The sequence below is a fragment of the Echiichthys vipera genome (genome assembly GCF_963691815.1).
Source record: "Echiichthys vipera genome assembly, chromosome: 1".
NCBI classification, from domain to species: Eukaryota; Metazoa; Chordata; class Actinopteri; order Perciformes; family Trachinidae; genus Echiichthys; species Echiichthys vipera.
The window spans coordinates 34,989,650-35,133,828 of record NC_139826.1 but is presented as its reverse complement, the minus strand read 5'-3'; the positions used below and the strand labels follow the sequence as shown (position 1 = coordinate 35,133,828).

The window sequence follows — 144,179 nt, the reverse complement described above, 5'->3', positions numbered from 1 at the left end:
TTTAAGTGGTTATTCACGTCGGCATCAATTACACGGTTCCCATTAAAACGTAATTTCCCTTTCTCACAGAGAAAGGATTAATACAAAAAACTGACACACAAAAATCAAAGACCGATGGGGACCCTTTTTGTGAGGGGACACCTTTACGATGTTGTTTGAAATGTGTCTGTTTAATGTGAAGTTGGGACAACGTATTAAAACCTACTTGTACATATACTGTATTTCGACACTGTAGACAAAATAGGATCATGCGCTCAGCAGTACGGCAGTGGATGACCTGAGTTTTTGAGTCCTTTTAAATAAAACGATGCGATGAATGCTCTCAGCCCTCAGATGGTTTGGCTGCACTTACCGGTTCCTCTTCTGTTGCCTTTGTGATCACTGAGAGTATCAGCTCAAGGTCATTTTCCGGTTGTTGACCTGTGCGCATTAGTCATTTATACTGTATATCTCCAACTTGAACAGAAAGTAATGTACCAAAGACTGATCCTGTGAGCAAAAAGGCTCCAGCAACACTTCTGAAACATACGAGGTCAATATAGAAATAGCGATCCAATTCCCAGAGTGCTATTAATTTTTTCAGAGAGGTGCAATTATTACATGAGATGTGGAAGTGCTGATGCCTGAACCTGTCAAAAAGGGTAAAATGATATACACATATCTAAACATTATGCAGGCATTTCAATTATTGCTTTAAAATATCATTGAAGAGCTGGAGTTGAGACTTTAAGCATGAATTGAATAGTCCCTCAACGGGGGATAGCGGGGAATATATCAAATACTCAATGATGGTGTAATGAAGTTCATCCATTATTTTCACCAGAGACTGTACATTGGTGAGGAAAATGCTGGGGAGTTAAAACCATGATGAGTTAGCTTTAGCCTGGCCCTTAGCCTCGATTCCATCTTTGTCTCAACACGGCCTGTGAGCACTTCTGGTCAGAGAAGCTGTAGCCTCTGTCGTCTTGGCAAAAGTGAGTCAGACCGTCTAAAAATCTGCCCCTCATTACACAACGTGCCGTGGCCTTCACCACCCTGCTCGCCAGACGTAACATTCTCCTCAAATGGAAACCTGTTTCTCCACCGACTCATAATAGTTGGATATGTGAAATTTTGCAATGTCTCCAGTTGGAGAGGTTGAGGTTTTCACAGAGGGGATCTTTGGAGGCATTCCACCAAACCTGGGACCCACTGCTGGCTTTTATTGAGGACACTTCCTAGTGCTGGAAGGAGAGAGATACCCCCCCCCTTTTTTTAAATTTATTTTTTGTTGTCTTTCTCTTTCTTAAATTATGTTAATTCTGTGTGGAGTTTGCATGTTCTCCCCATGTCTGCATGGGTTTTCTCCGGGTTCTCCAGTTTCCTCCCACAATCCAAAAGACATGCACATGTTAGGTTAATTGATGACTCTAAAATTGCCCGTAAGTGTGAATGGTTGTCTGTCTCTGTGCGTCTCTATGTGATCTGTGATAAACTGGCATCCTGTCCAGGGTGTACCCCGCCTCACGCCCGATGTCAGCTTGGATCGGCTCCCTTTGTTGCGTGTAAGTTTAAAATGGTTCCATCAGAAACCACTAATGAATATAAACAAGAATGTTTTAATGCAGACATGTTGTATTGACTGGATTCAGCATGCTGGTGTGATTGTTTGCATTAAAGGGCTAAGTTGAGCATATATGGAGTACTTTAGCGGAAATTTCAAAACATTTATTGTGTATTGTGATACAACATAAAAATATTGCAACATTATTTATAGGCCATATCGCCCAGCCCTAGTCCCTTAATTAAGTGGGGTTATGGAAGGTTAAATAATAATAATATAACTATGCAGGTACTGTTGATGATTTTACAGATGGTGGTTTGAGTGGTTTAAAAATATTGTGAGTAAAACAGAGGTGGTGGTTTGAGGTGGTAGGAAGTGTTTGTTAGCACAAAATAGGAGTCTCATCTGGGAAACATTACAAAGAGAAGAAAACGGCTATTTGACCCCTGTGGAAGGTGAGGGAAAGCTTTTGCAAAGTAGAACATGCAGGCAGGAGATTGTGTGCTGAGAAAAACACAGAGTAACAATTCAATTTACACTGAGGGGGTGTTGGGGTAAAAGTTCAACCAGCATGGATGGAAAACAAGCACTCGTGCTGGAAAAGCTCCATTTACTTAACTGCCACACGATGATATGGTCTAAAATTAGGCGGTGGAATAGAAGAGGGCGAAGCTACTGTAAGAGTTAAATAAATAACTCAGAGTGTTGGATACACCAGGTAAAACATAGAGTCCCCAGTAGATCACAGGAAGGCGTTCATATCTTTCAACTCTTTGGCTTATTTGCTTTTTTGTTAGGGCCCAACTCATAGTTTTGTAGTAGTGTGTGTACAGGAAAATAAATTACTGTTCAGACTAGCTACATTATACATGCTATCACATACTGCATACCTAAAAGTGGGCATAGTTTAGGAGCTTCACTAATGGCCTATGACGTCAGCTCCTCTCATTTAACTTTCAAGCAGCAGGCAGTTAAAAAGTCTGTGAGGGAACTCCAGAATACATTTTCTGGATAGAGCCGTTCTTCTCAAATATTAATATTCAGCACCCGACATAACCTGAGGGCACACAAGGTACTTTTCCGGGAACACCATATTATCCCACAGTGTTTTATTTCCTTCACCTTGCCGATGGTGCCATTGTAATGTGCAGATATTCACAAACAGACATAAATAATGAATGTTCACAAATGTTATTATTGCTGCAAAATGACCCAGAGATGTTCGGCAACGGGGCTTTCGCCTGTGAATGCACCTCTGAGATGGAGCGTTAACACTTGTGGATGACAAAAGTGAGGGAGTGAAGGCAAACGGACAATAGTGGCATTAGTCTTTGTTTCTCATCTCATCTCATCTCATCTTCAGCCTCTTATCCGGGGTCGGGTCACAGGGGCAGCAGCTTTAGCAGAGGACCCCAAACTTCCCTTTCCCGGGCCACATTAACCAGCTCTAACTGGGGGATCCCGAGGCGTTCCCAGGCCAGTGTGGAGATATAATCTCTCCACCTGGTCCTGGGTCTTCCCCGAGGCCTCCTCCCAGCTGGAAGTGCCTGGAACACCTCCCTAGGAAGGCGCCCAGGGGGCATCCTTACTAGATGCCCGAACCACCTCAACTGGCTCCTTTCAACGCTAAGGAGCAGCATCTCTACTCCGAGTTCCTCACGGATGCTGAACTTTTCACCCTCTCTCTAAGGGAGACTCCAGCCACCCTTCTGAGAAAACCCATTTCGTCCGCTTGTACCCCGCGACCTCGTTCTTTCGGTCATGACCCAGAACGAAGATTGACCGGTAGATCGAGAGCTTTGCCTTCCGGCTCAGCTCTCTTTTCCTAACAACAGTGCGGTAGAGCGACTGCAACACCGCCCCCGCTGCTATGATTCTCCGGCCCAACTTTTTTTTTTTTTACTACATTCTTTCAAAAAAAAGGCACTGATAACCATGTTGTTTATAATGACACTGGTATCATTTAATATAATTTCCATGACAATACTTAAAAATACAAATGACATCTGGCTCATAAAAATATGACAAAAACAGAGCTATTAATAAAACTCTCTGTGACTATAAATCCTCTCTTGGGTTTCAAGCGAAAGCGGTCTTTGCTCCAGATGCAGAAGACAGATGTTGTAGAATTAAGATGTTTTAAAACATCACTGTTTTTCTCATCATGCTCAATGAGACTTGGATCCACTCGACCTTCATCATCATTCACTCAGTCTTCCCCTGCATATGTGATCTCTGTCATAGTCTGCCCTCTTCATCTCATTCGCCTTCCAGTACTTTTCCACTGGCCTCTCCCTCCACTCACCTGCCTGCCACGCCCCCCTCATCAGCTCTGATCACCAATTAACCCATTAACCCAGTATATAGACTCTCCTCACTATTCACGCTCTGCCAGATATTGTTCTCAGCTCTCATGCAAGACTCTCCAGCGATTTCCCGGCTGCCCCTGACCATCCTGTCCCATCGTCTTCCTGGTAATCACCTCCGCCTTCTGTCCCCGACCTTCGTCGAGTCCCTCCTGGTTTGCGTCTGCCTCGCTCCTGAGCTGTTTGGGTCCCTTCAACTGCTCCTCGACTCCCCGACTGGCCTCGACTCTCCTTTCGCCTGTCGCCCTTTGTTGAATAAAGTTCATTACCAACTGAACCTGCCCGCTTGTGTGCTGCTATTCGGTCCTTAACTAAACCCGTTACAATCTCGATTTTTCATTGGTTTAACACATTTTTCAGTTCACAGCTCTCACATAAAGCTGTGTTAATTAAATGGGGAAATCTATTCACAGCTGGACTTATTTGCATAATGATGAATCACTTATTCACCTGCGTCAAACTCCTTTGCACAGCTCGGTAACAAATTGACTAAATATTAAGTATTTAAACTTTATTTTTATATTTCTACTTCTAGTTTTCCTTCAAGGTCTTTTGTTTGATTCCTTTCACAATATTCAGCATTTCTGAATTTGAATAAAAACAAGACGAGGTCAAAAAAGAATGACATGGAAAAATCTCATGCAGCACAGAATGATTGGGTGAAATTTTTTTGGTTTTGTGAGGAAAGGATGCGGCAAAGTGAATATCTAAAATCACTTGGTGTTTACTGTACTGCAGGTATGACAACATGTCAGCCTGATCAACAACTGTTCATCGGCACGGAAAGACCGGCACACAGGAATATAATGAATGAAGGAAACTTACTTAAAATGTCTCTTCTTTGCTGTATTTCAACAGGACATTGAACCGTATGACAGGTGCAAAGTGCTGCAGGGGTTTTTATCCCTCAACAATCAGAAGTATACAGTTCTTGCTGTTATACTTGCTTGCCTTTTTGGCCCGCATAACTATATAAAGTATCAACAAATGGCAGAGGCATAGAAAATCAAGGTTGATACAGTTCATGTGTTGTATAGCTTCTTGTCTATTGTGTAACTTATTGAAATAAATTCAGTCGACCACAAGTGTTTGGAAATATTTGCTTTATGCCTGTAGCGTCTGATAAATTGATACATTTCTTGTCAGGTGAAATACAGCAGAAGCTTTATGTAGCCTAGTGATGAGCAAGCCCATCACAGCATGAAGTATATTATTTTCTCAAAACATGATTTCACTAGCAATAACAAACCCTGCTGCACTATGCACCTGCTCTTTTTTAAGATGTTTTTTTAAATATGCCTCGTTGAAATACTGTAAAACAAACTGTAAAGCTCTAAACGCTGTGCCATAGCTGAGCTGATGTGTCGACAAGTGCTAGTTAGTGCTACTTGGTGGTGTGTTTGCAGATGTTTGGCTCTGCATGTGTCAACTCTGCTGCCTCTCTGGCAGTGAGGCATGCATTATCATGGGGAGGCAGCTCTGACAGAAAGTCTGACACTCAAAATCCTCATGGAGGAGAAGGTGAAACAGCTTGGCCATAATTGTTAATATGTGGAAGAGAAGTCAGGAAATTACCATCACAACAAAGATAATTTCTTCTTACACATTACTTATCCAGGTTTGTTTAAAGGTCAGGGACTGATGTGCTCTTTAAAAACTCAGTGAGGGAGTCTCACTTATCTGTTTCAGTGCAGTTGTGTAAACTACATTGGGGGAGCTGCATGGAAAGGATAGATTAGTTGAGATGATGAGGAGAGAAAGAAAGTGGCAGAAAAGTAAAATGAGTCATCTATGAAAAGCAGAGCATATACTATTTCTTGTTGTTTTAAAATCCCACACTTTTCACAGTCTGCTCACTATTCTGAGTCTTTAGTTTGCAGAGATTCTTCAGACATTCATGGATGGACAGAAAGACGGACAACACGATGTTTCCTTTTAGATATGCACACATATTGAGTATAATCAGATTAGATAAAGATGTCATGGACAATCTATAGCAACAACTCATTCATTCATTCATTCATTCATTCATCTTCAACCTCTTGTCCCTGTCGGGGTCGCAGGCTGGCGGCTGGAGCCGATCTCAGTTGACATCGGGCGTGAGGCGGGGTACACCCTGGACAGGACGCCAGTCTATCGCAGGGCACATAGAGACGTACAACAATTTACAACTACAGGCAAGTTTTAGAGTCAGTGACGAGCTCCACTGGCAGATCAACTGGCAGATCAAGCACTGTCAGCAGCATCGCTAACATGGGCGCGTATTTACATCTAGGGGGGGAATGTCGCCACAGACACACAGATTGGAATACTCTGGGAAATAAGGCAAGTACAAGTGCTTTCATTAGTGGGTCAAATGATCAATCAACACTGTTTTAACTCACTCTTTGATAGATAGGAACTTAGAAGATAATTAACTAGATGCCAATCCTACAGATCATGTCTTTATGTTATCACTCTAACGTTCCACTTGGCATGGCATTACAATGCACTGATTATATGTACAAGTATTCACCAGTAAACTAATTAACATTGGTAGTCACATTTGGACAGAACAGTTCAACAGACGTCTGCTTTAAACAGGGCTCGACTTTCATATGTTATGCCAGGTGTTCAGGAATACACGGCACATAGCTTCTTTATGTGATCAAATGGGTCATGTATTAGAGAGACGTGATGTAAGATGGCTGAAGACTGTGTTCAGGTACGTGGAAATGAGCTCCATCCTGTTATCTTCTGCATACCAGAGCTGCTCATTACTCTGTGGCAGCTGAGCGGAAACGAATGCAATCTGTATGGAAATGCATGCTGCCCAGTCACAACACTGCCTGTGGGTAATAGCGCAGTGTTTCTTCTGTGTGCTTACGCCATGTTCCAATCATACCAAAGGACGTCGAAAAAAGGGACGACATCCCATTGCTGCAACTTGGAAGCATCCTGTGTGTTTAACTTCTTGAAAAATTCACATTTCAAATGTGTTGTATCTGTAAGCACCATTGTGTCTCTGAGATCACATCAATCGGATTTACTCCTACAAACATCTGACACTTTTCTCAGAATAGACTGGAGAAAATGACTGTGAACATAACCCATTAAGCATGGTTATCTCCAGGTAAAATAAAAGCCCCATTTAGACTGGATTTTTCTCAGGGAAGTAGTTATTTTAACATTATCTACACTAGCCCTGACCCTAACCCTGTATGTGGGTGTTTTTTCACCACCCACCACAGTAATAGTTACAGCTGCAATTATTTATTTTTTTACCTAAATCATTGAAAACTGAATAAAATCACCCTATAAAGCTCATTAATCTGATTTAATGCCAGCTATAGGTCAGCACTGGTATTCTCTTTTGAGCATGTGTAGCTATTTATTGACATTTTAGCATTAGCGCTATTGAAAGTACAGATGTAGATGGTTTCATTGAACTTGATTGCTGAGGTACTGCTGTAGTGCCATGGTGACAGTGGCAATAATTTATCCAGAGTAGCTGCACTGTGCAACGATGCCACAAGTGAGTCGTTTAGATGCAGTCTAGATGGGTGGGCAGAGAAATAAAGTATAAATATATAGAGATAAAGTACATCATAGTCTTAATTTGAGGGGCAAAAGTGGAAGTGGCTTCTGGGTCTTAAACGGGAAAAGTTGAAGTGTCTCAAACCCGCATTCGTTCTAATGACCAGCAGGGGGCGACTCCACTGGCTCCAGTAAGAAGCTACAATGATGTAAAGATGAGAAAATGACCCGATTTATTACCTCAGGAAACATTTTCCTTTCCTTTCCTTTCCTTTCCATGTCTTCTTGAACCCAGCCTGATGTTAATTTTGTAAATGATGAGTGCTATTTAAAGAAAAATAGAGGGTAAAGCAGGGGATGCTTTAGGGCTGGGCTACACGGCCACCTGTCAATCGGAAGGTCTCCACGGCACTGTGTACATTATAATAGCCATGCTTATGTGTGATAATGTTTTCATAATGACATCATCGGGAACCATGAGTCACACTGAATGACATAAATATAAGCACAGTTCAATTGTGTGAGTGTGTGAGGGGGTGGAGGTTACTGGGAGTTGAGAAGTCTGATGACTTGTGGGACGCTATTGCAGAACCTAGTAGTACTGTGCCACATGCTGCAGTACCTTTTGCCCAAGGGCAGAAGTGCAAACAGTCCATAGAGAAAGAGTGATATTTTTTATTCAAATTCACCTCACACAGTATCTTTGCCTCACCTTCAATTCTCCCGCGGGGAGGCTTTGTCCTGTGGATTGTCGATGTCTGTTACAGACAGAATAGTGTAATTTCCCTATTGTTTCGATGCCATCCATTTCCAGAGGAGTGCAGTGAATATTTTATACCCTAACTCAACTAAGTTGAACTGGATGAAATCTACAGTTACATATTTACACCTGTTTCGACATAATTTCAATGACTACATTTCTTTATATCGACTGCACACTGATATAAAGTCATGCTTTTAAAAAAGTTAGATATTTAAATCATCATCATGTTGGATTGTTGCATTAGTCGACTTTCTTTACTGTCTGATGCCTGTTTTGACTTGTGTCTACAATTTTAACAACTAGGAGAAAACTTTAGGCCCCAAAGAATTCCAACAAATATTACCCTACATGTAATTACCATCTTTTCAGAGTCCGCAGGTTTTACTCTCAGTAAATTCGATTCGAAATGAATATAGTTATGTTATCTAAAAAAGCACGAGTACAGCTGTGGTACAGCCACAGCGGATATTCTATCAAATTATGAACAGTAAAAAAGAACGATATTTCAGACTAAATCAAGTATTAATAACTTGTTCTCTAATTTTGATCACCAGTGTATATATTCTTTATTTTCTTGAGCGTTTTTGGCTCTCAGGATGAGGGTCATGATCACAGAACGTGCGCACGTTAATCAAACGTAAATTTTTTTTTAGTAAAGTTAAGAGGAATTTGCGTTAACATTATATTATCGCGTTACCTTCAACAGCCTTAATACATTCACAAATACTCATTTCCGTGATCATTTAAATTCCAAAATTCAAGATGAGCATTCATTCATACATTTTCAACCGCTTGTCCCTGTCGGGGTTAGGGTGGGCTGGTGCCACATCGGGCGTGAGGTGGGGTACACCCTGGACAGGACGCCAGTCTATCGCAGCGCACATAGAGACGCACAGAGACTGACAACCATTCACACCTACGGGCAATTTAGAGCCATCACTTGACCTAACACAGGCATGTCTTTGGACTGTGGCAGGAAACCGGAGAACCCGGAGAAAACCCACGCAGACACGGGGAGAACATGCAAACTCCACACAGAAGGGACCTTGCTGGGATTTGAACCAGGAACTTTTGCTGTGAGGCGACAGTGCTAACCACCACAGCACTGCTGATGATGAACAGTTTTTGCAAAATATATAAATACATCATATGTTGTATTCAAGTCCAGAGTATGCTAAAAAGCTAAAGAAAGAAAAGAAAATGATATTAGTGACAAGTGACAGGCCGAGTACACAAGTATGTGTACTTTTGAGACTGTCCTCCCCCAAAAACCAACCCCATAGGTCGTTCGTGTAAGCCGTGGGTGTCAAACTGATCCAGTAAAGGGCCGTGTGGCTGAAGGTTTTCATTCCAACCAAGCAAGAACACACCTGACTCGACTTACTCAATCACCTGAACTGTCTTCACACAGTTGATTTGTTGGACCAGGTATGTTTTTGATTGGTTGGAATGAAAACCTGCAGCCACACGGCCCTTTACTGGATCACTTTGACACCCATGGTGTAAGCAGCTTATTGTACGACCTTACTGACTGGATTCTAAAGTTAACCGCCACCTTTTGTTGCCTAAACTTAACGGTTTTAGGTCACCTACTGGCCTTCGTTTCACAGCGTTCCTGTAAATAGAGTGTCATATATCCTAAGAGATCTCATTAACCTAACCCTAACCTGATGAGAATAGGCTGTAAGGTTGTATCAGCGCCTGTTGGTTTGGCATGCTCTTTACAGCTCTTCAATGTGTTTTGGACTTTCCATTTACGCAGAGATTGTTTTTAGCCGTGCTTGGATGGATGGATGGATAGATTTATAAAAAAATAGGTTTGTTTCTGTCAACAAGGTTAACAGCATTAGTTGTTCTACTCGAATGACTTCCTCGCTGTTATAATCTCAAGAAGTCCTACTTTCAAGCGATAATCCTCTCCTGCGAGTGCACGTTGGAGTTTGTAGAAGTGGATTTATTAGCCCAACAAAACAGTGAACCTCAGGAGAAATAAACATGAAATTGATTAAAAAGCATCTTATTATAGGGGAATGCATTTGAGCTTGGAGAGAATGCAGAGTGGTGGAGGCGATTTAAAATCATCTATCAAGTTGCCAGATTGTTGAATTATGCTGCTACTGCAGCTTTAGTCAACAATTCAGAATAGAGGCACTTAATAACTGTGCTTTCTAAAAAAAAGAAAAAAAGAAAAGAACTCACAATTAAATCAATTTAATGCGCTAGGCAAGTCGGAAACAGATGTGCGATTGTGAACGACTAGGGTCTCATTTAGCATCTGCATTACACTGAAGGTACCAGTCTGTGTCTATGGCCCCCACTGGGCCGTCGACTTTACTTCTCTGATCCAGAGATATGAAGGTCAATTACATACTTAATAAGCAAACATGAATGTTATATATCAGAACCACAGGAAGCTCTGTATCTCGTATCCCAGTGTCAATCATCAACTGTAGCTTTGCAAGTGCATCTGGAAGGAAATCATTGCAGAGCAGAAGCAACCGAGCGCGCACCCTACTGGGGAATATGGACGGGAGATCAAACCACTTATGGTAAATCGTTAAAGACACGCAGAGGTTAGTTTGTAGATTTACCGATTCAATGCTTCATTACATACTGCAGGGAAAACCACACACATGTATAGAATATGTTACTATAACAATGTATGTATTTGCACTTTTTGATACTGTAATGTCACTGCTGTAATTTCACGGCGTATGGTCAAACATTTAAAAAAGAAATTCAGAATTGTTCTACTTCGGACCAAAATTGGTGATGTTACACCACTGGAAATTAAAAGGACATTATAAGGACATAAAATGAGAAAATTTGGATAAATATGGAGAGTACGTGGATTTTTCTTATATTCTGCATCTATTTATGGATGTGTGTTCTGACAAAGAGTACATTGCATTTACATTCCTTCTGTTATTCAAATAGACCATAACTATTTTTTTAATAATGTATTTTTAATGTATGCATGTTAATTATTTTATTTATGAATACATGCATAATACATGAACATATTTCATTCACTTGTGATGTAGACTCCTCAGGCACTAATCAAGCCGATCAAACTGATCTTGTACATCCCACTTTCATGCCATGGCCACACTGTTTGTACATACATATGTAATTATTCATTTGATCAAACATTTTCAAGTGCAGTCACACACACACGTATCTAAAGATGTAGCAATAGCCAAGTCAGATGTGCTCATTGTTGTTAGAAGCCAATTTCCCACAATCTTCTTTATGGGATAGCAAAATGCAAATGAGATTAAATCAAGAAAGAACGAGCATTGCTTTAAGATCTGACACAACTACTGTAAGCATTTATGTACAAGTGTGTGTGTGTGTGTGTGTGTGTGTGTGTGTGTGTGTGTGCGTGCGTGCGTGCGTGCGTGCGTGTGTGTGTGTGTGTGTGCACACGCACGCCATGCCAAGGAGCAGAATCTTGAAAAGGAAACAAAAGACAAGGAATCTGTAGGTACAGTGAATTAAACACCATCTGGGTGCTCTTTTACATCTGTGGCACACTTGGCAGCTACACTGAGACAACAGCCAATATCCTGTCAGTGAGAGTGAAGTGTGTTCTGCACGGAGGATTACATTTCTCTAGATTTCCAAAGAGGAAGTAGGGCAGTAAATCAGGGACATGTCGGGATGTAGGCCATGAATTCCTTCATACATAAGTGACTGATTATGGGACGCATATATTCTGGTTTATACGCAGTAAAAGGATGTGTGATTCCTACAGTTAGTACTTATTAAATATTGAAGAAAATCTGGTTATTTTACTTTTTTTTTATAAAATTGACTTTTTTTCTGACAAAAGTGTACCAGTACTGTACCAGTTTGGACAGTAATGCTGTGTGTCATGGGAAGATGTGGTCTTGGGGACACCTACCCACCACCCACCAATTGCAGCAGGAACTACCACAGATTACCACTAAGCCCCCACCACAGCAACTTCCTGGTTGATTCAATACAGAAGTGCCAAAAACTGCAGTTCTCCGAGTGTCCACTCGGGGAGTTTGCACAATAGAGCAATTTCTCATTGTTGTCAAGTTACCACATACGTATGGAGTTTTTGCTAGGTGTCTGTCAGTCTGTCCGTCCGAAGATACAGTTGCAAAATGTTCTAGATGTATAGTTGAGATCGAGATGAAGGCTGAGTTAAAAAATGGGTGCGATCAAAGCAATGGGGGCCTGATTTAGGGGAGGGGCCCCCACGTTATGCCCCTAACTATGTAAGATGCAGTGAAAGATCTTTACAGGTTTGTAGTTGGGGTCAAAATGAAGGCATCTGCAAATATAGCACCTTTCAAAACACAGTTACAACATGATGGTGGCACGGTGGTGTGGTGGTAAGCACTGTCGCCTCACAGCAAGAGGGTTGCTGGTTCGAAATTTAGGGAGGGGGCCTTCTGTGTGGAGTTTGTATGTTCTCCCTGTGGTTTTCTCCGGGTTCTCCGGCTTCCTTCCTTTCTCAGTCCAAAGTCTTGCACGTGTTAGGTTAATTGATGACTCTAAATTGCCCGTAGGTGTGAATGGTAGGTGGGAATCTGTCTCTGTTCGTCTCTATGTGCTCTGCGATAGACTGGCGTCCTGTCCAGGGTGGACCCCGCCTCACACCCAATGTCAGCTGGGATCGATCAAATAAATGTATATGGAGGGACACACTAATTGGGTAACAAGACACGGAAAGTCAACAGGAGGCACGCTGAGGAGTGAAGATACAAAACAGGTGTACAAGAGAAAACCGGAAGTGCTTCAGGAAACACAGACATGAAGTAAAAGCACAAAAGGAGAGATCTTCAAATTAAAACAGGAAACAAACTAAGAGTATGACAATAGTAGAGTTTAAAACGAGGCACAATATTTCCATTGTCATTAATTTAGCATGAAACAAATATTTGCTATGTAAAGAGATAGTGGACTTCCTGAGCACAAACTTATGTCTGTGTATGTGTATGTGTATGTGTATGTGTATGTGTATGTGTGTGTGTGTGTGTGTGTGTGTGTGTGTGTGTGTGTGTGTGTGTGTGTGTGTGTGTGTGTGTGTGTGTTGTAATGCCAGTTTCTTTATTGTTTGTTGTGTGCGCTGAGGCCATGCGTGCGTGTTCGTGCAGGTGGCTGTTATTTCTTGTATTCGGGTAGTATTAATATTAATATTTAAATATTATGTTAAAATAATCCCTCAATGCTTCTATAGAGATTTTACTGTAGTAACTTTACAACTTTTTGGGAATGTTTGCAGACACGCTGTGCAAAAAAAAAGGTAACTGTAAGCTCAACCAGCACCAGGGATAAACAGCCTCGACATCCATCCATGGAGGCTAAAGAGGACGGGTCATGTTGGACAAATTGGGCTGTGTTCCTCGCTCTTCTTGATTTCCACTTAGATGTGAATGTTTCGCAGAATTAAGTTGATGTGAGATACGCAATCGTTTCAGAGGAAAAAGTTTTATTTGACTTCTGAACAGCAGCCCCATTACCATAATGCATATTGGACAGTTTCCATAGAAACCATCTGACTGAACCTTCCTTTGTTGAACTGTTCTTTTTATAACTTTATATCTAAATGATTAAACAGTGATTAACTGAGAAGATGCCTCTTAGATTTTAGTATTTGTTCAGTATGAACACACAGTACTGGTTTTCTAATTATTTTACTTGTCATGTTTCAATATGAAGGTTCGGCTGTGGATGCTTATTTGCTTTAGCGTTTTTTGTCCTTGTGTTGTTTGTGGTGTCTTATTGCACTGAACAGGAGTAGACAATTTCAATGAAGGCAATCTATTCTATTACTACCTGAAGGACTGTTGTAAGTCTGCTGAATTGTAAAAAAATGTTAGTAATTTTAATCATACTTATTTTTCTATTTGTATTTTTATTGTTCCTGGTAGGGCATGGCCATGAAAAACCCTGTCACAACGCGGTGAGGTCTCGCCTGTCTTTGTTTGTTTTTCTCCTGTGAATTTCATGTTTTATTTTGAAGAGTAACTCTCTGCCCTTCCTCTTGTGTCACCGGTCTGTCCTCCCCTGATCCGTGATTGTTTCCAGCTGTGTTCCCATCCCTTCATGTGTATACAGTGTGAATCGGTCAATTTAGGTGTGCTAAGTTCACGTGTTGGGAGAGAGGGCTGTTGTTTCTACTGTTCACGTTGAGTATACCAACTTCATGTGCCACATTTAATTGCATTTTGATTGAATTATGATGACAATATATGAGTTTGACCTCCTAGACCTGGCACTGTGTTTATAGCAAGCTAAATAAATGTGACTGGCAAAGTGAAAAGGATGCAAGGTAAGGAATAAATCCACTTGGTCTTTTCCCTTTGGAAATATGGTTTGCTGCGCATACTGTAGGTATATTGCACTTAGCAATGCAGGTCGGGCTTGTCCTAGTTAATTTAAATTAATCTAATGAAATACATGAAGTTCTTTCATTCATCTTTAACCGCTTGTCCCTGTCAGGGTCGCGGGGCGCTGGAGCCGATCTCAGCCCGCCTCACATCGGGTGTGAGGCGGGGTACACCCTGGAGAGGACGCCATCGTCTGTTGCAGGGCACATAGAGACGAACAGAGACAGACAACCATTCACACCTACAGGCAAGTTTTAGAGTCATCAATGTACCTAACACGTGCACGTCTTTTGGATTGTGGGAGGAAACCGGAGAACCCGGAGAAAACCCACGCAGACACAGGAAGAACATGCAAACTCTACACAGAAAGGCAGAGGTCGGAATGCGAACCTGGAACCTTCTCCCTGTGAGGCGACAGTGCTAACCACTACACCACCGTGTAGCCCTACATGAAGTTCATATTAATTTAATTCATGGCAAAAGTGGCAATACAGGATTTTGCCCAACAGACTCTACTGTTTGTGAGTTTCCTTTGTTGGAGAAGGAATTTGAGAGATTTATATCTATCTGACAAATATCTTAATGTTGGATATTTCCAATTCATACATTGACATTCACCGCCTTAGGTCAGTAACATTAAACTAGATTAAACACCAATTCAATCTGTAAAAGAAAAGACTTGTTGGCTGCTCGCGATGCATCTCCTTGATGCAACTCCAGATAGGCCACAGAATACGAACACAGCTGGTGGACTCCCAGATCAGAAGACTGGAAAGCGGTTTATCTTGTCCGGCAAATGAAAACGAGTTGAATCCTTTCCCATATTAGACTATATCTAATACGCTCGGTTCTCTTGTGCTTTGCTGGAATATCTCATGTATATAAAAAAAGGCTGGAAATGGGGAAAGATGTTTAAGAGAAATTCTGTTTGATATGTGCCTCAGCAAAGATAAGAGCGTTAATGAAGTCAGAGATAAGTAATTTAATTTCTCTGCCACCTCAGTGGGGAGAGATAAGGGCATAACTGAGAGGAGGAAAGTGTGGCTGAAACTGAAGGACAAGGCCACGCTTTCAGCCTCCGTGAAAATATTTCTGCTGGGCAACGATCGAACCTTATTTCTGCGATGAGAAATGCAGTTTCGAGTTACAGTCTGATGCTACTATTCAGTCGTTTGTACAGGTCATTTTGTGTGTGTATGATGTCCTACTTTATCAACATCAGCACTGCTATGTTCTCGCCAAAAGACACAAGGATGGAATTTTTAGTCCAAATGAGGTCACTCTAATTAGACTTGCATTGTGGACTGCAGTAGTAATTAAATCTTATCAACTGTGTAACTAATTCAAAGCGAAATCATCTGTGTTCTCTTCAGCGGAGAGACAGCAGTCAAGCTGCATTTAGGCACAAAAAGAGGGGGGATTTTTGGCTGCTGGACTGTTTTTTTCTGTCTTTTGGCCGCAAACACCTCAATAGACAAATTCCCTGAGTGACAACATGCAGCAAGTCAATGTGACAGTTCAGACGGACTGATTTCCAAACTGCTACTGCTAAACGTACAAGCTCATGTTTCTCTTATTTTCCTCCAGAGCCTCGCTGCTTCTTTCACTCTGCATTCATTCAAACTAGTTTCATTCTCAGCTCGAGCAGACATCGCTTCATTTCAAATTGCAGTGTCTACAGAAAAATCTGCTTCTGTTTGCCTCCGCTGCCATCTCTCTACTGATTTTGTTTGCATTCACGCCATCCTCTACACATCACTCTGTGCAGTTAAATCCAACCGAATGGCAGATGGCGTTACTTTGGCTTCGGGCAGCGGGGACTGTGTTTGGAGAACATTAGTCCAACCAAGTTCATATCCACATATTTTTCTTTATTTTCTTTTCACTGAATTTGTGAGCATTTTATGTTTTATGATTATTTATTCATTTGAAAGAGTCCGTTCTTGTCATTTTCCACTGAAATCTAAAAAAACAAACACTAATAAAGCGAATGGTGAAACCATGTTTTGGCATGTTATGCTAAGAAATTATAAAAATATAATTTTCCTGTCAAATTGTGTCAGATATATTGTGGTTGTATTGAACCACGGTCTCTGCATTACAAGAGCTCGAGATGAGATGACTCATGGTGTCACTGCTCCTCTTGAGAGCATACTCACTGTATTTGAAAGGAACAAGACCTTCAGTGGAAACTTCAAAATCTGTCACAAAAGCTAGTTTATTCAGACATAGAGAGGAGGATGAGTCCCTGTTTGACATTAACAGTAGGTCAGTGTTTCATTAAAACTCAAGTAAAACTGATCAAAACAGACAACATTTTTACCATCCTCAGAAAGTCTGAGTGCTCTAACAGTTGTTTATTGTTTTGTTTTATTGTTTATTTCCCGTTTTCCTGGGGACAATAAAATCAGCATCTGGGACACAGAGAGACAGCATCTGGGACGGTAGAAACGTATCAATACAAATGAAACAAATCCAACTGGATGTTGAATTACAAAGCTGTTATGGTTTTCTAAATGGTGTTAAAAAATAAAATCATCTATGATTTTTTGATTCATTCATTCATCTTAAACCGCTTGTCTCTAACAGGGTCGCGGGGGGGGGGGGTAGCTGGAGCCTATCCCAGCTGGCATCGGGCGTGAGGGGGGGTACACCCTGGACAGGACGCCAGTCTATCGCAGGGCACATAGAGACGAACACAGTCAGACAACCATTCACACCTACGGGCAATTTTAGAGTAATCAATTAACCTAACACGTGCATGTCTTTGGACTGTGGGAGGAAACCGGAGAACCCGGAGAAAACCCACTCATACATGGGGAGAACATGCAAACTCCACACATTTTTTAAAATCCAGATATGTCTAGGGATATAGGGGGATAGGAAGTAGGTAAGGGACCTGGGTCAGGGACATGTGGAGGAAGGGGCCTTTACACCTCTGGCTGGATTTGGCGTTGCAGCTGGTGTAACCCCACCCCAAGTCTTTACATTGTAATACCACTATATTTATAATGTAGAATGAAAAGAAGGTGTCACAGTTCAGTCATCCAGCCCTCAGTAGTTTTCCATTGATCCTGCCTCTGCCCCACTCAGCCTGTCAGCCACACCCACCTCGTCAGTTCACTCTACTCACCTGTGCACACAGCTGCCTCTCATCACATGCAATAAGCCCGGCATATAATCACCAGCTCCACACTCATTCCTTTGCCAGATTGTTCTATGCCATGCGAGACTTTCCAGCGTTCTTCTGCCTGTCTTCCCGGTACTGACCTCGCCTGCTTTGTCTGCATCCTGGTAAACCGACCCAGCCTTCTGTCCCAGACCAAGAGTTAAGCTCCTCTCCTGATTCCTGTTTGCCGTTTTCTGAACTGTTGGCCTGTCTGCCTGAGTCTGAGTAAAACGTTGAACTTTTACCACTGTTTCTGAGTCCTTTGTACTGCAGTTGGGTCCGTACACCACCCGTTACAGAAGGAGAATTTCAGTTCTGAACATTGGTCAAAGTCTGGGAGAGGTGAAAGTAGAATCTGGGACAGTTGTGGGGCGCTGAGGAAAAAAGTTAATTTCGAGCCGTTTAGGGACTGAACATCTCACTAATAGATGTTCACCAAGTGTTTTAAGCCATGAGCAAACACCTACAACACTGAATCTATATGTAGAAGAGGAAAAAAAGAGGCCAGGTAAAACCGCAGTGTGATTTCCCATTGGACCAGAAAGGATAAACTCCCTGGGACTTCTTACCCCATTTTTTTAAGTTGATGTTTGCCCAGCAATCGACCCGGTGCGACACAACCGCCTCCCAAGAATGATTATCTACTAAAAAAAGCGAACCCACTTACATGCCGGCTATTTGCTCCTCCTTTGTTATGCCAACAACACGGGAGAGTGAGAAGAGGAATGATGAATTGTTGCATCATCTCTGAAGGAAAAAAATGCTGAAATATCAACAGCTCAGTGTTTCGTCTCTGAAAATCATTGACACTGACTTTCGCAAGAGTGAGTGTACCAAGCCTTTTCAAGAGGTCTCACATATTGTAAACTTAAAATATATGAATTAATATTATCTATTTCCTTACTGTGGTCCTCTGTTCCTGAAGTCTGTAATATATATATATATATATATATATATATATATATATATATATATATATATATATATATATATATATATATATATATGAAGAGCTCTTTTCCAAAACGAGATAAAAGCCAAATTTAAAAAAAATGAGTTTAATGCCAAATCTCTATATTTCCTTGTTTAAAATGGTCCGCAAGATGCATTTCCTTTCCAAACCGCGACCAGCTCCAAACCTACTTTTAGCCTAAATGCGATACGTCCTCTCGGCCAATCAGAATTCAGTGAGCGTTCTATGCGATCCAACATGGCCGCGCTCTGAAGCGGGAGAGTTTTTTGTTTTGTCCGTCCGTTCAACATGTTCAGACTGAGCCATAAACCACTTTGACAAGATACATTGAATATTAACAAAATGTTTGGGTCTAGGTAAAAAATTTAATTTTCCTGAAAACTATTAAAATGGATTTATAGCGTTTTGGAAAAGAGCTCCTCATATATTTATATATATATTTCATTTCATATTTCATTTATATTTTTATTTTATTCTTTAGACAAGAAATGAAAGGGAGCAGAAAGAAGATAAACTTATGTCTGATGAAACATTTGTACTTAGCCAAAACACTTTTTTTTACTTATCAAGCAACTCAAAATGATAAATACATGAAGGCTGTATTGTAGGCATGTAGGGGGAATTGTTGGCTCTATGTAAATCATAAATAAGTCACAGAGTGTGGTCTTTACCTACTCTCTAAAGTGTCCTGAGATAACTTTTGTTATGATTTGGCACTATAAATAAAATTGAGTCCAAAGACATGCATGTGTTAGGTTAATTGATGAGTCTAAAATTGCCCGTAGGTGTGAATGGTTGTCTGTCTCTGTACGTCTCTATGTGCCCTGTGATAGACTGGCGTCCTGTCCAGGGTGTACCCCGCCTTACGCCCGATGTCAGCTGGGATCGGCTCCAGCACCCCCGCGACCCCGACCCCGGGATAAGCGGTTGAAGATGAATGAATGAATGAATGAATGAACTGAATTGAATTGCATTGACAATAATGAATAATTAAGTGCTCCTCAATTATTGAATGCAACACTTTCTGATAAAAGAGACTTTAACACAGTAACATTTAATAACACTGCATGGAAACATTTTAGAGGCTTGGATTTTATTTGCTGATGATATAAATCACCTCATATATATAAATATATATATATATATGTATGTAGAGTACCACAATACTTGAATTCTTTACAGCCCTCTCTGCTTTCATGCATTATGCTCTTAGCTTGATGGAGCCTCTCTCTGAGCTAAAAATAGCACATGTGCCAGACGTACGTTGTATCACAGAGGTTTTGTAAAGTGAGCCTTCAGGTATACAGGTTCTCGGGCTCACAGCAACCTAACGTGACAGTCTAAATTATATGTTATTATATTTTCAGAAACATATTTCAGAAAGTTTGTCCGGCTGGTGCGTGGTTTTGCTTTCGGCTTATCTCGGTGACAAAATTTCTCGTTTTGAAGCTGTTGATTCTTATTTGATCAGCACGGCCTAGTTTTGACGTGAACGGTACAGGAATAACACAGAAAAAGACGGGATCCCAATGCAGACACGGAGACGGAATAAAAGTACAAACAAAAGTTTAATTATAACAAACAAAACGCAAAACACTACAGGGAAAACAGGCAACGAACGAGGGAAAAACAGGAACGAGGAGACGACGGAGAATCAGGGAGACGGACGAGGAAACAGGAACATGGGAAACAATGAGGGAATACAACGGTCCGGCGCTGCATGCCTGTCAGCTCAGGGTATAAGTAGTAGTCCAGGTGATTAGCGTAACAGGCTGCAGCTTGGGGGAAACGCCTACCGGACCCAGACGACAGAAACAAGAGGGACACACACACATGCAGGGAAACACAGACAGAGGGAGACCAACTCACACAAAAGGAAGAGAGGAGGATACTGACAGAACCGAGTCTTGACAAGGTTCACAGTTTGATGGCAGTTCACAAGCAGTCAGTGACACTGCGTCCGAGACTCCCCAGCTCTCATTGGTTGTCTCTGGTCGGGCACGGTGGAATCTAGCAGATGCCATTAGGAGAAGACGGGGAGAAGCAGCTCGATGCAGAGGATCATGACTTTTTCTTAAAAGATCAGTGCTGTCAGGATATAGTGACAGTGTGTGTGTTGTATTACTACTCTTTAGTTTAGCATAAGATCAGCCCTTCCCTGTCTTTTATAGAAGAGAATGGGTGATGCATACAGTAGTTATGTGAGTGTATGACTTCAATAAAGATAATGTTTTGAGAAGGTCATCGACTTGATATATTTTGCTCAGCTCTTTACGTTCGTCAGAGCTACTTCAGACCAACTTCACTCTTGTGCCCTTTACATTTGAAGGTTTCTAGTAAGGGCAATAAATATGAAAAATTGGACATGAAATTGGAAAGTGAAAGTGAACGGTAGAAAATGACTGCTTCACGCGCATTGCAAGGTCAACAAATTTGAGCGAAGTGAACGTAGCGTTTGTTCTCAAGGATTGATTGGAAATGTCGCACAGTCAGCTTCCTCTTGGATTATTCTACCTAAATTAATTCATTCAGCGGATGAAGGAGTTTAGGGAACAGAGTCGGGGGGTGATATTAACTTATACAACCTGTGGTAAACCTTTCTAATAAATGCAGCAGAGCCAATGGTGCATGACCAATTAATTGTGTTTTTCCCATTCCTACACCGCTGAAAATTTGTTAAGTAATGTAAAACGGGTGATCTAACCGTACAAACGTATAAGGGCACTCAGGAGCGTTGGAAGTAATTTACTGAGCAGATCTTTGCTGCACGCTGGCCGTGGTCACTTTCCACTTAAAGGATTTTGTTGGACAGGTGTGAACCCGATAACAACTGAATCCTCTGAAACTGCTGTTGAGTGATATATACTTTTTCCACAGCAACCGAGCAGAGTGTGACAGATGGAAATGTAGGGAAAAAGGGGTTGGAACAGCTTGCTGCCGCACACTCACATATTCTCTCTTTCTCACTCTCACTAACACACACACACACACACACACACACACACACACACACACACACACACACACACACACACACACACACACACACACACACACACACACACACACACACACACACACACACACACACACACACAGTATGCTTTCCGGTCGGTAGGAAGTCTCGAAACTGTCTGCTGCTAGCCCATGAAATAAGCTGCTCCCACACTGTTCCACCATGTGCTTTAATTTTGGGCTTCAGTGGTCTGAACTTCATTCTGTGACCCGGTTTGTCTCAGTTGAACTGCAGAGGTGCAGTTTTCCCCCAAACTCACTTTTTAAGTGTCTTTTGAAAGAGAGAATCCTATTGTTGTCTACTTCCTAATTGCTGCCTGAATCCGAATCATAAAGGAAAGAATACTTGACGGTTGCCAATCCTGAAGGGGTCTAGACACTGACGCTGATATGAGGGCTTCCTGCATTTGAGGGCCGGTCTGTTTCTAGTGTAAGTAATCCAAAACGAATGTGCTTTGAGGGAATGTGTACATAAAGAATGACTACATATGACTACGACCCCTTCTGTTACTATTTCCCAACCATTTTAGGACAGTGTTATCTGGTTATTGCATTTATTAGACCTTTATGTGATTACAATGTTCACTGCATACTTAAATGAATGATAATGTTAAGGGTCTACATTACAATATTGATACTGTCTAATATATAGGAAAAAATATAAAAATATATATAATATAGTTTAAATTAACCTTGTATTAAGGATAAGCTACAGCTTAGATTGATTCTGGCTCTGCTGGAATTTCTCCAGTAGCCTCACTGGGCCAGGGCCATATTTTGTCATGCTCAGTGCCTCCGCCTGCCAAGTTTGTGTCATAAAAATATGCAAAGTACGTGTGTCGCTTGTTTGCATACTCCATGTCAAATGCAGCTAGGACACACGCTGGGTGATATCAAGCCCCGGTAGCGTACTGACAACCTACTACACTGGCTTCATCTCAGGTCAGATTATAAATCATTAACTGCAGCCATGACGGTTCAGTTTATCAGCAATCCCGCTAATGAAATCACAGAGTAGCTCCGAGCTTTCACTCTGCAAATAGTTAGAGCCACTTAATGTGAAGAACATTAAACAGAAAATGTCTGCAGAAATCTACAAAATAAAAATCTGCTCTTAATTGCTATAGACGATGATAGTCCTCAACCCAATGATTTATATTCCTATAATGAAACGTATTTATTCATATCGACTTTCAACCTAGGGGAAAGAGGGGAGAAAGTGATTAAAGCTACTTTTATATGCTGGGTTCATTTTAACCAGAGGAATATACTGAGGAAAACCCTCATTTTTTCTCCTAATAGGTTATCCTAGATAAGACCTGGGTAGAATTAATAACATCCCTTCATAAAAAACAACTCATTCACTACAAATCAGATACATTTAGCGCTTCAATTTATCAAAAATGTTTTATAGATTTTGTTGTTTCTATTACTCTTTTGACTTGATTGCATGTTCCTATATTTTAGAAGAGATGAGGGGCTTTGGTGCATTAAACTGTCAGTGAAAGGCTCCGACCTCTGAAACGGCTGCTTCAGAAAAAAAAACTTACTGAGTACGTGTTACTGCCCAAAACTGTTTCTAGAAGAGCAGAGATGCTGAAAAAGATGGTGGGCTGGTTGGAGAGGGCCATCTGTGACCTTGCGAGCTTGTGAGATGGTGCGTTGTGTGTATATGTAGCCCAGTGTGAGGGAGTTTGTAGCCAATGATCTTTGACGCTCTGGTGGTAACCGTCCATTTTCTTTATTGTGTGCTTTGGTGGATTTTCAAACCAGACAATGATTGATAGTGACAGCGTGCTCTGGGTTATGGCTGTGCAGAATTGGACCAGTACACTTTGCCTGACTGAGTGTTTTTCGAAGTAAAGTCTCTGTTGAGCTTTTTGCATTTGATGTTTGGCATTGAGTTCTCATTTCAGGTTAGTGCCGATATATGTGTGCCAAGCTGGTCATTGTCACTGGTTTGTTATCAAGCCTTAAGGACACACTAGAGCGCAAGCAGTCAATGTTGTAAAAAGAAAGGACTGGAAGGAGTGCCTCAGCCTCATCTTCAACCGCTTATCCGGGTTCGGGTCGCGGGGGCAGCAGCTTTAGCAGGTGACCCCAAACTTCCCTTTCCCGGGCCACATTAACCAGCTCTAACTGGGGGATCCTGAGGCGTTCCCAGGCCAGTGTGGAGATATAATCTCTCCACCTGGTCCTGGGTCTTCCCCGAGGCCTCCTCCCAGCTGGACGTGCCTGGAACACCTCCCTAGGGAGGCGCCCAGGGCGCATTCTTACTAGATGATCCTGAACCACCTCAACTGGCTCCTTTCAACGCAAAGGAGCAGCGGCTCTACTCTGAGTTCCTCACGGATGGCTGAACTTTTCACCCTATCTTTAAGGGAGACTCCAGCCACCCTCCTGAGAAAACCCATTTAGGCCCTTTGTTCCTTCTTTGGTCATGACCCAGCTTTCATGACCATAGGTGAGGGTAGGAACCAAGATTGACCGGTAAAATGAGAGCTTTGCCTTACGGCTCGGCTCTCTTTTCGTCACAACGGTGCGGTAGAGCGACTGCAACAAAGCCCCCGCTGCTCTGATTCTGGACTCCGGATTGAAAGGAATGCACCATTGAATATTAAATTTATTTCAAATTAGTTTAACAAATAAGAGAGAGAAAAAACAAAACCGTAACAACATATATACAATTTATTCCAACAGGCTTTTAAAATCAGTCTTTGCTTTGACTGCATGACAAAAACCTCTGGGTTTTCACATGTACCTCCTCAAAAGCTCAAACCAAAACACTGGAAGAGTGAACTCAATGCATATATAATATTTAATCTGACTACAGCATTTTAGATAATAAAGCATGGTGTAGCTGTCCTCAGTGTACTTAAGGTCCCTGCTACAGTGCATGAATAAGGCCTCTGTTTTCTTATCTCTACACCAAGACCACCCATACAAATGCTTGTACCTTTATTAAACTAAGCCAAATCAGACTGAACAAGAAGCAGTATAATGTACAGTATTGTCAGTATCTGATACTAGAGCAAGTTCTCCTGACAGAATTCAATGCAATCTATATGACAAAATAGATTGCAGAGTACACAGAGCTGCTGGTTAAAATGAAATTAGTCTTGCAGTCCAGGATCCCCACCCCCTCCGCTCTCAGTCAAGAGCCCATTAGTAAACCAGTGACAGACTCCATTCTGTTCCAGAAATATATGGCCCTTCACTGACCTTGTTTGATTACATCGCTGCTCACCATTTCTCTTTTGTGTGTCCAAGAAAGAACGTCCTTAGTTCAGTTACTTACCCAAGTATCTGCTCATGGATTGATTTCTTCTTTTCTCATCATCAGTATCGAGTGTGCAAAGGCTTTTCTGAGAGAACCCATCAAAATGGATGGGTGCCTTGCATTTTTTTTTTACCTACATTATAACAGGATAATAAAGATGATGTGTTACTCCCCCACGGTAAAGAATGACCACGATGCAGCTGGGAGGAGCTGATACTGTTATTGATCCATAGTGTACCACCATGACACCATTTAAAATACCCCCCCCCGGGTTTGAGTGACACTTAGAGAGTGTGGTTCAGATGTGAGGAACCAAGACGAGAGTGCCTTTTTCACCTCGTAAGAATAACGCAGCACAGCAAATAACAAAGCGTTGTGTTGTGTTGATCCTTGAAAATATATAGTATACAATAGTAAAGTATAGTATGATCACTTGTAAGAGATGATGGGTTTAGAAAACAGTTGGAAATGTATTTGTAAAGCCTTCACACACTTAGATATAAATCCGCTTTTCCGCAGTCTGTTCCTTGGATCTGCACACATTACAGAAAAATAGCCAAGAGTGTGACAAGATGGCGTGATAGGAGATCTGTCCACTAATCTTGTCTCTGTGACACTACCTGACTGGCGAAGTAGTGGAAAATAGGATAAGAGAAGAGACTGTGATATCGCTTTCCCTGCTCAGTCATCAGTGTCACATTTCACCGGGCAATAAAAGAGATCCCTGGCAGTTCACTTGAACCAGCACCTCGCCTCTCTGTGCTCATCGATGATAACAAAGAGCACAGTAAACTGGCCATTTTGTCTGAGACAGGTGGCTTAGTGGCATGTTTGATAGTGCACATCTTTGTGCTTGGGTTTACGCCAAAAGGAACAGACTCTGTTTACATCCACCTTGGATAGAACAGTTACTGCGTGTATAGCAAATACTTAAAGTGTGTTATGATATCAAATATTAAAGCTGGCCCCAGTGTCTTCATTTCGACTGTAATGACTCATATAAGGACGTGGAAAAACAGAGAGTACAGCCTCTAATCTACTTAACAGCCATAGCTTCCTATCTTTTCTCGAGGTAGTTTGAGTATTTTGTCTAAATCTGAATACGCAGCATCTTAACCAGTATGTTTTGTGCTTTATGAGACCTTCTTAAAAACCATCTGGATACTGACAGCCTTAACCTGACTGAAACTCACCGCTCAGCTCAAGTACGAGTGCAAACCTCTGCTCAGCAATACCACATCAAATTATAATCATGCAAATATGTATGCACCTTCCCAATCTAAATGATTTCAATGAATACTGACTGTGCTGTAGGCGTGTGAATATTTAAAGGGGGAAAACGACAGGCTACGTAATCATCCACTGCCCAAATACAATGCAGGAAACAAACATAATCATCTGGTAAATGTTAGCTGCTAAAGCCAATATTCACTCATCCTTCAGACTAAATATTATCCGAGAGCTTAAAACCTTTTCTAATCAACATGAATAACTGAAGCAATTTGGCCTTGAATATCGCATCACTGTGGAAACTTTGTGAAAGTGTCATTCAATTACATTTTTGAACTCCTAAAGTAATGACCTACCACGGCAAACAGGCAGATCCCAATGACAAACAAACACCGCAGTGTTTACTCTGCAAGCTGAGCAGCTTTGATAAATTCTCCTCTCTCAGCTTGTTATCTAAACAGGTGACAGCGTATGCATACATTACCAGTTTACAACCACAAAGTGTACGGTTGATGCCAGTATGATAACAGCAGTGTGGAGTATTTACCCCTGTTGTGAACATGTTCTGCCTTTTGTCTCCCTGGAATAAAGTCAGAGGTTAGCTGCAGGAGGCTAAGGGGCGGGACATCCCAAAATGTCACATTTGGACACATTTGAAGATACTTACAAACAATCCCAGCAACGAAACATTACCTACAACCAATCACAGCAACAAAACATTACCTTCAACCAATCACAGCAACGAAACATTACCTACAACCAATCACAGCAACGAAACATTACCTACAACCAATCACAGCAACGAAACATTACCTACAACCAATCAAAGCAATGAAACATTACCTACAACCAATCACAGCAACAAAACATTACCTACAACCAATCAAAGCAATGAAACATTACCTACAACCAATCACAGCAACAAAACATTACCTACAACCAATCAAAGCAACGAAACATTACCTACAACCAATCACAGCAATGAAACATTACCTACAACCAATCACAGCAACAAAACATTACCTACAACCAATCAAAGCAATGAAACATTACCTACAACCATTCACAGCAACGATGTAAGGCCAGAGGCTCTGCTTGCCAGCAGCTAAGGCAGGCAACTGCTTGGGGCCCCACAAACTTTAAACTACAACAGTGACAATGGTAAAGTTTCCAATGACAGTAGGTGACCTGACCTCCCTAAGGGGGCCCCACCTGACTCCATCCACTCCCGCTGCAAGTTTCTTTCTCAGTTTTTATTTATTGTTCTGCATATTAGTATTTTTTCAATGTTTATATTATATGTTTTGAAAATAACTAAGTTGGAAAATGACAAAAATGTGCACTTTTGAAATAAAAAAAAGGGTTTATGTATAACATAATGGTGATGAAAGCTGTTGCGAAAGGCCACCTGTAAATCTTTGCCCGGACAGACAGTAGGATTGCCTCTGCGTAGTGCTGAGCGACACAAGGTGAAGCAGCGCTTGGTTGAGAAAACACAATGCAGCAACAGAATCTTGATTCATTCATTGATTGGCGTTGCCTTCTTTGACAGTTTGATCTGAGTTTTGTTTGCCTGGTAAACTACACTGGACAGATCTGCAGACTGGACCATAGTGCTCCTCTGTCAGTCATTGTCTTAAACCTGCCCCACATTAGCAAGAAACCAGGGGTCAATCATGTCACGTGGCATTATAAACGGATGTTTTGATGTATAATAAGCTTGGAAACTCATGACTCTACTACTTAAACGGACCTTCCCAGATTATATACCATCATTGCACCAGTGCTTGTGTTAGCCACATATGCTACTGTTGTCTGAGAGGTAGAAAAATACAGCAAACAATGTATCTTCAATATCTCATCAAGAACGATAAAAGGATCATGGGTCCATTGCACTTAGCAGTAGTATGTCTGTCCATTGCCTCATGCATGAATGACAGTTGAGAGCCATAAACTGTCTGGAGATGCAAGCCTATATTTGTTATTCTTTGCATTATTTGTCACTCTTTGTATTAGGAAGGTTTTAATACATGTTTCCAAGACATATAACACTGACATCTTTGTGCAGTGGGATGCAAAGCATGAAAGCAAACCAAGAGGGAAAACTTTTTGGGCATATGTGCTGGTTGAGCAACTTTCACTAGAATAAATGGCCGCCGTCTTCGTCCAATATCCAGTTCTTATAATGCATCCGCACCAGAGATTGATGTCCACCTTCACCTCACCTGGTGTTCTTTTCAAACTCACCACGCTGACCTTTTCCTCCTTTATCATCTGGCAGCGAAAAAGTATTGCTCCTCCGTCAGCAGGTGCAATTTATTTTTTTTAAAACGTTGAAGTAAAACCAAATTAAAGCGCAAACTATGTTGACAGAAAAGCCTGCGATCACTGATAGTGCAAGAGGTACGTTTGGAAGAAGAATAGCTGGGTGTCAGTCAAACTCGGTGGCAGATATGGCCTATTGTGAGTGGGAAATGTAAACATCCAATGGCACCATACGTCACACCAACTGCACAAGCTCCATTCGAAATGCACCAGCGGTGACTGAGATATAACACAATATGAAAAAACATTCTATTTATTTTTTATATTATCAACATTTGCAACCAGATCATTTTTTTTAAACCCACCGATGTCAGTTTGAGCTTTCTCTTCTGATACAGTACGTGGTAGTCATCTGTATGCATCATCAACAATACTCAAATCCAAACTTATACATCGCACCACTGACTGCTCTGCCGTCTTTATTTCCCTCATCCCACTCATCACTGATGGGCCGATGACAGTAGGGCAGATTGTTTTTTGACCGTCTCATCAATCAAACGCCCGATGATACTGTGAGTTTGCACTACACTACACGAGAGTTATACACACACGCTTGGTTAATGTTAATGTGCAAAATAGCTGACAAGTAGCTGGTGTTATCTGATATTATTACTTGACACAGTGATGCATTTCACACATCCGTGCCAGGTGATTCTAAATGCCATGCCATGCTTTCTGTGCAATGAGCCTTATTGGTGCTGCTGTAAAATGCATCACTTCTTTTGTACCATCAGCCAAAACAAGTGTTTCATAAGGCAAAAAGCTTGGATGCATTTTCAGATTGACAGATATTGTTTATTCTTAAACAGTATTTTCAGTCTCCACAGAGTAGCTCCAAGTCAGCCAGACATCGCTGAGCATACTCAGGGACATTTCGTCGCCATTTTTGGTGAATGAGAAGAATTAACTTGACATGTTCATTGAAGCAAAAGAGTGTGTCGTCTAACAGTGTGCCTCTTCTCTGTGTTTCTCCTTTTTTCATATTGCTTTTATTTCAAAATGACATTCCAAGTCAACCAGTTACAAACCTGCATGAATAGGAGCAATATATATATATATATATATATATATATATATATATATATATATATATATATATATATATATATATATATATACATATTCTTATAGCCATACAAGCAATATGGCTCTAGGGATGACAATGTCAGTATGGTCTGTCGGTCAGTCCACCCCTTTGGTCCAGTCTGAAATGTCTCAACAAATATTGGATGGATTGCCATGGAATTTTGTACAGACATTCACAGTCTGCAGAGGGGTAAAGCTAAAGGCTGAAGTGATCCCCTGACCTTTCCTCTGGTGTCACCACGAGATTGAAATTTGACTCGGTTCATAGTGAAATGTCTCGACTTGATGAATTGCAGTAGTGTTGGTGGTCCCTTAACTTTTCATAAAGCCCAATCAGGTCAGATCTTTCATTTGTTCTTAAGGGATTTGGTAGACATATCCAAAGTTCCCAAAAGGTCTATTACATTTGTTGTTTTAAGTTAAATATATGAACAACTATTGGATAGATTTTCATGAAAAGTGGTACAAACATTCATGTTCACCTTAGGATAAACTGTAATAATGGTGGTTCCTTAACTTTTCATAAAGCACAATCAGGTAAGATCTTAAATTTGTTCTTAAGGGATTTGGTAGACATATCCAAAGTTCCCAAAAGGTCTATTACAATTGTTGTTTTAAGTGAAATATATGAAACATTCATGTTCACCTAAGGATAAACTGTAATAATGGTGGTCCCTTAACTTTTCATAGCATAATCATTCAAATTAAAATTTTTGGTTTCAATTTTAATTCCAACTTGACACAAAGGACTCTATTTCAACACTTGTCAATACACTGTTTAGCCCTGCGCGTCCAAATATTACGCTCCACTATAGTCCTCGTTTTTAAAAATGGGGAACACATGTTCACCGCCATGAATTCAAACAAAACTACTCGGTTACGTTCAAGCAATAAACCACTTTGTTTGGGCTAGGGAAAAATCATGGGTGGAGTTCAAATAAATACATTTGTAATGTAACTACTAATGATACGCGGGACACACAGGACATGAATAGGACACAATCCACGGTCTCCTTGGTGAAAAGTCCTGTGTTTGTTTGTTTCGACTTATCCATCACCTAGACCTCCTCCCTAAACAGAGTCTGACATTCTTACATTTGAGCACATGCTCTGAGCATCTGATTACACCATGGATAGGTTTACAGTTGAAAGTCTGGTGGGTTTTAAATGGACATTCAAGGGTGTGCAAATAATGCCTTATGACTATGACCATCCGGTTCAACTGCAAGTTAAACCTGATAAACATTAACATGTTAGCATTGTCATTGGTGTGCAGTGTGTTAACAGTGCAGGCAATGCTGTGTACAGTGTCCCAGAGCTGTTTGGCTTTAGACTATTACTTTTCTCTACTGGATAACCTGTGAGTAAATCACAAATTCAAGCCACTGTGGAATAGAATGCACTACTGCAGTCTACAAGACCGACTGTAATATGAATATGAAATAGACGATACAGGGTGGATTTTTTTTATAATTACCACACATCACCTCACGTAAAATATCCCCACCAATATCCTTATTCCAATTTTCCACAACTCTGCATGTTAGTTTTTGGGTAAAATAACAGAAGACGGTGTTTAAAATGCCATGCCATTACGAGTATCCCACACTACCTGGATCTATTGCAATTTACCTTTTGACTCTAAGAAGCTCAATTTCATTGAAGCTTCGAACAAAAGCAATTCATATTTAAAAGCCTGTGAACCACGGCACATCAGAGGGAGCAGCCATATGGCTCAGATCAAAACCTCGCCTCGACTGAAAAGAAAACTCGGCTAATTAAACGCTTCCCGATTAATTCAGCCGCTCTAATTAGACGGGAATTTATTCCACATCAACATTTCACTGTGTCAGCAGAAATGCCGCCTTGGCCGTGAGATAATGGAGAAGCAGCTTCTTTTTAGCAGCTAGTCCCATCGCACTCTACATACAGACAGACACACACACACACACACTCAATATGAATGTGTGCACACACAGGCACGCCCGACCCACTTATTTAATCATTTGTATTTTCATAATGATGAGTTATTTTCCCTGGTGACGGACTTTGAGGGAAGGGGTGATGAAAGAGATGAAAAGTCAAAAGTTGATCAACTATTTCAAGCGCAAACTGCAACTGAGGAGCCACCAACGTTCGATGTACACGTTCCGAGTAGTTGAAATTAAGAACGTTATGATGATTTGATACGCCGTCACCACATTTAAAAGTTTAAAATCATCCCCCTTCCCTTGGCTTAGAGAACAATAATTGTTTTGAGTCTGAAATCGTTGCTATTTCGTATTAAAACACTGATTAACTGAACCTAACTTTCTTCTCTTCATTTTCTGCTTGAGAAAAAGCAGTGAGCGTACAGGATGATGCCCCCTGCGGATAGACTACTCTGAGAAGTTGCCTAACGCAAAATTGATTAAACGTTTAGTTTTTCCGAGACTTTAAGAAATAACTGAATGTCTTTGACAACGTTCCAACAGCTGTTATTAAACAGATGCAGGACAACTTTAATGAATTTGGGCTTCATCCATTTGGAAAAAAAATACTTTGTAAGGCAAAGCTGATCTGCTCCCTGGGTTAATTTAAGACTTATTTCAAGCGAGAGTTGAAATTAGAAAGCAATTTGTGTGTGGCGAGGAATGTTTTCAAGTCTTTCCGCCCGCGTGGTCAAAAATCCTTCAGCGATGGAAAGGTGGTGTGTTTAATCGCCTCCTCAGATCGGAAGAGGTCATTAAACAGACGCAAGCGGAAGAGCAGAAATATCAAGGAGGCCATCATGATCTCTCCTCATATATAACCACCTGTTATGACATGAATTTCCCTTTTAAGGTCAAGAATTGACGACTGAACCATCTCCATGACAACTGAGCATTGAAGGATGCAGAACAAAACAGCGGGTGGACACTGAGTTAAGTGCTTTGTCAAAAGAGGTTGCCATGAGGTCTGACATCAACATATAGTTATTGGATGCTAACAAAATAAAAAACCTACATATTGTCAGGTGATGGTTTGTGTTGGAAAGGTTTTTTTTTTTTTTTGCAAGACAGAAGACAAAACATAAAGAGCAACATTATCATAACACAACAATATAGTTGAGTTATGAATACAGTCTATTTACAAAAACATTCAATATTCACGTTCAGGTTAGCAGGTTATTCCAAATTTCGAAACGTGAAATTTTTTAAAACGTGCCTGTGCATAACTTCTTGACAGTAGCAATAAAGCAGGGATGTGTTCAGGAGCCTGTTAATCATGGACCTGTGTCAGAACTTTATTGGTTAGTAAAACTTGTTTTATTTGCTCTTATTCCAGGCCGCACAACCAGAAAGTAGGAGGCTCGAGAAAGAAAGGCAATAAAACTGAAGTTTGGTAACGAGGGAAAACTCCATCAGTGACAAAAACCCATGTGTTTGTTTCTATTTGACGCCTGGTACTTTCACTGCAATAAGGAAATGTATTGTTTTTTATCTGCTACATTTCAAAATAGTTTCATGTTTCATGTTTTGATGCCTTGTCAGCTACAAAGTAATTGCAGCCAGTTGTTTGTCAGAACTGTAAAATCCTATTTACATTTGACAAGATGGAGTTGTATTCGGTTCGCGTCCCTGCTGGGGCCTTTCTGTGTGGAGTTTGCATGTTCTCCCCGTGTCTGCGTGTGTTTTCTACGGCTTCTCCGGTTTTCTCCCACAATCCAAAAGACATGCATGTGTTAGGTTTATTGATGATTGAAAAATTGCCCATAGGTGTGAATGGTTGTCTGTCTCTGTTTGTCTCTATGTGCCCCTTTGATAGACTGGGGTCCTGTCCAGGGTGTACCCCGCCTCACGCCCGATGTCAGCTGGGATCGGCTCCAGCCCCCCGCAACCCCGACATGGACAAGCGGTTGAAGATGGGGCGACTGTGGCAGAGTGGGTCATCCTCTAGAGATTGGCGGTTTGATCCCCAGCTCCCCCGGTCCACATGTCGAAGTGTCGTTGGGCAAGACACTGTACCCTGAATTGTTCCTCGTGCTGCACATGGGTGTGTAAATGTGGTGTGAATGGTTAGATTAGATGGTATGTAGATGTCCACTGCCATCAGTGTGAATGTCTGTGTGAATGGGTGAATGTGACAAACACTGTGGAAGCGCCTTGAGTAGTCAGAAGACTAGAAAGGCACTATATAAGTACAAGTCCATTTACCATCCAAGAGGAATAACTGAATGAATGAATGAATGAAGATGGAGTTGTATGCTTTTTGTATTCTAAATAAGATTGTGTATATATATATATATATATATACACACTAAGGTGTGGCATGGACAGTCACTACTGTATCAAATGACCATGTAATGTTTCATGGTATTATACTGCAACCAGGCCTTTTTCATAAATGGCTTGTTCTCTACCCACCACCCACTCTCTCCTCAAGAGTCATGGATGTGGTTATGAAGGCCAACACTAATAATCACACACCTCACTCCAGACCACAAACAGCTGACGAGACCACAGCCGATGCCCTTCAGTTCTTTTAATAACAACATGGACAGAAAGCAACACAACAATATCAATCTACTGATATATACATCTATAAAAGAATAATCCACCTTCTATTTATGTCTATGAAAACGAACAACAGTTACTCGCTGTTACTTGGACATTGAAATTATTCCTCCCTGTTTTAACAAAGAGTCGCAGTTGCACAGGAAAGCAGGAACACGTTGAAGGGGAAAAGAACAGGCGATATCAACAGCAAGGAAAGGGAGGATTAAATAAGTAAAAACCACACACAAGGAGAAGGTGTTTTTTTACTGCTACACAGGAGTCGTAGTATTGATCAGGCACACACTGCTCATTCACCCCGCTAATAGCACATTCTAGGCTGGTGTGAGAACATTTTTAAACAAAGGAGATAATTAACCAAGCCCCTGGGCAGGAGTGCAGGGGAGTGGAAATACAAGCCTGCAGTACACAACCACTTTAGCTTCATTAGCACTGTTGTAACCAGTGAGTCACTCTGTGAGGTAGTCTGCTGGCGAGCTTGTAGTGCATTCATATGCTTATTGTGTGCAGTGTTCAATTTTATGGGATGAACTAGTTTACCTTAATTCACTAGAAATAATAGGCTGAATAGGCCAGCTAAATGAGGAGCATGTTAGACTTAAATGGACTTGTACTTATATAGCACCTTTCTAGTCATCTGACTACTCAAGGCACTTTCACAGTGTCTGTCACATTCACCCATTCACACAGACGGCATCTACATACCACCTAATCTGATCTAACCATTCACACCACATTTACAAACCCATGCGCAGCACAGGGAGCAATTTGGGGGTTCAGTGTCTTGCCCAAGGACACTTCGACATGTGGACCGGGGGAGGTGGGGATCAAACCGCCAATCTCTCAAATGGAGGACAACCCACTCTTACACTAAGCCACAGCCGCCCTGTTGTAAAAAAAAATGCACATGGTGCTTTTGTACATGAATGTTTCAAGAGAAAGGCTGAAGAGCTAGAGCCAGCTACGGCCTATACGATACTGGTACCACCAGAGAGGATTTAAGGAATCCACTGGTACCAACCATGTCATGCTTGCTTATGTGAAGGGGGCTAAATAACACTCCAAAGAAAAACTGGCCTGGCCTTTTTTTTATGAATGGGGTCCTCTGACCTCTGAAGCTATCTTAATGAAAATGGGTCCCATGGGCACATGGGGATACCCGCCAGTTTTTCTCATGCAGTATAATGTGTTATTTTTAACTATTCTAAAATGGTATATTGTAGTATTTCTGTATACTGGGGTCTCTCAACAGTTTTGGAATTGCATGAATTGGGTCGGACTGTAAAGCTGAGACTCTTGTGGCTTCGATAAGCCTAATTCATGTGTGATGATGTCAGTCCCCATAGTAGCCATTTCATCGTAGTGAGACAATTTTTTGAAACTTGAACTCATTGTATAAAACGACCTGTTGTGACCTCTAGGATAATAACGCCTCATGAAACTTTACAACCATAAACTAATGACCTAGGGCATTCAACAAATATCTTTACTCTAGTTTTACAACTGAGCCCACTACAGCCTCTGAAAGACAAATAGTCAGTGGGCCAGATGTTAAGAGGTAATGTTATTTGTACGTGTGGTTGTGTGTGCCTGAGCGTGCACATACTTCATGCCACCCCTGCATAAGTCAGTGCCCCACTTAGGCCACCCAGTCAAAAAAGTCTGGATACGCCTCACAAAATCCAAAGACATGCAGGTTCAATGAGGAGGAAACTGTGTCAAATGTGTCAGATCTGTCGCAGCAAGCCGTACACCTAACTTGTCAAACACAGTGCCTCACAGACACACAAGTGAGTATTAAGAGTGCCAAAGTCATGAGGAGGTCAAGTGATTATGTTGCCTAAACCTAATGATACCCTGCGTATTGAAAAATTACGCCAAACGGGTACCCAGAGTTAGGCGATGACAGGCACCGCCAAGAGGGCGACATCCATATTTTATACAGTCTATGGGTAAGAGTTGGGAGGAAGAATATGTTGGTAATAGACTGGCAATCTTTTCAGATGGAAGGCATTCTGCCTGTTGCCCAAGATGGGCTGAGAGCTGTCTGCAAAAAAGAAGTGGGTAGGAATAATAAATGAAACAATACCAATCAAGAAATTCCACAAATGAAAAATGGTCATATCAACACAACATTGTACACAGTGCTATTTGGATTTGAACATCTTGGCATGGTGGTTCAGTTCCTTCACCTCACAGAAAAAATCACGTTATTTGATTATATTTTATAAAAAGAAACGCAGCTGAAAGTGCTTTACAGGCTAATTAAACATTAACAGGTATGAATGAAAAGGATACGATTGATGAGCACACATGCTAAAAAGGCTGTCAGTTAAAAGCCTACCAAGGCCTTTCTGTGTGGATTTCACGTTTGTTGATGCAGCTTTTCTTCACTTTCCCACCTTGCTCCAAGGACATGCATACCAGGGGGAAGTGGACAGTTAGAGTTAATGTGTTTGTGTTGTTTGAGTCTGTCATGGTGCTTGACTGGTGAACTGTTTCACAGCACAATGGAATAGATTTCTGCCCTCCTAATAAATGAATAGGAGTGCATGAGAGAATGGATGGATGTAACTTCATTGTCATCATGCTGCTCTATAGAATGACTGCTGCTCCTCACTGAAGGGTGAGTCATCATCAAACTCGTCTCGTTGTCTGACAACAGGAGTCTGCCAGCCGGCAGAACAAAGCCAACATGTCAGTCTGACAGTGACAAATAGTACATCTGCATTTATACTGCAGCTGTATTTCACGTTGCAGCGCTAAGAGGACGATGGCCACCTTACACTGAATAGTTAAAAAGGATTCTTAATAGCTCTATGGTGCTATTTAATTCTGAGAGGATAGCTCATTCATGTTTTATGATCTTGGTTCTTTAGGAGGATGTCCTCCTTTCTTGGCTCTAAAAGTCTAACAAGGATGGGATGTTTTATGTGCCATGATGGCCAAAGAAGCGTCCCCTCAATTAAATGCCTTTCACTTAAACTCTCACCACAGGGAGTGGCTTTAGACACACTGAAAAAAAAAATCGAGGTGAAGAAATCCTGGCCAGCTCCAGCACCATAATCACTTAAACAACTCAAACGTGCATTAGGGAATTTAAGTTTAGATAGTTTATGATGTTGATATATTGCGAGGGAGGTAAGAAACCCCCAGCCTTGGTATTTACAGTGTAATAGGAACAGGAATGAAAAGCTTTGCTTAGGCAGTTGTACAAGTTTTCATCCTTTTTCAAGACAATCGAAAGTGGGTGGGTGATTGTTAAATGTAGATAGCTTGTGTCTTTATTTTCTGTGCCCATTAGGTGGCCCTCACTGTTAAACAAAGGGTTGAAAGCACACAGACGTTTTTTCTTCAAACCAGAGCTCCATGTAGTGGCTTCATAAAATAAAGAAACTGCTTTGTGAAGCATCACTTGGAAAAAGTCAGTCAAACTGTCGTAACTAACAGGCAGTTCACCAACCGATGGCTGTGATAGAGGTCATTTGGCACGCAGATGAGAAAAAGCTACATGTTGCTAGTTTGCCGTTAGTTAAGCTACCACATGCCAATGACACCCGTGCCCAAGGTTGCTGACGTGTGGTCTATGATAGAAGAAGAAGAAGAAGAAGAATTACTTTATTTATCCCACACGGGGAAATTTAATTTTTTCACTCTTATTATTCTACATGTTACACACACTGGCCCGAAATACACACATGTACAGACAGGACCTATACATGCAATTAAGGAGAGATGTTAGAGCGAGGGGGCTGTCAGTGACCGGCGCCCCGAGCAGTTGGGGGTTTGGTGCCTTGCTCAACAGCACCTCGGCAGTGCCCAGGAGATGAACTGGCACCTCTCCAGCCACCAGTCCACGCTCCATACATTGTCTACACAGGGACTTGAAACAGCGACCCTACTGTTCCCAGCCAAGTCACCTATGGACTGAGCTACTGCCATATATTGTTAATACATCAGAAGATCCTGAGTTAACCCAGGGAATGAATAAATGTAGGCACAAGTTGTACTGTTAAAGAGGTCTTTTCTATTCTTAATGAAATAGAGCACACACGCACTGCTGTATAGGCTCCCGATGTGCACTTACTGCAGCCATTAAAAACTCGGAGTCAATTAAAAAACATAGCGGGGCGGATTATAACTCAACGTTTCATTTTTGGAAGTTTTGTCTATCTTTTTGCTTCTTTCAGGCCCACTATAACACTCCAGTTGTAAGGAAAGCACTCTTAAAGAGGACCTCCTGCTCTTCATTTTCCCTAGACAGCGTGCAAGCAGAGGTTGTTACAGCCACAGGGAGATCAAAGTGGTAAAAGCAGCATAGCTGGGAAACCAACTTTGGTCCACAAGGGAGGATTATATGTGTTTGAAATTAAGCTGCCCTGTGGACTGTACCACACATTCCCCCTTGCTGGCCTAATATCCATTCACCCCACTTGCTGGAAGATTCATTATGAACAGCAATTACCTATAGGCCAGCACAGCACAGGCATTGGGTTAGCCATGCAGTGTTACTGAAGCTGTAGTCACAACGGCCTCATTTAATGATAGCGGTATCATTAATAATAAAAACCAATGGTTATAGTAGTAAGGAGCTCTGTTGTCTTTGGTCTGGAAAAAGGCTGCTTCCTTGACTTCCTGGGCCCTGTAATAATTAATAATGTATCAAGCAACTTTAATAAATTACAGAATACAAGCTTGTTTCAGTTGTGTGGTTTTATGCTGTTACTACAGAGTGGTGATCTGTTAAACGTGCTTGGATCCCTTTTTCCTGCTTGTTATGTTGTAGCATGTCATCTATTTGAGTGATAGTGGAAACAGATGTGCGTCATTGTGGACTGGGTAATTGAAGGAGGGGTAAAATTATTCCAGAGCAGATAGCCTTGGTGGAATCTTTGTAGTCATGTGTGCTTGTGTATGTATATGTATGTATGTATGTGTATATATATATGTAAAGATATATCTATATCTATATATATCTATATATCTATATATCTATATCTATATCTATATCTATATATATATATATATATATATATATATATATATATATATATATATATATCCAGTATATATACTTGACAGTAGCCAGTTTACAATGACGCACACTTGTTTATATATACCTGTATATATATATATGTATATATATATATAAAATGTAAGTTATTAATACTTGATTTATTTTCTGTAATTGTTGGACACACCCTATTTAACTGGCAGCTCTCCTGGTTACTATACAAAATGGCAAGCTGTTCTAAGGTGACTGAAACCCTGAGACAGCAGGTTGTCCAGATGAAGGCCAAAGGGATGACCCTCTCAGCCATCAGAGAGAGGTTGGGTGTTCAACATCTCAATGGGGAATCTGTTCAACACTGTAGCTGGAGTTGCTCGCTAGGGCAAGGATCCGTCTCGACACACAGTGTCTCGCTGTTTAAGACTTTTTGGACTGCAAGCCCACTCTACAGTGACCAAACCTCTCAACAGCAGAAAGAACAAAAAAGGCTAAACTAGTGGACCATGTTGTGTGGACAAAGGAGAACTGGTCCAGCGTCCACAATATATGTCATTGTTCGGTCTTGGCATATTTGCACCTGTTGAACTTATCCCTATGCTATCCTGAACAGATGGTATGTTCCCATTTTGATGAGGCTGAAAGAACAAATGCCGGCCGCTGGTCTGTAGGAGAAAAAGAAGTGTCAGCTTCTGTGAAGCTTTGTGTTTGGTATGTTTTGTCATGTTTGGTTCAGCTTTAATGTGCTTGTATTTATCTTTCCCATTTTGTTTTTTCCTCTTTTCCATTCTAACTGTTTTTACATAAAGCTACATTTTCTGCATAGTCTTGAGCCTGCAGTTGTTCCAAACAACATCTACAGTTTTGCCGTTTTATGTTTTGCAATGGATGTTTTTTTTCTCCACATTTAAGGGATTTTAGGAATCCGAACCGAGGGCCTAAGGGTAGCGGGCGTCATGTGCTGTGCAGATCGAAAAGCCCCTTCAGGCAAATTTATGATATTGGGCTATTTAAATAAAAGTGACTTGCTTTAGCTTGATGTTAACCATGCATGTGCTCTGATGCTAGAGATAATGCAGCAGAGGGGTATTTAGGGGTATTTGTCATTTGAATTATAAAGTCCCCATCATCCATCACAGATGTTTGTTGAATGAGACATTCACATTTATAGATAGGTTGAGTGAAGAGTCTGTAAATTCTACACCTTGGTTGGCAGAAAAAAAAATGTTGATACTGTTCATTTCTTCGAAGAACAGAAAAGTTGATATGAAAAGTTTTTGGCAATCTTTTGCATCTGTATGAGTCGAGCAGTACAACTGCTTATTTCCTTTGTTTGACTCTCACAGGTCAAGTCAAGCAGGCCGATTGACTTGTGAATAGTAAACTTAAGCTCCACTGAGGCATTTTTTCCATTCCGAAGCCTGAGCAAAGGGAAGCACAATGAGGGGCCAGACACCCCCTGATGGATGTGTTGTATGGGATGAATCAGACTGCACAAATATTGCCTTTGTGTTGCTGGTGGATGATGGAGTTTTATATCCTTGTTGAGAGCACGAGTCCATGGGCATTACTTACCAACTCAGCAGCCAGCGCTGGTACACCAGCAAAGTGGCTTTCTGTGTACTGTAGCAGAAAATATAACAGCAACAGACAACATTCACTTAGAGCAATTTTCCCACAACTAAGCAAGCTTGCAACTGAACGATGACAGCAGGAAGACAGTGTTCAATAAAATGTCCAGACCGGAACGTGAAGTGCAATCAAACCACCTTCACTATTTCTTTTTTCATGAACATTTTTTTTAGCTGTCTCCAGCAGCGATGGTGCTCACTCTGTCAGTTGGATGGTTGGTCGGTTGGTCAGTTAGTCCAAATAATAGGTCCCTACCTTTGACGGCTACAGTTTTCTCCCTTTCACAGATATTGGGTATGAAGGTCAAGTGTGTGTGAGGAATGCGTGGATCTTGGTTCTGTAGTGTGAGGACTAAGGAAATATTATAAATTTGGGTTTCTGTTGTAAGGGCGCACTAACACTGTCCGTCTTTACCGCGCACGTGCTCTACAAAAGCCCACCTCTCTCAAACGGGATGTGGGGGGCAAGCGTGCCGCTCCTAGATGTGGTACGGTTGCACTCACACTGGTCAAAGGAACTAGACTTTAGCCGTGAAACGTCCTGGGGCTCAGCACGGGTGGACAGTGTGAGAGCGCCCTGAGATGCCATCAATCACAACATCCCTGGTTCTTGACATATTGTAAACTGAAACAGCAGATATTAAACTGATCCAATGAATGGTATTATAGGCTAAGGATAAGATCCAATTAAACTAAAAGCATGTTGATCATGCCGCTGGTGATCAAGGGCTGCTTTTCAGGGGCAAAAAGATCAGTGTATGACTTAAAATAAACAACAACAACCTTATGTCATAGAGCTGTGTTGTGGTGGTTTTGAGGGGTTTCATTTCTGGTTGAAAATATTATTTCCCAATACATATTGTTCCATTCACTAAAAAAAAGTGCTGATCATCACAATGCAACTACAATGTATTTGCAAGAGCTGGGCGTTAGTCAGAGTTAGTCAGCCACATAATTAACTTTGATGATCTGCTGCCACCTACTGTCCTGAGGCTTTAGTACAGTACTGTAGTATATTAGTGAACAGTAAATGCCTGCTGGCCTGCTGCTGCCTATGTACAGTACATTTTTAATTTAAAAAAGTATAATTGATATTCATTTTTGTTAATTTTATTATCAATTATCATTACAGAAAAATATTTTAAACCAAATATCTTACTTTTGTAGTAGAATATTGTTATAATAAATAACTCTTAACTAACTTTTAGAAAAATAAAATAAAATGGCTGGAGGTGTCATGGAGCTTAACGGGACACACATGTTGGGTTAATTAAAACATAACAGAAGGAACAGCAGGAAGATATGGTGGCTCAGAAGCACCATCCACCCGCCTCCACATCCAAAAAAGAAACAACTGCACAATCCATTAAGTTAACACTGTTTGCGCCTTAGTGTAAATTTCATCACCTGTTTAACTTTTAGGAGTATAATTTTTTTAGCAGTTTTCAAGCCTTTTTATTAGATAGGACAGAGAGGAAATGGTGTGAGAGAGAGGGGGAGACGTGCAGCAAAGGGCTGCAGGTCGGAGTCGAACCCACTGTCGCTGCCTCTCTTTCTCTCTCCTTTTCTTCCTCCCAAACCGGTGCAGACAGATGGCCGTCCTCCTTAGAGCTGGGTCTGTGTGACGTTCCTGCCTGTTAAAGGGAAGGTTTTTGTTTCCATCGTACTCTACGGGGGAATTGTTGGGTCTATGTAAATCATAAATAAGTCATAGAGTGTGGTCTTTACCTACTCCGTAAAGTGTCATGAGATAACTTTTGTTATGATTTGGCACTATAAATAAAAATTGAATTGAATTGAATTGAGGACCTTCAGCCTCTTTACATGGGGGTGACTGCTCTAACCACTCAGCCTCAACTTTAATTTTGGCTAATGTACATGATCTTCTCATCTTCTTCTCTTCTTGAGTGAAAATACAAAGTCATGTCCAAGATAACTGATCAAAACAGAAGGAAACACGAATAACCCGCAGAACTAGAAAGATAACCACACTCCCCTTCCCTCAAGCATCGACTCCTCTTTCAAAATATCTTCATAAATAAACTCATAAATCATTTTTGCTGTCAATCCTGTTGTTCATTCCTGGCTCTATACTTCAAACATCCAGGATACTATTTAGTGCAGTAGCACATGACATTACTCTTGTTTTATTTGCTTTTCTTTGGCTGCCCGGGAGTTATATCGATGACTTTCTGGAGTTTTCCACTCAAGTTTAGACCAAGGAAGTCATAGAGAATGTTCCTATATCTTTTTTAAGCGCAGTAATCTGAAATGTTATACCAAAAGATGAACGGGCCAAGCCATTTATTGCATTGTATTACTGATTGATTAATATGTTATTATAATATATTATAATATTCACCCATGGTTTGCCCAATGTCTGTCTTCTGACAGGACAAACTGTGTACATCAGGAAATTAAGGTCATGCAACCACCTGTGATTTTGCCTCATTGGAGGGGTAGGACTTAAAATACGACACACTTCAGGATAGACTCTTTTCTCCATGCAGGACTTGTCAGATTTGATATAGAGCAATCTCTCACAATATATAAGGTAAGGACAGCATTTTTAAAAACAATGCATCTGGTGATAAAAACAACAAATGGGTTGGCTTGCCAAAAAGGCTGAATGCAACAGATAAACTACAGCTTGCAGTGAAGCACAATGTAGGCTGAAACATCCAAGATGAGTGCACTTTTGACTGAGAGCCCAGACATTGTTTTTGAACAGTATTTAAGGTAATACCATCAATGTATTCAGGGATGCAAGCTCTTTATGTAAAATATAAAAACCCATGTTAAAACAATTAAGTAATGAATTAATTCAAGGGCGCTATCTCTTTAAATAAATAAATAAATATATATATATATATATATAAGAAATAGTGACACTCGAGGAGACTTCCGGTATGGGCGTCCACCTTCAAGATAAAAGCAAAATGAGGAATTTAAAAACATGATTATTATACTTATCTTTATTATTGTTATTATTATTAGTTAGTACTAGCAGCCTGGTAGTAGTAGTACTAGTAGGCAAGTAATAGTATTTGATGTCAACAACCATCTAGTGAAAGAAACTATTAATCATAATTGTTAAGAATAACAATGCCGTTATATTGAAATACAGTCAGAGCAGCGTACAGATTAGTTAAATGGATGGGTATAAATGGATCTGAATGATCTGCCTTGCTACTGCTCGACTTCCAAAGATATCAAACATGCGGTGTCAGAGTATGGTTGAGTTTGTACTTTAGAGTGACAAAGCTCAGAACAGCAGAGCTTTAATAACCAAACAGTTGCACTTGCATTGCTGCCACCCTCTGCTCTGGAGCGTGAACCATATAATCATCACAACTCAACTATACATATGAAAAACATGCAGTCCATTGTGCTTGTGTTCAGACCTAACTTAGATACAGACACAAAACTAAATAAATAACAATAAAAACACATTTTTACATTTTTAATAATAAATAAAAGTCGATAGAATATAACTAAATATAAATATTGGATATAATATAACAATGCTAATGATAGACAATGGTTCCAACTTCAATGCAAAGTCATTATTTCAATATAGTGCAATATTGCATTTACCCGTGGAACTACTTTTGTAATGTATTTGAGCGAGGACTTTTATTCTGAAAAATTAAATCGGAAGTCGTAATGTGGCGGAACACGGTCGTCATGTTTGTATAGTTAGCGGTGCTCTGTAGCTACATGTTAGCTCGTGTAAATGCTGCACTTTCCACCCGGGGCTGTTCTCCTCTCTCCGTCGCCATGAACAGGACGCAGCTGAAGCGGTCCGGTATCCTGAGGATGGCTCTCGCCGGCTCGGAGACGCTGGACCAGGACGGCCACGGGGAGACTTTCATCCTCCGGGCTGTCAGGATAGGAGCTGTGGTCGCACTCTACTGGTTCATTTCAATAACAATGGTGTTCCTTAACAATTATCTGCTGGACAACCGAGACTTGGACGCGCCGTTGTTTGTGACTTTTTACCAGTGTGTGGTGACCGTCGGGCTGTGCTGGCTCATGCAGCTGCTCTCCAAACTGTGCCCGGGGCTTATCGACTTCCCCTCGGTCAAATTCGACTTGAAGACGTCCCGGGAGGTCCTGCCGCTGTCCGTCGTGTTCATTAGCATGATCACCTTCAACAACCTGTGCCTGAAACACGTCGGGGTGGCTTTCTACACGGTCGGCCGTTCACTCAGCACTGTGTTCAATGTGCTGCTATCCTACGTGGTCCTGAAGCAAACCACATCGTTCAAAGCCATACTGTGCTGTGGGATCATACTGGGTATGTAAACGGGCTGCCCTCGCTGTTTGTGGATCAGAGGCGAACCTAGAGTCTGTTGGGGCCCTCAGGGGGGGGGGGCCCTCAAACCTAACCTGACTCTGCCAGATGGATAGATTGGCATTTGCTCAGCATATCCATCTGGGGGACTCTCAGTTGGAGATCATTTGGGAAGAGGCGCAAATACCGGTTGCCGATTGGATAAAGCATAGGCGGTGATAGACATGCCACATCAACCAATCAGATCCACAAAGCGTATAACGTACAAACAGAGCGTCAAGGCAAAGTAAACAACGTGTCGGTAAAGGATGTTTGCCCTTTGTGTAACGTGAATTTACGTATAAAAGGCACAATTTCAGGTGCCAGGTCCCATTTTTGGATAAAAGGCACTATTTCAGGTGCCTGGTCCATATTCCAACAGAAAGATCAAAAAATGCGTTAGCGAGCGACTGCTCGATAGTTGCTCTCATCTTGGATTGATTGGCATTTGCTCAGCATATCCATCTGGGATCTCTCAGTTGGAGATCATTTAGGAAGAGGCGGAAATACCGGTTGCCGATTAGATAAATCATAGGTGGTGATAGACAGGCCGCATCAACCAATCAAACCAACACAGCGTATAACTACAAACACAGCATCAAGGCAAAGTAAACAACATGCCGCTAAAGGATATTGCCGTTTGTGTAACGTGAATTTACAGATATAAGGCTCTATTTCAGGTGCCAGGTCCATATTCCAACAGAAGGATGTAATAAAGGCGTTAGCGAGAGGCATAGGGATAGTTGCTCTCATCTCATCTACAGAAGCCACCGTTGTTTACACTGAACAGTCACTTCTCGTTGCATCACACTTCGAACCGCCTCAAAACTAACGCTTATTGGTTCGGTCACTTGGGTAAACCTTCTCTGCTGCAAGTTACCAGACTGATCTGCGAGTAAAATAAAATGGAAGATGGTCATGCGAGGCACAGTCACCTCAGGTTTCATAATTGGTTTGAGGGACAGTCGGCCATTTTTGATCAGAGGATCTAAGAGCAGGATTAGGCGTGGAAGAGACACTGCACTGGAGTATCTGAAGTCTACATTTCTGTCAGACTCAAAGAACCAGGGTAAATAATCCTCTAATTCTGACATCGTGTTAGAAAGTGTAGTTCTGTCTCTACGACTCTCTGCAACAGGAAATACACTCCGGTTTCAGGGTAAGGTCAGGTTTCTGTGCAGGCCTGTCATGAAACTCCGAAACCATGTTTTTAAAGGATCTGCCTTTGTTCACTTGGCCTAGTTTCTGAAATGTAGAAGTAGGAAAGGATCTACCTCTCCAAACCTTTGCAACAAAGTTGGAGGCATGCTGAACAATTTTATGTATTGTATGCTGTATAATTATTATTCCTTTCAGCATCAACATTTACCTTAATTGGACCAAGGGCCCCAAACAATGAAAGACAGCTCCAAATCAAAATAAAATTTTGTAAATGGTGAATAGACTTGTACTTATATAGCGCCTTTCTAGTCTTCTGACTACTCAAGGTGCTTTTACACTACTTGTCACATTCACACTGATGGCAGTGGACATCTACATACCATCTAATGTAATTGAGCATTCACACCACATTTACACACCCATGGGCAGCACGGGGAGCAGTTCGGGGTTCAGTGTCTTGCCCAAGGACACTTCGACATGTGGACCGGGGGAGGTGGGGATCGAACCGTCAATCTCTTGAATGGGGGACGACCCACTCCCTCACTCAGCCACAGGCAATTTTGTGATCAAAGCTGTTCACTTATTTTGGCCATATACAGATGAATTCATTCAAAACTATAATAAACTATATACTATACCATAACTGCATACAAGGAAAGAAACCAAAACCCATTTGTATCATTTTCAAATTTCCCTTTGATATATTGTGAAGTTATAATTGTATTTTTATGACTTTTCAACTTTACACTTCATAACAGTTATATGAGATATGACCATATAACAGATAATAATTGCTGTCATAAGATCTGTCAGCCAACAACAATTTTTAGTAATTTATCAACTAAACATCTGCTGGTTTCAGATTCTCTAATGTGAAAATGTTTGTCATTGCAAATAGTCCAGTTGCAACGATATAAATGTAATATGGGTTTGTTTTTTTCAATCACTAATTTGATGATTTGACCTTTGGCTCTGGAAACTTCATCCTAGTTTCAAACAATGTTTCAATTCTTGACTGAAAAGTGTGGAATAAATTGGGGAAATAAAACATTTATTCACCAGAATGACTTTGGAAATACCACTAAGAAACATATTGAAATATTTCAGTGCTTAAAATTGAGTTGACATTGATGAAAAGCTTTATTGCGTTCTCTGATAGTCCAGCATGTGTCCTGTTCTCAGGTGGATTCTGGCTTGGTGTGGACCAGGAGGGCATTGAAGGGTCCCTTTCCTGGACAGGCGTCTTTTTTGGGGTGGTCGCCAGCGCTTGCGTGTCTCTGAACGCCATCTACACCAAAAAGGTGATGCCAGCAGTGGACGGGAACATCTGGAAACTGTCCTACTACAACAACATCAATGCCTGCGTCCTCTTCCTCCCGCTCATCCTCGTGTTCGGAGAGCTGGGCCGTGTGGTCAGCTTCGGCCGCCTCACTGACCTCGGGTTTTGGGGCATGATGACACTCGGAGGGGTGTTCGGTTTCGCCATCGGCTACGTCACAGGCCTCCAGATCAAGTTTACCAGTCCACTCACGCACAATGTCTCCGGGACGGCGAAGGCCTGTGCTCAGACTGTTATTGCGGTGATGTACAACTCGTCCAGCAAAAGCCTGCTGTGGTGGACCAGTAACATGATGGTCCTTGGTGGCTCCTCCGCCTACACTTGGGTCAAAAGTCTGGAAATGAAGAAGACTCCTCACAGAGAACCTCTGGATACAGCCAAGGAAAAACTGCTGCCAGGGGAGAAAGGCAACATGGGAGTGTAACCATTGTAGCCCAGAACATTTTTTATCAACTTTTATCCGTGCGGTGTGGAATCAATGATTTTAAATGGGTTGGGTGAGTCTTGTGGTTTTATACGGTTCGACTTGAGGCCTGAAGGAATTTGTATATATGATTTATTTAAAGCTACTCACATGCATTTGGGGCCTTTTTACAATTGTTTTGAAATGAAATGAGAAATCTAACTGTCTTTTATGATCTTCTAGTCTACAAGTGAATGTTTTTATCCGTTGGGAGGGTATGTTTACTCAGATTAAGGTTGAAGCCCTAGTGAAATACAAGCTTTCCTCCACCTGTTGTTTTAATTATGATTCTAAAATTGGTTTTAGCATTTTGTGTCACTGTTTGTTCATGGTTTAAGCGAAGCCTCTGGCTAAGAATATGTCTGCTTCCTCAAATATGAACAAAGCCAACACCGAAGGATCTGTGATATCATGTAGTTGGGTAACCTAGGTAACTAGATAGTCGGAGGCCTCATGTCAGTGCGGATGACATACAATGGGCCTTGAAAACACTCCTGCAGCATTATAAACGGCACATGATGCTTCTGAGCTGGTCAAATTAAATGAAATTGTAAACATAGGTGATGGCATAAGTTCTATTTCATTTTCAAAATAAAAGTGGGACAGATGGCGAGAAAACCCTGTAAGATAATCTTCTCATAGGGCTCTCTCGCTCCAGTAGCTTTACATGTCACAGCAATCTATAATTGCACCACGACTGAAAAGTCTTTATGTGCACTTATCATCGACTCTTCACTTATGGTGTGTGACATAGCAGCCTGAAAATGCCACTGCCTGTATTCAAAACCAGCTTTTTAAAAATGCCCATGGCGAGGCAGAGCCAGGGATTTTATTTAAAAGAAAACATTAAAGATGATGTGCTGTAAAATGCAACGGTTTTCTAGTTTTTTTTTTTTTTTTTTATTAAAAAAGAGAAAATTGTTATTTGTTTGTTTATTCACAAGTGTGATGTTTCGGCACGGCGAAATATTTAACAACTTTAATCTATTAAATAATAAATCAGATATTGTTTTTCATTAATAAGGGATATATTTAAAGTCTGCTTCACTCCCTTCTGTCCGCGCTCATCCCTGATGTGTGTGTGTGTGTGTGTGTGTGTGAGGTTAATGAAGCTGGGGGTTGGGATTTTTGGCATGTTGAAGTGGGACATCAACACACACTGCAGTCATGTGTGGGCCTTGAAAGCTCAATACTGTTTTAAGTAATCTGCTTTAAGTACAGAATTACTAAACATCTCCACACAGACGCACACTGGTCTGCAGGAGATGTTTAGTCTGCAGGATTCTCAATGAGAGGCTCGGGCACCTTTTAATCAGAGAAAGAAAACCAACATCATACGAACTGCAGAGATATCGACACGATATATTAACAAAATGAAAAGAGGTATGTGTAAATTAGGGCTGGGCCATAACTCGATATTAACATCATTCATCATCTACAACCGTCCCTGTCGGGGTCGCGGGGGGGCTAGAGCCAATCCCAGCTGACATCGGGTGTGAGGTGGGGTACACCCTGGACAGGACGCCATAGAGACAACAATGAACCTAACACGTGCATGTCTTTGGGCTGTGGAAGGGATACCAGAGAACCCGGAGAAAACCCACGCAGACACGGGGAGAACATGCAAACTCCACACAGAAGGGCCCCAGCCGGGATTCGAACCAGCAACCCTGTTATTTTGAGGCGACAGTGCGGACCACCATATCACCGTGTCGCCTTGATATATCAACATATCTATATATGATCATGATCCAAAGTCATTAATAACAAGCACATACTCAATTTTTCCCGGAAATCACATGTTCGATATTTTGAGTTTATTTTTTTTTCACTAAAGTTCTTCAAAAAAATCAGAAAATAATTTTTCATTTAAATTCACACAGTAGCCAATTTGAAAAAGGCTTTACCATGTGGGGTTTTATATAGATTATTTATTTCCTGAATTAGCAGAGAACATGCTATATCGTGATGTATACTGTTATCAAGAGATGAAATAAATGTGATAAAAGATTTTGGCTATATATTACTGTAGACAGTAGATAGATAGATAGATAGATAGATAGATAGATAGATAGACTTTATTTATCCCCGAGGGGAAATGAGGTCATCGTAGCAGCGGTACAATACAATCCGAAATACAAAATATAAACTAAAATAAGAGAACAGTAAGGCTAATTTAAAACACTATATGTCAGTGTATGTAAATTATGCCAATGGCACGTGGAACAAAACTAGTGCATTTGGCTGTGATTTGTGCTATTCATCACCAAACTACTAATGCTGGTGTTTCAATACGGAAAACATTTATACCTTTGATTGTTTTAAGACTACAACCCAAAGAGGAGTATTGCTAGTGGGGCAGAGATGTGTGTTCCTATAAAGACAAACATAAGCATAAATACACTTACTGTTTTAATGCAGCATTATAAAAGGTGACAACACATGTCAAATCAAGTAATGTATTTAATGCAATATTTTGATGTTTATTACAAAACTCGTTCTTTAGTTATTCAGTTATTTACCTTTTAAAACATTTGATTAAAAATGTCTTGTATGCCTGTTATTCAAAAGCATAAATGTACATGTTTGACCTTGGAGCTCGCTCTACTTACTGGGTATGTAAAGAAAAAAAGAAAGTGGACCATGCGCTCAGGATTTTTGTCATAATTTTGATTTATTTTTTGGACAAAGATTTGGTGAGATGAAACAGCAGACACATTCCAACATATTTACATTTGATGATTTTCCATTTAGAGAGAAACACTGATGTAGATTTACAATCATCGTTTTGCTCTCCAGTGTTTTAAAACAGTGCTTTTCTTCTTATTTTTTTTAAATGTTCAGCTACTGCACATAATTCTAGCCGGTCTACTGGCAAACAAACTCAGATACGTGCATTTAAATGCTGCAACGTTAAATATATATCCATCCATCTTCGTAAATCTTGCGACTGACACGATTGCGAATGTGAATGTCAACACTGGATGGAGGTGAGGAAGGGTGGATGTTGGAGCAGGGCTGGATATATGAGTCTCTAGGCTCCGAATGGATTACTTCTCTGAGCAACAGGGGGCTATAAATAGCTAACAGAACCCCATGGGCAATTCCGTGTACCAAAAAAACACTGGTCTCTGATGTCAAGAACTCATTACAGCAGTGGATGTGACCTTCTGACACCGATAAAAATAGTAAAACCGTCAAAATGTGGAATACATAATCCTCCACATAATCCTGTGAATGTTCTCATTTGTTCAGGTCATCGTTATCCTCAAAGCAATTTCAGTCAAAAGCAACTGGACTTGGTTATTTGTCTTAGGAAGATGTTTCACCTCTCATCCAAGAGGCTTCATCAGTTCATGTACGCATCTGACCAGGCTGGGACTGGTCCAACTAACTGGTGTGAGATCCAGGTATTTACCCTCTCACGAGGCCGATGATGTCACTGGAACCCTTTGTGCTCCAAGTGCCAACGGCCGTCGTTAGAGTGGCAGTCGTTGGTGGGAAGTTAGTTTAGACAAACCAACTTCGACTTGGAGCACAAAGGGTTCCAGTGACATCATCGGCCTTGTGAGAGGTTAAATACCTCACACCAGATAGTTGGACCAGTCCCAGCCTGGTCAGATGCGTACATGAACTGATGAAGCCTCTTGGATGAGAGGTGAAACGTCTTCCTAGACAAATAACCAAGTCCGGTTGCTTTTGACTGAACCCTCCACGTAATCCAAGTGTTTCTCTCCCATGTGTGGTTGGGTCAGGTTCAACGTGACAGGACGGCGCAAAATCTTCAATAGTGACAGTAGACATAGACAGTTCAAAAGCTGCAAGTATAGTAGGCAGCAGTGGAGGCTACTTTGTAAATGTGATGTAATGTGTTCATTACTATTGGGACACAGTCAGTTAAAAAATGTGACTTCTTGCTGTGTGTAGAAACACATTATCAAGGCGAATGCAATGAGAGTCGTATACTTGTATATGGATTATACGGCTTATTATTAACTCTTTTTAGCACTGCTTCTTTATCTCCACCGAATCAAAAAATGAGTCTCTCTAGCTTTTACATGTTCCGCTATGTTCACCACTTCCTCTTAGATGAAAGAAGCTGTCGGAGGTCTGTGTTCCTGAAACACTTTCATTTTGCAACAAAACATTATGAGCCAAGGTTTGAATATAAGTTTGATTTGATAATACTTTGTCAGCCACCTGCTACGCATGTTCAGGTGGAAAATAACATTTATGTTCACAGAGGGGAAAGTGTGGATTTTTAGTGTGGTGTGTGTTAACTTGAAAGCATACTTAGACTCATTATTACTTTTGAATGAATTCTAATTGAAGTACAGGTTGTATCTATTGTTACGTCTGGACGTTGTGTGAGCATGTTTGGCACTAATTAGAGCTTTCATTTTCACTGAAACATCTGCAATTTTCCCCTATTCTTTCCTGCATGTTTGCTCCACCTCAGTCAAGCTGCACAAATGAGCTGCCAAACACAAATCAGCGTACGGATAAACATAAAGAAAGCTTATGAGGGAAAAGTCAAGCATCTATCGAGCTAATGACCAGATTTTTGTTTTTGCGTATCTGTCAGATGTGTAAAGACACCAGCTTATCACGGAGATCTTCTGCCCTCAAGTGGTCAAAAATCTACAAAGCGGGGCGGCCGGTGCCTGAGTAGTCAGAGCAATCATCCCACGTAAAGAAGCCGAAGGTCCTCGAGGCAGCGGCCGCGGGTTCAACTCCGACCTGCGACCCTTTGCTGCATGTCTCCCCCTCTCTCTCTCACCCCGTTTCCTTTCTGTCCTGTATAATAAAGGCTTGAAAAACTGCCAAAAAAAAATCTTTAAAAAAATCTACAAAGCGGGGCGGCCGGGGGCTGAGTAGTTAGAGCAGTCGCCCCACGTAAAGAGGCTGATGGTCCTCGAGGCAACGGCTGTGGGCTCAACTCTGACCTGCGACCCTTTGCTGCATGTCTCCCCCTGTCACTCTCCCCCCATTTCCTTTCTGTCCTGTATAATAAAGGCTTGGAAAACTGCCCAAAAAAATATTTTAAAAAATCTACAAAGCGTGAAAAGAAAAGTCGAACGGAGAAACAGTTGGTTGTTGGTCATGGCCTGGAGCACATGAACGGGAAAATGAAGATTCACATCACTGTCCTGTAAATATCATGGAATTACAAAGCATTAACTTTTCCAGAGCTAATAAAAACAGCCGTGCTTTCAGCTTTGTGACGACCGATTTTTATCCGATAACCCAAGTACACCAAAGTTCAACCAAGTACCCAAGTTATGAGGTGCATATTTTAAGAGGTAGGAGACATTTCTCAACTCACCAAGGCAACTTAATCCTTCATGTTTTGAGGTTTCCGAAAAATTCCAAATCAACAGATTTGGAGATTTATTGTTCCCGGGCATTGACGATGTAGACAAAGTAAGATCTACATGGGTATTATATTCATGTATACCAACAATGGTATAACCAAAAAAAGATCAGAGCACATTCCCTGAGAACATCTTAACAATAAATAGCAAGTCAAAAGTTCAACTGTATCATATGTATATCTTCAAATTCATACCCATCCTACATAATATCCAGATAATAATACTAATATCAGATATGTAAAGTCAGACAACTGTTTATAAACTGCAAACAACAGTTGTCATGTCGAGTCATGTAGAATGACCTGCCTCAGTCTGTCTGCTTACAACCTGCTGTAATGGAGAACAGATCTGAAAGCATGGAAAATCCTAGGTAAAGGATTACGTAACGGAAAAGCAACCTTGGACATGTAATGGGCTGTGACAATCCTGTCAGCCTCGTTGCTTCTGGCAAATCTATGGCGCCTGACATCATAAACATCTCATAGAGAGGCCATCTGTTATCTATCTTCCCGAGAAGACGTGAAATTCTCAGGTCCGGCATGGCAGCTGGTGTTTGATGAAGCAGCAGTAAACACATTTGGCTGGATGCACCTGCAGATATGTTTATTTTGCATGATTTTTGTTGCATTTGGGGCGGGGGGGAAATATATGTTTTTTTAATTTATTACTTCCAGCTAAAGAGAGATGTACTTCTGTTCTTTCCCCGAATCCTCTCTCAGGAAACTGACGGATGCATCCCCCCCCGGACACCCTTCATCACTTTTCACTGTTTTCCTCATTAGCATGACTCTATTCCCCTCAAATGCACTTTCCACTTCCTTTGCCAACAAGTATTTTCCCCCCTGTTACTATTCAGTGTGCAGCGCTCGCAGGGAGAGCAGAGAAACAGGAACTAGTTGGAGACCACTGGTTTGAGCTGAACAACTTCAAAGCAAATACAACTCAGATCATCATGGAAGGAATGGGTTAAGGATATCGGTCCAATATGCTGAGATGGGAGAATTCATCATCCATAGCTACGTCATATTTTGAGCAGACAGGAAGATCTGTAGATAACACTTGCTAGTGCTCCTTTCTTGGGACGTCTTTGAGAGTTTTTATTGCTGTGAGCTTGGCAGACAACGCGCTCACTTTCCCTCACAATGAGAGTTCCCGTGTCAACTCTTCTGAACCCAAAACTCTACTACCTTCTCCTAAATCTCTGTTTTTGTGTAACTGCTTGGCCACGTGGTGAGTAAAAAGGCATTTCTTGCTGTTTTTATTGAATGTTGTTCTCATTGTACACATTATATTGGAGAGTCCATGACTTTTTCTTTGTGAAACTGATGCTAACTTTGAACAAGAAATAAGCCTGTTGACATAATTGCTGACTAACTGTGGAGTTATTTCATGACGATGAGTCACTTCTGCTGCTAAGACTTGTCTCAGTTCATGCTACAGATTCTATGGGCTGGTTTCACAAAGATAGACATTGACTTTTGGATCTAACTGCTAGTCAGACTTGAGATAGACAGCAAAATAACCCCATTAACATGACTCTTGGGCAGGGTCGCTAACTTTTTATGCTTAAATAGTCTAAAATGTCCAGACTGATCTAGCAGCTACTACTAGGGGTGGCAGTAGCTCAGTCCATAGGTGGCTTGGCTGGGAGCCGGAGGGTCACTGGTTCGAGGTTCTGTTGAGCAAGGCACCGAACCCCCAACTGCTCGGGGCGCCGGTCACTGGCAGCCCCCTCGCTCTAACATCTCTCCAATAGTTGCATGTATATAGGTCCTGTCTGTGCATGTGTGTGTATTTCGGGCCTGCGTGTGTGTGTGTAAAATGAAAAAAAAGAGTGAAAATTGAATTTCCCCATTGCGGGACAAATAAAGGAATTCTTTTTCTTCTTCTACTATAATTCTGGTCTAACACTAAAGACCAGTCTAAACTATCTTTGTGAAACCTGCCCTATTTGCCTCACTGAAGTAATATAGCACATAACTTCTCCTGGCATAACTCATACACAGCCCTTTCCCTTGCCAATTCATTTAGATATTGGACATATTAGTGAGGGTTCAATACCTGGGAGGCTTTTACATATCATTTAGTGCAGAAATCCATAACTATTGACTGGTCGAATTAAACCCGTTATGATGACGTTGTGAGCTTCATCCTGACTCTACTTTCCACTGCTCCGGCTTCTGTTTATTCAAAATGGGGTTCGGGGAAAAAAAAGATGGCATCTTCAGTGGTTTTGGGACATGTTTAAACCAGTCTCTGCATCCCAGGCTGCTCAACAGGGTGCATCATTGTGGGTCAAAGCTCAAAACCATGGTAGCTTGAGGTCTTGGGATTTGGTTCACAAACAGTACACAAAGTTCAGCTGGAGCTCTGTAGCATTATGTGCCACAAAAATGTCAAGATAGATTTCACCGCTCAGCAGTTTGTCCACTCAAAATATTTGAACCTCCACCCTGTTTACTATTTCTATAATCACATTTAGAAACAGTTTTCTACCTATTTTTAAAAAAGTAACTCCTCTGCTGTTATCCTTCACGTTTTATCTAAAATATCTTCTTAGAACCAATACGGTAAAACATTAAGCATCAGAAGTCAGAAGTTTAAGTTTGATGCCACTGTCCTCTGTTGGTTTTGGTTCCAGGGGACAACTGCCCGAGCTCTGAGTGGAGCGTCATGTGCCGTCCATGTTGTGAGTACCACCTGATCCAGTGTCGGTGTCCCTCGAAAGGGTCGAGGGTCGGCTACACTGTTCCCTGCTGCCGCAATGCTCTGGATCAGTGTGACCCCTGTATCATTCACCCAGGTACACTCTCATTGACGCCTAAAGATATTCTTTTATCTGTAATAATCTGCTACATTAAAAACTAATTTCTGCATTTGTCCTTGCCAGGGTGCAGTCTGTTCGAGAACTGTAAAGCCTGCCACAATGGAACATGGAAAGCCAATGACGACTTCTTTGTCAATGGAAAGTATTGTACAGAGTGTCGCCAAGGCTGGAGTGGAGGGGATTGTAGAAGTCAGTATATCTATTATATGTTATAAACCGTCTACGCAGATCTTTGGCTGAATGCTTCATTTTCGTTTTAGATTACACGACATTTGATTACATGCAGTAGGGAATATTCTGTAGTCTGAATATTATCTGGCCAGTTAACATATGAAAGCATAACTTTAGTGTCATATGTGAGGTACTCATTCCACAATGACTGCCAGTATCTTAGAGCGTACATTGATTTATTGTTTTTAAACGCTTTAGAATTTATTATAAGTTAAGGACGCATAATAATATATATTAAATAAACCTCTTTAGCATCTTTGAGGAAATACACAATGAATTGATGGAACACATGATTTGTGGGCTGTAATCAATATCAACTCTGTAGTCCAGGGGTGTCAAAGTGATCCAGTAAAGGGCGGCTGTGGCTGCAGGTTTTCATTCCAACCAAGCAAAAACACACCTGGTCCAACAAATCAACTGTGTGAAGACAATTCGGCTGATTGCATGACTCAAGTCAGGTGTGTTTTCGCTTGGTTGGAATAAAAACCTGCAGCCACAGCGGCCCTTTACTGGATCACTTTGACACCCCTGCAGTGTAAGCCAGATACCAACAGACCCAAATGCGTAATACACTATAATGACACTTGGTGGCGACAACGCTTCTTTTGGTTTGGGTTCAGCCAAGCTACAGCTACAATCAACTGCAAAGAGAGGAAGAAGGAAAGATGCTTTATTTGTCAATGAACACAAAGCAAATCAACACGAGGCAGTTGAAATGTATCTCTTGACATCTTAGCATGGGGTTAGCAATAGTACTGATTCACAGTCTGGCACCTAGTCCACACTCCATACTTGGTCCATACGGGGGCTTTTTACCTCATATCGAGTTGTAGTTTACCATTACTAAAACATTGGAAAATTGATAAGAATGGAAAACAATATTATCAGCATTGTGGTACAGGAAGTAGTCAAATCAATCAGGTACTTTCAAATTCCATGGCAACGTGATGCTATTTATAGAGGAAAGCAAACAAGTTTAACAGCTGGCCGCTCCTCTTATTCACTCTCATGATATTTTTCTCCATTGTTATTTTTCATTGCCACACGAATGCCTTCTGGCACGTAGGGTTTGTCATGTGCAAGGTAAAGAATGAAGCCGTTGTCACATAACCTGTTTACAGTCTGTATACGGTGCCATGCATTCAAACTGGATTTTAATCATACTTCACTCAGGGGTGTGTGCAAACATCTCAACGGATTCAAAAATATTCGAAAACCATCAACCATTAAATGCCAACACACTAATTCCACCCTGTTCCCTTGTAGTCTCGAGGACTGACAGAAATCAATTTGTAGAACGTATATTGTTTTGCTTGTTTATTCCTCTGAAGAATACACACGCCACCACGAATCACAGCATGACGTTCATAATCAGGGTCATTTAAGCAGCTGTCGGGATCCCTTCATCTCGTTTATTTTTGGAAATTAGCCGTCCTCTTACACAGCATGTCACATTAGCGATCTCGCTTGCAGCAGTAAAATGTTCAGTGCTAAACACACATTCGATGAGAATGTGTGTCGACCCAGTGAAAGTAATTACAGTTCTCTTATGGGTAGCATGTGGAGGTGTCATTCAGCGGGCTCAGGGTCACATAGCCGTGGAGAGCTACCCGACAAATGCCCGATGTGAATGGACAGTGCGAGTGGAGAGGGACAGCAGCGTTGAGTTAAGGTGGGTCACTTTTTTTTTCTCAAAGCTTTCAAGTGCATGGAACAAACATGGAAAGGCAATCAATCTTCGAAACAGGAAAAAAATGGTGAGCCTTGATTTGTAAAGGCGCCACAATTCATATTATTATTACAGTGACTTATAAATAGCAAGAAAAGCAATTGACATTTTACTTTCTGTGATAGGATTTATGACAGGGCTGTTGGTGGGAGTAATTTAGAGTTAGAATATATATTAAGCTAGTAAAGGTCAATGTTAACGTTAATGCCACTTCTTTCACTTGGAGTGCAATAAAAAAAATGATTTTTTGGGGGAAAATATGATTTATGACGTATACACTGTCTCTCACAACACACTGCTAACACATTTACCTTGATGGGTATGATAAGTATAACCTGACATAGGATCTGTGACAGATTCAATCATTGCAGGTGACACTTTGGGGACAAGAATCCTGCTTTTTGAAAAGGGCCACGCTAAAGGGTTTCAATCATGTACGCTGGGTACTACAGTCATTTTCCTCAATCTGCAACTGGTCTCATAGTCGACCAGCTCAGTATCACTATCATCATTTGAAGTTGAGGCAAGTAGTGAAAGGGTTTGAAAAGGTTCGCATCCTTGAATCTAGGCTTTTCAAGCGACAGTTTTGTGTTTCACATGTAGCCGCGCACACAGTCCCATCGAGTGGGAACATTGCCTGCACACTGACAAAAACAAGGTTGAAGGGGCTCTTCAGATGAAAAAGAAAAAAAAGAGTGAAATCATTTTGTGCGCAAATATGTGTTTCAGACCACCACTTGCAAAAGTGGCTCAACCCAGCTGATGGTTAAAGAGAAGTGACACGGGCTTATGATTGGACATAGCGGACTGATTTTAAGTCTTTTGAGGTGGATTGAAAACATTGAAACAGAACTTGTGTTTGGTTATGCGGCAGGTTTTCACTGCTCAGTCTGGAGGCCGACCACAACTGTCGTTACGACTTTGTCGAGGTGCGTGATGGCAGCGATCTGAGCTCCCCTGTTATCGGTCGCTTTTGTGGGGATAGACTGCCTCCTCCAATAAAAAGCTCCGGGAACAACTTGCACATCCTGTTCACCTCAGACGGTTACAACAACTTTGATGGCTTCGTCCTCATTTTTCAGGAAAGTTCAGGCAGGTACAATCGTTATCGTTATCGTCAGTAATGTGAATGTGACTGACACATAAGACACCGCAACATAAACACTCGTCAGATGCTCTGATCTCCCTTCATGCATGAAGCACCCCAGTTTGATTGCATGCTGCACCATATGTGCTCAAGGACCCTTGTCTTTCTGTCTGTTGTGTGCACACACACATGTATCTTTACTGACTTTTGCACTGCAGTGGAGGTTTGTCTTTAATTCCTCACCAAAAAATTGTCTCCACAGTTTTAGCCAACAAGAATCCAGTGTGTGAACTCCCAGGGAAACTGGAGAATGGATATTTGCTGCCTGCGTATGGACCAAAGGAGGAGCTTGTATCTGTAAACTACCGGTGCCATCCACCGTTCACTTTGATTGGCTCCCAGCAGAGGATCTGTCTGCCTAATAGCACGTGGAGTGGCACAGTTCCCACATGTGTAAAGGGTATTTTTTTCCCACCAGGTAGCTTCTGATCTTCATTTCTGGTGTTCTTACAAACTCCATGCTGCATTAATTGTGGGAGTTTGTTCCTTTTCTCTCTCAAACACTTGTACAGGCCAAACAAGCAGAGTCTGGTGTTCCCCTCCACCCAAATTGCTCAATGGCTACCACAAACCTGCTCCTGACAAAGCTGATGGTGCCGAGGCCGTCGAGTTTTTCTGTAAAAACTCCTACATTCTGAGTGGAAACCAACAAAGTACTTGCCTCTCCAATGGATCCTGGAGTAGCAGGCCGCCCAAGTGTGTGAGAGGTAGTGGTTTTCAAAAACACATTAGGGTCGCAAACACACCGTTGCACACACAAAGTAGCCTATTTTCTGCATCATTAAGATGGGAGAAAGGTACAACATTTTTAGAAAATACAGTTAACATTGCTATTTGTTTTACTCTGTGTGTAAATACCTTACAATGTTTCATCTTAGTGAAATAATATTCAATGGAGGCTTAGAAAGTGATTCTTGTGCTCTAATTCTACCTGCTTGTTTGCCCCTACAGCATGTCGAGAGCCCAAAGTTTCCGAACTTGTGCGATATAGTGTTGTGAGGCCACATCTGCTATCAAGGTAGCAAGATACTGTACTGTGTGTATTTACATGTGTAGACTTGTTTTGGCCAAGGCTAATGACATTCCTGTCAGCATCACCTGCGCCTTTGGTTTTGCTTTAATTAGCAAATGTAAGCACGCTAACATAAACTAATATGGCACACACTGTAAACATTAGAACTGCTCAGCATAACAATGCCATTTTAATTGAGAGCAGGTTAGCAGGTTGGTTACGGCAATTAAAACAAAACATTAATATAATGGATTTGCTTTAAACTTTGAAAAACATTGATTAACTGTACACTCTCCGAGTTTGTTGTAGCTCAAAATGACCTTTGATAAATTTCTGCTAGGCATGAAAACAAAAGCAGGCACAATAAGAATGCTAATTCCAATGTTTGAAACTGAAAATTGCAGTTGTGGAGCTACTAAGACAATTTCTTTTGTCTTTTGCTTTTCCACAGGGATAATTCAGGCCAAGGAATCCATCTGTCATCCAGGTACAACCTGCATGATTTGTTGTCAGCTGGTTTTATCCCGCTTACATCCAAAAAACAGTCAAAAAAAGATGACACCGCCCTCATGGAGCTTCCTCACGGCTTCCAACCGGTTCACACGAGCATTGAGTACAAGTGTGCCTCCCCGCTCTACCACCACACAGGAAGCTCCCGACGCACCTGTCTGAAGTCTGGCAGGTGGAGTGGGCGCCATGTCTCCTGCTCACCAGGTGAGAGCAGCAGCATCAGTATAGACCTAGCTTATGAAGTGAGTCTCTAAGAGAAAAACCAATACGTGTGTTCTACTTTAAAGTGAGACAACATAACATTAAAAAAAAAATATATATATAATATATACTGTATACAGCCCATTTACAGCCTGGCTTGGTCTTGTTTGACCGATACCTTACGATGGCCACTGTTAGCAAACTTAACGAAAGTAAACTAATACTAAAGTTACAATCTAAAGAGATCGGTTTTGATCTCCTTGGTGGTGCCTATGGTGATAATTGGTAATTGCAGGTGTTTTTTTGGCTCTCACGTTCACTTGATTTGAACGTTAAATCATCGCTATAGCAACAGTTTACTCGCAACACTAGCAGAGACCAGAAAAAACCATAACGCCTCAAACACAAGTGAGTTGACACCCTCCCTGGTGTACCAACCACTGCTGGGGAATGGAAAGTGCTTCACTAACTGTGCATCGCTTGTGATTTTTCCTGGGAATGTCGCCACAGACACCCAGTTTGTATCACACTGCAGATGCAAGAGCTTTCATCAGCAGGCTGTTCAACAGCTGGCTGCACAAGTTATCATTCTGGGATGGGGGGGGGACCCTCTGGCTTGTTTGTATTACTTTAAACCAATCACAGTTATCTTGGGTTCAATCTTGACCTTGGAAATGGTAGACTGACCAAAATATCCTGCTGCTCAGCTCAAGAGAATCTCCCTAAGTAGGCATTAAGTTTAGACTATTTTGTGACTCTTCCCTTAATGCGCTATACACAATCGCCACTGTTGAGCAAAAGTTACACTACAACTCTTTCTTGCATAAGTTGGAGGAAAAGATTGATACCATTCTTTTGTCTCCATGTAAATAATATTAAGGTAGATAGCTACAGTATCTTAGCTTAGCATTAAGACTAAAAATAGGGGGAAACGGTTAGCCTTAGATCGCCTGTGTCCAAAGGTAATCTACTCTTTTTTACCTTGAATTTATATGCAATGTTTTAACCAATATTGAGCACACATCTTTACACGCAGCGTGTTACATTTTTGCACATTATTTCTCCTCTATGACTGTCACCTTCCCACAGTTTGTGGGAAATTCAACACTTCCAGTCCACACAACCTCACAGTTACACCATGGCCATGGCATGCAGCCATCTATATCCGCTCTGCTCCTGATCACACTGCCAGCACCTACAGGCACCGTGGAGTGACCACGTCTACCCAGCAGGGGGCCTCAGAGGAGTCCACATTCTGGTACCTTGCCTGCAGCGGGGCTCTGCTCACCCAGCGTAGCGTCGTGGTGGCAGCTCAGTGTGTGGTAGACAAGAGGAAGCAGCAGACCCTTCATCCAGCCCATGTGAAGGTTGTCATAGGCATGCAGTACCACACATCCAAGGATCGGCTGAAAAGCCTGCACCATCTCAGGGTACGCTGTCTACTCAGAAAACAGAAAAACACTTCAGACCATCAACCATCAGAAGTTTTATATTTGCTCTTTTATTAGATGAGCTTGTAGAAAACTGGACTCAATTAGTAAAAGGCTAAAGATATCTTACATTTTTAGGTTGTATATAAGTTGTTGTTTTTCCAGAGAATTTAAGTGACTATATTTCATTGTTTAAGGTCATTTAAGGTCATTCATTTTAATTGAGGTTAAAAAAAGGTAACCTAGAAGCCTAAAACTATCTTGACCTTGCAGTTCCCATTCCCATGTTCATCTTTTTATTTTAAGCAATGAATCTTCATTAAAGAAACATCATCCTCTGGATGGGTTTTTGTTTGTAAATGACAGGAAGAAATCCTTTGGCAGTGAGATGTGCACTTACATCTTTACCGGGATACAACAATGTTTGATTTGGAGTTGAAATATTTGCACATATATCATCTAATCTTGACAGATAACGTATTCCAAAATCAACAAAAGTTGGCACATTCCTACTGAAATCTGGCTTTCTCTGGTATTCTTCCAACTTCCTTTCACTCTCTCTCTTTTTCTGCCCCAACAGATTTCAGACATTTTAGTGCATCCGAACTTTTACTCTGCACCAGACTCGGATGTGGCTGTGCTGAAGCTAAAAGACAAGGCCAAGATCAGTGAGCGTGTTTTGCCCGTGTGTCTACCCAAAGTGCAAGGTGGAGAAGTGACTGTGCGGGAGGCTTACACTGTGAGGTGGATTTTACCAAACGATCACAGTCACCTGAGCCGATATAATCCCTCGAGCCAGACGAGACTCGTTGAGTTGGGTGATGTTGTTCAGTGCGAAAGGGAATTTGCTCAAGGAGGAGCACACACCACAGTGATCAGTGACAATACAGTGTGTGTCATTAGGAAGCCAAGTCCTCAAAGCCCTTGTCCCAGGGTGATTCCAGGCATCACGACCATGCCATCTGTGGTTTTATCTACAAGTGGCGTCTTTTCGGGTCACGAGGAGACTCAGGGAGCCTCACGCACGGGCTGGCAGCTTCTCGGTTTAGAGGGTTTCAGCTATAAGGAAGAAAACTGCCACCGACAGACGTACACAGTTCAGACACGAATAGCCAACTTTCGAGACTGGATAGAGAAAAACATGAAGTAGATTATGCCCAGCTTAAATGTTAAAATCATTTATTTTCAGTTTTATAAATCTCACAACAGAAATAGTGGCAAGAGAACAGACAGTGAGAACAAATGATCTGCTGTGATGTTTTTTTTGGTATCTATGTCAATAGTATGCAAGGTGACACATGTTTTCACGGCACCCTGCTTGTATCTCTTATGTGTGCATGTTACTGATCTGTATTTGGTCCTTCAACAACTCAATATGAGCTGGTTAAGAAACACACCCACACACTCCTGATCTTTGGATGTTCTCTTTCTGAAGTGTATTTTTCTGAATTTTGAAAACAAAGACTGCTCTTTACAGGAATAAAGAAATCCACCAGATGCCCTTCTGAGTCTTTGATGAGCTGCACTCCACCAGCTAGAACAATCTAAATTAAGTTATTGACATTATCACTGGCAAAAAAATAAAATACAATCTAAAAGCCTTCCTCAAATTCATTGATTTTGTTTTTTGGCACTGTGTGCTTCTTACTGTCTCCAGGCGTAAAAAACAAAAGTGAGTTGGTGCTGATCAGTTATCAGCAGTCCAATTTATATTGTTTTATTTTATCATTTATTTTCTGTTCTATTACTTGTTCTTTATTTTGTGTGCAGGTCCTGAGTTTAACTTAATATTTATATCATAAAAAGCGGCATGGCTCAAGAGGTAGAGCGGTCATCGAGTGATCGGAAGGTTAAGCTCGTCCAGGGAGAGTGTCGAGGAAGACACTAGACCCTAAACGCTCACGATGATTATCCATTTACCATGAATATAATATAGTATAATAAAACTTACATATATATACATATACATTCGAACGCCAGTCCCATATCCAAAAAATGCTGAGTTCCTGTATCCAACCTTCCGTCCTGCTAAAATATCCCGAATCACGGCCAGGCCTCTGACAATCTTGAGATAAACATTTTCCAAGACGTATAAGTAATGTCCTGCACAGCATAAGGCACATATGTGTTCAAAAACACAAGTTCTTCTGCTAAGTTAATATTAGGACATGTATTATTCTGTGTGCATGCAAACCTTTAAATTATTAATGAAAAAAATATATATTTCCATGCATGTATCTGTTAAGAAAAGCACAAATATTGATAAAGCCCATGACCTAGGATGCGACCTCAGACCATTTCCTTTATTTGTATGCATTTCCAAGCTTTGCACATGAGCACGTGTGGCAGCACACTGTGTATGGACTGCATGTTGATCTGTCACTAAATACTGTATGCGCAGTACTGTGAGTGTGCAGTGTTTTGCATGTGAGGCGATGCGTTCCTGAGTTTCCCCGCAGATTGTCCAACATGTGCTGTCATCGAGAAACACACTGAGAGGATTTGCTAAACTTAGCTCTTACTCCTGAGACGCAGACACTCGCTGTGCTCTCCACGGCATTGAGCAGGACACCTTTTAAGCCCAGCAAATTAAAGAGTTAGTAGAGAGTTAGTAGCTCAGTAGTTGGCCTCTGCAACTTGCAAACTGGTTGCAACTTGGCAAGTGATGTTTGCATTTCTTCTTTGAACTAAATGACACACGAAATACACACGTCAAGACTGGAAAATACATTAGACTGCAACTATAAACACAGCAGTGACTCTACTGCACATGCAAAAGTCATAGAAATGCACAAGTAAACACATTCAAGTGATAATTATGTAAATACAAAAACATTCTCAACCTGTTCTATATATTTTTTTAACATTTGAGTAGACTTTATGGGCCTGGGCCTTCATGTGTTCCACTAGCGGAGGTCTCCATCTTACTGTTTGATGTCACGATGATAAAAATGGGGTGAAAATCTACTAATCTATTACTCTTTAACTGGGAGAACACCCCACCCACACCTGACAGTAGTTACTGACCTCTCATCTCAAATCCCCACTCCTCTGTCTGTGCATCAGTGTGCACTGTGAGCATGTGCAGGGTGTTTGTTTAGGATGCAAGGAGGAGGTGCAAGGACTTCTATACCTTAGAGTAGGAAAACAGGAACCTGCTACAACACATGTATGTTTACTCTACGCATTAAAACCTTAATGCTCCTTTAATTTTGCATGCACTTGAAGGAAATTACCATTTAGTCCAATCAGGAAAGCCCACGACAAGACAAGAATTCAACAGGTGAGTGCTTTTCATTTAAAGATGCTATAGGAGGAAAATGATTCAACCATTTACTCATAACAACATGTGTGCATGCATATATCTGGAAAACACATATTTAGTAATATTTAATATATCATATATATATATATATATATATATATATATATATATAGAGAGAGAGAGAGAGAGAGAGAGAGAGAGACAGAGAGACAGAGAGACAGAGAGAGAGAGAGGGCTGTGAGTGCTGTGACCCAAATCTGAGTTCACCTGAATGTAATGGCTGGTGCTGCATTCAGTTGTATTCATATTCCTACTGCTGAGTGAATGGCTTATTGCAGTTCAACTCAGGATACTGGCAAAATGCCTGATGAAAGTCATTGGTGTATGAAGTCTTGAAATAAACTGGGTTAGCTCTTATCCATGTAAAATGCTAAAAACACATAAGCTGTTAGTGACTTTCAAAGATGAATGACATTGCATCTCAGGACACATGCTTTATATGAAAGTGACAGTTTCTTAAAGCAATGCAGAGCTGCTGGCCTTGGGCCACGTGTGCATCATTAGAGATACGGTGTTCTGTGAGATTCACTCCCACCACACTCGAGACAAGGCTGCGAGAGGATGAAGTTCAAAAGAATAGCCGGAAGGGCTACACTGTAAATCCTGAGTACAATTAGCTAGATGGGTTGCACATTGACAGTTTCTTCTTTTTTTTTTTTATGGTTGTTGTTTGGGAACATGACTGCATACACAATCAAATTCACATAGTATAAAAAAAAGGATGCTTTTTGCACATTTCAATTTGCGGCATAGACTACAATGCACTCTTACAGAAGGGTTCAATTATACTTAGAACATAGTGGACATCTGTAGCATCAAATGTTGTTCCTGTCATCACCCACTTTTTGCTACCACACACTGACACCTCAAGGAGAACTTCATGTAATCTTACTTTGCAGTAAGTACCCTGCATGTACTTTATATGCACTATACATATACTATAATTTGACAAAAACTGAAGGGAAGTCCTATTTTAGAAGGAAACAGCCCCTCTAATATACAAGAAAAGTTCAAGCATCACAACAGTGAGTTAACCGGAGGCCCCCGAGGAGAAATATCTATCCTTGAAAGCCTCATTTGAGAAATTCAGGGGGAACTTTTGAGTGATTTTTATATTTACGAACGTACAGCAAGCATTGGGAGTTGTTTAGATGAGAGGGAGAGGAAGAGGTCTCACTCTGCTTCAAATTCTGTCTTTTAAAAAAAAAAAAAAAATAAAAAAACGTTTTCCCTACTGCGTCTTTAAATATTCTTCGTATAAAATGACATGTATTGATGGTATATGTTTGCATGTAGGCAGGTGCTACGTATATGCATATATATGTGTAGAGTACCCTCTCCTCCCCCACCACTGGATAGCTTGCAGCATCTCAGAGGTCCTGTCCTAAGTGTCTCATCCCAAAAGTCCTTTCTCAAAAGTTTCCAGACTTTTCAAACTGTAAACGAACCTCGATGAACTGGGGGCTAGCTAACAACATAAAACATGTAAACAAGATTTTGGAGCTGTTAAAAGATGGATTATTCTTTTGGGGTCAATGGCGGTTGCACTGTACTTTTTCTGTAACGCACACAGATATACGTTGATATCAATCTTCTCCTCTAACTACTGTTTGGACAGCAAGCAGGCATATCACCCTAGCTGCATAATTCATCTTCATTATTTGCCTTACTCTGTGTGAGGAAGGACAATAAGATTTGAAATGAGTCTGAGTTGAACTGGCGCGTCCTTTTCAACTTCATTCTAAAGTGGAGGGCACGGTGGCAGAGCAAGTCGAGAGCTCCTTATCCATCTGAATATTTTTAATTGGGCATTTCCTGCATAAGTAAGAGCAGTTAACTCTCATCACCAGGAGCTGAAGACCGCTGCGACAGAAATCCTGCTCTTGTAAGAGAAATGTAATTAAAGTCATCAGTGAAACTGGATTATCAGCCATGCATCAGGCTGCAAAAAAAGTTATTAGTTTGTTATGATTGTTATAAGGTTTGATAACGCTCATTGTATTGTAAATAGCTTTCCACTGTGCTGCATTTTTGCATGCACATTTTATATCATTGTCAAAAGGCTCTGTAATCCCAATGGCATTATTATTCTTATCAATATTTTAATCCACAGTTGGATCTAAAAGTCTGAGCCGACTTCTAAAAACTTGATCGATTTCTCAAACGTAAGACAAAAATATGTGTTGGTATTAAGTGGAAAATCAGTTCAGGTGGTCTGGTGTCAATTGATATCCTATGATGTTATCTTTCAGAGTCCCAGAAAGTGTGCGTGACTTATTTAGTTATTCATTCATCCATTAGTGTAGTCATCAAAAATTTAATTTCTATGATTGTAGCGTTGAGACAAGAGAAATACACTGAGTGAGGGTGAGGTCTGGTGAGTCAGTGCAGGGGGAAAAGCCATGGAAGAATTCCTCCATTGACCTCAGATTGACCTGACTCAAAATATGTTCATGGTTATTGTCCTGCAGGTAAACTGTAGTTGATTTCACTTAGGTAAAGATGATCATCACATTGTTGTATGACGTGTTGTATCATTGTCTCGATAACTGTTGTATAGATCTGCGATTCTGAGACATTTTGTAACTATTCTGCTTTGTTTGTTGGCAACAAGGAGGTCTGTTCAAAGTGTCCAGCACTTATAGATTTCTGGGTTGCACAGAATAAAATAATATATATACCACACACCAAGAGTGTCAAACTGATCCAGTAAAGGGTCGTGTGGCTGCAGGTTTTCATTCCAACCAATCAAAAACACACCTGGTCCAACAAATCAACTGTGTGAAGACAGTTCAGGTGATTGAATAAGTCGAGTCAGGTGTGTTCTTGCTTGGTTGGAATGAAAACCTGCAGCCACACGGCCCTTTACTGGATCAGTTTGACACCCCTGCCATACAGTAAAAGTGACAGAAAATGGCCGCCCTAATTTTGAGAACACATCACACTGAGTTTATATTTTTGGTCATGGTTTTGAGATTTCGAGTGCATCAAAGGACTCATCTCGAGTCGACAGTTAGTTATTTTTTTACTACGTATCTGACAAACCACTCAATATCAAAAGTTAAACAATCAAGATAAATCATTACTTCTGCGCGGTCCTGCAAAATAAATAAAGCCCTTCGAAATAGTATTCCCCTGACTATTTCCAGATATGTTTTTAATTCCCAGATTAATCAGATTATTTGTTTTGTAGAAATACGTGTCACGAAGATTTACTGCACTGGTCAAAGATCTTGGAACAACTCTATTGATGACAACTGAAATTTGCTCAGCTCATTTGCAGGTTTTCTCTCACTTGTTCCATGAAGAAGAAGAAAAGAGCTTCAGGTGTAAATAATGAGACATTGAACACAACACTAAACTTAAAACATTAAACATTAAACATTAAAAATCATTCAATTAGAAGAATAATTCCAGTGTTTCAGTTTAGAATACTGTTAGAATACTAGTGTGTGTGTGTGTGTGTGTGTGTGTGTGCATGTGCATGTGTGTGTGTATGTGTGTGTGTGTGTGTGCATGTGCATGTGTGTGTATGTGTGTGTGTGTGTGCATGTGTGTGTGTGTGTGTGTGTGCATGTGCATGTGCATGTGCGTGTGTATGTGTGTGTGTGTGTGTGTATGTGTGTGTGTGTGTGTGTGTGTGTGTGTGGGTGCATGTGTGTGTGTGTGTGTGTGTGTGTGTGGGTGCATGTGTGTGTGTGTGTGTGTGCGCATGTGTGTGTTGCATTGGGTCCTTGTTGACATAATTAATGGGTTTTAAAAGCTGGAAACTGGAAATAAATCACAGACGATTGATTAAAAATGAAATTAAAGTCACAAGTCATGACAAGTGTGGTATGTTTTCACTCTCCGAAGAAAATATCCATCTAGTTTTTTAAAAGATGTGTTTTTCCTCTCTCCGCAGATGGAGATTTTTTGGAACCTGTAGTGAAGCATATCATATTTAACTGGTCTGAAAGCATGAAATCCCTAAAAGTGTTGACACTTTGAAACCATCAGAATTATCCCCGACTGACTGACCACTGTGTTGTCGTATCCTTAGACTTAAATCTCCTCAGTTAATGGACTTTCCTCAGCAACCATGTGTCCATGTTATGTAACGGTGTTTAGAGCATGCTGGGAGTTGTATTCTTTTTAACTACGTATTTACAGTAATGAGAAGATGTAAACATTTGTGAGGTGCAATAGGAAACAGTTCTTTGGGTGGTGTGATTCCACAGTGAATATATATTATTATATACAGTAGATATACTCTTTTATTATACTGTATATGGGACACTAACATTAACAAAATGTTCAGGCTTATCAGTGTTTGTCATGAAAAGAAAACAGTCTGCTATGCCTCTCTGCTTTACTTTATTCAAATAAAGTCAGTATAGTATATTATAGTATAGCAATACTAAATAAATACAGATGAATTTGATATGTGAGGAAGTTTTTACACAGTGTAAATCCATTATTTAAACACATGTATTCCCCACCAGCAGCACGTAGAGATTTTAGTCAGTCCTGACATTTACAGTATATCTTGGGGTCTCTGTCTGAATGTGCTTAGAGACGTTTTGTCCTTTTACATCAGTGATTAACACCGTCAAACCCTTGGCTTCTGTAGGTTGGATGACTGTGGAATTGTTTAGGATTATGATAATCTTCATACTGACCACAAATAATGTTCCTCTGACTCTTTGGTGTCTGTAAGTTGAGGCCAAGTAACAAAGGGCTGCACACAACGTGCCACGTTCAGGGTCATGTTCTGGCCATTTGGCAACATTAAGTATTAACCAATTAGACACCGTATAGAGAAGCTGCACAACAGGTGAGGTCAAGCCTCTTCGTAATTCCATGAGGTCTTATGTCTCCATGAAAACGTGCTTATCAGTATAAAATCAATAATTATCAGATTAGTTTGTGTTTCATGTTAGGTGATCCCCACCGGATTTGCTGACGCATCAGTGGTAATGCAAAATTAAAAAGTGAGGAAAAGGGAAAAGGTCAAAACAAAAGAGGGCAACGCTTCTGGTAAATAGGACAACTTTGTTGTCAGACCGACACGTTTCGACTTCATCATTTCAGCTGGTTGCCATTATCAGGGTCGTGGCGAGAAAAGGGGAAAGTCTTTAATTTAAAAATGAAAGGAGACAATGACAAACACTTGAGAGCTGCACTGCAAAGAGAAGCCTTCTTGAAAAGCAGACGTTTAATAGAACTCTGAAACTTGTGTTGTATTTTGCTTAGCATTCTTCAAACTACATGAACATACCCCAAATTAAGATTCAACAAAAGACTCTTTTTATTTTGTCCATGTCATGTTTTACTTTACATCAGGGTTTTATCTTCTCATTTTATGTTTATTGACTACAATGAATGTTGCAGAAATTCGGCACATGAACGTTATGCGGGTATGTGGGACAAGAAGTCACAAACGCCATTCAAACAGGAGAAAATGGGACCAATTAAACCAAAAATACAAAACCACAAAGAACTCAGCTTTACTTTTCGGGTCCTTTACAGTATTATCACAGTGGGAACACAGTTTCTGTTCCCTTTCACCTCTCAGTAATCACACAACAGTCCCCTTGGCCACTAGGATCAGATTGGATTTGTGTATCGTGATATCCCCGACCTATCTGCACTGGTTGCTATGGTAATGACGTAGCTAGCTGGTGACACGGCTTTCCAACGGCGTCCAAACGGGTTAGCCAGGTTAGCTACTATTAGCAATACCAGCTGATTATGCATTATGCTGTATTTTGTGCTTACAAACACTTGCAACATTTTCCAATTCCAACTTGCAAAAATTGCATTTCATGTAGTTTTTTTTTGGATATCCAGATATTCCCAATCTGGATATGCGAAAAACATGGATTTAGGCTGTCAGTCTGAACGAGGCATTCACTTGTGGAGCCCTTCAACTTGCACAATGAAGTAAAAGGTTCTCAGAGAAGCCAGAAAACTAAACTCAATACGTCAGTATGACTATATAAACTGTATATAATATATATTATATTAGTTTTGTATAATTCTTTTGGCTTTTTTACCAACTGAAAGTAAAAGTGTACAGCTTTGTTTCTTTTTACACTACATTTGGATTATTTAACCAACAAAATAATGTATTGATGTATTTAGTTTTACTTTGTTTTTGGTGTTCATAATCCAGTACTACATTTTGTCAGTGTTGGGGCTCCATATCAGTGATACTCATGAGTAGGATTTACGCTGTTTGGGACTTTAAGGCGCAGAGATGTGTGCAAGAATTAAGATGGTCGGAGAATGTACACACAAACATTTCCATCCGCTGAATCACAGATCAACATTAATGACTTGTTTCTGTTTATCTGTGTTATTGTTAAACTAATAGATTAAATGATTGACACAAAGTAATCTTCTATCAATATCACCGTATAACTGAAGCACCCGATGAATCAAACCTTTGTCTTATTATTTGTGGAAATATCTGCAAGACATCACAGTCGTAGACTTTTTCACGGAGTGTGTCTGATCCATCTCAGTTTGTATGTGTGCTGGATTAGGGTGGCTCAGAACAGATTAGTTAATTATAGACACCTGCTGTCTAAGCGTGGTGTGCGTTGTCAGGTGTTGCAGCATGAGGTCGGCTTGCTGCTGAGGGGAGAAAAGGCGGAGCAAGGTGTGGAATTGCATGGACGAATGCTTTGCCATGTGCTCTTGATTGTCTCTGTCTAAGTTCTAAGAGCAGCTCAGCAACGGGAATCGTCACACACACACACACACACACACACACACTTCAGAGATATAAAGTGTCACGTACTCTACACACTTCCACCCAGCAATCCTGCAAACTGCGGAGATAATGTGCCCTTTTTCCTACAGCAGCTATTTGTTCTTTAAATGGTCAATCGCTCTGCAATCAGACAGCTGACATTCAATTCTCCTTTACTTCTGACCGAGCAATTCTTTTATTCATACGTCAAGGGATAAGGTAGTTGTTATGGTCAAGCAGCCATAGCCCAGTTGTAACAACTAAACTTTACAGTGAATCAGAATTGATGAGGCTTAAAGTGATCGTAAGAGACTGGGCGTCATTATGACCGACCTATAAACAGGAGCATCTCAACTCTCACAATGTCAAAATGATCCCAGACACCTCGGTGATCATTTTATCCACATAAAAAGTCCCAAAGTAACATTGAAGAATAATTATTGCTGCCATGGAAACACCATCCCAGTGACTGCGTGTACAATTGCCACAGTGAAACATGAAAGAAGCCATGGTCTCAGAAAGACAATAATCGTACTGAGGTCACGCAGTGAATAAGCAGCACTGAACAGCTGCATCTCTGCATATGCCACAAATTAAAATAATTGATTGAGGAGCAGGCATCACGGGAAAATACTCCTGGTCATATGATTTGGTCAATTTATCAAATCATAAAACGTATAAATATGCCTTTTTCTCTTTCATAATGTATTAAATCATTTAGAGGTGAGGGACAGAACTGATAAGTCACTAGCAAGGCACGGCACGTTTATTTGTATAGCACAATTCAACAACAAGGCAATTCAAAGTGCTTTACATAAAACATTAAAAGCATTGGGAGAAATAACACATAAAACATATACATTTAAAACACATTAAAGGTCAATTAAAACATATAAAACATTTTAAAACGCATAAAAGGTCATTTTTAAAACATATAAAAGATTTAAAACACATAAAAGGTCATTTTTAAAACATAAAAAGATGGTTACAGTTACAGAAGTTACAGTGCCGTTTGCTGAAAAGCAATAATGTCAAAACCTTCGATGAAATTATATAAATCATAACATTAGATCATACCGAAATAAGCCATAATTGATGTCTGATTAAATACTCTAAAGTGTGTAGAGGGAACAGCTGCAATCACTTTGTCTGTTTCGCTCGTATATCAACTTTTACTCTGCTGAATGAGTTCCCCTTGAAGCGCTCTGACACTTAATTAGGAAGTTATTATTTACTGTGAACTTTTACGCTTAACATTAATTGAGAACCTGAGATGAATCGTCACTGTAAATGTGTGCCTCTCTCCTCACTGGCTCACGTACTAATGAAGAATGCAAATAAAGCCATTTAACATCACTTATGAATCACTTAGTTCGCGAGATGCTCCTGTTCTGAAAACCGTGCATTTTATTATTAACGGATTACGCACGAGTAGTACTAAATCACTTTCAATCTGCACGCGGGGGCTCACATGAATAATACACATTTGATCGACCGAACAAGACAAGACAATGATAACATTTTGTAGTCCCATGGTGCCACATGGGACTACAAAATGTTATCATTAAGGCCTGGAAACTGTTTTTGAAAGGGTTGTACAAAATAAAAGCTGTGCAAACCATACATCATTTGTTTGTTTTTTCTTTAATTGATGAAATCCAATGAATTAAATGTTTTGAAATGTCCCAATACGGTTTGTGTTTTCAGTGAAGTTAGTTAAATAACTTATCATTTAGGACTCTGTGAGACTTATTCCTTTACCAAAGCGGTGTAAATCACTCTCACCTGAGGGTGAAGTAAACAAAAACCAAGCCAAGAAAAAAAAAAAAAAAAAAGACACCAACAAGGATTTCCACTCCCTCGCTAATCTCAGCAGGCTGACTCCACCCTTGCTGTCTGGGAGACGCGTGTCAGACCTCCAGGACAGTCAGTTTACCTTCACGCTCCTCCCTGAGGCTGAATGACCAGGTGTCTGCGATTGTGGATGTACATCCGATGCTGAGGCAGAAGTCACCTGTAGGTTTTTAAGGACCGAAGAGTCCTTTTCTAAGGGGGGAAGAATACTTTTTTAAATTCTGACTGGATTTATTTACGCAGGAGCCATGACTTTGTTATTGTTTTCACTGACGCGGATGACTGTCTAGTAGTTCTCCACAAGTACAATTTCTATCCAAAGCAACATACAAAACAACAGGTAAGCATCAGTAGTAGCTCATAGTGATGTGGTAGTAGCACTTTTGCCTTGAGATCTGAAAAAATGCATTAATGATGCAATATTTTGGAAGCAAATGCAGAAATAACTACTATAAGGGTAAAATTCTGTCAGTTTTAGAACTTCAGAAATCCTGTTGGTGATATCTGTACAGAGGAAATATGATGTTTTTTCCAAATGTCTTTATCGTTGTTCTTCAAACAGGATGCACACACTCATGTTTTGCCCTTTGACTCTTTTGCATCAGCCTAGTCAACAGTTTAGTATTGCGTATTCATGAAGATGCTTTGGTCTTAAACGGTTTCTCCAATGCTTTTCGAGTACCCAACTGTTGAAAAACAAGGATAAATTCAGCCCGAACACCGGAGCTTGCTATGCAATTAAGTAATCTCCTGCATAACAGTGGTCAGGCAGGGGGTGGTGACACCTTGACTTTTCCTGGGAAGCCCCTTTTCTGTTGCATAACTCAATCACTTGCGAGCATGAGGTGCTAAATTTATCCTCTGTAAAAGGCTTAAGTCTCCTTTATGCTAAAGCGCAGCGTATCAGACAGGCGTGATTGACTTGGCTGTTGTTCTGTCCTCACCTTATATGTGGCCTGTTCCCTTTCAGTCTGGTACAGAATTGAACTCAAATATTGAATCATCACAAATGTTACTGTAAGTGTGCAGAAGAGTGCACTGTGTTTCTCTATGCTGTGATTAAAGTTGTTTTGCCCCTCTGTATTGTGTGTTGCCCTGAAGCGAATAACTTTTCTTCAAGGAAACTTTTACGCAAACCACCGTCTTTGCTTAGAGGAACTTTTTTTTGGGGTATGTTTTCTGCCAGCATAAATGTTCCAGGTGTTAAAGTCATGAAGGTCAAGAGTGTCCAAATGTCACAGGTATTCACTGTTACATAACTGTGCGCGTCTGTGCTCTACAGAGGATTTAAAGGGTGCACAGGGGAGAGCTGATCTTTAAGTCAAAGAGGCTTTACAGCAGACCACAACAAGCCTGAGATACTTGTTGCTTCAGTGAGATGGATCGGATCCCAAATAAACACCTCTAAGCACTGAAATGTCCAATTCATGGAAACCCTCAATAAACATGAAGTCGAACCACTCTCAGCACAACACAAACACGTGTATATAAAAAGTATTTGCTTGTGAAAGGGAAACTTTACATCAGGTTTCGTTGTTCTCATATTTTATTCAACGCAGACATAGAATAGTTCAAATTACCATAAATGACTATGCATAGACATCCAGCAGAAGCATAAGAAGCAGAGAAGAGGATGTGACTAACAGCTGGCGTCCTGTTTATTCCAATCGAGTAAAACTGGAAACATTTGTTTTAAAATGCAGATTATTAGCAAGCTGTTTATTGATTATTTGCTAATTGTTGTCAGAAATGTCAGTTGATAATTATGAAACGTCGCATGCATTCACAATTCAAAGTGTGCGGAATTAATTCAGTTTAACCATGTGTGCATGTGCCATCATTAAATACTTAACGACACAAGTGTAATAATCTTGCATGCCGTATTGTGAATTCAATTAGTATTTTTTCACATAACGCCAACATCATTTTCCCACACTTCACTGAGTTTTGCCGCCTTGTTACTACTAACTCTACTGTGGGCATTGGGAGGCTATTCACAGACATCAGTCTCCTCATGGAGATTGTGTTGTGGGAGGTTTATGTTATCCCCCAGGATCCCACACCTACCTGTGCAGGCACGCTGATCCACCAGTAGCAGTTGATATTACAGTGACAAGAATGTGATCCCTCACTGGCTTCCCATCAATTATGTATGCTTGAATGCACACTTGAAGTCCCTAACCTTTTCTAAATGAGTTGATTTGTAAGGGTAAACAGTTCATTCCATGCTCTGTAATAATCCTTGTTGAACCCCACTTCTATTTTTTAACCTCCTTCAACATTGTCTTCTCTTAACTCCAACTAAACATAATTTTAATTACCAAGCACGTCTGTTTTAACTAGGTAAATGAATCATGGTGCGACCCTTTAAAAAATGTCACTAATTAAAAAAACAATGCTTCTTTCTTCTTTAATTATTTCAGTGCCAACAAAATGCAGAAGCAAGTGGAGGTCAGGATGGGCGAGAGCCACCTGGAGCCCATAGTGGAAGCTCCCGAGAGCATATGTAGCAGTCTGTGTGACAAAATCATGAAGAACATGGTTCTCACTCTCACAATCCTCGGTAAGTTTTTGGTACTGCTTCTTCCATCCACAGTCCGTTCACTTTCTAATCCACGCTCAGGGTGGGGGGGCTTTCCCAGCATGCATTAGACAATCCACTTACACGTGAGGAAAACATTCAGACTTCGCTCAGGAAGAGCCCAGTCTCCAAAATCCATGACCTTCTTGCTGTGAGGCAATAGTGCCCTACGTGAAGCCAAAACCTTTTACACAACACCATTAGAATATGAAAATGGACCACAGCTTCTTTCTTTATGTGGAAAGCATTCATAAGAAAAAGGAGTTTAATGATGTTCTCTCTTTGGATCCACATTGCAGTTAAATCACACTGTGATACATTAAAGTGAGGAGCTACTTTAATATTTCACTTCAATGTACCAGAGGCGAACTGAACAAGGGAGAGTTTTTCTTTAGTATTACACTGTTTTTTCATCACGCATATACACACTCATCACAGTATCTATAGTACACAACTCCATAGCCCAGTGACTCTCAGATTAATAATCAGTTAATATAAGACTCTAGAACGTAACAGGTTTATATGTATCACACACCCAAGTTCATCATGGCTCAGGGTCACGTGGCTTTGGTGTTTGATTTGTGTTTTCTCGCCGGCTCAGGTGTGTTTCTGGGTTCCATTGCTGGAATGCTGCTGCGGCACATATCCCCTCTCCCTCCAGATGTTGTTATGATCATCGCCTTCCCCGGGGAGATCCTAATGAGGATGCTGAAGATGCTTATTCTGCCTCTCGTTGTTTCCAGTCTGGTCACAGGTGGGTGAGATACAGTGGCTGCTGCAAACGTTCTGCTCAATTTGCTGACAACTGTCCTGAAATGAGGTCGCACGGTGCGACTTGTTGCTATAGAGAGTCGCGCTGCAACAGGAGAGACGAGCGAGTAGGCGGAGAGGCACAGTTCTCTCACACAAGTATACAGTTAGGATGCCGTATGCTATTTGTGTTGGTAACATTTCCTCTAAAATACACATCCATGCAAATTTAAGAGCATATGGTTGTCCTTTGTTGCAATACTATTGTGTTTATCAATTTAATTATGCTCTCCATCGGTTTTCATGCGCATCTAGACACGTTTTAATAATCTTAACTCATTTTGTTATATGGGTATACTGTATATGGTATATCTGAAATACCTGTGGCCATAACTGCACTAAAATGTATTAATACACACAACAACAACATTATAACCTGCACTAAATCATAACCATTTACCAGCGGAGTCCAGCTATCCAGTTGATATGATGATGATCAGATGTGCACATATAATATTTGAAGTATTGTCAACAGTACAGCGGGCCCACGCTTTTACAATATTGCCTCTCCACAACCTTGAGAGTGCACACAACCTTATCACCAAACTCAGTTCCTCTTAGTCAACAATTCATGTTTCAAACACTGTAAAAAACATAAATATATAACACTATATAATGGTAATGAATAAGAGGTTCGTTATATGCTGCCCCAGAAGTTCAGAAAACAACCGACAAAGTCTAGAAGCAGTGTTGCAATTGCTCTCTTTCACGCTATTTAAAACCTGAATACAAAAGACGGTCCGTTAATCGTTAAGTACAAATGTGGGATTAAAGTGCATGTGTAGACATGTCCTTCTTCTGAACTCCAGCAGTATTTTCTCAGGGTTTCTGAGTCCATCACTTTGGAGGCAAGTGTGAAAAATTTTCAAGTACAGAGTTAGCTTTTCCAATGTCTTTGCACAATATGTGCTCATAGATAGAATTTATCTTATCTTAACTTATCTAAATGAGGTAAGCCTTTTATGTGTGGAGGCCTCACTGTTCAAATGATTCGGACTATTTTACTCTAAAACATATTATACCAACAGGACTAGCCGGTTTGGATGCCAAATCCAGTGGCCGCTTGGGCACCAGGGCCATGGTGTACTACATGTCAACGACAGTGATCGCAGCCGTCCTGGGAGTGATCCTGGTACTGCTCATCCACCCCGGTAACCCCAAACTGAAGGCTAATCTCGGACAAGGAAAGAAGAACGACGAGGTGTCCAGCGTGGACGCCTTCTTCGATCTCATCAGAAATCTTTTCCCGGAGAACTTGGTGCAGGCCTGCTTTCAGCAGGTAGGAGTCTGACAGGAAGATTTCACCCACCACATAACGTCTGATTCAAATGTCAGTTACTCCAACTGTTTCTTATCTCCTTTGCTTCTTGCCCAGATCCAAACAGTGACCACCAAAGTACAAGTGCCCACTAACAGAACCAAAGCACCGCCACAATTCACGGTTAAAAGGTCGCTTCAGTTCAAGGGTGGGATGAACGTCCTGGGTAAGTGAAAAGACTGGAAACACACCCGCTGCAGAACTAAAAGAAATGGCAGTTGTTGAATTAAAAAAAATATATATATATATGCATTTTCATCCTCCACCAAAACAGAGCCGAAAACAAAACCTTTTTGGCGGATGTAACAATGAATTAAAATGTCCTTTTTACCACCAATATCTCTGAGTACTTTTACCATTCACATACACATACACATACGTTTGCAGTAATATATAGAAAACATGTACGTTTATAGTTCTATATAGGAATTGACCCTCATTGCAGGCTATTGATTTTCTATAAGACCGGTTTATCCAGGACTAATTCAACATTACTGTATCCCTGCAGGTTTGATTGGATTCTTTGTTGCTTTTGGAGTTATTATGGGGAAAATGGGAGAAAAGGCCAAGATGATGTTGGAGTTTTTCAACGTCCTGAATGAGATTGTTATGAGGCTTGTTGGTGCAATTATGTGGTAAGTGCTTTCCATTAAAACACACATTGCCAAAGCATGCCCTTGGTTCTTCCTCTTAACGCAGAGTATTCCACAGCTAATGTATACCTTATCTTTAAATATACGTATATGTATTCATGCAGACATGTATGTTTATGACATAAAAACTAATTCTAATCATGAACAAATCCTATGTCTATCTTCAGGTACTCTCCCTTTGGTATTGCCTGTCTCATCTGTGGAAAGATCATCTCCATTGCCGACTTGGAGGTGGTTGCGAGGCAACTGGGGATGTACATGGTCACTGTGGTAGTGGGTCTGATCATCCATGGAGGCATCTTTCTTCCACTGATATATTTTGTGATAGTAAAAGAAAACCCCTTCACATTCTTCATGGGAATATTCCAAGCTTGGGTCACGGCACTCGGAACCGCGTCCAGGTATGAGAGAGTTCTGTCTTCATTTCTGTTTTACATGCCAGGATGCAGACTGTCTGACCCTGGAGAGCTCAATTCAGTGTGCTGCATGTTTTTATGGATACTCTGATTTCCCTTTTCCTCGCCATGAAGTAAATAATAAAAGAAACATTTATTTCAAATAGTAACTATGAAATAGCCTTGCCAGCAATGGCTTCTCACTTCGCCTCCATGCGGTATAACTTCCCTGTGCTCGATGTTTTATTAATACGCTCTTTCCCCTCCTGAGGTGAGCTCAGTTCTCTCAACTTCTAGCCTGCTCACTGCTTCGCCATCTATGAGAAACTTACTAATTATCTGACAAAAACATACAAAACAACTGCTGAGTCCCAACTGCTGCTCTCTCTATGAGATTCCTCCACAAAGTGAATTCAAACTAGTATAACTTTTTGTTTCCTTGGTGAAGTGAAACTTATAAAAAGCATAATCCCCTTACATAAGTCTATTTCATGCAACGAATAAACATTGCATGCATTACTGTGGTTCAAAGTGGAACAGAAGAATTGTGAAAATAAGTTTAAAAGCCAGTGCAACATCAAGAGTGACCCAGTCAGATTCGTTCTCGACAGTCTATAATTCTGTAGAATTCTTTATTTCTGCAAGCTTTTAATGCCAAATTGGGTTCAAACTGAACCTAACTGTGTGTTATTTCGGCTATTATAACACCACATTCCTTCCTGTTTTTTTTTGCTGCAGCGCCGGTACCTTGCCTGTCACGTTCAGATGCTTAGAGGAGAACCTGGGCATCGACAAGAGAGTAACCCGCTTTGTCCTCCCAGTGGGTGCCACCATCAACATGGACGGCACAGCTCTTTATGAGGCTGTGGCTGCCATCTTTATCGCTCAGATGAATGGGATTAACCTGGACTGGGGCCAGATTATTACTGTCAGGTGAGAATGTGCAGACTTATATAGATATCACAGCACATTTGCAAGGTAACATTTTGGTTATACATTATGCCTTAAATCAGCCTGAGGAAAAGAATGGAATAGTATTATATCACCGTATTTTCCGCACTATAAGGCGCACCTAAAAACCTTCAAATTTCTCAAAAGCTGACAATGCACCTTATAATCCGGTGCGCCCTATATATGGACCAATATTGAGCCACAACAGGTCTCGCAACTACGGTGAGCACCCGCCGACTCTATTTTCCCCCATAGAAGAAGTAACGCGTGGTGCATGTTGAGATATATGACTGCGCGAAGCATGCCGTTTCATTTCCATTTGTGTGTTTGTGTAAAGAGCCCAAGATGGCTCCTATTAAGAGACACGCTTACGACGCAGAGTTTAAACTCAAGGCCATTAGTCACGCAGTAGAACACGGGAATAAAGCAGCAGCGAGAGAGTTTAACAATAACAAATCAATGTTGCGGAAGTGGAGGAAGCAACAAGATGACCTCCCCTGACTGTTTTGTTGACATTCCCTTTAGAGCAGCTCTATCAAATGGATGCATAACGTAACCCCAGCCTTGACTCTAGCGTCTATTCTATGCGCCTTATATATGAAAAAAGTTTCAAAATAAGCCATTCATTGAAGGTGCACCTTATAATGCGGAAAATACGGTAATTAACATGGTGAAAATACCCACGGTACAGTGAAATGTTATAAATACAGTAAACCACGTGACTTTCTTCTGTTTATTTCACATAACTTAAAGAAGACTATAGTTTAGGAGTACCATTGTTGATATGTTTCTTACAATCAACATAATACAGATCATTTTCTTGAGTACGGTCAGTCACTGTAGACACAACCACTTCCTAGTTTGATGGATCGGTCACTTTCAATCTTGAAAATGTCATTACAGAATTTTAATAAGAGCGGTGTCTTAATATTAAAAGTGTATTTTGGTACATTACAGCCTTACAGCCTTTGGTTTGACTTCCTGCTGACAGATGAATTTGCTGTTTCCTTTTTAGTATGACAGCCACCATGGCCAGTGTTGGAGCTGCCAGTATCCCCAGTGCTGGACTTGTGACCATGCTTCTGATCCTCACAGCGGTGGGGCTGCCCACTCAGGACATCAGCCTCCTGGTCGCTGTCGACTGGCTGCTGTAAGTTCAATACAAACACTATTATTGAAAACATGCGGACACGTTCCAACTCCATGCAAGGGCTTCTTATCGTAAGGTTTGTTATAGATGAAGTTTTAACTGCTGAAATATCTCAAATTCAACCAAATTCATATTTTCTTTCTTTAACGTTATAATTTATAATAATATATAGAAATATAGAAATATATCATGCTCACTGGGGTTTTTTAAATAAATAAAAGCCAGCTTTTATTCAACTCTGCCCACACTATTTTCTCAAATTATATTGGTTTACTTCGATGTATTTCATTTTCTATTTTTAAGTGTGATTTCTTTGGACTTCTCTCCAGAGCCACACTCACATATAATTAGTACAATATAAAGCTAAACCCCCATAGTGGCCAAAATAGCACCATAACAGATGCTTGACTTTAATTTCAATCCACAGGTTTTTGCAAGTGTGTCTCATTACAGCGTGATCTGTGATCCTGTTCTTCCCGTCTCATGTCATCTAACATATGTTTAATGTGTAAAAACTTAGGCTTTGATTACTTTTCTCTACTTTTCCTTTACTCTCCATATGTGTATTTATTACTTGTTGACATCTCTTAAAGTTCAACTTAAAAACAAAGTTAAAACAAAAAAAAAAAAAAACTTTTCCCTTGGTTTGTGACGTTCTCTCTTTCTATCATTAGTTATGTTTCTGTATCTTGAAAAAACTACTTTGCTCCTCCTCGTGCAGGGATCGTTTCCGTACCTCGGTCAATGTGGTTGGAGACTCCTATGGAGCAGGTATCGTGTACCACCTTTCCAAGCACGAGCTTGACTCCTTCGACCAACAGGCCCGGATGGAGGACTTTGAGGTGGCAAAGACACAATCCTACTTTGAAAATAACAGCAACCAGAATGTATACGCTCACCACAACTCAATCTTGATAGACGACTGCAAGGTACATTTCACGTTAACGGACATAGAGACTTGTATGTAGAGAATCCTCCCCAGCTCCTTGTCTGTGTTCCTTTTTTTCTTTTCCTTTCTGTGACTTCTTTTACCACTGTATTTGTGTCTATGTGGATAGTAAATGTCATATTTTCATTTAAGAAAATCACTTTTAAAAAGGGTGAAAAGGCTAAATAAATATTTCTATATTTATTTTTTCACCTGATACTCATTTGAAAAAGCAGTTTTTGTGATACCAGGTTCACCAAGAGCGAAGTTTGTTCTTTTTTTTATATGATACTCCAGTTTTGTATCATCTTCAAAAACTCTGATTTACTCATGACATCCATATGAAAGTGTTTAATTTGGAGTACTTGTATTTTGCTGTGGTATGTTTTGATTTTCTTAAGAAACTGTTCTTTTTTTTTTTGTCTACTCAATTGGACATGTATTTATGGCATGCCTGACCACATTACAGTCTTCAATCATCTATTGAACATTTTTGTAGCCAGTGGTATACATAAAGACTGCTCTTTCACCGTGTTTCATGCAAAGTGGTGCATACATTCATGAAATGCCTATCAACGATCCTCTTCCATCAATATTGTAGCTAACAAACAAGAGCAAAAGTGTCGTTAGAGAACTTCACTCATACGGTAGAATTCTGTTCATATGTCATTGTCTGTTTGATGCAACTTTTGCATACTGATGCTAAAGTTGCATTCTGATTATTTGATGAGTATTGTAATTCGGTTGGGCAGAGAATGCATTAAATACATGGCCAACACTGAAAAAGTAGAATTATCTTTGTTTTCATATGACCTTGTAACTGAGAAACCACAGAGACATGCACTCAACATCACTGTATCATTGTATCAGTGCATGATGACATGTATTTCAATGTTGGGGATTCACCTTCTAATACCGCCCCAAGGTCAAAGGCCTGAATGTAATGACCCAATGGCTTCTCTGCTCCCAACCGTTGACGGTTTGTAAATGACGGTGCCTTGGCCCCATGTATAGTTAGATGTTCTTGATAATTGCTTACAGGTCACCATGGGCAAAAATGGCAACACTGCAGGGTTCACTTTTGTTGAGGAGGGACCATGGAAATGTGAGTAAAGCAGATCCAGATGTTGCTGCGCCTTACCCTGAGTTCCAGCAGCTTTTACTTTCTGCCGACAACTATAAAAATCCACAAAAAAAATTATATAGAAACGAAGGAGAGAAAAAAGTGAAAGTTAGCAGAGTCAACTGTATCAGAAGAATGAACTGTCTTCAGTTACCCATCCGGGTAGCTACTGGAGCAAACTACAGATGACTCATCCACTTGTTTTAGATGTTGCATTTGCACTAACTAGAGACAAACTGTAATGAACTGGTGCATTCATGCGCTTTGTACAGAAGGAGGATATATCATTCGGTTGACAACACTCAGGGCCTTACTTGGTGCTGCTGCAAGCTTCCTGTTCTGTCAACGAAAGCATTCTTCAACCTTGTGCAACATCTCCTTTTTCATTTGTATTGAAGCATTTTCTTTGTAGCTTAGTGGGCAGAGAGAGGATACATTTTGTGGATGATGGATTCATAACAATTGTTACAGACTGGTTACAGTTGTTACTATTAATGCATGTATCTGTATTCTGAGATGCTCTGTCCTCTTACGAAATGTTCATAAACACTGGATTAAAGGTTCAATATAACTCAAACCGGGTTCACGAAAACAACAACTCGAACCACAAGAAACGTGAATCGTGTGGCATTATGACGTAAGAGATGGTTAAACACCGCATTACCTTTGACTGTTTGACTTATGGGATTACACCGTGATGTCACACACATGTCCAAGCCTAAGAAGCAAAGCTTAGGACTTACAGTAGAACATAAGAGCAGAGGGTGTGACCTCTCAATGTGACAACAAACAGTACACGATATGTTGCAGGGAGCTGTAAAGCCGAAAATAGAGTATGCAAAGGGTGCCCTCAGAGGTATTCATTTATTTATTTTTGTATGTTCTTTATGAGTGAAGCACTGAGTTTCTGTCTGTAGTCAAAACGTATGCCTGGTTACTGGGATTACTGTTTGTTTGTGTGTTTCTGAGAGCAGGAGGGAGATTAACAAAGTCGGAGGTTCAACAAGGCTAAAACAAAAAGGTGTGTGTTGGGTGGGTGGGGGTGGGGGTGGGGTTGGGGGGTCTCTCAAACTCTCTGCAGGCCAGTGCATTGCTCTGTGTTTTATTTCAAACTGTTTATTTATTTGCTTTATGACAACCTTGCCTTGACGATGTCACCTACAGAGTGCAGTCAATGATGACTAACATATTTATGGATTTTTAAAACATATTCATTTCAATAGAATATTGGGACTTCGGCTTTAGTAGAAGGGTTAAGAAGTTCTCCACCTTCCAGCTTTAACTACACTCAGAGCAAGGAAGGCTGGGCCTTCCTTACAAGACATCACGTAGATTTTGCACAATGTAGTTTTGACACATCGTATTTAATATAAATAAGAAGCTTGTAATTACATGTAGTGTTATTTAGCTGTGGTCACATCTGCTCAGCAAGTGCACACTAAACTCTGCCTCCAGCACTCGCGTAAATCTGAAGCTGAAACAACAAGGTCATTGGATGTTAGCTGAATGTGGACATGTTTTCGAGTTTAACTCCATGTAGAAACTCAAGGTGGAAACTGAATTATTGATTTCTCTTTTCATATAAGCAACTGCTTATATAATCATGTTTAAAGTGCCTCCTTGCACTTTGTGTATATACTCTCTTTAGATAAAGTGTATAAATCAAATGTATAGAATTTGACATTTCATGTCATTTGTCAGAATTGTTTTTGCTATGTTTCTATAAAGACTATAACTATATACAGTATATGCAACATGTTAGTGCTATATTTCCTTTTTGGGGCCACTAGGTGTACCAATAGGTTGTGAACTTAGGGTTATTTATTCACAAACAATGCATTAAATGTATCTATTTTAACGTTTTTAACGTTGAGCTCTTAATGTTTGTCAGGGAAGAAATCCCAATATTTCTCAGCTCTTTATTGAGTGAATGTTGTAATAAATTATACAAGGGTCATGCACATAAAAAGTCAGTTTTCTGTGTGGAATAATGGTGTTGGCCACTACAGTGTGTCTATCTGCTGCGACACCTCTGCAAGTCATCCTGGGTTTGACTCAAGCAACACCTTCCTCCCAGTTATCATACCCTGATTCATGTCACAAACCTCAATTTCTATTTATTCGTCACATCACTATTCCATCTGTTGCATTCGTGGGCCTTGATCTAAATAAGAATATTGTCTTAGTCCCCTGGCCTAGTGAACTGTAGCAAGTGTTTTCTATGAACATGTGAAATTGTACAATCTTTAGATGATAAAACACATTTTCTATTTTCCTTTTTTGATTCTATGCTCACATTGGTCCAAGAATGTATTCACTTGTGTCTGACATTCATTGTGATGCAAAACGTCTCTCGACTTTGACGGAAATGCAATGAAAGGACTGAATGCATTTGTACTAAATAAACTATAACGGAGTGCATACAATAGAACATTTGTCAGGCAAGGGAGCTGAAAGTGTGTCAATGATTTAATACTTGTGTGTAAATATTAATGGAAACAAATAAATGTTTGTTGATGAGCTGCCGTGTGCTTATTTCGTAGATTAAGGCTGGCGTGATGCAGCATATGAACGTAGGATAAGTGCATGTGACTACAGCTTAAGTGCGGCGGAGGTTGTAGAGAAGCTAATGAGTGAGCGGGCTGGGAACTGTTCAGTACTCAAAGCTTCTTTAATGAATGTGGGGAAAACAACAGAGCAGCTTAATATAAGTGACAATCCACCACACAGTCATCAATAATGTTATCATAGAGATTTAAAATTATTACAACAAAGACATTCTCACCAAACTGGACACAGAATCATTTCTTGTGTCCACTTCTACATCTTAAAAAACAACAATAACATAGCAATCAATTATTTACAACAACAAAAAAAGGAAATAAAACACTGTAAAGAATTTGTTTGAAATAAATGCCATTTGTGCATCCTACCTGACCAGTTTTATATTTTACAGTTTTTACAAGGGCTGGCAATAAATGCATCAAACAAAATATATCTGTAGTTTTTGAAAGTCAGCATGAAAAGCCAGAGTATGATTCTGGTTCAGACTGGACACAGAGCTGCAAAAAGTCCACAGAAATATTAATATAACAGCCCGCTTTTGACAGTTTTGGTCCTTTGATCAAGTCCATCTGCTTCAAACGCAGTCGTGCGGTTCTGTGATGAGTCTCAAGCCTCCAGAGAGTCTGTTTGTGAACCTCAGTGTGATGAGTGCTCCTCCGGAAGCTCGTCCAAGGGGATGACTGTGTACTCTACCGCCTTTCCATTCTCCCTGGGTTCGTCTTGGTGCAGGAATGTCTCCATCTCTAGCTCCCTCTGCTGGTTTGTGGAGTTAGTTTTGGTCTCTAGCTTGGATACTTGGCTTGGTCCGTTCCATCTGCGCAAAAAGAAACAGGGAGAATTGAATTCTACGCTGCATTTTTTTCCCCCTTTAAAGTAAAAAATATTGTTATTATTTCTGATTTGAAAGTCTTACTTGTCTCTGGTAGCGATGGCAACAAAGAGCATTACCAGTGCTGCAACACCAACAATAAAACCAAGGATGATGATCCAACCTGGAGATATGAGAGAGAAGTTAATGAGATTGACTTTCTTAAGCCAGAGTTTAATCATGCTGAAATCTGCTTTTCCTCAACTGCACATTTTCTGGACTCACCTGGTGTACCTTGTCCTCTGTTCTGATGTGCCGGAGGAACTTTGTGTTGTTCCACTTTGTGTGATTCTTGAAGTAAGAACAGAAAAAGACAGGCTTAAAATCTTCCAAAGACATTACGTTAATGATTGTAGGCTAAACTATTAGGGCAGACATAGTATATTTACCTATTGGCTCAATCCCTATTGGCGCCATCATTCTTGGCTTAATCTTTCTTGGCATTGTTGTCTCTTCAGTAGTGGTTGACACTGCACTGAACATTCCTTCACCTGAGCCTTCACCTGATCCCTCACCTGGTCCTTCCCCTGATCCTGATTCTTTGCTTCTTGTGAGCATTACTGGGGACTTTGTGCTGATAAAAGGTCTTTGTTTTTTTGCCTCTTTAGTAGCGGTTGACACTGTACTGAACTCTATTGCTGATTCTTCACCTATTCCTGATCCTGATCCTGATCCTGATCCTGGTCCTTCGTTTCTTGCAAGTGCAGCTGTGGAGGTTGACGATGCAGTGCTAGTTTCTGTGTGGGAGCTAGAGGTCATACTGAAGGTTGTAGTAAAGTACTGGCCAAGCATCTCTCCATCCCCAGTCCTAAGATTAGAACTCGTGGTGCTCAGGAAGTCGAAGCTGGAGACAGCGGGGTCAGTAGTTTGAGAGACTGAGATGTGATCTGGGGTGACGCTTGACTGAGCTTCATTTGGCACTGATGAAGAGGTAAAGCTAGACTGAAAGCTGTGGTCGGTAGATGAATCTGGCCTGGAGTAATCAGCGTCCATTGGCAACACTGTGGAGGTAGAACTCTGTGAAACACTCGCCGTTGTGGTTGACAACTGGAGGAACACAGAGGTTGTGGACTCGTTGTTGGGCTCCCCTACAGCACTGCCCTCAATCATGTCACTCTCGTTGGAGTCAGAGGACGGCTGCTGGGATGCTTGAATAGTTGTGTTTCTTTTGGGTGATTCAGTTGTGAGAGAAGGGACAAAAAAGTGGTCGATGAGAAAGCCATCCGTCACTGCCTCTCTGATAACTTCATCCTCGGCTTTTGTGGGGATCTGGGTCACGGCTAGGACAAGGAGAGACAGAAAAAATCCACAACAGGTCACCTTGAGTGTTTATGTACCAGCCCTGACATGAGTGGAAAGGAAAGTTACCAAGCCTTTTTTGATGTATTACAAAATCGCCACACAGGGCTTACGTGCTTCACCCCAGATTCTTGTATAAACTTGTATGGCATTCTTCTTTGATGAGTTGTTGTCAGAGACAGAAATGATTAACCTGACTGACTAATAGTCTATGAGTGGGTTAACAAAAGAGGGGCAGCCTCATCAAAGCCTCAGTCTAACCAGAGCATAAGACTTTTTACACACCCAGTATAACAGGGTAAACCATGACTGTTCCTATACTCTGTTTTAGTTGGAAGGAAGCCATGATCAGGGTTGTGTGCCATTAAGGAAGCAAGAGGTCCAATTAGGCAATGTACTATATAGTTACTGCCAATACTCATTGCTTTTTTATCATTAGTAGTGTTGATTCTTGTTTATATTTCATAGCATACCACTATTACTTGAGTATTTCTGCATGAAATGTTGTGCTCTTTACTCCACTATATTTACCTGACAGCTATGGTTAAAATCGCCTTTTCAAAATAAGATTTTACATGAAAAACAAATATGATAAGCTTGCAACATACATGGACGATGCTGAGATGATGAGTTTAAAGAACAATTCATATGGTTTCATTTAAACAACTTTTCAGGGCCCAAAGAGAGAAAATGATCCAATATTTCATTTTAAAAAGCAAAGATTAGAGGATAGTGAAAAAAACAAAAACAAAAACAAATTTGTGTGGCTTTGTTTTTGGTTCTCTCCTTAATCACTTCATGATCCCTCGGATTTATCTTTGACCTTTTGAAGGGGCCTGACCCCACCCTAGGTTGGGAACCACTGGCCAAAGCTAATTATATGTGAATGCTTTAATGCTGCTAGAGAAGCTACACCTCGATCAGTTATAAAAGTAAAATGCAACTTACACATAAATACAACAGTATTAACAACCCAATAATATAATGAAGTATATGTTCAGTCACCATTTTTCTGCAGATTAAGTTTTTTAAGTTTTGTAACTTTACATACTTGTAATAGTATTTTTGAGTATTTTGAGTAAGTGTGTTATTGAAACTCTTACTTAAGTTATCCAATTACATCTCCAATGTCTGACCATATAAAGCAACAATATGAAAATATCAATAATGTAAATAAAATAACAAAGAAATACTAATAAATGCCTAAGAATCAAATCGCACACCTTCTCTCTTGATTTCTGCCCAGTCATGTTCAGCTCCGGTGAAGTTACCCATTTGCCCAAACTTGAGTAACAGCCTTTCGCTGATCTCTGGTTTCATCTTACTCCAGACATAGGCATTAATGCACCTCTTGGAGCAGCTCAGAACATTTTACAAAGATCTCTGTGTGTGTAATCTGGAGGTGCCAGTGAAACCTGTACACCGACAATGAAATAGTACTCTGGAATTCTTACGGAGAGAGTTAGACCTGAAACCTTAAGAGCATCTTAGGCAGGGAGGGGAGTGCCGACTCATGGGGCTAGAAAAGGACACCATAAGAAGTGTTCAGAGGTCTGTAAAGTATAAAAGAATGACTGTATTTGTACATTTGTACTCCAAAACCCATGACTATAGCCTTTGAGTTCTGGTGTGAACGAATATACCAATTTTGCTGAATAACTTTATTGACCACCAGTAAATTTCTAAGCAGACAAAAATCTACCTGGATTTTAATCTTACTCTTAATTTCACAGTTTAATCCTACAGAATACAAACACACGGGTAATAAAAATCACAGATAATCAGCTAAAATATAGTGTTGATTTAGGTGTGTAAGAGAGATAGGACATTGCAAAATAAACCCAGATAAAATAAGGAAAAAAATACGTTCACTTACTATATTGAGTTGAAGAGTGGACAACAGCAAGAAGTGCAAGAATAACCCCCAAAAGCAGATTCCTCATCTTCATTCCAGAAACTTGTGACAGAGCCAGAGTCTGAAGTTGATTGTTAGCGAGCCCGAACTATTTGGCACTCTGAGATGATAATGAAGCTGATGAATCATGCCTCTGACTTTTATACAGAGCAGCAGGTGTTGCATTAGTACAACAATGGCTTGCGACACACACACAGGAGGGCTGGCACACCTTTGAACAACACCCTCTTCCTCACCCACTTTCCCATGCTTTTTTTCCCTCGTCCTCATGGCACAGACACACACACAGTCATAAAAAGAGATAATCCAGCTGATCGGGAAGTTAATTTACTTTCAGATACTTTTCGCTGGAAGAGGATGGCATCAGTGACTCAGTGGTTGAATGATCACATTTACCCCTTTAGTTCAAAATAATACAAAATCACATGACAACAAACAGAACAGATGATCCTAAATCTTACGTTTACTGCACCTTAATGTTTACAGAGACCATAAAACAAGACATGGCCGCCAGATATTAAGCTACAAAAAAATCAATGAAATGAGGAAGCAAAAAGATTAAGAACTAATGGCAATTATTTCAGTATGACAATAAGAAATGTACATGATCTATTCTGCTTTGTATTCATACACAAAAGGCAAGTAGAAAATTTATACGTACAGTTTGTACTCTAGGGTGGGTCGTCTTCCATTCGAGAGATCGGCGGTTCGATCCCTGGTTCCTCCAGTCTGCATGTCGAAGTTTCCTTGGGCACTAAACCCAGAATTGCTCCTTGTGTTGTTCGCATGGGTGTGCAAATGGTTAGATTAGATGGTATGTAATGTCCACTGCCATCAGTGTGAATGTCTGTGTGAACGGCCCTGCCCTACTCGTGTCATGGTTGTTGTGTCCTTGGGCAAGACACTTCACCCACCTTTCCTCATGCGAATGTGTAATACTGCTGTATGTTTGAGGAGGTGGTCAGAGGGGCCGTAGGCGCTGATTAGCAGCCACGCTTCCGTCAGTCTGCCCCAGGGGAGCTGTGACTATTATAGTAGGTTACCACCACCATTTATGTCTGTATGAATGAATGGAACCTGGACTCTGTAAAGCACCTTGAGTACTGAGAAAGGCACTATATAAATCCAAATCCATCATTATATTGTATACTTGACCTAACACGGCAGTCTTGGAGTCAGTCAGTGGTAGGATGCAAAAATATACATACATTCATTCATTAAAGGCTGAATACGTAGAACCTTCATTAAAAGCTATATCTAAAAAACATAATACTGGCCTTTGAGGCGTACAGAATGAAAGTATTTGATCATTTGTATCAGACAGTATCTAGTCTGAATTAATATTTAAAAAACATTTGATGGGTTTGACCATGACTTTCTGTCATGTTCCATTGTACCAGCCGGCATTGCGGGTTGCCAGGGTTGTCTGTTGTTAGTCTACAGAAACAAGGAATAATTTTGAGTTGAGAGCTAGCTAGCTAATCGATTACACAGCACTAAGAAAGACTTAGAACATTAAATACTGTTATAAAATTAATTGACTAGTCATTACCCTGTATGATTTATCACTTGACATGGCGCAGGCTGATCTCTTGACGCACTCGGCAACGAACCTGGCAACCCGACTGCTGGAATTATTTTTTGTTGTTGCGACTACTATCCCGAGACATTAGATTGCGGTGTTCTGCTCATTCTCCATATTTAACCTTTAAGGTGTGACAAAATAAAACATGTATTTTACGATATTTCTCGTTGAGGTGAAAGGTGCCGCAGCACATAAGTGCAGCTCAGCAGCCAGCATGACGGAGTCTGGTTTTAATCTCGAAATTAGCATACATAGAAGATGCCCCCGCCACTTTTAAATGGTTTGTGTGGCAGCATTTTGGATTCCCGGAAACACGATAAACGGCAACAGAGTGACAGACAAGACACAAATAGCATGTAGGAACTGTAAGAAGATAGTGCTAGAAAATAGTAGTGTAACATTTTTTAATTCTTTAATAATCTTATCAATTATGTACCTCGAAAAAATGTACAAAGTACAACAAAGAAAGTAGAACAATTTCTTTGTGCATAAAAAATAATTCACCTTATAAACAGCATTTAAGTTAAATGTATTTAACAATAAAGTGGAATGTAAGAATGTAATTATTTGGTATTAAAAATGCAATTAAAATGGTTGAGGATAAAAACACAATAAAGCCTATAGAACTAGAACCAATTACAGTCTGTCACTTGGATAGAGCACGCTGGTCTTAAAAAGCCTACCAGATGAATTAGTGCAAAACATCATCCATAAACCACATGGGCAACATAGCGAAGCCCCTGTGCACACCGTGGGAAGCAACGTTCACGGAAGTATAAAACCTGATGGCTGACATTTGGGAAAACACCTTGGAAACAGTATAACATCTAGAGACAAATGGGATGGGATCTTGGACTGAACCACACATCCTTAAGAAAAATAAATCATTACATCCTTGTCATTCTATCTTTCATCGTTCCCACATCACAGGAGATAGGTTTCAACTCGACAAGAACTTTGATTTTAGACTCAACCTTAAAGATTTCGTCACAAACTTGGATCAGTATAATCTACCTGCAGCCAGTGTTTAGACTACCGTTTAAAATGACTGTCGTGATTCGCTGGAATTTGACGGAAATGAATGCGTCAGCAGAGCTTTAGCCTGGGGCTAACTGGCACATTCATAAATTTGAGACAGTCGTCATGAATTACTCAGCATGTGTGGGTGAGCACTTGTCCAGACTTGCACTCCACACCCAGAAAGGCTCATTTACGTTACTGTTAAAGAGTGGAAGTTTACAATATATTAGTGATGAGGACTTACAGGAATAACCTCAAGGCTCAAATGCAAATGTGAAATGCATTCACAAGAGTGCAACAGTCACTTTTCATTGGCTAGACTCTGCTCAGGATTCAGATTATTTTCATATTCACTTTCATTTTTATAAGGTTGGTTGTGTAGTGAGTACTAAGGTTTTACAGATAACACATGAGGGTCAATACATTATACTACAGTATGGGAGAATTGAATCGCCTACGGAAGTCGCCATCTTGTCAGATTATGACACTGTAAAGTCATGTATGTGACGTTGGGGGGGAGGGAGATACATCCATCTGGCTGACGTATACCTCTGAGGAAAAGTGAGGGCCAGCAGCTAGCTTTCACTCAAGAGGCTGTGCCCCTAATTATTCATTTAACCTTCAAAAAAGTCAAAACTAGCCTGGGAGAAAAAAAACTGTACCCCTCTCAGGGTTGTCATGGAGATATGACCTAAACATACAGACTAGAAGGTTTTTTTGTAGCAGGCCTTAAACAGGTTTAATCATGCTGTGAAAATGGCCTGTTTAACATGGGGGTCAATAAGAAACTGCTCTATTATGCAAACTACCCTAGTGGACACTCTGTGAACTGCATTTTTTGTCACTTCCTTATTGGATCAACCAGGAAGTTGCTGTGGGGGGGGCTGGTAGTCAACACAGAAAGTGACCGTGAACGTGACAAGATGGAGGGCTTCGAATGAACTGGCTCGCCTGCAGTTACATCTAACTGCCAAAGAGGCCGCTAGAAACAACGTATCATATTGAGTGCAACTTTAATACTTCAGTTAAAAATGTACATTTTTTGATGGACATGTTCGACAGGATTGTGTGGCATAAAATAACATCAGCGCTTTGGGGGAAAGGCTGAGATATACCCATGAAGGCTAACAGGCAATATATTTCATCATCCAGCAAACTTCAATGGCTTGACCTAAAGTGAGGGTAAATCAATAAGGACTGAGTTCTCATTTTGAAAATGTTTCTTTATATTTTGAGATATTTTGGACTGCGAGTAGTATGGTTTGCGCTTTCATTTTTTCAAAGCAATCCACGATATGAAGCCATGAAAATTTGGCTCCTGATGTAAGATTTTTTCATCATAATTGCAAGTGCATTTAAATCTTAAAAAGTGAAACTGACTGAAGTTCAGAAAAATGGTCTGATCACAAGCACTGCTGATGACTATTTAAGGGGAACAATTTTAGTGTTCATATTTTTCCTCACGCGCGCACGCACGCGCCCACTTACGCATGCACGCACTCGCACGCACACACACACACACACATACACCTCAGCATTAACACACTTCAAACTCTGTGTTCATGTACAATCGAATGTACAGTATGAATGGATAAACACTTGCAAAGCAGCAGAACACAGGGTCCTTCAAGTGCAAGTCCACTGGGCATGTGCAGGCCAATTAGCAGCCATTGAAAAAGACTCCCTCCCTCCCTCCCTGCAGCCTGCTGTTATCTCATGTTTTGTAGCAGCCACCATTGTTCCCGTCTTCAAAAACCCAAGGCAACGGTGCCCAGTGACCTGTGCACTGCAGCTCTCACATCTATTAACACCATGAATAATCAAGAGAAGCAAGTTAGCCATCATTACTTCTATACTACCATGAAAAATATATCTGCTTCAGGTGGAACATTTCTGCATCAGATTCATAAAAACACACAATAGCGGTGCTAATTACTGCCTCAAAACATTATCGTTTTTTTTGCCTGATGATGAATATAATTTATAAATTCAAACAGGGAGAGAGAAAAAGTCACGTTTTTAAACTTTCAAGGACAATTTGCATTCACTGCATCATGGTAATCTGCATAAAAAAACATGAATGCATATACTGTATGTTTTTGAAGTCGCTGGAGTGATGAGTCTTAAATGTCAAAATGGTAGAAAACATACAGTCATAAAGCTTAATAGGTATGTTCAGTGGAGGACAAAGCATGTGTGCAAGATTCATATCAGTCACGCAGATAGAGGCTTTCCAAAACTGTAGTAAATGCAATTAGCTTCTCCTCTCCCCTGCCACTTTTCATCAATAAGCAAAATCAATGCGGCAATTGGCAAAAGTCAGTTCCCAGTTCAGTTATGAGTTACTGTGCAGTGAATTGAATGTCGGAGCAGCGGTAAGATACATAATATATATGTATATTCAACTGTTTAAACTGTTTCACAAGGTTAAATAGAACATCGTCATATACGTTGTTGTGGGAGTCACTGGCAAACAATGTAGTCTGTCATTAAGGTATGAGGACGTGTGGGTTTCGTAATGTAGCTTCCCTGAGCTTTTCAGGGAGTCGTCATGGCATTGACAACACAGCAGCACATTATAACTATTACTATTAAGCATTATTTAAGTATGCAAAAGTGTGTTAGCATTGAAAACAGCATTATTGTCATGGCATGCAAACTGTCAACTAAATCGGCCATGTGGACTTGCTCTATGACTAGCATTGAAAATAGCATTATTGCAATGGCATGCAAACTGTCAACCCTAATTTCGACCATGTGGACTTGTTCTATGACTTTACCATCGTTTACCATGCTGTTTGTAGGCTACACGTGGAACTTGTGTGTTCTGCTGCCCAAGCTTCCCACTGACTCAGTTTGACGACGCATTTCATTCAGGTCCTGGATTTGAATGCAACGTGTGATTCATCACTTTCTGAACTGGAAATCCCACTGAGGCACACCCCAATGTTTGTGTTGCTAACTGCTAAGGTGATGAAGGAGAGCAAATTACAAATGCCTCCTTCTCGAATCTGACTTGGCTTGACATGAAACAAAAGATGGCAGCTAGCTAGTTTGAAAGGCGCCACTCCTTTTCAGTTGTAGGCTAAGTATGCCCCAGAGGTTTGAGGATGTATGATACCCGGGATAGGCCTCTTTAATCGGATGTTACCTGTCAAATTTGTTGCAAATAGCCCCACTATGAAAACCTGCAAAATGGCAAATTGTGTACCATGCATGCCTTTGATGTAAAGTTGTAGGGTTTTGAGTCCAAGCGATGCAATGTTTTGAACATATTTATGATTTTTGTACGTCATTTCTCTTTGTTGAATATAAATCTAAGACATAATGTTTTTACTTGATGAAGAGTTTGACAAAAGACATTACCTTATATTCTCACATTTACTGTAGATTACTGTAATTCAGAGTTTAGGTTTCTTTTCCTTGGAATTTTATTTTGCTGGTTGACAAAATGTCCCTGCCGGTTGACAAATGGCTGTCCAACTGTACTACTATTTACTATTAGATAGTAAATCATGTTCTGTTATTTCAAGGCTGTGATGCATTAAATCCACTATAATTAATGCCTGCGTTGTCTTCTATGGACAGACATGTCAATTGTTCTAGATGAAAAGTAAAGAGATCATCAAAGTCATCAGTGTCATTGTCTTAGAACCACCGAATTTGTGTACCCAAACACTAATAGTTGTTAAGAAAAGAGCTTCACAATTCAAGTTGAACTGCATTTCAGAAAATAGATAAAAGCAGCTCACCGAAGAGATCAGTAGTAGTGTTAAAGATTGGAATCAGGATCAACACATCACAAACTAAGTTAAGAGAATCATAACAACAACACCAAAAATAACAGACGAGAGAAGGGAAACAGCTTTGGAAGGATAATTACTGCAGACGGAGGAGCGGGGTCCGATGTCAAAGCCAGAACAGGAAAGACAAGAACAGCATTCAACATCTAAAACAAAACCTGGAGAGCAAAATAACTAGCAATTAAAAGAGAGGAGGAAAAGGGACTTAGGAGAAGGAAGTGGAGCTGGACAGGCCACACAGTTCACAGAATCAATCACCAACATTAACATAGAACCCACAAGGCGAGAGGAATATCTAGAACCACCTAAAGAAGAAGCGCAGAACAAGAGATTAAGGCCGTGTCATGGCAGCAACTGGTATGGATGGAAAGTGACAAGACCGGAGAGGATGGAGGGCTTACATCAATGGCGTTGTTCCTTAGCGGGTACAAAGGCCTATGAGTAGGTAGTAAATATATAGGGCATGTTTAAACTCATTTTCTACAACCCTCCCTGGCCTGTGTTTGTGCCACTGGTGCGATTGGAGAATTTAATGACTCAGACAAGCCAGACTTTAGATTAGCCAAAAAACGGAGCCTCACAGAGCACTCACAGTAACCCTTTTTCATATGCAATAGGAGTTGGACTCTTTTCAACAGGAAACCAAGCCAAGCCGGGAGGAGGAGTGGCCAAATGCGCTGGAGCAATTGCGGACCATTCCAGATAGAGATCTTTCAAATCAACAGATAGCAGGTTCAGACTAGACGCACAGGTTCTTTTGAAATAGACCTCTTTAAAATTAATGACTTGCTTTCGGTAGAATTGCACGTATGGTATTTGCGGGGGGAATTATTTGTTTGATATTATGTTATGCAATTTATGTTGGATACGATGATATTGGTGCAAACACAGATTTTTAAACTAGATTTTAAGCAAACAGCTGGCAGGGGGTGGTTTAAAAAAACAACAAAAAGAACAGCAGGCCATCAGAGCACAGGCTTGAATAGAGCTTAAATGTTGAACACTGAGGATGCGTGGACTGTGGAACATGTTTAATGACTTGGGTTCTGCTGGGGGAGAGATTTCATAAAAGACTGAAGATAAAATGTTATTATTATTATGTTATTATATTGAACTTTATAACCATTGTAGTTCAAATAAACACAGTTTAGCATCTAAGCAGATGGTGCGAACAGTAGCGTGGCACATATTTAAAGGTGAATGAATGTCCAGAATGAGCAATAGACCAGCGGGGTAGTAGGCACACACACACACACACACACACACACACACACACACACACACACACACACACACACACACACACACACACACACACACACACACACACACACACACACACACACACACACACACACACACACACACACACACACACACACACACACACACACACACACACACACACACACACACAATGTAGCCTGTATACGCATACATGCAGCAAGATGGGGGACAGCACCCTACATAGTACATAAGTATTAAAGCCTAATTGAAGGGACAGGATCTTTATTTTATGCAACATAATAAAGTACTCTAATACATTAAAAACTTTCTATTCCACTAGGGCTTTTTGTTCAACAGCTACAGTTTACTATATTAGCCTATATTATGTTTATTCTATTATTATTAGGCGCAGTATCCTATCATACAGAACCAGTAAATGATCTTAAAGATAATCCTGCGGCAAAAAATTCCTGAGAAAGACAGGTGTAGTGGACAGGGACACACCCGCCTGTATCCTGTTTGCACGTCGCACGTTGATGACGTAGCGTTAGCTCTGCACTTATATACACTGGGTAACGTTAGCCGTTTGGCTTCGTATTTATTTTAACCACCGACTGACTTCACGTCAAAAGTAAGGTAAGAAGTTATGCTCTTTATTTATGTTTGACTGGTTCCGCGAAAAGAAACTTTACAAACCAAACCAACCTTTGTCCGAAGTTGCTGTAACTGCTGCAGGTTAAAGCCACAGCTGTTAAGAGATGAGGTGCAACATTATCTCACGCTGCCTTTGTATTTATCGTCTTTAATGAGAGGTAACAACGCGGACATTTTTATGCTAAAACCGTGACAAAAGCTCCTGCACTAACGTCAACTGCGTTAGCAATACGTACTTTGAATTGTAGGCGTATGAGAGCAAAAAGAAAGCGTAAACATGCAGGCGCAGGGTAGGACACCCCTGTACCATGGTAAGTTGAACCGAAGGGAGTATGTGGGTGGTTGACATATGTGCCTGAAAAAAATATATATTTATATTATTTAAAATACCAGGCATTCAAATTATTGAGTCGATATAAAAATATATTTGGTATTTTAGAATAATAATAATAATTACTTTATTAATCCTGCAAGGGGAAATTCAATTGTTTCACTCTGTTATTATTATTATACAGGTTTCACACACATGCACAAACAGAATCTATATACATGCAATTAATGGAGACATGTCAGAGCTGCCAATAGCTCAGCGCAGTTGGGGGTTCTGTGCCTTGCTCAACAGCACCTCAGCAGTGCCCAGGAGATGATGCGGCACCTCTCCAGCCACCAGTCCATACTCCATTCATGTCCACACAGGGACTCAAACAGGCGACCCTACGGTTCCCAGCCAAGTCACCTCTGGACCGAGCTTCTGCCCCCGGTTTGTTGCATTAGTACCTAAAATTGTCATATGGTGTGACATGAAGGTTATTGTTTATAAAATGAGAATGGGGTGTACTTTGCTTATGTAACTCACTTTATCGATACTATCTTGAGATTTAGCATTTCCTTTTGCAAATGTATTACATTTAGTATTATTTTTGTAATCTCCGTGCACTGTAAGGCATCGGGCCTCGATCTGTCAATATATTTATATTAATTCTGACAAACCGTTAAAAATCTAAAGTGCATGTGACTGTAACTTCAAAAGAGACAAACATATATATATATATATATATATATATATATATATATATACACACACATCTGTGTTATCATCCTGTACTTTGAATTGAATTTCCCCATTGTGGGACAAATAAAGGAATTCTTCTTCTTCTTCTACTTGATTGAGGAGATTTGCAATTATTTTATCTTATATTTATTTAGGTTTAAACTTTGTGAAATGGGCTTTGGACAGTCACACCATGAGCATTTTTCATGTTTGGTTGGAAATTGTGAAAGGGTGCCTGAGGAAATGCATGGATGTTCAGTATATTCACGTAAAGCAGCATATTCTGAACAATATAAAACACTTTGACAAATTCAATATTTATTTATTTGTGTTTGATCACGTCTACCACCAGTACATCTGAGAATATGAGGGGAAATGCATTTGAACATTAGAAGTGAAGGACAAAAGTGAATTTAAATCTAAATTATATTATACTGTGTATATAAAATGTGTCTTGTCATGGTTCTTGCTTCAATAGCAATAACTAGAGACTTGAGTCACATATGTTTATTTTAGGGTTATTTATTTATTATTTTTAATTGAGCTAACATTTATTTATTTACATTTTTATAATCAAATTAATTTAAAAAATGTTTTCTCTATTAGTATTTTGGTCTATTAAGTCAGAAATTAGTAAAAAAATGCCTGTCGCATTTTCCTAGAGCCCAAGCTGACGGAGGTTTTTCAAACTGCTTGTTTTGTCCGACCAACAGTCAGAAAGTAAAAAGCAACTGAAAATGCTATTCTTGTTTTTCCTGTTCTAAAACTGCCAAATAAAAAGATTAAAAATGGCACAATAACATAAACATACAAAGAAATAAAGCAAAATATAATGCACATTTTTACATGTATGTATGAATTTACTGTGGAAATTTTTTAATTGAATGAAAAACATTGAAATATATGGTTTTTGTGCCTTCCTTTTTCAATAACTGAATGTTTTAATTGAAAAGAAAAAATCCAATTAAAAAAGCTTTTGTCTGACACTTTAAAAAAATTCTGCTATAATAATAATAATGCTGTCAGAACAGTGACAGTTGGAGTATCACATTACTCCTGATCCACTCGTATCCTCTAGTCTCACACTCAGCCCTTCAGGCCATGCTAGCTATTTAGCCGGCAGCTATCTATTAATATTAGCTTTTCCTTTTCCATTAAACAAGTCAATGTTTACTGTAAGCTTACACAAGCTAACTGACACTAATAAGCTGTCAACGTTTACTGAGAACCCTGCCAAGAAGAACCCTGGAGGTGTTTGTTTGTGCAACTTCCTGCAGCACAATACATCAAGTGTTTGTGTCACTGCAGCCAGCCAGCCCACAGGTAACTGTTTAAATGTCAAAGGGTGTCTGTTATGGCCATCGACTCTTGGGCCTGAGACATGTGGGATTTTTTTATACCGATATTAGGGGGAAAATTTACCCGACTACAGATATGGCGGCAGAAACAGAGCATTTTTGAGCTGGAATGTAAAAAGACCTTTTCTGTGTGGATTGTGCAACTACGACTCTGCTAAGGCCCTCAGAAGGCTGCTCTCCTAAACAAATAACGTTGTTAGATAATGTTTAACATTGTTTTACATTATACAATGTATTACATCAGGGCGCCTCACAACCAGAGGGTTCCTGGTTTGAATCTTGGCTGGGGCCCTTCTGTGTGGAGTTTGCATGTTCTCCCCGTGTCTGCGTGGGTTTTCTAACGGGTTCTCCGGTTTCCTCCCACAGTCCAAAGACATGCATATGTTAGGTTAATTGATGACTCTAAAAATTGCCCGTAGGTGTGAATGATTGTCTGTCTCTGTTCGTCTCTATGTGCCCTGCGATGGACTGGCGTCCTGTCCAGGGTGTACCCCGCCTCACGCCCGACGTCAGCTGGGATCGGCTCCAGCCCCCCGTGACCCCGACAGGGACAAGCGGTTGAAGATGAATGAATGAATGAATGAATGAATGTATTACATCGTCAACCAGCTCTAAAAATGAACACGGAGAAAATTAAGAATAAATACAAATGAAAGGATAACTAATTAAAATCAGTATTGTATGTTCAGTATCGGTCGATTGCTGGCCACACTGTGCTCCAGAAACTACGTAATGATGCCCCCCCCCCGAACTGTGATCAGAGGTCTTTTTTTCATTTTGGGAAAAAAAGAAAATGCTCCCATACACATACACACAACTAATGACAGTGCTTTTGTACTGAGGCTTGGCAGGGATACAATGCTGAAATGCAGTATTTTTTAACAATACTTGTGGTTTGATTTTAATGTGCCGTGATCAAATCAATAGCGGTATGTGAGGGTTCTTAGCAGCGCTGCCTATCTGCCCTTCCATCAAAGAAAACCGTGGCTTCTCCCTAAGTGACGTGTGGGCGTAGAGTGGAATTGGAGAGAACTGTAAACCGGTTCTCTTATCATTCCCTGTGTTATCTCGACACTATCTCATTTCAACAGGGAATCAATCAAAATAAGGAATTAAGATACCTAATGCTGTTTCATTGGGACTTATCAGCACTAAGTCTGTCTCATATGACACTAAAATCAATGTCGCTGCAACCGTTTCCCACCAATCCCCCCCTGGCATTGTGAATTGTCTCTAAGTGTGGTCACTGTTTTTCTCACAGGAGATGTCATCTTTGTGCGGTACCAGCAACAGCTGTCAAGACGCAGGTCAAGAGGCTACAGAGGAACAGGGCAAGCATGACACAGCAGATGAACACTTTGGAAATGCATTTGTAAGAAATGATGCTGTGGAAACACGCACACACACACACAAACACACACAACTATACCTAGTCTGTAAAGTGTCCTGAGATAACTTTTGTTATAATTTGGCACTATAAGTAAAATTGAATTGAATTGAACTGAGAAATAACATCTTTAATGGGTTTTTAGGGAGCTTTTTACCTTCTTTTTTTCCCCAGTAGCAATCATCGTATGCATTAATTACATTGAATAATATTAAATTAGATCATCTTTCAGCATTGTTCAAGTACTGAAAGAGTTAAACATCTGACCAGGAGTGCAAAGAGCAGGAGAAGTACAACATATTATAGTGTGGCCACTATATATGATATAGGATGCAAATAAGTTGCGATAAATGGCAATACAACATTAGTATACAGAATGAACAGCTGGAAGTATATGGATATGGTGTGTATACGCAATAGATCATACAAGATAGACAGTGGTGTAAATATTAATACATGTAGTATTGACATACATATGTGCATATATGTTAAACATAAGTGTTACTGGTGTGACAGTAGGAGTGAGTCATAGTGCAAATGTTCAGTTAGTTTAGTTCACTTCAGTTTAGGGGGGGTTATCCCTGTGGTGACAGCTGAAGGGAGGACGCTGTACCTGAGCCTGTTGGTCCAGGAACTGAGAGTCCCGTAGACCCTCCCAGAGGGGAGGAGGGCAAACAGTCTGTGACGGTGAGCGATGTCCCTGACAGAGCTGTGTGTCCTCTGCAGACGTGGCTTATGTTGGGCACATTGGTGATTGTTGCAGCAGTAGAAGTTCACTAGAATGTGAGGAGACCGATTTATTTTTCATTTTAAGTATATAGCTGGTGTTTTTATGTATTTTTCTTATTGTATGCAAAGTACAAAACAAACAACTTTCTGACTTCCTGGCGCAAAGCCTTGAGTCCACTGGTTAAGTGTTGTTTTAGTGACTCTTTTCAGCTGTGGATTAATACAAATATGGTCCTCTAATAAGCATTTATGGAAGGAAGGTTGTGTATGTGGAGACAAAACTACAGTGTGTGTGTTTGTGTGTTTGTGTGTTCATGCTAATTAACCTTCTGAACTGTTTCTGGAGGGTTTTTTGCTTCTGTCACATTTTTACTCATTGTGCGCTCATATTTCACTGCAATATAAAGTCCTGCGTCTCTATGGAAACGGAACAATTACAGCTAGTAGGGAGAAATAAGGAACAGTCACCAAGTACAACAATGGAGCTCTATGACAAAAGAAGAATCTGACTCTGCCTATAAAGGCAATACTTCTCAGTAGGATACATTTATCGCTGGTTTTTAAATTTTCCTGGAATTTGTCGGCAATTAGAAACATTCAGAATATCACCAAACTTTTCCTTAAATTCACTGTTTGCATATATTATCACTGCTGTTAAACCATTGGTTGTACTGATTAACAGTTGGCTATGACACAGCTATGCTTCAGCAATATCAACATTAAACACGGTAACATTTCACCATGTACATTACTAGTTTCATGACTTTTATTCACACTGATGCATGTTAAGATTGTCAAACATGGGCCGTTATAACCTGGTTGACAGCTCTGTGTCTGTTACAGGAGGAGGAGCACCCTTGTGTACTCATCCCCGAGTTATGCCGACTCTTCTATCAGCTGGGATGGGTGACGGGGACAGGTGGCGGGATCAGTCTGAGACGAGGGTGCGTATGTAGATTGTTTCTTGAGGAACGTTGTGAAGGATCAGAGATGACACCTTTTCTGTTGGCATGTGTTTGATAATTATGCCGTGAAACATTTGTATTCTGACAAAAGTGCAGCGACGCTGGTGTGAGGTCAGTTACATCAGTTTCGACAACGTGCGCAAGTCTGAGGGGGCAGAAGGCCACAGTTTTTTTTTTTTTTACCATAATGAAACAGAATTCAAACTGAAGGCTCTGACAGGTTATTACAAACATCTTTGAACTGTGTTGTTTAGGATGGCAGCTACAAAGGAAGCGCCAACCATCAGTAAATCCCTGTCTGAAATGGGGAATGGCAGACGTTTATTTAAGCCAACAGGGGAACTGGATGAAACCAAATTGGATTTACTGACTGCTGACTTATACGCCGCTATTTCGTTCAAATAGGAAAACATTGCAACTTTTTAAAAATGATTGACAGGGTAATTTTCTTTCATCTTGTTGGATCATTACACCCTTAATATTTTGATAGAAAATAAGCAGTTCTAAAATCCCCTGCAACACTTCAGATTTCCAGAATATCATTCATCAAAATGGCTGTTTTGGAGTGATTTCCCAGTCTGTCTATTAAATCAGAACTGTCACGATGTGTCCACATTGTGGCTGTTTGTACACTGTTTATGTAGTGGTGCTTTAATTGTTCAGCTCACATGCTTTCTAAATAGACAGTAGTGCTGTCATTTTGTCAGTATTCTAATTAGTATATTTTTATTGTCTGTGGGTGCAGTTCCCAGTTTTAAGTTTTTGATGCTTTTTTTTTTTGCAAAGTTGCTTTGGTTTGACTCGGAGCCTGAGGCAGCCTCACCAAGCCTTAAAAACAAAAAATCAATAGGCTGCTCCTTTATCTGCCGTGCTGTTGCAAGATAAAGAAGAGTACGACAGCTTCACCCTCTACATTCTATGGGAAAATACTACAGCTCTCAATATTTAGGCAAAAAGTATGACCATGAAAGATTTTGGGATAAAAACTGAGGCTGTATGTTTAACACTAAAAATCAGTTGATTTCCAAACTCTGTATCTTGTGTTTTTGTTTTTTTTTGGTCTTTTTGCCCAGAAAAACATTTTCCAAACAAACAAGGTACATTTTTTTTTTGGTTAGAAAAATTGTGACACTTCTGGTAGTCATTAAAATGTATTATTTATAATCCGGTTCAAAGGCCCTTCCAAGTAAATGGAACAATGGAAATTGGAACAATTAAAAGAAATGGAACAAAGAAACTATATTTTAGATTAAAAGAAAAAAAGATCTTAGCATTTTAACACTAACTGCAGAAAGTCTATGGAAAACTGTGTCAGAAGTGTTAGTTGCTTGTCAGGGAAATGGGTTCTTTATGGATGGCTGGTAAAGCGTAAGCGGGAGTTTCTATAAGATTTTGTAGTGGCCCAATAGTTTCATCCCCTTACATAACACCATAAAACACAAGATAACTTTAAGAGAGTCCCATCATTTGGTATATGGCTCAAGGCCCTGATGTTCCATTGTGCTATGACAAACTAATGACATTACTACTTTACTGCCCTTGTCCTTTTCCTTGATAATACATAACATGCTGTTTTTTTGTATAACTTACAGAGAGCAAATCTACATTGCACCATCGGGTGTCCAGAAAGAGAGAATACAGGTAAGCAGGAGGTTCTTACCACAGTGCAAAACATTGTTGTGCTCCCTACAAATAATCTGAACCCTGACTGAGAAGTATTTGATAAGGATCTGTATGTTAATACTTTTTGTGCTACGCAGCCAGAAGACATGTTTGTGTGTGATGTGGAGGAGAAGGATATCAGCTGTCCACCGGCCTGGAAGAAGTTAAAAAAGAGCCAGTGTACACCGCTTTTTATGAATGCCTATACTATGAGAGGTGAGTCACATACACATACCACGTTGTTGGTGATAAAGGGCAGTGACATACCGTCTGTCTCTCCAACCCATGATTTACCAAAGCACAAAGTATGACATGCGAAAAGGTTTAAATACATGTTTCCAATTTAAAATGCCGATTGTAAAACAACTGGATGCATGTTCCTGAATTCAGTGACTATGTTCACTTAAAGTTGCGCACACTTGTGCCATTAGAAATGATGTAACAAATTGCCCAATCCTTCTTTCTTTAACAACTACATTTTACACACATTGTATTATATATAAACATGTGGTTTGTACAACTGTTTTCCTTGGATAAGTTTACTCTGACATAAGGCTGAGACAAGTGACAGATTATTTTCTACAAAATAAAGGTCTTCCGTGTGGTAGTTGTACTTTTAGATAAAACTGCAGAGAATATATCATTTTATAAAGAAGCAGAGAAGATGCCACTCATAACATAGAGTTGTTTAATATAGTCACTGTAATAAAAAGGTCAATATTTTAACGACATACGACCAAAAAGTTATGATTCTTGTATCAATTTTTCATCTCCTATCACGAGAAACCAGGTGACAGTTTCACATCCTTCACAGATGACGCTTCCAAAACTAGGAAGAATATTACTCATAACATTTAAACTATACCAAAGAATGTGACCTTGATGTCTCATCTGCGAGGGGTTGCATGCTTTCTCTTGCCTCTTTATAAATTTTTTTACAGTCATCTGAAAAAGACAATACCGGCCATATCTAAATTTCCTTTTCCTTTACCAAAATGCAGGCGCACAGGCAGTAATACACACCCACTCCAAGGCTGCTGTCATGGCAACACTGCTGTATCCTGGCAAAGAGTTCAGGATAACGCACCAGGAGATGATCAAGGGGATTCGTAAGGGCACCTCAGGCACTAACTATCGGTATGTAATCAAGCAGCAAGGATGAGTCCAAAGGAAGTCCAAATAGTTTCCAACCATTTCCATTTTTCAGTCAGGTGAAGGTTTATACAGTGTCTTGGAAGTCAAAGCTGTAAACGTGTTGCCTTTTAAGCAAAATTCTCCATTTTGAATGAAAAGGGAGACCGAGGACGGCACAGTAGCATGGACAGCGAAGTAGAGCTGGTAGTCAGAAGTAAGCAGCCGTGAGAAGCTTCCACCAGACTCTCTTGCTGTTTTTCCATGCACATGGGCTGGCTTGGTGTGATTCCGCCGCCAGCACGGCAGGGATTTGCATAATCAAGCGAAATCATAAAATGTTGGGCTCTTCATCAGGAGTAACTTAACACGACTCCTACAGCTGAAAGCGAACAGTAAAATAAAGCAGATATCGGAAAGTTCAAACGAGGACAAACTAAACTTCAGACCACAGAGATTCAGAGCTGAGGCTTTAAAAACATCTTTCTGTCTTCTCCCCCGCTGAACAGACATGAGTTGAGTCTCGCAACACAGCGTGTTTGGGGGAGAAAGGTCCAGTTCGGTGCGCTAAAACTGGTAATGGAAACGCAAATCAGTGTGGCCAAAAGTGTCAACGTGTAGTCTTTGTTTCTCCACTGGATAGACAGAGTCTGGTGGAACTTTAGCAGACACTAGAAGCACATTTATGGCCCTCTGAGGGAGTCACTGTGTGGGTGCAGGTGGTGTACCTGCTCTAGTGGATCTACTAGTAAAGGCTTTTAAGTGTGTATGCCTGTGGGAGAGAGTCAGTGCAGCCGCAGCCGTGCTGTTTATCCCAGTTAGCATTACTGTTCGTCAGGCCCTAAATTTCTTTTAAGCCCTGAATATAGCACAGTTATATGTGGGCCCGTGTATTGTATTTACAGCCACTGAGGAGGAATAAATCTCGTTAATGTACAATGTAATTTTTCTGCTGGCACTTATGGCTCACTAGTGCTAATGCAATCAGCAGGTATGTGTGAGAGGCACAGACCGGGGCTTTGTTTATCCAGTGTTCTGTTTTGTGTCAGGTCAGACCTCAGAGTCTTGCCTATTTTGTGACGGTTAGGGAGGGGCGAGAATTAGTCTGAACCAAACTTCTAAATCCAAGCAGAAAAACTAGTTTTGAGCAAGAAGAAGAGGTTGTTTTCTTTTTCACTCATGATTTTGTCGGGGAAAATCATCTGCATTAACATGATAGCCAACAAGAATCTGAGATTGTGTGTACTGTAAAAAAGAAAAGAAAATGAAGAGCAACCACACATTTATTTAACTGCTTTGTTGTTTGTAGACACACCATAACCTTTTATACAGAGGGGAATTGTAGGGCAGCAGTTTGAGAACAAAGTAGGCAGGAGTGCAAATATAGAGCGTGAATATGAACAAAGGTTGTCACGGCAGATTGGTGTTTTCTGGAATCAGTCTTGGGGCGGAGGGATGTGCGGGCTCAGCCCTAGGTGGCCTGGGATTGAACTTTGTAATGCTGTATCACTTCCCGAAGCCTCCTCGTCAGCCATTCTATTTTTAAAAATCTAATATTAAAATCAAATCACTATGCAACAAAAAAAAATTGCTCAACTCACTTAAAGTTTAATGCAAATTAAGGGCCTCTCAGGACTATCAAGTAACGCTCCGATATGTCACAACCCCTGTTTTTAAGCACTGGTCGGATAATGGTTTATCTACTATCAGGGATCTCTACAGTGATAATCATTTTCCTTCGTTTGCTCAGCTTCAGACGAAGTTCAGTCTTCCCTCTTGTACATTTTTTCATTGTTTGCAAATGACTTAACTTAGTTAAGCAGCCATCCCTCACCTTGACATGATCCCGGTACAACTTTGTCTTTTATAACATTTTGACTGAATATCCGACCTCCAAACCTCTGATCTATCAGTTTGTTTAACTCTTATCTATGGCAACCCCTTCTCTCCATATTAAAGGAGTGAGGATCAAGGACACTGGTGAAGTAATCTCTGATGAGCTACGGGGGAAAGTGCTGAATAGGATAAAAGTATGCCCTATTAATGCCAGACTTCACCTCATTCAGTTTGAAGTCATTTACCAGTTGCACTTTTGCCAGATAAATGTAAGTCAGCCGAAGGAACCCTTCTGCAACTTTTCTGGTCCTGCTCTAAGCTCACAAGTTTTTGGGTTGATATTGTTCATTTGTACAGTGTCGTGTGTGTATATAAGAGACAACTGACTCCTGACTGTCTCTTGGTGATACTGAGCTGCTCCAACAACCCTGTGGCTCTCCCCTCTGCTTTACAACAAGCTCTCATATTTGGTAAGGTCACTGCAAAACTGGTTAATTTAAGAGAATGCAAGTCAACTTCTCCTCCCTGCGTCAAAAAGTGGCTAAAATATATGGTTTCTTGTTTACACCTTGAAGAAATCCGTGTTTCTCTGTCTAACACCAATGCTCAGTAAGAAGATTTTGGGCCCTTTCATAGAACGCATCAGGAGGGAGAGACCACAAACTGGGACCTGATTTATTTTTTATCCTTTTACTTATTTATTTTTGAGTCTGCCTGTGATTCATTGTACTGTGCTTTTTTTGCATCCACACCCTATGACTTTGCTATCCCAATTGCTTCAGGCCTGCCTTGACACCCCATTATCAGTAGGGTGAAAAAAATCAAATGTAAACAGTCATGAATAAGGGCCGTGAAAGAAACAGGTTCACAGCAAGATGCTAATCCAACATATACAATGTCGGTAAGGAGTAACAAAAGGGCCGCAGCATGTGTGAAGTGGCACATAGCAATGTTTGTATAATAATAAATCTCCACGAACGCTTTGAATTACCATAGACACATACCTTTTACTGTTGTCCATGGCCATTTATTTATAATTGCACATATTGACCCATGGTGAGTTGTTAAGTTTGATTAACACAGGAAGAAAGCATTTCCTGTGGCGCATCGTGGTGGTATCAGTTTACTGCTGGAGGGGCTCCTGTATGTGTTTGTTTGTGTGTGTGTGACCATCATCAAGAGGGTGAGAGTCAGTGCCACGCACACGCAGCCCTGCAGAAAGACAAGTGTCAGCACAATGGCAGAGGATGACACACGGTAACAAACTGAATGAACAGTGATTGTTTTTCAACATAATTTGCACAAAATTGTCCCGAACTACTGTGTGGCTCATCTGCCAAGGAGTAACACAATTAATGAAAACTTTCTGTCTTACCAAGAATAATAGGTCAAGGTGGAGTTGTGGCATAGCGGTAGAATGTTCCAGCATCACCTGGTATTGAAATCAACATGTTTAGCTCAAGGTCTTCATCAGGGTTTGAATAAAAACATCACCGTGGTAGATCAAATCAAATCACGAGTGAAATTTCATAATCCAGCACAGATGGCTTTCTTGGCCACGATCTCTTTGTTCATAAATGTGTCCTGTCTTGCCTCACTTTTCTCTATAGTCCTGATGCAAATCACAGGCTGAAACATGTGGGTCCCTACCCCAGAGTTGTTTCATACATCACAGGCATTGTTGCTTTGTTTTCCGTACCTGGGAAAAGCGAGGTAGAAGTAACATTTACCGTTTGCTTGTTGCGTATCTAAGCAGCTGGAGGAAAAAAAAGGTCCAGATGCTTTTTCTTTGGTTTGATCTGGAAAAGAAGGCAGGAACCTATTAGATTATGACAGCAACAAGTCATTTTATTAATAAATCGGTCAGTTTATAAAATGGTTAAAACGGCCCAGCTTCAACTTGCTCGCTTTGTTTGAAAAGACACAAACCAAAAATCCAAAGATCTCCAACTCTGTGATATACACACTGGAGTTAGGATTTCTCTTTTTATATTTTTACTTGACAAACTACCTTCCACCAATTTCAGGACTGTGCCTGTTTGAATCTCTTTGATTTGATTGCCCCACAATCAGAGAGACTGCCCAGCCGACGGTGGTGTTAATCTTTGAGGACACACACACACACACACACACACAGGGAGCCTCTGCCTGAAAAGTAAACGCCTCAAGAAGTTATCAGCCTGGGTGTAATTTGTGTGTTTTTTTTTATCCTGCATATACACAGGTACGATGAAAGCCTGGTCGTGCCTATTGTTGAAAATACACCAGAGGAGAAGGACTTGAAAGACCGGATGGCTCGGGCAATGGAAGAATACCCCAACTCATGTGCTGTCCTCGTCCGCCGACACGGTGTCTATGTCTGGGGCGAGACGTGGGAAAAAGCGAAGACTATGTGAGCATTTACCTCGCAGCACTTTTAACCTCATTAATCTCGTTATATATTAATATAATTATTTGTACCGAGGGCATGTTAAGGTTATAGTTTATTATAGTATCTCCATTAGCTGTGCCCTCACGCTGCTCTTCCTGCAGCTCACCGTGTATAGCAGAGAAAACAGATTCAAATTTCCTATGTTGTATTTTTACCATCATATACTCAATACTACTGCATTTTTTAGGTGTGAATGCTATGACTACCTGTTTGACATCGCCGTCCAGATGAAGCAGTATGGACTGGACCCTTCAGCCCTCCCAACGGAAGAAAAAGGAATAGTTTGACACTCATTTTTGCTTTTTAAAAAGACACATTTGTTGCAAGGTCAGTGGTGTTCAATCACAGGAGCAAATTGTAATCATTTGCCTTTCATGCCAGCCTGCTTCAAATTTGATGAAATCTTATGGTAGGGGCAGATCCAAGGAGATTGAATGCCTGTTATCCGGAATCACCTGGAGGTATGCTGCAAAGCACTATGGGACAGCTCATGAATGAGTAACTGATAAAGGTCCTCGGTTTCAAATGCGGTCCTATTCAAGTTTGACTGCACTGGAGTCATGGTCTTGGTGTGTGTGTCAGGCATGAGCGAACAACACTGTGCATCTCAATTGATCCACAATGGTGATTAACTGCCTTTGCTTCAATCAATAAAAACTGAGTGAATGTATGTTGTGAGTCAGAAATGATTTGAGATCTCCATGGTAATGTTTTGGTATGTAAAAAACATTTCCATTTTGAAAACCATGACATTTTCCTTTGTTGTTTAAGCTACAAATATTTTTATAGCCATATTTCATTTTCAAACCTATAATACACAAATACCATGTTTGACATGTCATAAACACTGTATACAAACAAATGACTGTGGTCATCTTGTCAAATGTGTCTCCACCACCGTTATTAGCAGGCAATTGCACCGGGTGCAGGGATCACATTGCCTGTAGATCCTTGCACAGCATGCCTCTAGTCATCTGCATACTCATCTCTCATGAAAGCCAGAGTTGTTGTTCTGTTAACAAGCTCCCTCTGCTGCTGCCACCATCCCTTGCTTCCACCGCTGTACTCTCTCAAAACAGAGTGCTGCTGTCAAACATGCTGCAGGCTTATTTGAATGCACAGAAACCTTCCCACAAATATTTTGTCTTCTTTTTTCCTCTCTCTCTCTCTCTCTCTCTCTCACTCTCATGCTGCGCCAACACTGCCAAGATCCCCCATCCTCTGATTAATGAAGAATTCTGGTAAACCCATTTGCAAAAGACATTTCACCAGCCAATAACATAAAAATGGCATTGTGAAGCTCCCGATGCAAGTCTCCCCTCTTGAAAAGATAAAAAAAATTAGTTTAGATTGTTAGATTGTTGCTGTTCAGTGATTTTCTGACAAACGATCTGGAAAAAGCTGATAAATGACAATGTCTTAAAGACAGACTATGCCCCAGCACCCGAAACCAAATACTGTGTGTATTATGTCTTCCAATATTCATGCCGTTGTGCATTTATAATAATATTTATTACACATTAATAATTGAATATAAAGCCAAAGAAGACTCACATAATATGGGGGTTCAGGTTCAGGAGGGCTCTTTAGTAAGTTGTCATACTGGGCACAGACGTCTCCCCACAAATACCAAAAAAGAGCTCAGAGCTAAAGTTGGTAACTAAGCAAGTACAGAATTACAGAACTATCAGCAACATGTTCTTAAAGGGGCTGTTCGCAAAGTTCAGAACATTACTATCGCAGCAAACAAATATTTGCTATGTAAAGATGGCGACCTGAGCAGGGACTGAAGTCACTCTCCCCCTGTGTCTGTCGTAATCTGAGTTTCTCTGTTGGTTGTGATAGACAGCCTTATTTCACGTATTACCATGCCCCCCCCCCAGTAATTCTGATTAGGGCACCTTTAAGGAGAAGAATGAAAGAAGAAGAATTCCTTTTTATTTATTAAATTCAATATATATATTATTATTATACAGGTTACACGCGCGCGCACGCGCACACACACACACACACACACACACACACACACACACACACACACACACACACACACACACACACACAGGCCCGAAATACACAAATGCACAAACAGGACGGACCTATATACATGCAATTAATGGGAGAGAGATGTCAGAGCGAGGGGACTGCCAATGGCTCAGCGCCCCGAGCTGATCTACCTTGCACAACAGCACCTTGGCAGTGCCTAGGAGATGCACTGACACCTCTCCAGCTGCCAGTCCACACTCCATTCATGGTCCACACAGGGACTCGAACCTCCGGTCCCCAGCCGAGTCACCTATGGACTGAGCTATTGCCGCCCAGTACCAGTATATATATTGTACTCTCAAATGAATCATTAGCAAACCAAAGTCACCAGCAAAAAACTCACGTTCCTCAAAAACCATCTGGTATGAAAATGTAGACAAAAATGAGGCCTTTGCACTTATTTCCCTTGTGCACTTCTTTCTGTAGTGATCGTTGAACCCCTTACTCCCGGAGGCCCTCCATGACAGAAGCTGCAAGATATTTTTGCTCACTATCTGCATTTAAGTTTGAACTCCTGCAGAAAGCTTATGTTAGTTGTTTGTTCATAACAAAAATAAATGGTATACACAGCATGTTGCCCGGTTGTACAAAAAGATCACACCACTTTTTTTGATCGTCTTCTTTAACACCACAGCCATTAGCAGTCTTTTTTTTTCCGGGAAGACATTATCAGTTGCTACACAGGGCATCTCATTATGAGCATCGCAGAAAATGTTATTTTCTTCAGCCTTTTCAAATCAATTGAGGGATGCATAACTGTTCAAGTGCTGTAGTGGCGCCTCTCAACCCATAAATTATGTTCAAGTTGTATTAACGTGTTTGGCACCCATGTCTCAGGAGAGAAGGAACACTCATTGCCGCCCCATATTTTTTACGATATTGATTAAAGTGTAAATGTGTTTATGATTTTTAGCTTCAGTAAAAGCCTCGTGACAGGCCAAATGGTAATATAAATTAATATTATTGATGTTCAGACACAAGTACTGTAAGCCTGTTTGTCAGCCACTCAGCTAGGATTCACACACTTACACAGAAAAACACTTGAAACTCACTCGTGTGTCTCAGGGTCAACATTTAAAAGAAAACTTTTGCACTTTGATTATGTATCTAACGTTCTGTTCCTCTTTGGCATTATGCCTACATTATATATTTTTAACTAGAGAGTGACGGGAAATACACAAAGAGAGGAGATAGCAAGATAAAAGTGGTGGATCTGAAAGCTGAAACCTAGCAAATGCGTGGTTCTTTATGTGCCTTAGCCCACATAGGATTCATTCTAAGGACGGTATTTCAATATAGTATATTCACTTATTCACTAAGTACAGTTTTGAAGAGAACATTTCTTTTTCCAATGTGAGTGGGTTCATTACTTTGGTCCTTTAAGAAATTAGATCTCCCAAGGTGAAAGCAAAAATGCATTTCCCACAATAGAGCCATGGATATAAGAAAAAACACTATATGGAAGCACTTGAACGTGGCCTTTCTTTTTCTGGTGGTTAGCAGACAGCCAATCGACAACAAGGCTACCCCCTTGAATGCCGTGCATGCATGAAATCAACTTCTTTTGTAAGAAACGTATTGATTTTATCTGGGTACTTTTCTCAGTCACATCATTACTGTCAGTTACTGTATCTTCAAGGGAAAAAGGGAGCCAGCAAACACCGTGTTTATACTGTCAAATCGTTTTAATCCTCATAATACACCCAGCAGTAGTAGCAGTGTAGTAATATCTGTGTGTTTGCTACTTGCTTAGCTGAAATTAGCAAGCAAACACGTTTTGCAACTCGCTGGTGAAAAGGCTGTACAGCTAACCGTAGACCCAGACCCTTAAGGGTTTGTGGAAACCAGAGCTCAGCGATGGACAGTTACTGTTGGACTTGCATTAGTCAGGTGGCCAGAAACATGACTCCAATGTAATGCCCATGTTGCTCCGTGTTTTAGGAGGGATGCCATCCCCGTTGTTAGCACGATGACCAAAATGCCTCTCGCTTGTTAATCTGCCCCCTTTTTTCTAGAGGGTTGAGTTGGGGACAGGGGATATTCAGGGGGAGGAGCGGGTCAACAGTAGATGACCTGGAGTCTAATTTGAGATGCTTTTCTAGTCATAAATCAGCAAATTCAATTGAATTAAGTAATTAAAATAAATTGTGAAGGTGTATAAGGGCTTTGTGCATTACAAATTAAAGTTGAGAATGGCCATCATCAGGCTCACTTATGTCTCATAAGTTGGTACAGCAATTTCAGGGTTTTTACCACTCGAGAATTGATAGAAAATGTTCAGAAATCCCTCCAAAATACAACATTAAGACATCCAGACCTTCAGGAGAACCACATAAAAAAACCCATGCTGCGATTTGATTTCTGCAATCGGATGGCAAGCACTGGAAACTGTCCAGAAACCCCCTTATTGTCAATTTACCTAGAAACTCATCTTCTGAATGCTCTAGGTCTCTAGATTGTGGTTGTAAAGTTTCATGAGGCGGTGATAATCCCAGAGGTCAGAGCAGCTCATTTTATGCAGCGAGGTCAAGTTTCAAAAAATGCTCTCAGTGAAATGAAATGGCTACTACGGAGACTAACATCATCACACATGAACGTATCTTATTGAATCCACAAGAGCCTCAGCTTTGCAGTCAGACCGCATTCATGCAACTCCAAGACATGCAGAAATATTCAAATGCACAAATTTAGAATGAGCCAAAATTACACATTTATTCTGCTTGAGAAAATAAGCATGGTTATTGCCCAAACTGCCTGAGAGTATCCTAAAGTGAGCATGTCTGTAAAGGGGAGAATCCTAAGTACCCGTAGAACCCATTTCCATTCAGATGTCCTGAGCTCATTTGAAAATGGACATGGCAGTTTTTCCCTTCGCCAAAATTTAGCCTACATTTTGAGAATTATTCACCCCCCTTCCAGACAAGTCAGCAGGTTATGCTTGGTACCGATGGATGCTTTAGATCAGGGGTGTCAAACTGATCCAGTAAAGGGCCGTGTGGCTGCAGGTTTTCATTCCAACCAAGCAAGAACACACCTGACTCGACTTATTCAATCACCTGAACTGTCTTCACACAGTTGATTTGTTGGACCAGGTGTGTTTTTGATTGGTTGGAATGAAAACCTGGAAGCACACGGCCCTTTACCGGATCACTTTGACACCCATGCTTTAGATCGTCTTGTTTCATATGATCCTATATCTCCATACCTCCACTCTCCTGCTGCAGCCTCTGACAGACAATGTAGTGCTGCTCCTATTCATATAGTGTAGAGGGTTGTTTGGTTGAATATGTTAGTCGAGTCTGTCTGACTCATTTAACCTTTATCTGTCCGTTTGTGACACAATCTATGGTCTGACTATTAATTAGTCTGTAACCTAACTACGGGATTTAGAAACCCATGGCGCTATCCAGGGTGCTGAAGATGGATGGACGGATGGATCTGTAAGTGTGACTGTATCCTGTCCTTCTGTCAGTTTGGACTTGGATCTATAACACAAACAGAGTGCCACTTAATGCAGATAGTCGTCTAAATAAGCTTAGTAAACCATATGAGTCGAGCTAAGTTCCGTAGCGTTAAGTGTTCTTGCTCCGGGTTTCTCACTACAATTTAAGAAAAAAGAATCGTCTGCTTTTGCATATGTCCTCTGTAGTAATGGTTTGATGTTTGCCAAATTCTAATGTGAATCAGCCTCCTCAGCAAACTTATCAGACCAGCAGCAGCACTTTGCTCTGGGCCCCGTTCTTCCCTTAATCCTTTCACCCAGGCTTGACTTTGTTTTCTTTCCTGCTCTGACTTTGCTGATGGAAATGTAAAGAACTTCAATCCCCTTCCCTAGAAAAACGCAATTATTTCTGTCTAAAATTGTACATATATTCAGTTTCGGGTCAGCGGTCAAAAACATGCCAAAGTGTCTAGTGTTTCGATTGTGTTTTAATTGCCTCAATAAAAAATATAAATTCATAGAGGATCTTTTCCTCCTTCTTAAATGTTCTTCTTTCCAAGCTTTCTATTACACAATTCTTGCACAGAACAAAGAGATTAAAAAGTCCTCCGTTTTTATTTGTGCCACTACGTCCAAAGTCGATTCTACAGTAGGTTTAAAAGTTAATACGTGTGCCACATTTCACTGCAAACCTTCTTATAATTGCAAATATATATTTCACTCTGGATCAAAGTGCTTGACCGACCAAGCAGCCAACATTGCCATCACTAGAGTGATGCCTGAAGCAAGGCTAACAAATGAATAGATTATTACAAATGGTGATTACATGGTTTAATATATGAACATGCAAAATGACCTGTGAATAAAATACATTCTGCATATTCATGATGAATGTATTGTCTATGTAGGCCTGTGGATGTTCTCATTTGTCCAGGTCATCCTCAAAGCAATTTCCCTCAAAAGCAACTGAACTTGGTTATTTGTCTAGGAAGACATTTCACCTCTCATCCAAGAGGCTTCATCAGTTCATGTACGCATCTGACCAGGCTGTGACTGGTCCCAACACCCATGTACTCATCTGACCAGTCCCAGCCTGGTCAGATGCGTACATGAACTGATGAAGCCTCTTGGATGAGAGGTGAAACGTCTTCCTAGACAAATAACCAAGTCCAGTTGCTTTTGACTGAAATTGCCTTGAGGATATTGCCTATGTAGTTTAACTAATGTGTTTTCATTTACAATGAACTAAGAGACTAAAAGATGAGCATTAAAGGGGGATTTTGATATTTTTCAACCCTATTTCCCCATGACTTTTTGTGTAAGTGACTAAACTGAACATTGGTCCAGTATTGAGCGTGAGTGCTGCAGCCTGGCCACTGTGAGCTGACCTGCAATGTAATCAAACTCTGCACCATCAATGTACTTCCACCAAAAGAGTTTGTTTTTGCCACTTACAGGCTCAGATTGTTATAATAAGTGTCTGACTACATTATGGGCGACACGGTGATGTGGTGGTTAGCGAGAGGGTTCCTGGTTCGAATCCAGGCTGGGGCCCTTCTGTGTGGAGTTTGCATGTTCTCCCCGTGTCTGCGTGGGTTTCCTCCGGGTTCTCCGGTTTCCTCCCACAGTCCAAAGACATGCACGTGTTAGGTTCATTGATGACTCTAAAATTGCCCGTAGGTGTGAATGGTTGTCTGTCTCTGTTCGTCTCTATGTGCCCTGCGATAGATCGGCGTCCTGTCCTATGTGCCCGATAACAGCTGGGATCGGCTCCAGCCCCCAGCGACCCCGACAGGGACAAGCGATTGAAGATGATTATGGAAAGATGGAGAAGTTGTGGTTATCCTGCCATTATCTGATGTGTAGCTACTGATGCAGGTCAACGCAGTAAGGATCCATTTGTAGCACAACTAGTCACAGCTTCCGCCTGTCCTATCCAACAGAAACGTTACTTTAAAAATGCGCCAAGTTTCGTTGGTACACTTCACAACAAACTTTCCTGCCGGTGATCCTCTCTCTGAAGTTCCACACGGATTTACTCCAGCAACAAGTCATCTTACGAGATTTCGGATGAGACTTATTTGCCTCAGTGGCAAAAACAAACTCTTTGGACATACACTGAGGAGAGGTGCCCCGTTTGATTACATTGCAGCCCGTATTCGCACTCAATACTGGACCATTTAAAGAAAAAGTTGTTGCTATTAGTCACTTACTCGGCAGCGCTGGGTTGTTCTCTATTTGGAAGCGCGGCGATTCGATCCCCGGTACGCATGTCAAAGTGTCCTCGGGCAACACACTGAACTGACACTGAACCCTGAATTACTTACCGTGCTCGCATGGATGTGTGAATGTGGTTTCAATTATTAAATTAGATAAGAGCCTTAGGTAGGCTCTGCCATCAGTGTATGAATGTCTGTGTGAATGTGAATTCAATTCAATTCAATTTTATTTATAGTGCCAAATCATAACAAAAGTTATCTCAGGACACTTTACAAACTAGGTAAAGACCACACTCTATGACTTACTTATGATAAACATAGACCTAACAATTCCCCCGTAGAATGTGTACTAGTAGTGAAGTAGTGTCAGACTAGAAATGAGCCATATAAGTACAAGTTAATTTACCAATTTTCTTTTTCTTTACAGAGGGACATAATGAGGCTGCTGATGGTCGCTGTAAATAACAAAAGCATTTTTTAGTACATTTAAATAAGAAAGCAGCAGTCTATATACTAAACATAAGCTTGTAGCTCAAGCCGATGACTAATGCCATTCAAACTCAAATGTTAGATAAGGTAAGATATGGTAAATTATGTAGAATGAACCATTAGCATTTATTTAACCTTTAATGTATTTTGAATTTTTCAAACGATGTGTTTGTACAAAAGTAAGTCTGCCAAAAGTTCCCTTAGTTTGATCTAGAGGAAAAGGCACGTAATTAAAGTTAAAATAGTTAATCCTCTTGGGGTCACAAGCGTCCTCAGTAATTTCCATGGCAATCTGCCATGGAATCTACAATTAGGTCAAGAGAAATCATGCTTGCAGAGTTATTATATTTGAAAGAAAAATACATCACCAAAACGGTCAGATTCCTCTGTGGACCCGGAGTATTTTCCGCAGTGAACTGAATAGAAATTCTGTTGTTTTTGGGAGTATTAAATCATGCACTATATCCTTGGTTAGTCAACAGTAATTCACTGTGCAGGAAAAGTAGATTCTGAACTGTCAACAGGTGTGTCAAAATGGAAACTTTAGGCTTTATGCTTTTGTTCAATAAAATATGACTGCAGAGTACTCTAGCACAGTCTGTCCCAAAGTTAAGGTCGGGACCCAAAGTGGGTTGCGGACCCATTTTCACAAGGGTTAAATTCACAACAATGATCGGATATTCATTCATCCATCTTCAACCGCTTGTCCCTGTCGGGGTTGCGGGGGGCTGGAGCCGATCCCAGCTGACATCAGGCGTGAGGCGGGGTACACCCTGGACAGGATGCCAGTCTATCACAGGGCACAAAGAGACGTATGAGACAGACAACCATTCACACCTAAGGGCAATTATTATTATTATTTTTTTTTAGAGTCATCAATTAACCTAACACATGCATGTCTTTTGGATTATGGGAGGAAACCGGAGAACCCTGAGAAAACCCACGCAGACACGGGGAGAACATGCAAACTCCACACAGAAAGGCTCCAGCTGAGATGCGAACCTGGAACCTTCTCGCTGTGAGGCGACAGTGCGGATATGTGAATCCTAATTAAAATAGAATAAGAGCGTTCTTATTTGCCCCTACTGGTCTCTTCAGCTCAGATGCTTCTTGCGAACCTCGACCTGAAAAACGCGTTCACACACTCCGGCTGAAGTGACATTGCATGTGACATTGCATGTGACTTCAGTGATTCCCTCCCTCTTGATCACATGAATTGCTTTAGGTCCAGGGGAGCCACTAAATTTCTCCTTTGGGTCTTGGGCTGAAAAAGTTTGGAAACCCCTGCTCTAGCATACTGAATGCTGTAAAGAAAGAAAGAATGGTATTTTGCACTGGTTTAAATTAAGGTGGTTCTTAAATATGACTTTTAGAAACAATAAGAATTTTGGAGACAAACTTTTATGAGATGTCCCGTATATTACCATTTGTTTTCCAGGCTGTACGGTGCACGTGGATGGGAGATGTCTCGTCATGAGCGTGAACGGAGGGTCATTAAATGTTGATCGTTGGAGAGAAACTCAAAAAAGTTGAGCTCCATTAAAAGTGGCCTGACGATCAATGAATAACAAGCACCTGTTTATAAATACTTTATCAGCTGACTTCATTTATACAGTAGCATTTTATATTTGAGTTTAGTATTCCATGAGGAGATGCCCGTATGTCTGACTTCAAACGCGTGGAGTTCATTATACATTTTGCTTTGAGAACACAGCTTTGACTTTCGCTTTGGTTTTCTCCTTATCAGAGGCATTCTCCCCGAGTCTCTGGGGTCTGAACAGATCCTCAAACGGATGGATTGGACAAGAAAGATCATCAATAAAAAGTGTGAGTTAATATTATCTTTTATGTGCAAATATGTATGCATATCTTCCATTTATTTTAATTACATGAAAGATATATCTCCTTTATTTAAGGGCGAATCCGAAGACTCTGAGCATACAGGAGGAGTAATGAAAGACAACTTATGGCAGATTATGAGCCGGATTTATCACTGATTGATAATAATTCCTCTAAATCCTAATTTCCAAGTGACAACCAGGCCCTGGATGACCCAAAGTCATGAATTATGTTCATCCTGCAGACTTCAGAACAGGCAAGACATTTTAGTCTGAATCTACGTCTGCAATGCTAATTTCTACAAAGAAGTGGCATCAGTGTTCTCCAGAAGCCCATCAGTGAAGAATATGTTCATAAAATGTTTAATTAGCTGGTGTTAAATATACGTCTGACAGGCCAATACACTGTATAGGTCACTCTATCAAGAGCCCCTATAGGCAACGTTATGATGTTGAATTGTCCTTGAGAGTGATGGGGCACAAAAATATGTCTAACCTGACAGAGATTAAATGGATTATGATCATAAATTCATGTAATGCATCCTCGCACATCCTTCATGTTCCATGCAAGTGTAGTCAGGACTGCAGTCACTTAATGTGCTAATACTTCTATAAGTAGCCCTGCTGACATTTTACAGTAAATGGTATTAGTTTGAAAGTATGACACATGCAAATCTCAAATCTTTTATTAGTCCTGAGATGAGTCCATTTCAATTAGGAGTTATATGATTAGCGTACTTATCCTTAGCCAAATCCCTGTTTAATGTAGATGCAGATGTATTTAAATTGAAATACTATTGCTGCTGTTAAATATCATTTTAATAATAATAATACTCATAATAATACCACTACTAATAATAATAATAATAATAAAAGAAGCTTCATAATACTTTTCTAAACTGAGGTTATTTTCTATAAGATGAAGGATAGAATACGAAGATGAAGAAAATGGTTACCATGAAAGAACAAACAGGCTTATTTGGAGTGTCTTCTCTTTGCACACATCTATAGTACTTCTCTTTGCACACATCTATAGAAAAGAAAACCCACTACATAGTAAATGTCGATCAAAGGCTAGGAGTGCAGCCTAGCTAGTAGTGAAGATAATATCAGTCTTTCTTTTCATAATAAGGTAAATGTGTTTATGGGTAACCAGTCTAACCCTCCATTAGCAGATCTGCTCAGGAAACAGATTGCTGTCAATGCCTTCAGTTTTTTCTACTTGCTAGGCGGCCAGACATCAAGCTTTTGCGGGATTTCACATACGGTTTTCAGCTCCGGGAAAAGCACGCCTACAGAGTGCAGATACGCACAGTTGTAGTGGAACGTGCTGCTGTTTACTACATGTAGCTACATGCTAAATAACAATAAAGCTGTAGTATTTGTTGCTTGTGTTGTTCATTGCTCCCTAATTTTGTTCCCACTCCTGCTGCAACATGTGCGACTGCGTTTGGTTTAGAAGGCTTTGTTTGGGACTAGGGCTGCAGCTATCGAATCTTTTTGTAATCGAGTATTGTACCGATTAAAAAAAAAAAGAAAAAAAAAGTATAATTTTGTGTAAAAACTTATTAGAATTTGCGTTAGTTTGCAAAAAAATATGTTATGTCTGGGGTAGGCCTATTTGGTTTGGCAACCTAACGTGTGTGTGCGTGTGTCAGTGTGTGTGCACGCATGCATGATGGCGGTAGAGAGAGAGAGGTGTGTGTGTGTGTGTGTGTGTGTGTGTGTGTGTGTGTGTGTGTGTGTGTGTGTGTGTGTGTGTGTGTGTGTGTGTGTGTGTGTGTGTGTGTGTGTGTGTGTGTGTGTGTGTGTGTTGAAGGCAATACACTCGCAGTTTGGGTAAACTATTCAAACAATTCAAAGTGGTGCATAAAATTCTATGTGATACAGATACAGATAGATAGTATCAGAAAAAGCGACTCACTCGTACACGTACAAGAACGCCACTGACACATTTCCTCAAACAAAACTATAAACACTGATCAGGTAGGTAACGTTATTTTTGACATTGTCATGAAAAACTAAACATTGGAGCTTTTACGAGGACAGCTACCATTCTCTTCCTGTTTGTCCGTAACTACAGCAACCCTCCTTACACCGAAACAGCAGCGTCGGGGGGAAAGGGGTGTTAACAACGAGCTGCTTTCGGCTCAGATGCTGAATCATCGATGTCGTGCTGTTGTGGTAGAACAGTTCTAGTTAACAATGGACACATTGGACCGTTTTGGCTTCTTTTTTAAGTGTGAACTTGTTATCTGCCTTTTCTGGGTTGTAGCGTTGTGTATCCGCAAAAGTGGTCCGTGTGGAATAATGATCCCCGTGCTGAACAGGCCGTATAATGCACAGGATAGGAATTAAAGACAATTAAAGAGGCAGAGATTTTGCCTCGAGGATATTTTGCAATTGAGTAACTCGAGTTACTTGAGTAATTGTTTCAGCCCTTTTGGGACTTTTGATGGTAGAAAATCCCACTCTCTGTTGCCATCAGTCCTCTGCAGTAGAGTGAGGGACAGAGAATGGAAGTGAAGCGGAGACCAGGAAATGCTGACCAATCAGAGCCGACTGGGCTTTTCGGGAGGGAGGGCTTAAAAAAGACAGGAGCCACAACAGAGCGTCTCAGACTGAGGGTGAATACAGATGCTGCAGGATGAGAAAAATAACGTGCACAAACCTGAAAAAGAGTATAATAGCGCCCCCCCCCCCCCCCCCCCCTTAACACAAAAAGCATTTTCACCATTAAATAATTGTTTTTATAATAGTGGGTGTAGTCATACATTTGCTTGTTTTCTCATTTAATCAGACCATTAACTGTAGTATTACTGTAGTACGGGGGATCAGTTACTTTCTAACATCGTGGTATGTGCCCGTGTTAGCATTGCTAACCATTCCCTAAACCCCCCATAACCAGCCACTTTAGTTTATCCAAAGAAAAAGAAAAGATGAGATTTCTTTGATCATAATTTACAGGATATTCTACAGCAGACTAAAACACTAATTTGTATTCTTGGCTACATTCAGATGTGAAACCACATGGGAACCTGACTGTAGATCTTACTACTGATGTGCTAATCAGCATGCTCGATAAATACACAGCATTGCACAGTACAGGACAGAGTTATACATTATTCAGCCACATCTTGTTCACTTTTGTCTGATTTCCAAGCCAAGCAATGGGCCAAATCCTTTTACTTTTCTGGGCCTTTTTATATGTAGTTAGAAAACAAAAGAAAACGCTGTGGTTGGTGTTGATTAATTGGTATTAATTTGAAAATAAAGATATGTTAGCGCCTCCAGACTGTTATGTTATGGAACATGCCGTGTTAAATCTACTGTCAGAGAGTCACTTAACGGTTATATATTTGAGCGTGGGTGTGTATGTCTTGTCTGTATAATCAAATTATGTGGAAGAACAGGATCTCTGGGCACTTGGGGGTTGCAAGTAACATAATCACAATGTTCATACTCCCTGGTGTCCTTGTTATCATCAGCAAGCTATTCATACATCCTGGTCGCAAGGAAAAATGTTGGCATTGTACATTTCTGCAAACCACAGAAACTTTGATATTTTGACAGTCTTTATGCAATGTACTGGGCTTTCAACTGACTCCAATGCAAAACCATTCATGTTAACATTATACATTCAGATCAAGTGTTTTAGAAGTATTATAACAAGCCTCAAACTCTGCTCAGGGAGGTCAAGTGGATGTTTTGGACAAACACAGCGGTTTAGAAATGTTGATACTCAACATATCTGCGGTTTGCAGAAACGTATCATGCCCACAAGTCATCCTGGCGAGTGGGTTTAATAATTCTGACCAGTTTAAAGTTGGTGAGATTCAACTAAGTATGCAAAATATGATATTTCCATCAACATGAAGGTAAAAACTACAGAATATCTGGAAAAGGTTTTGGAGTTGAGTTCGTCCTGCCATTTGATGAATATTAGTCCAATATTGACTCTTTCCTTAACCTGCTGCCCTTAACCTGGTGCTGGGCAGGTAGGGAGCAGTGGGTTGCCCCTTTTTACAGACAGCTGCTGCATCTAGAATTGAGAGAAAATGGACCAAAACAGTAAATGTGTGAGCTGTAGAACCAAAGAAGAAGAAGAAGAATTACTTTATTTATCCCACACGGGGAAATTGAATTTTTTCACTCTTATTATTATACATGGCCCGAAATACACACATGCACAACCAGGACCTATACATGCAATTAAGGAGAGATGTTAGAGCGAGGGGGCTGCCAGCGACCAGCGCCCCGAGCAGTTGGGAGTTTGGTGCCTTGCTCAACAGCACCTCGGTAGTGCCCAGGAGATGAACTGGCACCTCTCCAGCCACCAGTCCACGCTCCATACATGGTCCACACAGGGACTTGAACCAGCGACCCTACGGTTCCCAGCCAAGTCACCGTACATTATCTGTAATAGCTTTTGATGGGTACAGAATAAAAGTATTACTTCTACTTTTTTTTCCCCAGGTTTGACACTAACTTTCTGTTACTTTCTGTTTTCATTGTACCAGTCAATAGCAGTCGGCATTGCAGGTTGCCAGGGTCTGTTGTGCGGCGCAGCTACTCTAGGCTGGCACCCATCTCTATATTCATTATCACCACACCACTGCCTGAAGCTATCTTTGTGCAAACCTCAGTCTCTCCATCTGCCTTCAGCCTCACTGTCACTGCTGTGGAAGCTGCTGGTCCGCTCACGTGGATCAGACTACAGAAACAAGGAATCATTTTGAGTTGAGAGCTAGCTAGCTAATCAATTACACACCACTCAAAGAAAGACTTCCAGTTGAAGACTGGCTAACGTTAGATACTGTTGTAAAATTAATTGATTAGTCGATATTAGTCGGTACCCTGTATGATTCATCACTTGACATGGTGCAGGTATCGCTTGACGCACTCGGCAACGAACCTGGCAACCCGAGTGCTGGAATTATTTTTGTTGGTGCGACTACGATCTTGAGACACTAGAGGGCGGTGTTCTGCTCATTCTCCATATTCAACCTTTAAAAAAACATAATGATTGTAACTTTAATGTGATTACTTGATTGATTGATGGAAATAACGTTAAGTGATTTTTGAGAATAAATGCCAAACATTTACATGCTCACATTATTAGTTTTTTTAGAATTGTAAATTAAATATGCCTTTGGGTTTTAGGCTTTTGGTTGGACAAAAACAACAACAAGACTTCATCTTGGATTCTCATGACCTTCTGGAAAATTGTGACATTCCATAAACTACATGATTAATAAATTCATCAGAAAAAGTGAGTGTTAGCCATTAATGAAAACAAACTGTTTCATCAATAGCCTTGTTTTCCATTCACCCCTCTGTCTATCCATTATCTATACACCCTGGAAAGGCCGGTTTAAAACATATGGTCAAACATTCACAACATGAAACCAGAGCACTCGCACGGAGACACAGTGAGAATAAACAGGCTGCACATGGATAGGCACCAACCATTGGTCTACTGTTCACTGCAAAGTACATCTATTTGCATACATCCTAGCTGCCATTTTAAAAACAGGTCCCAGATGTATTATTATATTAGAGTATTGTTTGAGCCCTGGGAATCCTCCTCCTGACTCATTTAGCCTCCTGGGCATGTACGACATTCACCTCCCCCACATCACCTCCCCCAATTGGAGCTCAAGGTTCTGTCATGCAAACTACTTTTTGCCAAATCAAATTTGAATGGATTGGAGGGATGACAACCATTCCCAGTGAATGGATTTGCAAGGGACTTAGTTCCTTTTTGGCACACGTCCCTGCTTCAAGACGCAGCCACAAGACAGAGTGCCTATGCAGCTGCTGCCGCACATCTCTGCTATCACAGTTGAAATATTTTAAATTCCTGCAGTGTATTTCATACATAACATGATTGGAAACATCCAGTGGAGATCTGGCAGACGTGCTTCTAATCTAGTTACTGCCACATCTGGATTAAATGAACTGCAAGCCAAGTACGTAGGATGATGCATTGTTTGAGACATATTTTATTACCAATGAAGAACCTTGTTTATCTGACATCTGAGGAATGGAGGTTGTTTTCTCTGGCGATTGGATGCCTACATTATTACATTAGTCCTTACTCTGAACCTCATAGGTAAAGCGGTTTATCCTAGCATGTAATCATGAAAAAAAAAAAGCTGCAGTGTGAGTGCTTAAACAACTCTGCATCTCAAACTGTGTATAGAAAGCGGACTGTCATTGCTTCTGAAGTCACAGCTTTTAAGAAAACCGCCACTGTCCAGCTGTGCGGGGCTGGTACTTTGGGTTTGAGCGAGCTGACAGCTTCACTACTGTTCCGCAGTGCAACATGACAGCAATATGTTAGCCCAGCTTAGCTGTCAGATGTAGATCCCATGAGTGTGTGGCTGTCTCACCAGCTTTCGCTTTTTTCCCGATTGTCCCCGCTGCATTATTAGATTCTTGTTAAATGTAGCTGCTGGAGGTGCCCTACAAATGCTTGACTGGGAACAGTTTTTGATGCCCTCTGCTGGTGTCTTGTTGTTCCTAATTGATGCTTGTGGAGTCATTTGAATAATAATGTGATTAAAAAAGATACAACGGACTGACATAGGAATAATTTGGAAAAAGAGGTGTTTTTGAGCTCTTAGGAACAGCTAGGTTTTTCCAGCACTCATAACTAAGCTGAAAGTGAACTCAACGGTACCATTTCTACAGAGCTGCCGCCAAAGCGGAGTGGCATCATGAGGCAAATAAGGCAGTCAAAAAGGAATCTTCACTCCTTTAAAGAGGTGTGTGTTATCCAATTGACTTGTTTACAGTATATAAGAGAATCATTTTATACTTGAGCAAAGTAAGTAAAGGTTTGAGATTTCAAAACACTTCACAAGTGGCTGCAGGTGTCATACGCTCTGGCTCATTTCAGCCACAGCATCCTATCTGCTCAGCCGTTGTTTTGCCATAAGTGCCGACAGGAACAGAACATTCCCTCCCTTCATGTATTGCGGTTGTTATGCATTTACAGAGAGACAGTACATAATGTAATAATGCTGTGCAAGCACGGCATCTATCAGTATCCATGGTGAGGGAAGTTTTCTGTTTACATTTTAAAAAACATCCAACAGCAATCTATTCAATAATTATTTCTCCAATAGTATGGACTGATGCTGAAACGAGTGACGGTCGGCCAATGGTTTCCTCAGAGGCCGATGTTGATCTTTAAAGGGCAGTTGCCAGAATATAATGCCAATACCATAATGATGTTTTTTTTAAAAAATAAAATACAATCATTTATTAATAACAAATAATGAGGCACAGAATTGCTGAATTTAAATCAACATTTATTTATAATAAATGTTTAAATATGCATTTATGTAACATTGTTTAGCAAGAATCGCAGGATCACGTCACATAAATCCATCACGTCAGGCTTCAAGTAATAGTAAATGGACTGCATTTAAAATTTCGCCTCCCATTCAACACACACGCACACGCACTCACACGCACACGCACACACACACACACACACACACACACGCACGCACGCACGCACGCACACATACAAGCACACGCACACGGCAGATAGGGCTTCACACTTGCCTACTGTCAACAATCCCAAAAGACAAATGTGATTAATGTTTACTCATCGGGAGTATGAGTGAGTGTTTACTCTCCCTTGTGAACGCAGGCATTATCTCAAAATATCATTATCGGCCAACCGATTAATCGCTTGAAACAAGTAGTCGATCCGTCAATTAGTCTTCACATAAATGACTGAGAACAATTTCCCTAATCATGAATTGTTTGAAGCTGTGATGATCCATATTTTGATACTAAAGAGCTGTTGCTCGTAGTGATGAACCTACAACAATTATCTCTCAACTCCAGTTCCTCCCAGCTCTTCAGTTCCTTCAGCTAATCGTTTTGCTTTTACGGTCAGCAGCTTTACTGTTTCGGTTCACTCTCTCACCGCTCTCATTAAACCAGTCTCTAGCAGAGGCAGGCAGCTATTTTCAGTGAGAGAGCTCTGATAAATACACTGTAAGCTACCTACACAGCACCAAACGAACGATGGTAGACAAAAGTACCGTAGCAGCTAGCAGGTGAAAATGTGGAGCACTTAGCAGCTAAAGAGACGGATATGTTTTGCCAATGTTGCTTCTGCAATAGTATAAACCTTTTATATATATATATATATATATATATATATATATATATATATAACTGTATAAGGTGCCACTGTTGTGTTAACCTTTAAATTATAGCAAATGGATCCGGATTTCAACCATTTGCTGCCACTGACAGCTGCTTTTCCTGTATTTGCATTGTAAATTAAACTGTATGATAAATGACAGATTAATTATTTAAAAAAAAAAAGAAAAAGTAATTTGCTGAAGCCTTATTATGGATCTTTATCACTTGCAAGTGTTACAACACTGTATAATGGAGGACTAATCAAGATGGACTGGTTTGAAGAGAGGGTCATCGTATGTATCAGGCTGAGGAACAGGGTGGATGCTCTGAGACTATCAAACCAAAACAGCTACTGATTTCAATTACGCTGGAATTATGTGCATAAATAATAGAGTGCCTGCCTCGTGGTTGCATGCCGTTGCCGACTATTCAAGGCGCAGTTGACATTCAAACTGTCCAGACTTAAATAAGTGAAAAAAAGACTTTGAAGGAATTTAATAAAGACATTAAGTATAATTTTTGGGGTGAAATGTAGACGTTTCACACACATCTTCAACCCGGCAGCACAGAAGATTTCTCAATCAGCACAGATTCAAGATTAATGTCACCGATTCAGTTTACGTCCAAATGTCCCCCCCTTCTGTACCTGATTTATGGCGAATAATGGACAGAAGCCTCATGATGTCATGGTGAAGCTGATCTTTCACCTATTAGATATTAAATGTCTTCATTGTGTCACTTTATTCTAATCTATTTCTTAGACATTTGTGTGAAATGTTGTTATGATTAGCGTAGGAATAATCGAGTTGTGTCCAAAAATGCGTTTTTGTGATGTCACAATGACCCCGATGTTTGACTCCCAAAATCGAATCGCTTCATCCTTGAGTTCAAGTGGACATATGTGCCAAATTTGAAGAAAAATCCTCCAGGGGTTCCTGAGATATTGCATCCACAAGAAAGGGGCAGAGGGATGGACAACCTGAAAACATAATCCCCCCGGGCAGCAGCTGTCACCGGCTCAAAGGCATAAAAAAATCATGCTTGCTGACAGAATGCTGCACAAAAAAAGAAAAATGTGTGCTATGAGACGGAGACGTTTCAGCAATACATCTTCATTAGCCTGTCTGAACCTCAGTGTGTGTGTGTGTAATTAATGGAAATATTAGAGTAACATTTTCACAATAGAGATGACGATGACAGCCAGACAGAGCAGAGGTCCAGTACAAAAGAGTGTGGGGGTGAGGGAGACACTCTGTATTACACATTTAATAAAAGGATGTAAAGCCTCTATTATATAAACATTCAAGTATTCACAGATGCATGCCTCATCTCTTATACTATAAATATATATAGAGAAAAACAATTTGTCCTTAGCTGACATTCATTCATTCATCTTCAACCACTTTTCCCTGACAGGGTTGGGGGGGCTGGTGCCGATCCCAGTTGACATCGGGCGTGAGGCGGGGTACACCCTGGACAGGACGCCAGTTTATCACAGGGCACATAGAGACGAACAGAGACAAACAACCATTCACACCTACGGGCAATTTAGAGTCACCAATGAACCTAACTAGGGCATGTCTTTGGACTGTGGGAGGAAACCGGAGACCCCGGAAAAAACCCACGCAGACACGGGGAGAACATGCAAACTCCACACAGAAGGGACCCAGCCGGGATTCAATCCAGGAACCCTCTGGCTATGGGGCGACAGTGCTAACCACCACACCACCATGTTGCCCTTCTAGAGGTGACGTGCACAATCAAAACACTGTAACATACAGATTACAGCTTATATTTGCAGTTTTGTGATGTGATTTGAGACTGTTTGTAGCTCGCCAAACCACAAATGTTCCGTGGGACTGCGAATAAGCAACACTTGCTATAACAATGAATTCTTGTTGCCATTCATTTGCAAATATATGCAGATCCTCTAGACATTTTCTTTTCGTATAATTTATTTTCAAAAGAAAAATGTCCACTTTGTTGTATTTTGGATTGCATTGTTTGCCCTACTTTCCTCCACACCAACGTGGCGCGCTGAGGCACTGAGCATAAGCCCACAGTGTCTGGCAGAGGCATGTGTCTACTTCACGTTTCACTGTGAGTCTCCCTGCCAGTAACGCTTTCTAGGGCCACAGCTAAACACAGAGGGATGGGACCCTCGCTATCCAAGCTCACAGCAAGATCTGGAGTGTGATCTGCTCCCTGCCCGCATGTTTTTTTTAATTCTTGAATTAATGAGTATGCAGCAGGATCCACCATTAGGGCTTGTTTGTGTCAAGTATTTTATGATGGCACTGAACGTTTGAGACCAGCTGCTCCAGGAATATGTAATACACTTTGAAAGTTCATTTTTTTTTCACATATTCGTTCCTCACATGCTAAGTCCATATTGCTATGCAGCTTGGCCAGTGATTGTTGAATCATGAAACACGCCGCAGGCTTACATATTCTACAGCAGCCAGAGTGGGAATAAAAAATAAATGACTGTCAAATCTGAGATTACATTGCACCTTTCTGGTAAAAAAGGAAGCAGTGGAAAGCTCGTGGCTTCCTCACGATGGGACTGACCGACTCTGCTTTGACATTGTGGTTTTGAATTTACATCTAGATGTTTTATACTCGAGATGTTTTACTATCACCGCAGCCTCTGGAAGCCAACTGGCAATTGTTAATTCAAACAGCAAGGGTGATGACTATCTTACTTCCCACAGAAGGTGAATAATAAAACCAAATTCATGAGCTCACAAAACCCAAAGGTCTGCAGCCCTGCTGGAATAACACAAGAAAGACTGAGCTCTACAAATGCTTGGGAAGCCGAGGTAATAATTTAGACGTGCCGCCAGAAGACAGATCTTACTGAGCTCTTAGGAAACCATGACGGCACCTCATCCGTCATCTGTCATCCTCCCTTCAGCCCATCTCCTGGGCCCGGCTGGAGAGCATCCTCTATCTCTTCTTGCCCACATAGACAGACACATACACCCTCAAATATGATGGATGAGGGATGCGAGCACACAAGTCTTACTCTTTCCACGGAGCATGACTCCATTTACACCTACAACATCACCAGTGAGCACTGTCTGACTGGGGGATCCCAGTGTTATCCTTATTCTGCCCGGTTTCATGAGCAAATACAGACAGATGTAGGACACACTTGGTTCTTTTTTTCACTTGCTAAAGCTGCTGTTTTGGATGCAACCATTTCAAAGAGGCAGTGCCATTAAGAAGGAAAAACATGTATTAGCATATTTAAATGTTCCTTCTGGCATGAGAATGAAAAAAAGTTAAAAATAGTGAGTTACATTGAGATCTGGAGCAAGGTTGTTCGACTGTAATCCGTCACAAAATCATATAGCCTCAACTGAGTACTGCTCTTGAATTCAGCGTAGGCCGATGACTGTCAGAAATGTTTTGGATCTATTTTCTTTAACCGACAAAAGTCAAAACAGATTTCATTTTGGTTATTTATAGTATTTAGATCTACTTTAATTCAATGTCTTCTGCACTGTCAAAGTCAGACGAACTTAAACGACAAAACACGTCATCAATCATTCGCTACTTTTTAAAATAACCTTAATTATTTTTCGGTGCAGCTGGCAGCAGTTATGCTTTCCTTCTCTTAAGAAGACATGAGATACACAGTGTTTTTCATTATTTTACACTAAGTCACCTTGTTCGCATTTGCTTTCAGGGAAATTACAAAGTAATTTACAGTTTCAAAGACGGCGCACCTGTCAAAGCCTGTTTCATATTTAATGTGCTTGCTTCATCCCTGATTTCTCTGAAATTATACAGATTTCATTACCAAAAGTTGCAGAATGTCAGTTTAATTACTGTATTACTGTCCATGTATATGGGTCAAATACTTCTTGAACTTTTTGAACTAAACATTCAAACATTCACATTTTCATGCAATGCTGCTGTATGTTTCTAGATCCTAGATCTTTTATGCGCAAACATCTCACACTCCTACAACTGTTTTTAAACTAAGATAAATGTATCATAGGAGAGTCATACACCTTCCCACTCATGGCCAAGGCATTGTTTTGTTTGCATATTGTTATTTTAATTTATCCTAACTGATACTTTGCATGGGAAACCATGGTGATGTGTTGCATCGAGGACAGCCTCATTCTCTTTTCAGACTTTCTCATACAGTGTGGTGGGAAATGACTGCTTAGAAGGATTCAATTTTGAAGCTACTAAACACCAACTTTTCTGGAAAAAATTCAACTGCTTCATGGCAATGCATATAAAAGTACATACTGTGGGAAAAAAAAGCAACCAGTACTTTTTGAAAGGGTTTTATCAGTGATAAAGAATTGCTTCTTCAATGGCAAAGCAGTCCTTTATGAAAAAACATGCCACCACTGGAGTCAAAACAGCAGCATCATCTGTATTTTCACTTCATTCGTTTGAGGGATTCAACATTCCACATTACTCATTTGCCCTACAGTGCTTCACTGCCCTCTCTGATTAAAAAGTTCTAGTCTGTTTCACCTCTGTCCATGCTCAGCATCACTAATGGGTGTGGTTGGAGGGTTCTCTGTGGCAACTGACCACACCCAACAATGATGTCGCAGTGTACTGACACACCCTGGAGTTCGCTTCTTTATAGCTCCAGCGAGGTGAGCACTTAAACCGTATTTTCTTGAATTTCCATTCCAGGAATCCTTTCGACATTTTACACTGTTGATGTACTAAAATTCACGAGCCAGCTTTTGTGAATTCAAATATCTATCTATCTATCTATCTATCTATCGTTGTGGGTATTTTGGATATTTGTAATTCATAATAATTGTTTTGTCAGGTCAGACGCAGTTCAGTGTCTCCTCTGTCTCACCTTTTTAATGGATAATGCAAATAACTAACTCATGATGATATAATGGCATATTTGTGCATCTGCACCCTGTGTTAGAGACCGTGTGATGAGAGAGGTTCAGAATGTTCAGAATAGTAATGTCTAAGGCATGTTTTTGTTTGGTCTAAAGACGTCACCCAACCAAGGCTTACCGCATCCTGTCTCTTCCCCTAAAAGATTGTGCACGATTTGGCTCGTTGTCATTCCTGCTAGACTCTAACTTTGTGAGGATGCAGGGGTGAACGTATTTTTGTCTGCAGAAGAAAATGCCTTGGCAAAATAAACCACAGAGAAAAAGCTGATCCTGTTCGTTGATCTTTATTGAAGAATCTATCTATCTATCCATCCATCCATCCATCCATCCATCCATCTATATATATATATATATATATATCTTACTTATATATCTTACGGAATTTGAAGTTCTAGTTAATGGTGTGAAACAGGTTTGTTTTTTATGAAATATGAAGGAAACAGCTTCATCTGATATCTTACAGAATATGATGTTCCAACCCTCCTCGCTTTGTGTAATTCGCTCCTGTTAAACTACATGCCACTGTAATTTGTATGTTATCCATTTATTTGTTAGTGGAGAGGAGTGCTAACATTTGCATACTCTAAGGCAGGGGTGGGCTCTTCCGGTCCTGGAGGGCCACTGTCCTGCATGTTTTAGGTTTCTCTCTGCTCCAACACACCTGAGTCTAACAATAATCAACCTGTGACAAGCTTCAGCTGCTTGATAACGAGCAGTGTTCTTCTCCTGGAAGTAATTAGCCAAACCTTATTTTTGAATCTTAACCAGGTCTAGACTTAATTGTCACATTTACGTATGAGTCGCGGTCTCACAGCTTTAAATAGAATGTCATATTTGTAAGAATCATACAAATTTTTGTGCATAAGTTCTCGTAAGCCATCATACAAACCTGTTGATGGGTATACGTTGAATGAGGAATGCCTGCCCTATGACATTTTTCACTGACCGACTCTGCTTTGACATTACGGTTTTGAATTCACATCTAGATTTTTTTATACTCAAGATGTTTTACCATCACCGCAGCCTCTAGAAACCAACGGGCAATTGTTAATTCAAACATCAAGGGCTATGCAGATGATTATCTTACTTCCCATGTCACTTAGAGAGGCCAGTCATTACTTACATAACTTTAAGAGGTAGTAGCTTTTCAGGAAAGCTTAAATGTATGTAGGTACAGTAGGTTGTTTTAGGAGTTGGAGTAAGAACCAATGCTGTCATTTTTCTGGTAATGACAGTTTCGAAGTAGCACTGCAACTACTGACCGCAGACTCAACTGTTTGTCTATACCAAGGGTGTCAAACTGATACAGTAAAGGACACACCTGGTCCAACAAATCAACTGAGTGAAGACAGTTCAGGTGATTGAGTAAGTCGAGTCAGGTGTGTTCTTGCTTGGTTGGAATGAAAACCTGCAGCCACACGGCCCTTTACTGGATCAGTCTGACACCCCTGGTCTATACAGTTGTCCCTCGCTATAATGCAGTTCACCTTTCATGGCGTTGCCGTTTCACAGATTTTTTTGGTGCAATTTTGCACGCTTTTTATTTTTAGCTACTCGTTCATGGCTACAGTTTGTTAGCATGCGGGCACGAGCTAAAGGATGCCTACTGCAATTCACAACGGTCAGTGGTGTTGCTACTAACAAGGGTTTTATGTAAATTACACAGATAACCTTTAACTGATGCAATTTAGCCTGTTGTATTTTAAATGACTGTGCTCATAACCCAATTAAGTGCTTTTTTAACTGGGAAACTGAATGGGTGAGTTATTATTGGGTAGAAAAGTTCACCAATTTGCATTTGCAGGCTGTGACATGGTTGTGAATCAGTATTACTATATTTTTTTAAGGTGTCAAAAAGGTAGAATTCACGGGTTTAATGTAAAAATTATGAATGTACAAAGTGTAGTTAAGACTTTGCCATTGCTTAATTAATATCATCGGTGTAGTGGAATTAAAATGTGTATCAGAATAAATTACTGATATGCAGCCATGGCCAAGACTGCTGGCTCATTTCCAAGATAACGTTTAAATATTAAATTGAGTGTACCACTGGGTAAAGACCTCTACCGCCCTCAAGTTTTTGTTCTAATGTTTACTGGGGATGTGAACGGCAAGTGAAATGGGACAAATGAGGAGTACCAGGTGGTGCAGTTACTGTATATAATGTTGAGGTATTTTAGCAAACTGAGCTGAATGCCTATCAAAATAACTCAGGTGTGAACAATTTCAGCCACATAATAGTAGCTGCATGTTATTTTACTGTGGATGTGCAATGACAGAAATATATAATCAGTACATAATAACCTACCTGCTTATCCTAAAAGCTAATGTGTGTACACGAAACTCCCCTACCTCTTCACCTCCTACCTTTAATATATCATAATCCATCACATGCTTTCTAATAGTCCATTGTGCATCTTCTTTTACCTCCTAATTAAGTTACTCCCACTTTGCCTTTATATATTTGGAGCTGGGAGGGCGACGGTTATTTAATCCTAAAATCTGCCATTTTACCTTTTCATGTCAGGAATACCCAGAGGAGAGCTCTAAAGAGATCGTGGTCTCTAACCTCTTTGTCTCGCACAACATGCTGGTTACATAAACTAATTAAAAACCCAACTCCATCTCACAGGGATCAGTTCAAATTTTGCATAACTGCATTTAAATCAAGTTTTTCTTACTTACAGCTATTCTGAAAAATGGTACTTCCTTGCCACAGATTTTATCAATTTCTTTCGAAACATTCTGTTTCTTTTCCCCCACTGCCTTCCTGTTTATTTCGATATTTATTTCTTTACCGTTTTCTGTTTACTTTTTTTTTTTAGCTGATCCTGCTGCTATCGATCGGCTGCACTCTGTTGCAGCTGAGAGGGATGGGTAGGTGGTGTGTGGGCGTTTTATGATCCGTCCTCATCCTCTTTCCATCCTGTAAAGTGCTTAACGACAATCAATCTTAACTTCCCTCCTTAGGAGGTAACGCCGACCATGAGGTTGGTATTGATTTGTGAAGAGGCCTCCAGGTGGTCTTTAGTCATTCCACAAACCTCACCTACCTGCAGACACTGAAAAATACTGATTTCGAAGGAATCAAGCAACCCAAGAGACATAACCTCCATTAATTAGATTAATTGGCCATTGAATGGAGCAGTTAGATTAGTTGCTTACATAATTAAATGTGCTGCCTGTGTGATTGTCACATAGATTTAAACCCCAGTCACCATTTGCAGGTGAGTATATCCTCCTTCTTACATTGGAATCTGGTTCCTGTGCGGCTGCTCAGCTTGGATTATGGCACAAATGACCGTAACATCAGATTCTGTGTATTGATTAATGCAACCCTCGGATCGTATCCGTCATCTCCCGGTCATTTTATAGGACTTCATAGGAGGGAAAATGAGAGAAAAGGTGATGGTTTTATCACCAGGACAACTAAAGAGCTCTCACTATCCAAGATTGTTTTTTTTTTTCTCTAAACATTGATTTTTTTTACATGAATGTGTCTGACATACAGAACACTTTTCTTTTTACTGAAAGACAGGATTCAAAATTCAGTATATGAGTACTCAGAGATCAATGTTGCAGAAGACTGTCTCTGGTTGTGAGAGGCAATCCTACAAATGGAAGGTCACCGCTTCGGTACTTTATGACACTCACTGTCCATTCTGATTATGAAAGACATTGAACCGCAACTGCAGACGCACCCCCTGTAACTTAACCTGCAGTTTCGTCTTTACTGTGATAAATGCACACATTGGTCTGTCTCTACTGAATGTGAAAGCACACAATCTCCGTCTTACACTTAACTGATGATGTGAGATGTCGTGGGTTATATGGAATATTGACATTTTGTACGGTATCGTATCATTCAATGCATTACTCATCTGCTATTCTTCTTCATTCCTGATCATTTTAACAATGAGAGCATTTTGAGTGTACAGATGTTTCATGCATCGGGTTCAGGACTGTACCCTACAGATCAAATGTGACAGCATGCATGCAATGAGATGATTTTGTCATCACATCTCACTGCTGAGCACACACACACACAAACGTTAGAGTCATAACTCTCATAACGCACAGCATTTATGACAAAATAACAGGTCACACTAAATTTTGCACTCGCTGTGCACTCCATTCCTCAGTGCCTAAAGCATTTGCATTAATCACCATCCTCATGCATTTGTTTTTTTTTCTGAGCTGCACTGTAGCGGTTCATGTGAGGTGGTAAAACTGTTGAGAAAGTTACCAGATAAAAGATATCACACCCCAGCATATTTTAGATCTCTCTCTATCTTCATGTTTATGCTAATAATCCTCATTACCATGCGTTATTGAAATCTGGGCCCGCACAGGAAGTCACACGACGAGGACTTGGTAGGCTCTTTTGGAGGTCATTCAAATTCAACGGGGCCCCGGTGTAATTAATCAAAATAATGCATCCCGGAGAAACAAGGCCTGTTGGACAGCAGTGTTCAACAAAGATGGGAACAGAGCGTATTTGACTGTGTGCCAAGGTATTCATATTGGCATGGCATAGCAGTAGAGGCAGCTTTGCATAACTCTTCATTTTTGCTCTGCACCTAAAATAATCTGGCCTATGAGAAGGGCAACAACATTGTTTTCTTTTTGGTGCTTTCTTTCGCAAAATGTGTCACAAACAATTTGCATAATAGGCCTGTAGCGCTTTGTGAAGCACCCACGAGAAAGACTTAAAATTGTCTGACTGCTTTCGCAGATATTGCTGCATTTCTTAAACAAACAAATCATGAAAAATGGCGACTTCTTTAAATTAGAGTGCATGTAGGTGCTTTGAAAATAATCGACAGACTTAGGCTATTATGTCTTGATATACTGGTATATATCTTCACCATGGTTTCCACTTATCTTTGCTTCAAATTAACTAAGTGCATAAAAGAAATCATCAGCTATTTTTTTCCACTTCAGTCACTTGGCCTTTGAAAGATGAAGAAAAATGTTGTGATCAAGCATATGAAGGTCAAAACGTTAATATGAAAGCCAGGTCCCACTTAATTGGAAAAGAATATAATTAGATGATTCTTTAGGACCTACATGAAATTCATTCTGAGCCTTTATAAGCCATAAAAAGAAGGAATACCACCTACAGGTGTACTCCAGTGGCAAACTACGCATCGTATCATGCACTCGTAGACTACACACTATCTCCACATGGCCTGGTTTTAATGCTAATGAAACACCAAAATATTTTAAACAAATTTTCTGCCACAAATATTTGGATCTTTCTTGATTGTTGAGCTTGACATTACACCAGGAAGTGGAACATCTTAATGTGTCACATTTCCATTCACAACATAGAGGAAACATTTACAGCCTTCACAGCCGTTCCACCAGCTGAGTTGTTTTTTATTCTTCTTTAATCCACAAAGGGGCTTTAGTGTAATATGCATACACAAAAATGCCACTTCAGTTATCTGGAACTGCTGTAATGAGAGGAAACACGGTCCATTAAGGTTCATCCTCCCACGCTACTGTGATCACTGAATACTAACAAAACAAAATAAAGAATAGCAATACAAAATAAAAATGCCTCTGGGTCTCTCTGGGGAGTGTTTCTATTGAGCCACATGCACTAATAAATTAAAAGCGGTAAGGTATACAGTCTCTACTCTCTGCTGTAGTCCTACCATTTATGTATGGACAGGTGACATGAATAAAGGAGTGGAGAAACATTTTAAAAAAAGGATTCTATACAGGGAACACTAATGGATCTAATGAGTATGAAATGGTTTTAAATCAGACGCCATGGCTTTCACAGTGCTGCCTATGGGAAATTAGTGAGTGCTAAGATGTGGGTTTTAATTAATCATGTATTCAAATGTATGCAATTCACTCATTATGTTACTGCTCTTTTTTTGTTTTGTTTGTAGTGTCGCGTAAGCCCCTGCAGACTGGGCACCTTTTGGTTCATGGCACTTGAAAAGAAAAAGAAATTACTTAGTTAGTTACTCAGTTAATCATGTACAATGTGATACGCTACACATTTGTGCACTGCCTTTGTGCACTGCCAGAATTTGAGACTTTTATGCTGTCACTATAAGGATCAATCGTTGTGGTGCTCACTCTGAATGACAGCGCGGAAAAAACCCGGGTAGCCTCCTGACAATTCCAATAACGTTTATTCAAACAAGATGACCATGTCCTCTACCATGTTGATAAAAAGAGAGAAAGGCATCATTACTGTGTGCAATTCTACTATGAACAAAAATAAGAGGAGGCAGGGAAACTATGAAACCACAGATTAGCGGACGATGCAGACAATCTGTTCTGCAGTGAAGTTCAGCAGTGTCATTTCAAACCACAGTTTTAACCCCAACGTGAAATACTCCAGTGATATTTAAATAAGCTCCCTACAGTTTAAAACAGACATTTTGACAGCTGAGGTAAATCGGCCCGTTGAACTGCTCAGCCTGCCAAGGCATCCAACGGAAATTTCAGACGTGCCAGATATCCAACTGATCACACAGACTGTTGATCATTCGAGCAATTCATCAGGTGTTGTGAACCCGCTCAGACTGCATGTCGAATGACAGCTGATCTGTCAGAATCTAATCCGTACAGTGTCTGTCCAGTTTCACATCATAAAACATTCATCAAAACACAAGAAAGAGGAATTAGTATTCACCAATAGTGTTCATCCCTCCAGTAGAGGTCCAGAGGCTAAGAGGCTGCACTAAATACTGTTCTGGCTTTGTGTGGTGGCTCAACACCAAAGGCATTCATGTTGATATTTATTTCATGAATGTTTTGTATCTCAATTGCACCCTTTCATGTAATGGATTTCATGTACATTTAAGTCTAGGATCTACTTTATTTGTGGTAAAGTGACAGCTTTGACACACTGAAAGGAGGCAGGGACTGAACCAGCCTATTTGAGGAACATACAGTAGCTCAGCCCATAGGTGACTTGGCTGGGAACCGGAGGGTCGCTGGCTCGAGTCCCTGTGTGGACCATGAATGGAGTGTGGACTGGTGGCTGGAGTGGGCACTGCTGAGGTGCTGTCGAGCAAGGCACAGCACCCCCAACTGCTCGGGGCGCCGGTCACTGGCAGCCCCCTCGCTCTAACAGCTCTCCATTAATTGCATGTATATAGGTCCTGTCTGTGCATGCTTCTTGATTTCAGACCTGAGTGTCTAAAATGAAAAATAATAATAGAGTGAAAAATTGAATCTCCCCATTGCGGGACAAATAAAGGAATTCTTCTTCTTCTTCTATAGTCAAGTTCTGTACTTACAGTACAGTACTTGCACTTTACTTGAGTAGGTCAATTGTATTCAAATTTATATTCTACCCTAAACTAAAGTTTAGAGGGAAATAGCACTTTTTAGTTCAATACATTTATTGGACTGATATTCAAGTTACTTTACGGAGTCTGGTTTAACATAGAAAACACATGACGCTTTAATAAAACATGAGTATTTTAACATTGTTGTATGACTGCTATAACAACCTTGAACAAATTAATACTGGAAGACGTATGAATACATTAAGGAAGGTTATCATCTATATATTGTATTGTACTGGCTGTGGAGACAAACTGATTTCTAGATATCTATCTTGACTTTCACCAAACCGGAATACATCTGCTAACACTACTCTACCCTATTTTTAATGGACGAGTGGCTCCATACCACCATAATTATCTGGGTTCAATTCATTTCATCTCATGATGGCAGCTATTGCACTTTAAGACTAAAATGCACATACTAATTCTGAGTTTGAGTTTCCCCATAATATTCATTGTTCATGACCATGTCACAAAGTCTCATGAGACTTGGGTGACCAGGCCAAGCCCTCAAACAAAAGATCCCAACAACAGTTACATCGCTGCGCACTCCTGAGAGGAATCTGTTGGTAGACAGGTAGCATGCTCTACATGATGCTAATAATATAGTCTCTCAGCCTGTCTTTCATGGAATTTAGGCCAAACGTGATAGGAATACTTCCTTCCTCAAGTCATGCAGTCAGTTGCATATAGAATCTCCCGCTCGTCGACTGCTGTGGAGAGGATGCGAGGAGTCAAGCGCACTCAGCCTTTGCTCTCTGCGTGGGCTTCATCTTCTGAATATCCGTCTCTTTGGGGGCGGCCATTTTAATATTCAAACCAAGCAGAGAGAACAAGTGCAGAGGGACAGCGGCCATTTGAATAATTGAAGAGGCTCCGTAGTCCTAGAGGATCCTCTCTCTCCTTCTCCCTCTCTCTTCCCTCCATATTTCCCTTGCATCTTTGTTTGAGCCCGGCTTCTTGAAGTTTGTCCCAGAAAGCAGTCTGGGACATGTGCTCCAACAGCAGCCGATCCAACAATCCCAACAGGCTGATGGAAGAAGATAGGAAAGAAGGAAGACGGAAAAGAGACGTCTCACTGAGAGAAGGAAATATGGAGGCCAATCTTTCTTGACAGAAAAATGGCTTTGGACCAGAATGAGGGATAAAAAGAATCAGCTAAAGCCATCTCTGCCCATAATTTGTTAAACACTTTCACGTGGCTTTTCCCATCTGTGTCCCTCAATTTGTTTGACAGACTTTAAAGCCAGGATGTCTAAATAAGTCAGCGAAAAGAACCTTCTTCCTCCCGAAAGACTGGATGAAGCAGTTTTAAATTTTTCCACATTCTCATTTTATCCCATCTCAAGCACTTATATGAAAACAAGTTGAAGTTCAGTGAAGATGATACACATTGTGTCTTTTGCTAATCATGTTAGTCTTTTGTTAAGAATGCATGCAAGTTTAAATCCATCTGGCTGAATTTACATTTAGAGAAACTAAAGTTGAGCTTGGAGTATTAAAGAGTATTTTGATCAAGTATTAAAGCAGTTATATGTATCTATCTGTTGATTGATCTATCCATCCCTTAAATTGAAGCTATCAATATGCACGCAGCCATTTCAAACTCTGTCTTTTGCATGGAAAATAGAAACTGTCAAGCTGTCAGATATGCTTCAAACTCCATGTGTTGATTTACCGCCCAGTAGTCATTTGTGGGCTGGAAATCTTTGGCATTGACACTAAGCATCGCTGTTGTATGGATTCAAATAAAGGCTAAATAATGCAAACAGCATTTATATTGTCCTTGCAGGAAAAGCACTGTAATGAGGGGGTACATTGTTGAAGCACCATGTGGTTGACATTGATTTGATCCTGCAGATCTGCTGAGG

General features: G+C 40.6%; 5 protein-coding genes across 5 annotated transcripts; 4 read left to right on the top strand and 1 right to left on the bottom strand.

The window, feature by feature from the left end:
- Positions 1-44,557: 44,557 nt before the first annotated feature.
- On the top strand, positions 44,558-48,924 carry slc35c1 (solute carrier family 35 member C1). Its single transcript, XM_083914095.1, has 2 exons — positions 44,558-45,108; positions 47,488-48,924. Exons 1-2 carry the CDS (start codon positions 44,589-44,591, stop codon positions 48,066-48,068), a joined length of 1,101 nt encoding a protein of 366 aa, XP_083770221.1. The 5' UTR covers positions 44,558-44,588; the 3' UTR covers positions 48,069-48,924.
- Positions 48,925-54,580: 5,656 nt separating this feature from the next.
- On the top strand, positions 54,581-63,922 carry pamr1a (peptidase domain containing associated with muscle regeneration 1a). Its single transcript, XM_083915953.1, has 11 exons — positions 54,581-54,712; positions 56,124-56,285; positions 56,373-56,498; positions 58,098-58,212; positions 59,144-59,361; positions 59,619-59,816; positions 59,929-60,123; positions 60,368-60,434; positions 60,880-61,142; positions 62,229-62,569; positions 63,150-63,922. The coding sequence occupies exons 1-11, from the start codon at positions 54,625-54,627 to the stop codon at positions 63,717-63,719; spliced, it is 2,343 nt and encodes a 780-aa protein (XP_083772079.1). The 5' UTR covers positions 54,581-54,624; the 3' UTR covers positions 63,720-63,922.
- A 12,998-nt stretch (positions 63,923-76,920) lies between these two features.
- On the top strand, positions 76,921-84,386 carry slc1a2a (solute carrier family 1 member 2a; the record flags this gene model as incomplete). Its single annotated transcript, XM_083917993.1, has 10 exons — positions 76,921-77,050; positions 77,670-77,822; positions 78,907-79,157; positions 79,254-79,362; positions 79,705-79,831; positions 80,017-80,250; positions 80,983-81,177; positions 82,211-82,345; positions 83,067-83,274; positions 84,315-84,386. 10 exons carry the CDS (start codon positions 76,921-76,923, stop codon positions 84,384-84,386), a joined length of 1,614 nt encoding a protein of 537 aa, XP_083774119.1.
- Positions 84,387-87,048: 2,662 nt separating this feature from the next.
- On the bottom strand, positions 87,049-91,163 carry cd44a (CD44 molecule (IN blood group) a). Its single transcript, XM_083918004.1, has 5 exons — positions 91,005-91,163; positions 88,219-89,109; positions 88,055-88,120; positions 87,875-87,953; positions 87,049-87,775 (listed from the first exon to the last, which is right to left on the bottom strand). The coding sequence occupies exons 1-5, from the start codon at positions 91,075-91,077 to the stop codon at positions 87,598-87,600; spliced, it is 1,287 nt and encodes a 428-aa protein (XP_083774130.1). The 5' UTR covers positions 91,078-91,163; the 3' UTR covers positions 87,049-87,597.
- An 8,056-nt stretch (positions 91,164-99,219) lies between these two features.
- apip (APAF1 interacting protein) lies at positions 99,220-112,586 on the top strand. The gene is made up of 8 exons (XM_083918028.1): positions 99,220-99,314; positions 103,003-103,113; positions 104,701-104,801; positions 106,415-106,463; positions 106,583-106,700; positions 107,486-107,621; positions 111,676-111,843; positions 112,070-112,586. Exons 2-8 carry the CDS (start codon positions 103,006-103,008, stop codon positions 112,167-112,169), a joined length of 780 nt encoding a protein of 259 aa, XP_083774154.1. The 5' UTR covers positions 99,220-99,314; positions 103,003-103,005; the 3' UTR covers positions 112,170-112,586.
- The last annotated feature ends 31,593 nt before the right edge of the window (positions 112,587-144,179 follow it).

Coding starts and splice junctions, on each gene's coding strand:
- slc35c1 (XM_083914095.1), top strand. CDS start 44,589: ATGAACAGGACGCAGCTGAAGCGGTCCGGTATCCTGAGGATGGCTCTC. Junction 45,109..47,487: donor GTGCTGTGGGATCATACTGG/GTATGTAAACGG, acceptor TCCTGTTCTCAG/GTGGATTCTGGCTTGGTGTG.
- pamr1a (XM_083915953.1), top strand. CDS start 54,625: ATGAGAGTTCCCGTGTCAACTCTTCTGAACCCAAAACTCTACTACCTT. Junction 54,713..56,123: donor TGTAACTGCTTGGCCACGTG/GTGAGTAAAAAG, acceptor TTTTGGTTCCAG/GGGACAACTGCCCGAGCTCT. Junction 59,817..59,928: donor AGTTCCCACATGTGTAAAGG/GTATTTTTTTCC, acceptor ACACTTGTACAG/GCCAAACAAGCAGAGTCTGG.
- apip (XM_083918028.1), top strand. CDS start 103,006: ATGTCATCTTTGTGCGGTACCAGCAACAGCTGTCAAGACGCAGGTCAA. Junction 103,114..104,700: donor AACACTTTGGAAATGCATTT/GTAAGAAATGAT, acceptor TGTCTGTTACAG/GAGGAGGAGCACCCTTGTGT. Junction 104,802..106,414: donor GGGATCAGTCTGAGACGAGG/GTGCGTATGTAG, acceptor TATAACTTACAG/AGAGCAAATCTACATTGCAC.
- cd44a (XM_083918004.1), bottom strand. CDS start 91,077: ATGAAGATGAGGAATCTGCTTTTGGGGGTTATTCTTGCACTTCTTGCT. Junction 89,110..91,004: donor CCACTCTTCAACTCAATATA/GTAAGTGAACGT, acceptor TCCTTGTCCTAG/CCGTGACCCAGATCCCCACA. Junction 88,121..88,218: donor AATAGGGATTGAGCCAATAG/GTAAATATACTA, acceptor TCTTACTTCAAG/AATCACACAAAGTGGAACAA.